The sequence below is a fragment of the Patella vulgata genome, chromosome 7 (assembly GCF_932274485.2).
Source record: "Patella vulgata chromosome 7, xgPatVulg1.2, whole genome shotgun sequence".
Taxonomy (NCBI): domain Eukaryota; kingdom Metazoa; phylum Mollusca; class Gastropoda; family Patellidae; genus Patella; species Patella vulgata.
Genome location: NC_065885.2, coordinates 37,808,088 through 37,918,440, shown reverse-complemented (window position 1 = coordinate 37,918,440; position 110,353 = coordinate 37,808,088). Strand labels below are relative to the sequence as shown.

General features: G+C 34.4%; 3 protein-coding genes across 7 annotated transcripts; 2 read left to right on the top strand and 1 right to left on the bottom strand.

Annotated features, from left to right (window-relative positions):
* Positions 1 to 17,690: 17,690 nt before the first annotated feature.
* On the top strand, positions 17,691 to 38,251 carry LOC126828710 (protein mono-ADP-ribosyltransferase PARP3). Of its 2 annotated transcripts, none has more exons than XM_050558658.2 (12): positions 17,691 to 17,850; positions 22,725 to 22,930; positions 23,540 to 23,674; positions 25,992 to 26,171; positions 26,837 to 26,966; positions 27,819 to 28,039; positions 31,048 to 31,110; positions 33,001 to 33,096; positions 35,111 to 35,194; positions 35,477 to 35,654; positions 35,883 to 36,026; positions 36,517 to 38,251. In XM_050558658.2, exons 2-12 carry the CDS (start codon positions 22,745 to 22,747, stop codon positions 36,690 to 36,692), a joined length of 1,593 nt encoding a protein of 530 aa, XP_050414615.1. In that variant the 5' UTR covers positions 17,691 to 17,850; positions 22,725 to 22,744; the 3' UTR covers positions 36,693 to 38,251. The 2 variants fall into 2 exon arrangements, with proteins under 2 accessions (XP_050414615.1, XP_050414617.1); XM_050558660.2 differs by lacking the exon at positions 17,691 to 17,850 and adding an exon at positions 21,881 to 21,902.
* A 2,377-nt stretch (positions 38,252 to 40,628) lies between these two features.
* Positions 40,629 to 85,133, bottom strand: LOC126828700 (ELKS/Rab6-interacting/CAST family member 1). The gene is made up of 15 exons (XM_050558641.2): positions 83,815 to 85,133; positions 68,658 to 69,041; positions 67,709 to 67,795; positions 66,262 to 66,411; positions 65,485 to 65,652; positions 64,489 to 64,656; positions 62,686 to 62,837; positions 52,236 to 52,359; positions 51,566 to 51,706; positions 51,229 to 51,422; positions 49,499 to 49,634; positions 47,021 to 47,152; positions 46,083 to 46,243; positions 45,602 to 45,749; positions 40,629 to 45,245 (listed from the first exon to the last, which is right to left on the bottom strand). The coding sequence occupies exons 1-15, from the start codon at positions 84,772 to 84,774 to the stop codon at positions 45,105 to 45,107; spliced, it is 3,246 nt and encodes a 1,081-aa protein (XP_050414598.2). The 5' UTR covers positions 84,775 to 85,133; the 3' UTR covers positions 40,629 to 45,104.
* Positions 85,134 to 85,178: 45 nt separating this feature from the next.
* Positions 85,179 to 106,510, top strand: LOC126828715 (DNA repair protein RAD52 homolog). Of its 4 annotated transcripts, none has more exons than XM_050558672.2 (12): positions 85,179 to 85,267; positions 87,932 to 88,005; positions 92,034 to 92,135; positions 93,549 to 93,642; positions 95,300 to 95,367; positions 95,539 to 95,657; positions 101,179 to 101,254; positions 101,940 to 102,349; positions 102,763 to 102,899; positions 103,060 to 103,239; positions 104,041 to 104,163; positions 105,701 to 106,510. In XM_050558672.2, the coding sequence occupies exons 2-12, from the start codon at positions 87,940 to 87,942 to the stop codon at positions 105,757 to 105,759; spliced, it is 1,434 nt and encodes a 477-aa protein (XP_050414629.2). In that variant the 5' UTR covers positions 85,179 to 85,267; positions 87,932 to 87,939; the 3' UTR covers positions 105,760 to 106,510. The 4 variants fall into 4 exon arrangements, with proteins under 4 accessions (XP_050414629.2, XP_050414633.2, XP_050414631.2 ...); XM_050558676.2 differs by having other exon boundaries at positions 91,962 to 92,135; XM_050558674.2 differs by lacking the exon at positions 85,179 to 85,267 and having other exon boundaries at positions 86,816 to 88,005.
* Positions 106,511 to 110,353: the final 3,843 nt, after the last annotated feature.

The window sequence follows — 110,353 nt, the reverse complement described above, 5'->3', positions numbered from 1 at the left end:
CTATATAATATTAATAAAAGATCTCCAAATTGTTTAGATTTTAATTTTATTTGATTTAAACAATATTTTATTCAAATAAGATGGATGTTGTATACATACACTGTCAAAAGGTAAGGATTCAAAACCAAGCCAAAGGCTTATATTAATTCGTCTCCTTATTTAATAAATATATTACAAATACAATAGTAATATGTGCACTTCACATACAAAATACATTTAATAGTATGGTATTTTCTATTTACTATTAGTCGTGCATGCAAGTAATTTAATAATTATTTGTGTCACTTACAGTACCTTACCATTTCATAATACGCTTGCTCGAGTGATGTTTTGAGGACGTCAGATGTATTTTAACCGAGAAAGTAATTAATTCAGCTAATATTTTACGATGGTTATTGGAATCTTTTGGATAAATGTATAAATTTATGGTCTGTATTAAAAATGTGCGTATTCATTTGCAAGGTATTATTACTATCACCGTTTGTCAGAGTTTGTAAGTTAAGAAAAATATTTGGTAATGTATTTATAGTTTGGAATCTAACATTGGTAAAATTTGGACAGTGTAACAAGCAAACTGCACACAGCGATCCATCTACGTCATACTTCGAGATTATGATCACTGCCCTAGTTGCCCGCCATTTAAAACGCTCACATGATCATTTTGGGGCGGGACTTATCGACTGAAGTACTGCTTTGCGATACAACAGAGTAAAAATAACCCGATCAAGCTCGTGTTTTATGTAAACACATGTCATTGGCAAAATGTCAACTTCTGCCACTCCGGTAAAAGCGGTATATAATATGTGCTTGTGGGTAATATTGCAATACATTCTTTGCCATTGTAAACTGTCTTTAGAGTTTCAATCTGTTTATCTTTCAAAACAAGGTTAGATATTCCTAAATTTGTCTTCGCAATCAAAACCGCCTCTGTGAAATTATATTTCATGGGCGCCGCCATATTGAATAATTAGAGGACTATTTTGTGATTCGGCTTTGATTAGTTTGACATCTTTCATACACACAGCGGCTAAATAAACATATTTAATTTCATTCAATATGACAATAGAAGAGAAATAAATACTTCTAAAAATTACTAAAAGCATGCTCGGTGTTTTCGACTAAAATCGTCGATGTAGGAATTAAAATGTCGGTTAATTTTTAGGTCCTGTTTCAGGCAGAGCTAGCTGTAGACAGGCAGCCTAAGTTTAGGATGTCTAACAAGTAGTGTTCCGTATCCTCTATATAATGGCCACAGGAACAAGCTGGGTTGTCCGTTAAGCGCATAGTGAATTTATGGTAGTTTAAGTTCCTTTTATTGTGACGCAGTTTTGTATGGATTTTTTGAGAAGAACGCTTTCCGGCGTAAAATTATTTAGGTAGTAATATATCAGTATTGGTTAAGTGTGCTTTAAAGATTTTTATAGTAGGGCATGCTTTTGTGTGCTCAGGTAAATTATTCCAGTCTTTTATGACGGACGGTAGAAAGGAGTTTTTATAGAATGCTGTATTAGCAGGAATATTTCTATATAGTTGTGAATTCCGCGTTTCGTAAGGGTTTACGTCCGAGGATTTGGGAGGCACTCGGATAGTCAAGTAACCTGGAGTTATTTTATTCACCATTTTGTAAAACAGAATTAGTTTATGGCGATATTGTCTAATTTCAAGCGAATTGAACCTGGATTCTTTATACAATAGATTGTGAGATGTACCTCTCACTAATCTGGTGACTGTTCTAAGGGCATCAAGATTTAAATTTTCAAGATGAGTACTTTCGTGTTTAGTACAATTATTCCAGATTACGTCACCGTAGTCGAATAACGGTAGTATAAATGCTTTGTATATATTGGTTCAAGGGACATTCTGCTTAAACGATATTTTAAACTTCTGAAACAATCTATAAATTTACTAACGTTGATAACCGTATAATTAATATGAGCAGTCCAATTACAATTACTACTTAAATAAACTCCTAGATGCTTGTGTTCTTTGCTATCAGTTAGTGCTGTTCCTTCAAAGTAAATATTAATAAGAGTAGGGGTTTGTTTTCTCGAGAATGTAATAGTCTTTGTTTTGTGCGGATTACAGTACATTTTCCAACTTTTTGACCAGTTACTAAATTTCTTTAAGTCTTCATTTAGAAGGGATTGGCATCCTATTTGATCATCGATTACCATGTATAGGGACGTATCATCTGCAAAAAGACTGATATTTGCATTTATTCCACGCGTAATATCGTTTACATCAATCAGAAATAGAAGAGGCCCGAGAACCGAGCCCTGTGGTACTCCAGCATTTATCTTGATGATATCAGAGCTTTGACTACGGATTGTAACTGACTGTTGACGGTTTTGTAAGTAATTTTCAATTAATCTTAGCAGTTTTCCCCGGATTTCAATAGAGTTTAATTTATAGATGAGACCCTTGTGCCAAACACGGTCGAATGCCTTACTAACACCACAGAATATGGACTTTACTTCCTTACCGTGATCAAGCGACCGACAAATTTGGTCATATAAGTCAACTAATTGGAATATTGTAGAGTCATTACTTCTGAAACCAGATTGAAGCGGAGTCAAGATATCATTACTAATAAGAAAATTGTTAATATATTTAAAAATACATTTCTCAAAGATTTTACCTAGGATCGATAACAGAGATATTGGTCTATAATTTTGAGTATCATGCCTATCCCCTTGCTTGTGGATCGGTACTACGCTGGCTTGTTTCCAACAGTTGGGAAAGGTGACGTTGTCGATTAAGTAATTGAAAAGTTTTGTTAAGGGCCTGCATAGGGTTTTTGCACACGATTTTAATATTAAATTATTGATGTTGTCAGGCCCGGGGGCTTTTTTGACGCATCATGCACTTCGGAAGTTGTGATCACTATGTATTCGATTGAGAAATCATTAAATGGTAATGTCGGTGGCTCGTCGTCTATGTCGCTTAATTGATTGTTACTAACAACTAGATTATTTAAAATATTCGCCTTTTCGTTCGTGTTGTAAGATATCGTGTTATTAAAATGAAGAGGGGGTATTTCTTTAATGGAGTTACCTTGTTGAGTGGAAATTGATTTGACAAGTCACCACTAATTATTTTCACTGAAACTGTTCCCGGAAATTTTTTGGTCAAGTTTATCGTAGTATAATTGTTTCGATTTGCGAATTTCAGAAATAACAAAGTTGCGATACGATCTGACGATCTGAAATTTTCCCAAGATTCGTAAGTGTTATGACGTTTCGAGTGGCGGTGTATACGGTTTCTTTTACGTATGGTATTCCTCAAATGATCGTTCATCCATGGCGCGCCTCGGGGGCGTATAATCACATTTTTGTGTGAGGTGTAATCCCCAATGGCTTTAAAGGGCCAATCCCGATAATATTTTGGAGAATAAAACTTCTTAATTTTGTATTCAAATCCCTTAAAATCCTCTATCTCAAGGCCAAGCAACTAACGCCATGTATACGTGTCCGGATAAGCAGTTTTGACGTTCACGTCCAAACGACTCAATGTTTTGAACTGAAAGTTTGAGACAAGGTAAATACACAATACCTCTATATTTGGGCGCTTAAATTTCATATTTTCTCGGAATTTATGTTCAAATCAGGATAGTCCCTTTAATCAACACATCAGAAAAGGCGTTGGCCAAATTATTACGGGATTCGTCTATCTCAAAAATACTTTGCCAATTTAATGCTTCAAAGTGCCTATTCAGTTCTTCAAAATCGATTTTGGGATATGACCATAATAGTTCTAGCGTAGCTTTTCAGTTGGGGGTTATCTTAAAGGAGCTAAATCGTTAATATTTGGGACCTAGAAATTGACAAAAATGGATCGCAACGCATATAATAATGTAATATGAATGTATATAAACTGATTTACATTCAATCGTTTCTGTTTTTACTGTAATTTCTAATCAGTTATGTTCGGCGAAATACGCCAGAAGTCTCATGTGAATCGCAATCTTTAGCGGCTGGTTTTTCCAGTCTACACCGATGGTATTTATTGCGCATGCTCTCCAGATAAGAAAATAGCGTCACCATTTGACATGACTTGTGGAATATGTCTAGCCCTGTTCTTTGAGTCCCTTGTTCCAAATGGCGCTGAAACGCATCATGGTACACGATTCGTGTACCAGTGGTAAAATGTTTATTTTGTCTTGAATATTGGATATCAGAAGCCCATCTTTTCCCTGTAAGATCACAAGACCAATGTTGATTTGAATTGACAAATAATTCGTGTTTTCAATGTCGAAGATTTTTTATGATATTGAGTTAGAGACTTAGCTACTTTAAATGTAAAAAGCACTCGAACCGGGCAATGGTCGCTCCAACTTGCTTCAAGAACATTTGTTGAGTGAAGGAAATCGGGACAGCTAACTAAAACGAGACCTAGTAAAGTGGAAGAGTGGGGTGTGATTCGTGTTGGATCTCTAACCAGTTGGGTTAAGTTATCAAAATTATCATCGAGATTTCCATGTATTAATATATTTCATCCCATGTTTTATTACTTGATTCATGTAATGCTTCTAGGATTTTCCCATGTCAACACCTATAGGCCTACTAAGTCTTTCTGTTATTTATTTATTATATTTATACCCATTCATCATACTTGTGTTCAATGTTGTGTCACTATCAGTATCAGACCAGTTTGAGATAAATATGTATTCTGAGATGATTATCATACTGCTTGTCCTTTTATTGAATGTGCAACCTAGATTAAAATGATCATTTGTCTTGTTTGTAAATATATTATTTGTCATTGTTATAAATTTATGTAGGCCTACATGTGTATATTGTATGCTGTCCTCATTGATGTTTCGATACAATAAAATCTTATCCTTATCCTTATCCTCTAGCCTCGGCTGTATGACGGTAAGTGATATATATGTACCTACGCCTATACAATTGCGATGCGGCACCAGTTTACTTATTAGGAAAACTTGCCGCTTTTAGAAAGAAGTTCTCACAATTGCGTCGTTCGAAGAGTGTGTAGAATTTTCAGTGCAAACTTGTCTTTGTCTAAAGAAAATCAGATAAACTTGAGAGAAAAACAGCCTCAGACTTTCAAATCTTTGTATGATAAAACATTCTTCAAAGGCGTCGTCGTGGGCAACGTCGTTGGTAATCCGGGAACTTGAAAGTAGTTTCAATGGCGGACTTCGTCATACCAATGGCGTCTTTATATAGTATATAGACGGCATTGCGTCATACAGCCCAGGTTTGCCGAGTGGGTTCCTGGTGTGTGATTACAGTTTAGCACATGCGCAGATGTGGGAGTCGACCCAATAAAAAGTAGAAATAGATATTGACTAAGGCGCGGATTCACGAATAACGTGAGCCGTACCAATTCGCGTTGATGGAAAATCCCCGGTCGCGTGACGTCAGACCGATATTTTCCCGCCAACGTCTCTCGTACATAAACGGTCGCTTAAGCCTGGCGCACACTATGCGACAACTTAAGCGACGAGTCTGGCGACAAATATCGCCTCAATATAAGTGGATTGAGCACACTTCACGACGACTTTGGCGATCACGGAAAAAACACCCATGTGACAATTGTAAATTCATTTTAGTCGTCATCGCGTTGAATACTTCAATTAATATTGTTTTGTACATGATGATAGGAGGCGGCGTAGCCGTCTTAGTACAACGCCCGTCGAGTGCAGTGCGTTTATAGTATTATAAGTAACTAGCTCAAATTGGGCGACTCTTGCATGTATAGAAAAACAAGCTACGTGAGGATGAGTCCAGAAATATTCCAGAGAATCCTAAATATAATCAATCCTCTCTCATTGCCAAGCAAACAACCAAGATGAGACAACCAATAAGCCCAGGAGGGCGATCGACGGTCACTCTCCGTTTTCTAGCTACAGGTACTGGAAAAATAACGCCCATTCTAATTACGATCCATGAATCCTAGGACTATATTATTATTGAGTACATTGCTATATGCCTACCATATGTATTCGACAGCTTTGCCAGAATTCCAAACTTAATTTCAATTAGTTAGTTAGGGCTAAATTAGATTACCCGAGTCACTTAATATTATACATGCAACAGAAAAAAATTCTGAGAAATCTCGTGTGTGGTTATGTCACATGAGAAGAATAACCAAAAATGATTGGTTTAATAGGTGAATTTATTTTCTTCGTTGTCGCCTAACTTGTCGCCGAGGTGAGCACATTACACGATTTGTTGCCGATGAAGCGACGACTTGGGCGATCATATCAAACAAGTCTGATATCGGCGACCATCGCCGTGATGGTCGCTGGCGACGAAATATCGCTTGCGATCGAGTGCGCACACTAGGCGAGTTTTTGATTTTTCATCGTCGGCGACCGAAATCGCCTATGTCGTCGCGTAGTGTGCGCCAGGCTTTACATTTCGATAATTTTTGAGCCCGAATCTTTGCAGATATTGAGATTGATACTAAACATACATTATGCAAGAGCTAAATCTGATTATTGCAAGTCTTTATTTAGGCTTCAGATGCCATAGAAATTATAAATTAGATCTTTATTTACACAACAAGCAGAAAATCAACTCTGTAGACCCACGGATGGCTTGGATTTAAACAGGATTTCATTGATTGATTAAATTTTTAAATGGCGTCGTAAGCGGAGATTAACCGTTACGTTGACGTCATACTCCCGGAAATTTTAGATCGAGGCTAAATGATAGAGTGTACGAAGCAAGGCCGCTGTTGAGCGAGGCCGCATGTCAGTCAATTTGATTGAAAGTTCGATATATACGGCCTTGATATTATGTTTAGTTGTGGTTAAAATGAGTGTTTGGATGTCGGTATTATAACCTCTTTTGTCACTTGCGTTTACAGAAAAATTATGGAAATTGATAAACATCGCAGCTAACATCACCCTAGTTGAATTGCAGCCCCATTGGATCACTGTTTCCTATATTTGTCTGCTTCGGGAGTTACGTAGACCTACCAGTTACAGTACAAGAGTACACGCAGGCTAACAAGAAGTCGGCTATAATTATGCCTCATTGATTTGGTCCATTCCTTTCAAACTTTCGCTTATTATCTATATATTAAAAGTTTTATTTTTAATTTGTAGTAAAAATAAATGTGATACGCATTGAATTGCAACCCCGTCTCAAACCGAATATGCTAACGGCACCACAGCCATTGTAAACGTTACATGATAGTCGATATTATGTAGGTGGAGTTAACGCCTGTCAATCAAACGATCGGCCATTCTCGGAGACGGTGAAGAGAGGGTTGACTCCTATTTTTAGTCAAAAATTACAATGGTGATAACTTTGTTCAGAATAAAGTAATTTGACTGAAATTTTCAATATATTCTTCTTTCATCATCTATTTTTGAACTGTTATAGCAAGAATGGGCAACTCTCTATTAAAATCTCCCATAATGTATCCTTAAACTATTACAATACAATTGCTAGTAATGCATTTAAATACAGGCCAACAGTGGGGCTGATGTCCCCCGCCGAAATCCCAAAATAAATAGATGACACAATATATTAATTAATCAAACATTTATTTTTTTTCAAAAGTATCGAGCAATCAAACTATACAGTAAGTTTCATCACTCTATTAGATAGAATCAAGATTATCTTGTCCCAAAGCATTGACCAATGAAATTGATTAGCTCTGCTTAGCTTCAGCTCGAAATGTTAATCATTGAACTCAGTCAAGACATTCATCTAATGAACATCTACATTAAGTTTAAACATTTTACCTCAATTAAAGGCAGAGTTGTTATGTTCCAAATTCTTGACCAATCAAATTGCTTATCGCTCTGCTTACCCCGAGCAGAAAATGCTCATTATCGAACTTAGTTAAAGTTACAATTTCATATTTTCTAAGAAAATCAAAACATAATTATTTCTATGTCTTTTGCTCAATAGGTTGTCATCTCACTATTATACGATCATAGGTGTCATTCTCACACTTAAAACTCATTTACACCGTAAATAATAACACAGTTACCTCCCTTGTTTTCTATTCTCCACCATGGAGTAGCTATCCTCAAACGTTTGAATTTGAAGAGGAAAATGATATTTTTGCCAATTTCTCAACTGGCAATAGTGAATTATAGGATTAATAGGATTATTCTTTAACAAGGTAGGACTGTTTATAGATACCATCTATTTTAAGGCTTTATTTTAATAAATTTTAAAAATATAACGTAAAAATATGAAATTGCAACTTTAAGGTTTTGATGTAATGAAACTAAACACCAAGTTTCATCACTCTCACTTAATTAAAGCTAAAGTTATCGTGTTCCAAAGCACCAACCAATCAAATTGCTTATCTCTGCTTACCCTAAGCAGAAAATGCCCATCTTCGAACTTCATCAAGGCATTGACCCAATAAACACATACACCAAGTTTGAACATTCTAGCTCAATTAGAAGGAGAGTTGTTGTGTTCCAAAGTCTCGATCAAGTAAATTGTTTATCGCTCTGCTTACCCTGAAGAGAAAATGCTCATTATCGAACTTAGTCAAGGTATTGATGTAATGAAACTATACGCCAAGTTTCATCACTCTCACTTAATTAGAACTAAAGTTACCATGTCCCAAAGCATTAACCAATCAAATTGCTTATCTCTGCATTCCCTAAGCAGAAAATGCTCATCGTCAAACTCCATCAAGGCATTGACCTAATAAACACCTACACCAAGTTTGAACATTCTCGCTCAATTAGAAAGAGAGTTATTGCGTCCTATAAGTGTGACGGACAGACAGACGGGCGAACCCATTTTAATAGTTCCTTTTTTTCTTCGAAAGGCGGGGGACAAAAATAGTAATTCAGAATCGTAGATTTAAGTGGGCTATATATCAGCCGCTGGCTCTCAGATTTCACGCTAGTCACGTGACCTGATCAACCCCTAATATGAGTAATAAAACAGGCTATATTATTGTCAAATTGTAAAAATTTTAGTAAGAAGTACAAAATTAAATTAACAATTAAATCAAGATGGCTGCCCGAGGGTAGTACTGTGTCTTGGTGGTGACTAATATGTTGATTTTCTAACATTGTGCTTTAAGTACTAGATTTATTTTTGGTATACTACTTCTTAAGGACTATAACTTTGGATAGCAGAAATTGGAGTTTTAACATTTTTAGTATTTTTTGTGATATAGACAGTTTTAGTTTTAAATGTGATTTTAAGTGAACACTAATTATGATCACCTACACAAAACAACAACTTTTATCCCTGAACTCTAATCAAATCCTCAGTAAGACTGAATTGTTTAGTGAGTTCCCTGAGTTAAAACCTAACCAAAGTTTATATCTCACACCAAGAGTAAGAATCACCTATAAAACTAAAAGACAGAGAAACAATAGAGGAGTTAACCTGACCAATTTGACACAAGTGAAATTTCAGTCATCTCAAAATGTTAAATGCGACAATATAAATACGAAAAACACGATTTATGTTGAAAGGCAGAAGACAAATAATTCATTCAAATGTGAAAATAAATTCCAAGTATGTCTATTTAATGCTAGGTCAGTTAGGAATAAATCTCAGGAACTTAACCAATATGTTTGTGACAACAATTTGGACATTTTTGCTATAACAGAAACATGGTTATCAGCAAATGCAGACACTGCTTCAATCACCGATCTTGTACCAATTGGATTTTCCATCTTTCATCAGCCAAGACCAACACGCGGAGGAGGGGTCGCTCTGATTTTCAAGTCCAGTCTTGGTGTTACAGTTCAGAAACCGATTAACTTTACAACTTTTGAATATCTTCACACAATAATATCTGTTATGAACGAAAGATTATCTGTTATTGTCACTTATCGTCCACCTAGCAGAGATGCTGAAACTGTCTCGAACTTTTTTAGTGAATTTCCCAGTGTTTTAGACAAACTTGCTTGTTCGGGCAATAGACTTCTACTTCTTGGAGATTTTAATTTTCACCTGCAGGATCTTACCGATACAAACGCTGTTCGATTTAATGACTTACTTAGAGCATATTCCCTTTGTCAGCATGTTTCAGTTCCCACACATAATCGTGGTAATATTTTGGATTTAGTTATATCTAGAGACTGTGAAAATCTTATTCATAACGTAAGTGTTTCGAATAATCTCATCTCTGATCATTTTCCAGTTAATTTTAATCTGAGTATTCGGAAGCCTCCACTTCAAACTAAAACACTCACTTTTAGAAACTTCAAGAAACTTGATAACGGGTGTTTTATTAATGAACTTCAGAATGCTAATTATTTCTCAATTTCTCAACTCGAAGATGTCAATGAAAACGCCAGTGCTTATAATAGTATAATAGTAGATGTTCTTGATCAAATTCTACCACTCAAGTCCAAAACTATTACTATCCGACCAAATAATGCTTGGTTTACTGATGAGTTACTTGAATTAAAAAAGTCGAAAACTAAGGCGGAGAAAACTTGGTATAAGATCAAACTTCATGTTCATAAGGAAATCTTTAAATCTAAGAAGAATGAACTCAACTATAAAATAAAAGAGTGCAAGAAATCATATTTTTCTAATAGAATTGAAAACATTAAAAATAAGCAACTTGAATTATTTAAAATATCAAAATCACTTCTTGATCATACACATAGTCAAACAATTCTACCAGAATCTGATAATCAATTTGAACTTGCATGTAAATTTTCAAACTATTTTTCAGAGAAAGTTCAAAGAATCCGCTCGGAATTAAAACCAACGCTATTAGCAGGCGGTGAAAATCACAATTGCGATTCTCAAATCCCTCCGACGTTGTGCAGGTTTCAGACTGTCAGTGAGAATGATATTAAAAAATTAGTGAAAGAATCTTCTAAAACCACTTGTTCCTTGGACCCAATTCCAACCAAATTCATAGTGGATAATGTTAATGTGTTTTTTCCGGTTATTACCGATATCATCAATTCTGCTACAAGTGAAAATTGTGTCCCTGGTGTATTTAAGCAAGCCATTGTTTTTCCTTTAATCAAGAAGCCCAGTCTTGACATAAATCTTGAAAGAAACTACAGACCAGTATCTAATTTAAGTTTTATATCGAAGCTTTTAGAACGTTGTATTTCAAAACAGTTAGTGTCTCATATAAGTGATCATGATTTATTGGAAAAGTTCCAAAGCGCCTGCAGAAAATACCATAGCACTGAAACAGCTCTCATACGTGTACACAATGACATCAACTTATCTGTAGATAAGAGTGAATATGTTCTACTTGTACTACTGGACTTATCAGCAGCTTTCGACACTGTTGACCATCTTATACTCCTAAATCGACTACAGAATGTGTTTGGAATCAAAGAAAATGCTCTTGAACTTATTACTTCGTATCTAACAAACCGAGATCAAATAGTTATAGTTGGTGATCACGCTTCACCCAAAAACATTCTTTCTTGTGGCGTTCCGCAAGGATCAGTTCTGGGACCGATACTGTTTAGTCTTTATACTTCACCCCTTGGAGACATAATACGTAAACATGGGCTGTGTTTTCAATTATACGCAGACGATACTCAGATTTATCTATCATTCAAACCCTCTGTTGACAATCATCTCATTTTTTCAAAGTCAAAACTCGAACAGTGCATAGATGACATTAAAAATTGGATGACTTCAAACTTTCTTAAATTAAACGATGACAAAACTGAATATCTACATAATGGTTCTAAAAATGTGCTTAGTAAAGTTGACTCTGATCCTTCAATTCGTGTGTGTAAAATTGTTATATCCCCATCACTAACTGCAAGAAACATAGGAGCCATCTTTGACTCACATTTTACAATGGAAAATCATGTTAATAATATTTGCAAGAATGGCTATTATAATCTGCGCAATATCAGCAGAATACGTAAATATTTATCTGTTGATGCTACTAGAACTTGAATTCAATCTCTTGTGATTTCACGTCTTGATTGTTTGAACTCCTTGTTAACTGGTCTACCGGATAAGCTACTTTCAAGACTACAAAAACTGCAAAATTCCGCAGCACGTCTGGTTACTGGTGTGGGTTATCACGAGCACATAACCCCAATTCTTTACACCCTTCACTGGCTTCCTGTATCATTCAGAATTGATTTTAAAATATTGTTAATTACATACAAATGTCTCAATGGTTTCGCACCCCCATACTTATCTGAATTGATACAAATCCGCACTTCGGTGAGAAACACAAGATCCTCTAGTGACGATTTACAGTTAGTACAACCTCGAGCCAGACTAGCATCCTATGGCGAGAGGGCCTTTTCATTTTCTGCACCGTTAATTTGGAATAAATAACCTTATCTTATACGGAAATCACCTTCCATCATTACATTCAAATCGCACTTGAAAACTTTTTACTGATTTTACACATTTGACTGTTTTATGGGTAGTTTTAAAAAATTCATTTTTACATTGTCTCTCTCTTCTTACTTTTTTATTTTTAGGAACTGTTTTTAGGAACTTCTTTTTTATTATAAATTGAATTTTTAGGAACTTTTTTTTATTATAAATTGTATTTTACTTTGTTATTGTTAAGCGCATCTGAACACTTTGGTGAAAGATGCGGTATATAAATGTATTAAATAATAATAATAATAAATAATAAATAATGATACAGAGAAATCCCAATCATATAAAGGCCAATATTCAATCTGCAAAATAGTTAATTATTATACATAGTTAAAACATCAAAAAGTGTAACGACTAATCACTAGAAAAAACAACGGCAACTAATCACGAACGACAGAAGTTTCAATTTCAAGCCAATCCACTTAGATCCGTTGATCGTAACTATACTGATGACTAAAACAACAGCTAATCACGATAACAAGTATGTTTATTAATGACAAAACTCTAACCAAATATGTAATACTTTGTCCTGAACTGATCACTGATCAGGAACCATCTCACTGCACCGGAAGTAGATATTGCTTCGTTGTTAACGCTAACAACAGTTTCGGACATGCGCATGTGCCCATGACCAAACACACACCGGGAGTCAATTCAAACTGTCACACCTGGACAGAAAGGCAGCAGGCAAAAGTCCAAGTGGCGGGGAGTAGTTGGATGGAACCTGTGAATAGGTAGGTGTTTTAGTAGAGAAAATAATTGAACTCATTCCCTTTAAGACATCTCCCAATTATTTCACAGTTCTGCCTCAACACCCAGCACGAAGCATGTTTAATCTGTTACATCATTTCCTTTCTAGATCTCGTTCAATCAGTCCTCCGTACAGGGTCGTAAATGTGGGGGTAGGGGGTATAGTCGGTCACAGTGCATCGGCGACTAAATGAATTATAGGCACTTCGCACAAACAACTATATGCCGAATCTGGCATATCCAAATGTCCAAAAATCAAACCCCCGGATATTTAAGTAACCTCGTACCCCCAAAAGTTACTGATTTAAATCCTTATCCAGTGCGAAATTAAAACCAATATAGAAAAATTCATGCTAAACATTTGCTATATAAAAACTCTTTTCTTCCGTCGGTAATTCACGAATGGAATATTTTGCCTGAAAGAATTAAAGACGCCCAAAATATTTCTACCTTTAAGCGGGAGCTGTATAATATTATCGGCGAGGTTAAAATCCCAAGATATTATTATTTTGGCGAACGTCAGTACCGACTGATCCATTGCAGAATTCGTAACAACAAAAGTAATTAAACTTCCATAAATTCCTTTTGAATATTAGTGACAACCCAATGTGCTCATGTGGCCATCAAATAGAGAATCCCGAACATTATTTTCTCTACTGTAATAATTATTCAGCTATCCGCAATGTTACTATTAATAAACTGCCATATGACCAACGGTCTATCATTTGTTTAAGTAAAGGTAACAATGGTCTTGGTGATGATGTAAACGAAAATATATTCCAGATAGTTCATGATTATTTAAAACTAACAAAACGTTTTGACTCATAGAAAATCATTTTTGCGAACGACTGGAATACGGCTTTAAATAAATAAATTACTCTTCAACTTTAACAGTATTTCTAATGTAATTTAGTTAGTTGGCGTGCTGGTTAGAACGGCTTGTTACTCATTTATTTATTTTATTAATTTACATTGTTGAATTAAACATTCGTCGTCAAGAAACAAGTACATTATCATATTCTTGAAATATCAAAAGTAAATAACATAAACATATATGAAGCAAATTTATATAAGCTTTTAGCTTGTTTTTGTATCATATCTTTAAAACTGTAATGTATTATATGATATTTTCTGAATAAAATATTGTTTAAACCAAACAAACAATCCCAAATGATGTATTTGCGTGAATCCATGCACCTAAATTGCATACGTCACGCTACTCACGCATAGTATAAAATAAACGTTTGCATCGGCGACTAAATGAATGAATGACGTAAACAAACAATGCAAAAGTAGAAGAGAGAGAGAGAGAAGAGGTGGGGGGGGGGGTAACGTCGACTTGACGCAAACTGGGTCATTTCGGGACTAACACACCGTTCAATTTTATTTCAGTAATTCGCTTGCGCGTAGGGGTATTTAGCAGTGGGAGGAAACCGGGGGACCCGGAGAAAACCCACGAGGTTGGACAGGCGACCCTACTCCTTGTCACCCGGGGAAAATAGAAGAGAGCAATCCCAAATAATGTATTTGCGTGAATCCATACACCAAAAGTATACGTCACGTTACTCACGCAATACTGTAGTATAAAATAAACTTGTCAACTTGTCATGTTTGAAAAAATGTTTTTCACTCTTATTCTGTTTTGTACGAAGACCCATTACTTAATTGGTGTCAAACGTTTGAGCGAATTAGTATCTCGTTTGAACGAGTTAGTATCTCGTTTGAACGAATTAATTATCTCGTTTGAACGAATTAATTATCTCGTTTATTTATCTGGTATCTCGTTTGAACGAATTAATTATCTCGTTTGAACGAATTAATTATCTCGTTTGAACGAATTAATTATCTCGTTTGAAAAAATAACAGACCTTTCTTTATTACCACCTTGCTGTAGTGTTCCTTTGCTGCATGGCTAGAATGAAGATTTGAAATGCGAATTGTTATCTGAAGCATATCCAAAGGATATATGCGAGCTGCAGGTCAGCAAGCAAGAAGATATTTATCCTGCTCATATTTTGAATCTTCTGATGAAGACTAAGAATAAACTAATATCTAAACATGTCTCTGATTTACTGTGTTATTTTTATGTACATTTCCATATCTCTTGAAAAGTACCATTATATTGAATGACGCAATATGGTTTATGAATGAAAAAGCTAACGAGAAACCACTTTTAAGGTCAATTTTGAACCAAATTATTTCTGTCCACAAAAACACATGTTACCCCCACCCCCGCGGGCACCCAACCCAGAGTCCATCCCCACACAATGGGAATATTATAAACATATTTAGAGATGTTTCATCAAGCTCTACGAAAATCATCATTTAAATCGAAGTGAACTCATTTCCCGCCGATTCCCCCCCCCCCCCATACAAATACGCACACCTGCAACCACCAACCCCCCTCGCCAGAAATCAAAACAGTTGTCCTGGGGCATCATAAACACTTAGAGATGGGATTGGGCAGTCCTGGAAATTTATATTTTATTAATAATTATATAACATGATCATCATTTATGTCAACATAACCATATCTCGAAAACGCCCCCTCAAACGCCTGATCAGCACTCAGATTCGTAATCTACGCAAAAAACTGGTCTAGAAAAACTTGGTCTCATAAATTCACAGCTCGAGTGGCGCTCCCCCCCCCCTTCAGTCACCGGACTAAGCGTTCCCCTATGCAACCCCCGGCTTCAAGTCCTCTGTCCTATCGAGGAAGTTATAGCCAACGACAGCGTCGCTTCTATGCAGGGTTCCTTTGTGGGAGGGGTGCGACGTGCAATGCGATAAATTTTGCGGCACTACTACTCCTTTTTCGTTTTGCATGCTGCATACGAAAATTAGTTATTTCTTTTAACACTCCCACCTCACCCCTCTATCTTAGAAACCCACCTAAATCCCCTTCCAAGGCAATCAACACTTGAAATAAGTTCACCTGGCAACAATAACATTAATCTTTAATATGTAAACATAGCTGACAAGCAATCGTATACCTGTAGTGCTGTTCACTGAGCTAGTAAAAATTCAGCTAAGGCACAATCTACCACTTTATTTCTTAATTGGGTGCATTTCAAATCCACGTCCTTACAATATCATACATATACCTGTACGTGGTAATGCCTGTTTAAGCATATATGTCATAAAGCAATGTCTTCACTACAATGTTGTGGCTAACCCAGGCTAACATTAAACAAATTGGATAATTTCCAAGGTATTCTATACTAATTCAGACGAAGTCCGAACTACGAACGCGGCTCCGTACTTCGTACTTCGTTTGTGGCAGATTTCCGTTTCCGCCAAAATGCGAAGTCCGATCTTTAGTTCCACGGTTGTTCACTTGAAACAAGGAATAACACTGTTTATTATAGTTTGGTTAAATAAAAAGTGTCAAATCAAATCAAATTTTTGTCCTCAAGAAGCTCATTGCAATTTCTTTTACTTTTCATCAAATTCGAGATGATTCGACCTCATCGCCGACTGTCCAGAAAAAAAACAAATTTCACAGCCCGAAAATCAGAACAATTGCAGACCACTTTGACGCTGATCAACCTTCTACTGAAGTGTAATTGTTCAATCTTTCTATAAAACCGCAAAAAATACGAATTTCATCCACAAATCAGCGAGAAAATCACGATGTCGTACGATCGTTTTTTAACCACGAACTTTTCCCGATTTCTTCGTAGAAAATGGACGAACCGAACGCCGCTTATGTCAAGACATCACACGAAGTGATGACGTCAGCACATAAACACTTCGTAGTTCGTACTGCCTGCGGAACCTCACTAAAGCCCGCGTCGTATACGAGAGGAAATTTGCCACATTTTCATTTGCCATATGAGATTTGACAAAAGCTGGCATGCTAGCTTTTCGTCAAATAAATGTGTCAAAGATTTGGAAGTTCTCGTGTACGATAGGCCGTCAAATAATTTGCCACAAATCTGCGCACGCATATCTAATGATTTCATTTTCGACGCAGGGGCGGATAAGTGCAAAGAAAAAGTAGTTGAACTTTCGATTATCGTCTCGTTGATTAAATTGCAAATATGACTATTAATTGGACTGATCGAACGGTAGAAATCCTGCTAGATGGACTGCGAAGTCGCGAGTTGGAACACCAAGTTCAAGTAACTTAGTAAGAGGTATAAGGACCGAAACAAGAAAAACCGCATCAACAGCTCACGTATTCCACAACCCATGGCCGCTTTTCTACGCGTCACGATAACAAGTATTTTTATTAATGACAAAACTCTAATCAAGTATACATGATACTTTTTCCTGTACTGACCAGTGATCAGGAACCAACTCACACCGCAGGAAGTAGATATAGTTTCGTTGTTAAGGCAAACATCAGTTTCGGACATGCGCAAGTGCCCAGGAGAAATCACACACCAGGAGTCAACTCAAACTATCACACCGGCACAGTCCACAGTAGGCAATTTAGAGCCTGCTGAGAGAACAGCAGGTTAAAACAGATTTCTTTTCGTCAACAGAAATTTCGCAATAAGTGTTTCTCATCAGTGTTGTAACTTGTTAAATTTCATTAATTTCATTGGACGAGCGGCAAATAAAAATATACGTCATAGATTTTCCTCAGTTGCCTGTTATCCAGTCTCAATAATAGTAGAAATTGACTAGGAAGATATGTTACTGGACTAATTAGACTACGCCACAGTTTCTATTTATATATGAAGGTACGAAGCGCTGACACGTCCAGATATATTGTGGTATTTTCCATTTCTGCTTTATCGTCAGGTTGCTTACACATTCTGCTTTGTGTTTAATTGGCTTTATACAGGTATGTACCGTATTTAAAAAATATGACATAAGTGCGTTTTTATTATTCGAATTTCAATTTCATTTGATAAGCTATACCGGTACAGTACAAAGTACAAACTTCATACTCATCATAGTAAAAATTAAAAAATTGCCTCGCTAACCTGGAGGTCGGTTGTTCGATTGGCATTCATGTTTGATCCGACTCCCTATTTAGACCGGGAGCCCAGGGGGCCAACCTAGTTGAAAAGTGTACCAATTTTTACCTATATGTTATCAATGCATGTATATCTGGTATCATCAGAATGTAAATCTGCCGGGTTTCCGGTGGTGGGTGTGGTATTCGGGAGCAGGTGGTTTTATCCCACTAACGGTTGGGGTGCATGGCATTTTGGGCGTGGAATACCAGGATGCGGGTCAGTTCATCCCACAACCGTTTCACCCTGGGCTGTTTCATCCCAACCTAATTTTTTATCGGGCTGTTTCATCCCCCTTGTTATTAGTAGCAGTCAATTAACTGAGTTGTACTTATCGTTAAATAAACTGTTAAACACTTACTTACTTATTGTTAAATAAACAATAATGTATGGAATGAATAAGTTTTACTCGTCGATTTTTGTTGATTACCGATCACGACCGAGATTAGTTCACACGCATTTTGGGCGTGGAAGACCAGGATGCGGGTCAGTTCATCCCACAACCGTTTCACCCTGGGCTGTTTCATCCCAACCTAATTTTTTATCGGGCTGTTTCATCCCCCTTGTTATTATAATAGCAGTCAATTAACTGAGTTGTACTTATCGTTAAATAAACTGTTAAACACTTACTTATTGTTAAATAAACAATAATATGGAATGAATAAGTTTTACTCATCGATTTTTGTTGATTACCGATCACGACCGAGATTAGTTCACCGCTGTATATTCGTATTGTTTATTCGTATTGTTAGTTAATTGCCGTTATGATTTTAGATTAGTTCATCATAGTGGGGGGGGGCATTTTGGGCGTGTCTGTTAGGGGTAACCCACCGCACAAACTGCCTGGCAGTGGTCATTCATGATTCCTGTAGTGGTACTGAACAACTCCAAAGCTGTTTTAGGTGGTACAGATTTCAGCTAATCTAGCCTAGCTGTGGTCTGAAAATTAGAAAACTCTTGTCACGGATACTCTACCACTACAAATGTCTGACAATTACATAGCTCTGTCAGGGGTAACCCACCACTAGAAATGTCTGTTAGAGTGTTTATGTAACACCTGAAGATGTACGGTACACTGCTGTAAGATTTTCATGTGATCTTTTGAGCTAATCTAGCCTAGTTGGGGGGCATGGCATTTTGGGCGTGGAATACCACATCCACCACCAGAAACCCGGCAGACTTACATTCTGATGATACCAGAAATACATGCATTGAGACCATATAGGAGAAAATTGGTACACTTTTCAGCTAGGTTAACCCCCATGGGCTCCCGCTCTAATTCTATTTCCATCACTTTTACATTTTAGGATTAGGGTCAGGTATTTAAGATTAAAACCTATAAATTCAGGGTTAGGGGTAAGACAAAATCTTCAACAACAATTGAACAATGATCTCATCATTGACGGAGAAAGTTCATCTGAATTTCCACCGTGGTCCACAAGGGTTGAACTAGTTGAAGGGGGAAATGAAATGAAATGGGGTTTAAACGATAGGACGTAAGTTGTAAACCCCATTTCATTTCATTTCAGTTCCCCCTTCAACACTTGTCAGTGTTGCAGGACAGATCGAGGGCCCGGGAAGGGGAAACGGATAATACAGTCGTTTGGATGGGATAGAAAAGTGAAGCCCAATAGGATTGGCGTGCACAGAAAATATCCTCTGACAGTTGGAATTCGATAGAGTAGGCCGTAGCACCGCTGTCCAGGCAAAATTTCTCTCATACTCATAGCACACTATGCTCGTCTCGTTTAGCTTAGTCGGAGTAGGACATTAAACCCTGGGCATTCGTTTCATAGTAAAAATGGATGTCAATCACTATAGGGCCTGTTATCACCATTACCGGTAGTTCAGCTCTGAACGTAGGTCTCATTATGTTAACTCGCCCTGTACGTTCAAGAACCGCCCTTGAATCCTTGTCGAAAAAGTGTCAGCTCCAAAAATTGGAATCTTTGAAAAGTTGAGAATCTTCAGTCATTTATTACTTTTCCTAACCCAATTAAAATCAGATATTTTCAAAGACTCCAATTTTTTCTCCCCTGCTTACCTAAATTTCTTTTCGTCATATATTCATAGCCAAGTTACGTAAATTTGTGCGTTACCCTATGGTTAGATTTCAGTGGCTTCTGCCAAGCCGTTTAGCAGAAGGGGAAGTATTTTTAACAGCATGTTCTGTCGTACATGCTGGACTCAAGCGAGGTAAGCAAGGGTCTTATTTTCTCACTAAAATGTTCCTTTACATTGTTCACAAAGACTGACACATGACCGTTTAGTAGTAAAAAGTTACCTTGTAAAATTGACTAAGGATTCAAAAGGGCAGTTCCTGAATGTACAGGGCGAGTGTATATATAATGAGACCTACGTTCAGAGCTGAACTACGTTATTGGTGGACATCCTTAAACCCAAAAGGATAAAATGTTGGTAAATATTGGTAGGATGGTAGGCTACTTGTTTATTCATTATCAATGCAATGATTTTACATACATTTAACAATGACTCCAAGAAGCTTGGATGAAATGAAAAAAAAAGACATTTAATTTTAACATTGCAATAAGGCACAATCAATTTCTCTGTCAAATATAGTAATTAGCTGATAATGTGTTCAATAGTCGACCTAAATCAGAGATGGTTATATAAATAGCTCAGCTAACTCTCTCACAGTCTCTGCTGCAAACACAATATACATGTACTAACAATTAGGAAAACTAGAATTAAAATTAAATTAGAAAAGGGCTTAATTTTGTGTTAAAAGTTTTTGGCTGAGAAAGTTCATCAGGATTTACCGACATGGTTTCCCCATGTCAGTGATGCAGGACAAAGGGCCTGCCAAATACAGTCATTTGGCGTGCATGTAAAAGATCACTTGGCAGTTGGAATTTGATATAAGGCCATAGTGAAGCTGCTCGGGCAAAATTTCCCTCATAGCTCACTGTATGGCGTATGCCCATCTTCATTAGCCCAGTATAAGAGTAGGTCGTTAAACCCCATTTCATTTCCTTAAAATCTTTTACCTGAGGGCCAAGCAACTAACTCAGTATACATGATATGTTTTAAACAACTTAAACCCGTCAGTCTTCATTTGGAAATGGAGCCTCGTGTCCCAAGCTGTATTACATGGTGTTTGGATAAACTAAACTTATTTTATAAAAATAACGTGTCCGGTGAAATTTACTTTTTGTTATCAAGTACAGCATGTGGGTCATGCACTGTAGAGACCTCTAAAGGAACGGCAATAGATTATCAGGTCACCCAACAAAAAAATTGACCCAAAATTTTAAAAGGGTTATGTGTCCGGATAATGCTTTTGAAGCTGTAATGTTTATGTACATATTTTGTATTTAGTATTCTTGCTCAAATTTTGTTCAGTATTTTCAGCTGAAATTTTGAGACATGGTAAATACACCAGTCCTCTATATTTTGGCACTTCAATTTCATACGTACACTGACTTTTATTTCTGAGACTGTTCAAATCGGGATGGTCCCTTTAAGCTCTGTGACAAGGGAAAATGAGTGTTATTCATCACATCCTTTAATTCATGCTGCCCTGTTCTTGATAGAAAAAAAGGCATCACAGTTGGCTACGAAATTGAAAATAATAAAACCAGACCCAAATTTTCTAGAGTAAAATTTTGCATACAACCTGATGCCGAGTGGTAATCAGTCCGCCATTGGGGTGTTTTGAGACTCTTTCAATAAAAACGTAAACTTACTAAATTCACCTTTGTTCTTTGTGACCCCAGAGATTAAAAGGTCAAATTTTTCGCTTTTGCAATAGGAAGATTTAAAAAGCAGAGTTGTTATGTTCCGAAGTCTTGACCAATCAAATTTCTTATCACTCCTTAGTCTGAGCAGAAAATTCTCATCATCGAACTTAGTCAAGGTAATGATATAATGAATCTTACTCAGAGTTTCATCACTCTCACTCACTTAATTATAACCAAAGTTATCGTGCCCCAAATCATCAACCAGTCAGATTGCTTATCTCTGCTGACTGTATGCAGACAATTATCATCGAACTCCATCAAGGCATTCACCTAATGAATGCCTACACCAAGTTTGAACATTCTGTCACAATTAGGAGAGTTATTGTGTTCCAAAGTCTTGACCAATCAAATTGCTTATCGCTCTGCTTACCCTCAACAGAAAATGTTCATTATCGAACTTAGTCAAGGTATTGACGTGATAAAACTATACGCCAAGTTTTATCACTCTCACTTAATTAGAACTCAAATTATCGTGTCCCAAAACATCAACCAATCAAATTGCTTATTTCTGCTTAGCCTAAGCAGAAGATTCTCATCTTCGCACTCCATCAATTAGAAGGATAGTTATTGTGTTCCAAAGTCGCGACCAATCAAATTGCTTATCACTCGGCTTACCCTCAGCAGGAAATGTTCATTATCAAACTTATTCAAGGTATTGATGTGATAAAACTATACATCATGTGTCATCACTCTCACTTAATTAAGCAGAAAATGCACATCTTTGAACTCCATCAAGGCATTGACCTAATAAACACCTACACCAAGTTTGAACTTTCTAGTTCAATTAGAAGGAGAGTTATTGTTTGTGTCCCAGAAAGTGTGACGGATGGACAGACAGACGGACGAACCCATTTTAATAGTCCCCTGTTTTCTTCGAACGGCGGGACAATAATGAAATATCCATGTTTAGAATTGATGAAATATATTTTTGCTGGCAGATCTTGAACATTTGAACAAAATGCCACCAAAACGAAAAGCTGCAGCTGCCAAGAAAACAGCAGGGGGTAAAAAAGCTAAGAAGTTAGTAGTGAAAGAAGAAGAAGTTGCTGCTCCAACAATGAAAGATACAATTAATAAATTAAAAATTGCTGACAAGGGAAAGAAAAAAACTTTTGCACCTGATAAAGGATGTACCTTGAGTGGGGTAAGATTTTTATCACACATACTGTTTCAGAACAATTTCCTGTTGAGCTTTCAGTCAGATGTCAATGAAATAGAGTTGGGCTAAGACTCTAATATAAAAAAAAAAAATTCTATCAGAGGTAACATAGCCTACCATTTATTACCAAGGGTACCAGACTGAGAGGAAGGTGAAAATGAGGTAGCCATTGAACTATTGATATGTAGGGCCTGGTTCTTCTAAACATCAAAAGTCAGTACTTGTAGACTGCAATATTGATTGAATAATAGATCCCGTGAACATCATCTTCTGCTACATATATAATACATAGTTTCTGATGTGTGTCAGTGGCATAGAAATATTGGCAAAGATACTTTTCAACAAAGTAGTCAAATTTGTTTATGAGATTAGATTTGTAGAATTACAAACACCATTATACCACCTTCATTAGCCCAGTTTGGAGCAGAACAGTAGGACATTAAATCCCATTTCATTTAAACACCATTATATATTTACCTTGGTTAACTAATTGGGAACAAGAATCCTTTTTAATTTGAAATAACCTGAGAATTACTCTTTATTGTAATTTGGGTATCATGTCAATTTTTAACATAAATTTTAACTTTTTTTTAGGCAAGTGTTTTTGAAGATTATGATTGTATGTTAAATCAAACAAATATCGGTCATAATAACAATAAATTCTACATCATTCAAGTTTTAGAACATGGCACTGGTATCTTTTATGCATGGAATAGATGGGGACGTGTGGTAAGTCATATTTAAAGACAATTGCAAGTAGATACAATCTGATTAAAATACAGATCTATATTTCGTTTTGTTTTTTTTATACTTTCGATGGACTACACTACATGAAGATCTGACAAGTTATAGCGATAGGTCACGCCAGAAGTCAAAACAACGACTTTTGACCTTATGACGTCAGACATATGATTAACCAATCAGCATTGATGTTACTAGTGGATTACCCACAGTTCAGTGCAAAACACACCTAAAGCTCGCCGTAACAGACCGTTTCATTGGCTTATCTCCGACACCATTCAGAACACGAGTTAAATAACAACTCTTCCAGATCCTAGTGTAGTAAAGACAAGTAAAACGAAATTTTGAACTATAAAAACAAACCGAAATAGGATCTGTGTTTTAACCAGATTGAAGTAGATACTATATAATATATAGTGTTTGTGACAGTGTGTCTTATTTTATCCAGAGCTGGTGATATATTTTATAAATGTTCACTACCATCATTAATTTCTAAATATGTGATTGTCTATACATGTACTTTACATCTAAAAGACTTGATGTATCCTTGATTGTTTAATATTTATGGATACATTATGTACACTTTAGATAAAGAGCTGGTCGTTCTTGCTATAATAGTTTAAAAATAGATAATGAAAAAGGAATATATTGAATATTTCAGTAAAATTACTTCATTCTGAGCAAAGTTAAGAGTAGCATAGTCTCAACTTTCATTGCTACCATTGTTTCGATTATAAACAAAGTATTGATTATCCATTTTTATACGACCACATTGAAATGTGGTCGTATATTGTCGTCGCATCCGTCCTTCTGTCCGGCGTCCACAATTGCTTGTGGACGCTTTAGATGCTAAAGTTAATATCCGATTGACTTTAAATTAATACACAGTGTTTATGGTCATGGGACCAAGAAGCCTATTGATTTTCAGCAATTTCCGATAATTACTGCCAGATTTATGGCCCTTGGTCACTTTGAAAAATCTTGTGGATGCTCTAGAGGCTAAAATTAATATCCGATTGACTTTAAATTTATACACAGTGTTTAAGGTCATGAGACGTAGAACTAAAAGCCTATTGATTTTCTGCAATTTCTGGTAATTACTGACAGAGTTATGGCCCTTGATCACATCAAAAAATCTTGTGAATGCTCTAGAGGCTAAAGTGAATATCCGATTGACTTTAAATCTGTACGCAGTGTTTGAGGTCATGAGACAAAGATGCCTATTGATTTTCAACGATTTCCGATAATTACTTGATCACTTTATCACTTTGAAAAATCTTTTGACGCTCTAGAGGCTAAAGTTATCATCCGATTGACTTTAGATTCATACACAGAGTTTAAGGTCTTGAGACGAACAAGTACATATTGATTTTCAATGATTTTTTATAAGTTGAACAGCGAAATCCATGATCTTAAATGTTTTGTATACTAAACATTAGCAATGGGCAGAACTTTATAAAAGTCAAACAAATTCTAATGATTTTCTGATAATTACTTAATAAGTTGTTACTCTTAATCAGATTTTAGTGTATTATAAATGTTTCATTACCGAAAAAAGTAAACTCTTGTTGACTGCTGCCCGGACGATTTAGCTGCTGTGAGCGTATTTTTCGTTGCCTGGCAACCCATCTTTAAATTATTATTAAATGGCAATCATGTTTCAATCCATTCAAAATCATAACCATCCTAGAGAGTTGATTATTGGCTTTTCAAGTGAATTAATGTCTAATTGATATCTTTTGAGGCCAACAGAAAGGTCTGCAATAGAAAGATTTAGCTCTTTACATAATGCATCTTTAATTAAGAAAATAAAATCAAAATACCAATGCTAGTTAATCTCCTGACTTGGATTCTATCAGGTGTTTCTGCCACCCATAAAAGATGGGGTCATGTTATCATAACTTTGTGAATACTGAACGGAATTCAACCATTTTTGCACTGTCTTTGTTCAAGTTGAACTCAATTTTTGGACCATGTCCATTGGCAACAGAACCAAGTTTACTAAGCCATGTTACTAATATTAAATGCATGAGGACCAAACCACACATAAACAAAATTTAAAAGAAAGAACACACAAGATATTGTAAACAATAAACAGCCAACACATCATAAATAAAATCAAATAAAATAGTAACATGCCCAAGATTTAAATGGATTGAAACATTTTCTCCATTTGAAACCAAAATAAAGACCTGCAATAGGCAGATTTAGCTCTTACATAATTCATCTTTAACCTTTCAGAAATAGGAAAGTTTAAAAAATGAATGAAATATTGTTTTATAGAGTCTTTACATATTATTTTTAGGGAGAAAGTGGTGACTCCAAACTCACTCATGGAACAAAAGAAGAATGTATTAAAATGTTTGAGAAGAAATTTCAAGATAAAACTAAAAATAAATGGGCTGATCGTGAGGATTTTAAAGCTAAACCAGGAAAATATACTTTAATAGAGATGGCAGGAGATGATGATGAGGATGAAGTCGATGTAATGGTTACAGTTTGCTATATATCTATAACTTTGTCATTCTATATTTGAATTGACAGGACCTCTTTGATTTGAATGAATGTATCAATTTCATTAAGTTTGATAGTATTTTGCGATGTCGGTGCCTTACCATGTTCAAATTTTATGTCAGTGGTTTACATTTATGTTAAGATTAATTTGTGTTATCAATATTGAACAGACGTGCTCCAGACATAAAATTCCATGTGAACACTTGTTCAGGTTATGAGATATAATAAAAGTGATCAATTATAAACAAATCAAAACGGATTGCAATTCAAGCTGATAGGATTTTTGATCGGATACAGACTGAATATTTTAGATCCGAGTCATGATAATGTTTTCATTTCAGTTCATATTTTGAACAAAATACTGTCAAAGATTTGCATATCTAAATTGTAACCTGACCAATCAATATGTTATACTATCGCTGATTTCCAATAATGCCCATTTGTGATTAAGACTGAAAAACACCATTTTTCTCTAGTGACTATCAAGTTTATTTGGGCAAATAAAAAGGGAGTTGTACTATGCATTGAACAATACTGCATGCCTCCTTCCTTACCACTAGACTCTAGTTCTGTCCGTTCTGTAAAAGATGCAAACTATTCCATATTTAACAGTTTCTATATTTAACTTTTTTTTAGGCTCCTGTAAAGGTTGATTTGTCAGGGAAGACAATTGCAGAATCAAAATTAGATAAAACAACACAAAAATTTATGTCTTTAATATTTGACTTGGATATGTTTAAAGATTCCATGAAGAAGTTTGATATTGGTAAGACCAAGACACAAGGGGAAATCCAGAAACCCTAGTGGGGTAGGGGCAAAGACGGCAGCTCCCCGCTCCCCTCCCTACAGAAATTGTTGACAACTAGAAGCCCGGAAATGCTATTTCCAGTGATATGAGAAAAGAATCCCATTCTATAATAATGAATTACAATGGGACATTCTAAGTCAGATATCTTGGTAAATGGTTGAGGTAGAGAGAGGCAATGGTGAAAATTACTTTACTCAAACACCCGACGTCTGGATTTATATAAAGTTTGGAGGGGGGGGGTGCACTGGGTGTGCCTTCCACTAGATCCGCCCTTGAAGTCCTATCACCTGTTCTGGGTCAGAATTAATTGGAGTTTATGTGTTTATTTGATTGGTGAGATGACAAACAGGTTTCTTTCAAAGTTTTACATCCACATGTAAAGCTAACAGAGAGGTCAAGCATTTGAAATTGTTAGCCATATGATTTATTTAATCCATAAATAATGCTTTTCTGATTTTAGACATGTTTTACATTTTGTTTAACATTGATATTATCAATATTAATTATTTTCATAGGGAGTAATATATTAGGGCAGCAGACACCCAAGTTTGCTAGGCAGGCTCTGTGACCTCTGCTGTATAGGCCCAGTTTCATTATTAAGGCTATAATTTGGCGGGATGAGAGAATCATCTGATATTTAAAATGAAGAGCATAGCATTATATTGCTGTCACTGTGTTTCATTTAGACAGCAGTGTTACCACAAATTGCTACTAACTGAGGAGATTCCTATCGATTGTCAGAGAAAATGAAATGAAAATCAGAAATCTGAAGCACAATGTGTGTATTTTATCACTGAATTGATATTACAGATGTTAATAAAATGCCATTGGGTAAACTCAGTAAATCACAGATAGCTAAAGGTTTTGAGATATTAGATGAGATAGAAGATATTTTAAACAAGAAAAAAAAAGGTAATCTAACAGAGTTATCTTCCCGATTCTACACAGCTATTCCCCATAGCTTTGGACGTCGTATTCCACCAAAGATAGACACATTGGAATTAGTCAGACAGAAAATGGATATGTTGATGGTATGTAATTAATCTATATTCTAAGGAATTTATAGAATGTGATACTTTTACAATCGTAAGGTTTTTATGTACCCACACATAGTTTGGGCATGTATAGTCGTCACCCTGTTTGTCCATCAGTCAACAATTGTCTTGTGAATATGATAGAGACTACAGTTTTTTGACTGATCTTAATCAAATTTGGTGCGAAGCATTGTGGTCTTGAGAGAACGAACCCTATCGATAATTCAGCGTTCTGCAACCTTCTATACCAGAGTAATCTCCCTTTGGGAATGAACTAGACGCTATTGATTGTTTTTAACAGATACTTAGTAGGACGAAACCCTATCGATAGTCAGCATTTCAGATTTACACACCTTTTACCAAAAACCTTGCGAACATGATAGAGGTTTCAGTCTTTAATGAATCTATTTCAAATCTTAGGTGAAGCATATTTTTGTCATGAGAGGACAACCCTATCATTATTCTGTGTTCTGTGACTTTTGTTCCAGAGTTACCCCCTTTGTCAAAACCCTTGTGAACATGATAGATGCGACATTTTTATACGCCCACATTTTAATGTGGACGTTTATTGTCGCCACCCAATTGTCGTCGTCTGTCCATTCACATTTTGTTTGTGGACACTCTACAGGTCACAATTTTTATCCGATTTTAACGAAATTTGAAATATAGGTTTATCTCCCTAAGATCTCGATTCCTTTCGATATTGGCATGAATCAGACCCTAACTTCATGGATTATGGCCCCTGATTGTACAAAAAATCACGTTTTTAGCTTGTGGACCCTCTAGCGGTCACAGTTTTCTTCTGAATTTGATGAAACTTGAAAATGTAAGTTTATAACACACAGATCTTGGTTCCTTTCGATATTCGCGCATATCGGACGGTAACTTCCTGAATTATGGCCCCTGATTGTACGAAAAATCATGTTTTTAGCTTGTAGACCCTATAGCAGTCATAATTTTTATCCAATTTAAAAAAAAAAAACGTTTGAATATATCACCAATACACCCTAAGGATGGTTTAGTTCGAATTTCGTAAAAATTGGACCAAAACTGACAGACAAAATTGCCGCCCCTCGTAATCAGATAGCGTAAAAATATGGTATATCAATGTTGTGGACCCTCTAGAGGTCACAATTTTCTTCTGATTTTGAGGAAACTTGAAATGAAAAATTTATAACCCAAGGATCTTGGTTCCTTATCATCGATTTAAAAAAAAAAACGTTTGAATATATCACTCTTACACCATAATGTTCATTGAGTTCGAATTTTGTGAAAATCGGGACAAAACTGTCGACAAAATAGTATAGTATCTGGTATATCAAGCTTGAAGACCCTCTAGAGGTCACAATTTTGGTCCGATTTTGATGAGAGTTGAAATACATCTTTATAACCCAAAGATCTTGGTTTTCCTTTCAATATTCGCACGTAACGGATCATAACTTCCTGAATTATGGCCCTTGAATGTACAAAAAATCATGTTTTTAGCGTGCTGTCCATGTAGAGGTCACAATTTTTATCCGATTTAAAAAAACATGTGAATATATCACCATTACACACTAAGATCTTGGTTCCTTTTGATAATGGCATATATCCGAACGTAACTTCCTGAATTATGGCTCCTGATTGTTCGAAAAATCGCATTTTTAGCTTGCGGATTCTCTAGAGGTCACAATTTTTTTTTCCGATTTTAAAAACCATTTAAATATTCCACCATTCCAACATAATGAAGGTTAAATTTGAATTTCGGGAAAATCGAAATGAAACTGTCTGGCAAAATGGCCGCTCTTTGTACCCGAATTGTGTAAAAGTATGCATTACGAAGGTTGTGGTCCCGATAGAGGTCACAATTTTTATCCCATTCTGATGAAACTTAAAACATACCTTTATATCCCGAAGATCTCAGTCCCTTTTGATATTTGCGCATTTTCAGACCATAACTTTCTGGATTATTGGGGGGGTTGGATGGCCGAATGGTTAGCACGTGCACGCGCTGTATCATAAGGCCTGTCATTGAGTCAACTGGCGTGGTTTTGAATCCCCGGTTGTACGTGACAAGGAGAAGGGTTGCCTGTCCAACCTCGTGGGTTTTCTCCGGGTCCTCCGGTTTCCTCCCACTGCTAAAGACCCCTACGTGCAAAGCGAATTATAAAATAAAATTAAACCATATGTTAGTCCCGAAATGACCTAGTTTGTGTCGAGTGGACGTTAAACCCCATTTCTCTCTCTCTCTCTCTGGATTATTGCCCCTGATTGTACAAAAAATCATGTTTGCTTTTAGCTTGTTCTCTATCCATCTCTTGCAAAATATTGGCGTATCCTGCCTGGCAGCTGCTGGTTTTGCTTGTCGTACTTGTACAGGTCACAATTTTTATCTGATTTAAAAAAAACAGTTTAAATATATCACCATTACACACTAATGATGGTTGAGTTCAAATCTAGTGAAAATCGGACTAAAACTGTTTGACAAAATGACTGCTATGTGTACGCAAATAGTATAAAAGTATGTAATACCATGGTTGTATATCCTCTAGAAGTCACAGTTTTTATCTGATCTTTATGAAACTTATAATATATGTTTATATCCAAAAGATCTTGGTCCCTAAGAACCTAACAGTGAATGTAAAATGATGGTTTAGAATTCCTTGGGTTTACTGCTGTGAAGTATTTATTTAAACAATCTCTAAAATAATATGTCAAATATAGCTCTTTATTTGGACCTTTATTTCCCTTCCAAATCCTACTGTGAATGGAAATGTCTTCCAGTCAAATCAAATATTTCAAATTAATTACATACTGGTATACCTGAAAAAGCAATGTACAAATCAGTTTGTATGAAGAGTATTGTTAATGAAATAATAAGTCCCATAATAAGTCTTCTAATTATACTCTAATATATCCTGTAGTACAGCAGTGTTAAATATCCAATACCATAATACTGATTAATATAATTGCCTTAAGTAAATGTAAATATGGAAATTAATTTGATATTATCTTTTATGTTACAGGTGTTAGCTGATATTGAATTAGCTCAAGAAATGACAAAAGAAAAGGATAAGATGATGACAGAAGTAAGTTGTTCTTTTATAGTAGCTTATTAAATATGCCACTGTATTGCTTTCCTTTATATTATATTCCATGTATTAATTTGAATACTCGCTCTACATGATGCATTGAGAAGAAATACATATATATACTAAAAATATCATGCAAAGTCCAGCCTTCAGATTTCCAAAAATTTGATTGTGTTCAAATAGTGGCCAACAAATGTAGCCCAAAATATTTCAGAATCAAATGATTGTGATAAGCAAAGATTGTTCTGACCTAATCCAAACACAAAGACGTCTTGCCCTATGCCATGATCATCTTTGGTGGTGCTATCTGGACATTGTTTTTATCTAAGAGATGTGATGATATGAGTGTTTAATAGATAATATACAAAAAACATTAAATTTATTGGCATGAATCTGGTGAGAAATAAACCTCTCTTAGATAAGATAAGATAAAAATTTTATTGTATCGTAACACCCATTGAGGATAGCATACAATATAAACATGTACATAAATAACAGTATGACAACTAATATATATATATATATATATTTACAAACAAGAAAGATGGTAATTTTAATCTAGTTTACATGTAGATTTATTAACGGGAAAATTTTTAGTTCTTTGGTGAATAGCAAAGCTTTTTCACGAAGCATAGGACCGGAGATCGACACATCTTTGCCACGCAAACTTTTTCAGAATTTTAACCTCTGTCCCACATGGCCAAAAATGAAGGTGAAAATGGGTACTGAATTTCGAGACTGAATATTTGGAAAAGTATATATCCCATCGACTCGGAGTCTTTTGTAAATTGATATAAGACAAACTGACATTAACTATGCCAATTTTGGAGGTTGTGTATGCAATTGTGACTTTGCCAGTGGTTGTGGAAATACTGGAAAAAATGTGGATAGTTCATTTGTTCCACATTTTGCCACATTTTGCATGAACAGTATGCATTGAACAATAAGTGGGATGCTAAATACATAATCTACACCAAATGCTGTCTTAGATTACAAAGTTCAAGAGTTCTACTCCTATTAGAAATGTGTGTTTAAAGCACCTGAAAACCTATTCTTTAAGTGGCATTTAGCGATCAGGGAACAAATTAACAGAACACAGTTTTTATGGGATACAATCACTAGTTTATTCTAAAAGCACGACGTTTCGACAAGTATCCTCTTATCGTTATCAAGCTTGTAGAGGATACTTGTCGAAACGTCGTGCTTTTAGAATAAACTAGTGATTGTATCCCATAAAAACTGTGTTCTGTTAACCTGAAAACCTGAAAAAAATTACTGAATTTATGATCCGTTACAGTTCCCTATTTCAAATGGCCATATCTCAGCATTTTTTTGAACTAGAGAAGAATAATTTTGGATTTGTTAGCTTAAGTCCATGTTCTAAAACATATATTTTTTATAAATTTTTTGGAGGGGGTCATGTTCCCAACTTTCCGAAATTTGGTCCACTTGACATGGAATGACCCAAATACATAAATAACCAGAAGAATTAGTATAGGTATTTGCATAGAAATATAATATAGGAATGCTAGAAGCATTTATGACACTAAAAATACACATGTGGACATCTAGATTGATCCAAATTTCATTTGCATTATTTTTTCACAAATCCCAGAGGAATAGAGAAATAAGTATTGTACTAACTGTTTTATTTGTGTCCCATGTCATTGATTGGTAAAAAAAATATATGTCAGAAAACAAAATGTTTTTCCTTTGTTTTGCAGCCTTATTGGTCCAGGATACAAAATCATTGAACTTTATAATCAAATGGCTTTAAATTTAAGTTACACCCTCCCCCCCCCCCCAAAAAAAAAAAAAAAAAAAAATATTGTGTATCTGTTCATATCCATTTTACTGTATATATAAATTCATAATTTTTCTTTTCAGGCTGTAAAGGGAGAGGTGCCTAACCCAATTGATGTTAATTATGATATGCTGAAATGTGAGCTAGAATTAGTCGATCCCAAATCTAATGATTTCAAGGTAAAGTTAATTAAATTTATATACCATGAAAATTAAGTAAAGAATAATTGCATGAAGAAAACAGTGGTTTGTTACAAAATTCTCACTTGAAAGTTTTGCCTGTCGGCCAATTTTTGCATATTTGTTTACATGTAGCCCTTATCCAAGAATATTTATTGAGTATGACTATTTTTAGTGTAAACTTGATTTTGGGTAGTGTTGAGTGTACTGAATGACATTTTAAAAGTTTACCAAAATTGGAGTGCTGGAAAGTCCCAAATTTTGAGGGTAAAGTTCAGGTTTTTAAGCTATTTTCCATTAAAGATACATTCCCGGGTACAAACTGGGTGGTTTGATGATATATTTGGACTAAAAACATATTCAAACTAATTAATTTATCATAATTTTGCTTCAAATCCTTCTCAAAACATTGCAATTGTCGGGGAATACCCGGCTATAAAAAATCGATTAAAAGAGGTTATGTTTGTGTCACGTGACACAACGGGTGCGAAGTCGTCATTACATACAAAAGACGATGTTGCCTTTATCACTGACTATTTATTACAAATATCATAGCCTAATTAGAGGAATGATGACATTGTGGAATTAAGCGTTGCAGGCATTAACAAAAAATCAGATAGCGACATATAATACTGAGCTTTTAATTTTTTTGGACTGGGTCTGAGGGGACTTTGTCTCAGGAGGGCGTTTACTTGTTCTCCACCCCACCCCCCGCTTAAATCTGCACTTAGGTAACACCAAAGTTAAATACATTATGCTGAATTATGCTGCACAGGCTATTTGAAATAAGGATGTGGCTTTTTCATTTCTATTTTACTGTATGGGAACCCCACTGTGTAATAATTCTTGGAAGTTTACATGCCAATTCGCATTCCAATTATGACTTAATTTGTATGGCATATAGTAAAGCCAACAGTTTAAAATATGAGATAGTATTGTTCTATAATGTTAATGGAGTTTTTTTTTTTGTATCATATTGTACAACTAGTTAATTTTTAGCAATTATGAATCTTAGGTTTACTAACACTTTTTCGGGTGAATTGGCAAATGTCGGCCATCTTTGATTTAACTTATTTTTACCGCTTTAAGGGACCAGTTAACACTATTGGCTATATCTTCAAATGAAAGAATGACTGCAAAAACATTAATTTATATGTTCATAATACATTTGTTTTGGGCTGTCAAAAAATATCGATATATTGCAATACGATCAACTGTGATACACTGTATCAATACTTTTTTGCTGTATCAATATTTTTCTACTTTTATTTTATATTCAAATGTTAGCTAGACTGTTTATAAAGACTTCATAAACAGTCATATGATTTAGGCTTTGCAGTAACCAATAAGTCTGCTAAGCCAATTGGGGATTGGATGGCCGAATGGTTAGCACGTGCACGCTGACGTATCATAAAGCCTGTCATGGAGAAATGAAATGAAATGAAATGAAATGGGGTTTAACGTGCTACTGTTCTGCTCCTATACTGGTCTAATGAAGACGGGCATGCGCCATACAGTGTGCTATGAGGGAAATTTTGCCCGGGCAGCGGCACTATCGCCTATTGAATTCCAACTGCCAAGAAATCTTTTACGTGCATTCCAATGTATACACGGGACATTAGTTTTTTGTCTCATCCGAAGGACTAGACAGCTGTCCTTGTCAGGCCCTCCGTTCTGCACCACTGACAAGGGGAAACCACGTCTGAAAATCCAGATGAACTTTCTCGGCCAATGCAGGGATCGAACACCCGACCTCCAGGCTAGCGAGCCAGCGTCTTAACCACCTAGCCACCATGGCTCCCCCTGTCATTGAGTAAACTGGCGTGGTTTTCGAATCCCCAGTTGTACGTGACAAGGAGTAGGGTTGCCTGTCCAGCCTCGTGGATATTCAGTGAGTCGTTTTAAAAAAATATTTCACTTGGAATTTGATGATTCCTGCAAGTAAATAACAGTATATCTGAAAACCAAATTTTAGGGAGCATAACTTTATTGTTTGTCTTTTTTTCGTTGACAGTTGATTGAAACATACACTGATCAAACTCAGGGTTATCGCAAGATTAAATTGCAGCATGTCTGGAAACTAAGTCGTGACGGAGATGTAAGGAATATTTTCTTTGTTTATTTTAACTGAATTCTTTGTACAAGTTGAACAACTATTACTAAAGATGTATATTTGTACCAAAATATGCTTTATTACATTAATACTACTATAAATTACAAATTGATTCAACTGCACTTAATGATTGAACTGGAAATACATAGAACTGTGTCATGTATATAAATTACAAGTCTACAAATGGAGTGTATGGTATTACTTAAGCTAGTGGTTGCTGTGTGTCTTCACACATATAGATTTATTTAAAAATTATCTTTTAAACAGGATGCGAGATTTAAGGCTCATAAAGATATTAAAAATAGAAAGTTACTTTGGCATGGAACTAATATTGCTGTCGTAGCTGCCATATTAAAAACTGGTTTACGTATTATGCCCCACAGTGGAGGTAGGGTAGGAAAGGGCATCTACTTTGCTTCAGAGAATGGTAAATCTGCTGGATATGGTAAGATCATTGTATTGAATTACTGGATTTTTCGTAATTCTTTAATATTTCAAACAGAATTATTTATTTCCTACTATGCTTTTTATTTACTGTTTCTCTTTGTTTTCCACAATCATTTGTTTTATTACTGTTTTTTATTGTCAAATATTTATTTTATTACTGGTACTGTTATTTTTCACTGTTATTTATTTTTCACTGTTGTCTATTTCTCACTGTTATTTATTTCAGTATCATGTAATAATAAAACAGGTGTGATGTTTTTGAGTGAAGTAGCGCTGGGAAAAGAGAAAGTAATTTATACTGATGATCATACACTCAAGTCTGCTCCTAAAGGTTTTGATTCAGTTCTTGCTAAAGGTGACACAGAACCAGGTATGATAATAGCTTTCATACATTCTGCCTATAATCAGCAATCATTATAATACACCATAACAAATTCTGGGTGGATGGAACGGTAAATTATACAGTAGGGTGTACACTTTTAGTATGTATTTAACCTAATAGAAACTTATTTTTGATCCAAATCTGTTATGACATTGATCTGTTCAACCTGTGATTTGAGTTAACAAATGTGTTTTTAAATTTTCATATGTTGTGCTCTAAAGTGATAAGGAAATACATGCATTAACATTTTTCATAATCTCTTGTCTGTCCTGTGACTAGTGAACACTTATAGTTTTATTTTATCCTGATCATATGTCACTCAGAGAACGGCAGCTTAACCAGAAGACCAATGTTTTTCATGTGGTTAAAAGAAAGGATAAGTCTGAAACTTTCAAGGACAATAATAAAAATCTCAACTATTCAGATGCTTATTATAAGTGACCTAAATATTTTATATATATTTCATTCTTTTTTACAGATCCATCTAAAGATAAAATAATTAAAATTGATGGTAATGATGTTATTATACCCCAGGGTAAACCTATCAAGCAGAACAATCCGTCACGTTCCAATTTTTCACAGAGTGAATATTTGGTATATAAAGAGAGTCAGAATAGATTACGATATATGTTACAATTAGAATTTGCTTACTAAACAAACTCTGTGTCATCCATTACTCACAGTCTAATGAAGATTAAATGTTACTTTATTATGGGGGCTCAAATCTACGGAGACAAGCTCAGGCGCTCAGGAAATTTGCTTAATAATAGAACCTTTCACTTTAAGCCAAGCCAATAATCTAGATTGTATGTACTACTTTTCCAATCAAAAGATGTCATTTACAACACTTTAAAACATTTCATGTAAATTTTCTGTAATAGGGTATTTCATTGGTGCTTTGTTCTGGAGTTCAAGTTCAGAGGGAAATATACACATGTATAGTAAACAGAACGAATTATTGATATAATTTTAATTAGACTGTGATTTTTACACACACATATATTCATTTAATGTGTAAGATAGCCTGCCACGTTATGATTTGTATTTTGTTGGTAATATTTATGTGGACGTATATTGTGGTCACTCCTGTCCGTCTGTCTTTCCACAATTTGTTTGTGAACACTCTACAGGTCACAATTTTTATCTGATTTTGATGAAACTTGAAATATGGGTTTATCTCCCAAAGATCTCAGTTCCTTTCGATATTGGTATGTATCAGATTGTAACTTCATGGATTATGGCACCTGATTGTAAGAAAAATCACGTTTTTAGATTGTGGACACAATTTTTATCAGATTTTGATGAAACTTAAAATATATCTTTATATCCCAAAAATCTCAGTCACTTTCGATATTCGCCCATCAGACCATAACTTGTTGGATTATGGCACCTGATTGTACGAAAAATCACTGGGGTTTGTATATGAACCTACCAGTAGTTATGAATACACAGCTTTGATGGTACTGTACTTAAATGGTATATTTTTTAAATGATCATTTATTTGACAATATGTTTATTATATTTATCATTTGTATCAATAGAAACTTTCATAGATTATATATAATACATGCTTGTGATAAGTACAAACCAACTGGATTATTAGATTATTGGGATACTAATGAATAGCCTTGTGTGAGCAATATTCTTATTTTAGATTTCGAAACATAAAGTATTTGTAAATTAGGCATATTAAGAGTTGTGGAAGTAGAATGTGATCAACTTTCATGACTCCAGTTGTAAGCAGTCATTTTAATACTGTGTTGAGTTTAGTTTTGACAATGATATGTCAACAGTTTAGGTAGTCATTTTAATGCAGTGTTAAGTTTAGTTTTGACAGTGCGTATGTTAACAGTTGTAAAAAGTCATTAAGTGTTGAGTTTAGTTTTAACAACACATATGTCAACAGTTGTTATCAGTTTGAGCCCTGTTAAGTTTTTAGATTCACCATTTCAAACAAAAAGTAAAACATGGCAACTAAAAACAATCTCTCAAAACCAAACGTTTGAAATAGATCGCACCGGAAATTGTTTCTGTCATATTGTACTTTATTTTATTAAGATATATTTATTATCGTTCCATGTTTTATACACATACTAATTTTACTAGTGTTTGTTTTTATATTTATTTTGTTAGAGTAAGTTTAAATTTTCTACCTTTGTTATGACTACATATATATATAATTGTTTTGTGTGTGTGTATATATATATATATATATATATATATATATATATGTTTTGTGATCAATCACTAAATAAAATAATAGAAGCATACTTAAAAGTATTGTTAATACTGCATTATACAATTAAAGTCAACTTGAAACACCACAATTAAAGGTAAATATTGCCAAAATGGTTTTACTGAAAAGCACCTGAGCCAGTCATCTTCTGGAGATTTTATGCATCCATTTTTATACGCCCACATTTTCATGTGGACGTATATTGTCGTCGCCCCTGTCCGTCCGTCCACAATTTGTTTGTGAACACTCTACAGGTCACAATTTTTATTCGATTTCAATCAAACTTGAAATATAGATTTATCACCCTAAGATCTCAGTTCCTTTCGATATTCATGCATATCGGACCATAAACTCCTGAATTATGGCCCCTGATTGTACGAAAAATCACGTTTTTAGCTTGTGAATACTGTAGAGGTCACAATTTTTATCCGATCTGTTTTAAAGTTGAAATGTATGTTTATAACCCACAGATCGGGGTTCTTCTCGATATTCGCGCATATCAGACCATAATTTCCTGAAATATGGCCCCTGATTGTACGGAAAATCACATTTTTAGCTTGTGGACCCTGTTGGGGTCACAATTATTATCTGATTTAAAAAAAATGTTTGAATATATCACTGTTACACTCTAAGGCTGGTTGAGTTCGAATTTCGTAAAAATCAGACCAAAACTGACAGACAAAATGGCCGCCCCTCGTTCGCAAATAGTGTCAAAATATAGTGTATCAGGGTTGTGGACCCTCTAGAGGTCACAATTTCCATCTGATTTTGATGAAACTTGAAATGCATGCTTATAACCTAATTATCTTGGTTCCTTTCGATTTTCTTAAATATCGAATCGTAACTTCCTGAATTATGGCCCGAGATTGTACGAAAAATCGCGTTTTTAGCTTGTGGTCCCTCTAGAGGTCACAATTATTATCCGATTTTAAAAAAAAAACGTTCGAATATATCACCGTTACACCATAATTTTGCCTGAGTATGAATTCCATGAAAATCGGACCAAAACTGCCGGACAAAATGGCCGCCCCTCGTATGCAAATAGTGTAAACATCTGGTATATCAAAGTTGTGGACCCTCTAGAGGCCACAATTTTGATCCGATTTTGATGAAACTTGAAATGCAAGTTTATAACCCAAAGATCTTGGTTCCTTTCAATATTCGCACATATCAGATCGTAACTTCCTGAATTATGGCCTATGATTGTACGAAAAATCGTGTTTTTAGCTTGTGTTCCGTCTAGAGATATTATCCGATTTAAAAAAAACTTCGAATAATATAACTGTTGCACCATAATGGTTGTTGTGTTCAAATTTCCTGAAAATCAGGCCAAACTGCCAGACAAAATGCCGCCCCTCATACGCAAATTATGGTAAATCAAGGTTGTGGACCATCTAGAGGTCATAATTTTGATCCGATTTCAATGAAACTTGAAATACATGTTTATAACCCAAAGGTCTTTCAATATTCGCGCATATCGGATCATAACTTTCTGAATTATGATCCCTGATTGTACGAAAAATCGCGTTTTTAGCTTGTGATTATTATTCAATTTAAAAAAAAAAAAGTTCGAATATATCACCGTTACACCGTAATTTTGATTGAGTTCGGATTTTAAAAACCGTTTAAATATATCACTATTCCACCATAATGAAGGTTGAATTCGAATTTCGGGAAAATGGCCGCTTTTTGTACGCAAATTGTGTAAAAGTATGCCATACGAAGGTTGTGGACCCTCGAGAGGTCACAATTTTTGTCCGATTTTGATGAAACCTAAAACACATCTTTATATCCCAAAGATCTCAGATCTTGGTTCCTTTTGATAATCGCGGATACCCGATCTTAACCTCCTGGATTATGGCCCCTGATTGTTCGAAAAATCACATCTTTTTCCAATTTTAAAAACCGTTTAAATACATAACCATTGCACCATAATGAAGGTTGAATTCGAATTTCGGGAAAATCGAAATGAAATCGCCTGACAAAATTGCCGCTCTTTGTACTTATAATACGAAGGTTGTGGACCCTCTGGAGGTCACAATTTTTATCTGATTTTGAGAACGTGGGGCGGCCATTTTGTCTGTCAGTTTTGGGTCGATTTTCACAAAATTCGAACTCAGCCAGCCTTAGGGTGTAACGGTGATATACTAAAACGTTTTTTTTTAAATTGGATAAAAATTATTACCTCTATAGGGTCCACAAGCTAAAATCGCGATTTTTCATACATTCAGGGGCCATAATGAGTTGCTTGAACATTCCCTGCCGGTTGATAGATTATGGAGCAGGTTTACATGGAGTTTTACAGTAAAGAGCATCATTTACAAATGATCCTCAACAAATCACTCTAAATACTCTTATTGTTACAGTATGTATGTTTATTGACATATTATACTGTTGTTTTATTTATGTATATCATGCAACATTATCATATTTGTCTTTTATACATAGCAGCAATAGTATAAATACATATTATCGCTTTAAATACATAGAGACCAGCACTAGAAACATTAATATCAATCAATTGTTAATATTATAACTACATGTAATTATTCCTTAGGTAACACTGTGACCAATAAAATAACATTAGCAAATAGAAATACCATACAACATTAATTAACATGAGAAGCAGTTTCTAATTATAGTATTTCTCAATTAAAATTTAAAATATCAGTCAATAGAAAAACCCATAGCTTAATATAAAACATTGGGCTGGTAATGACATTAGATGTAATAGACCATTATTAGATGCTTAGAAATGACCATTGGACATAATGTAGCGCTATATAAGACATTTATTATTATTAATATTATTATGAATTATTCACAAATATATATTTTTTGAACATACTAAGTATTTCCTTTTATAACGAAGGAAGCATGATTATGCTAGTTATTGCATTTAATTAGTTTATTATGGTGTTAATAAATTAATGTAGAGGTTATTGTCCAGAGCAGAGGAACAGTTTGACTCTTCAAAGTGGGCTAGCCTACACTAGATTGGGTTAAACAATTTAAAGATAAATGAAGAGGAAATAGAAGTTGAGCTGAAAAAAGTTTTAAAATATCAACCCATGGGTATATAAACCAATAAATTATTACTAGGCCAATAAAGGATAGCACATTCACAATTTAATAAACAGGGTTACATGCACTGCTCTTAAAGTACAATGTTGGTGTCAGCCATTATTACATATGTAATAGAACTGGTTAAGCACATTCCAAATATAATTTTAACACAGAGATCATTGCATCACTTCCTGTTTATTCAAATCTTTGTTACGCATCTACCGTAGCAATGAACTCTGTGTTACAATTGTATTTGTATGTGTTTAACCAGTTCTATTACATACCTCGTATGTGATAATGGCGGACACCAACATTGTCCTTTTAGGAATACGCACACCAAGGGTTATTTGTCACTGACAGCCCAATTTCTTGCAGCTGGCAATCTTGTCCGACAAACCGTGCAGTGTGCACCACACTAATTTCAGACATGTCTACCTAGGAATGTCATGCAAAACAATGCCCTATTGCTGTCAGTGTTATGACAATGGTTAGGGCATCCATCAAAGACCGAAACAAACTATCTCTGTAATCAAAGTGTACATTTGGAAATATACTAAGTAACCCACATAGTTTGTCAGCACATTGGGGACAATCTGTTGGATTGTATAAAATGCAGACCAATAATTTTTTGTGATGAAAAATGCTAAAAAAACCAATCATTGGTGTGTGTGTGTAGGACTTTCTATTAGAAAAAATTAAAACTTACATGTAGAATTAAATCGAAAAGATATTGGTAAACACTATAAAGTACAACTTCACCTACCACGAAAGCAATGTATAGTTCCGTAAGTTTTATTATGGCAAGGGTAGAACAAAAAAAAAATGACTAAATATTACACTGACAAAGAATTAAAAGTATTCAAGATTTTTCATTCCTATTTGTTTTGGGAATAAATTCATTCAATATAAAATATCAAATATTTATTAACTCTTTGTTGAAAAACAATAAAACACATATTAATACTGAAAACAATATATTAGATACAATTCACACAATTAAACATAAATACATAAGAGGTCATTAAAATAAAAGATGAAATAAGTGTTTATTTAAAAATATGTGATGAATTCTCGTGCAAGATAAATGTTTTATTTAGAGTTTGATATTACCATATCACAAGAAAATATATGTAACAGTCAATTGGCACTACGTTTTAAATATATTGAGCTAAAATTGTGAGTATAAAACAACTTTATATTACTAATACTATAGTATGCTTACATTTAGATTGCACTAATATAACTCTAGAAATTCTATATGTTAAACTAATGAGCTTTTAATATTAGGAAATTTCTTTACACTGTATGTAAACCAGAGGTCTAATTCACAATGTAAATCCCTTAAAATTCATTGGAACTTAATGATTAATTAGCATTCTGTAATTTAAAGGTACCGGTAGCTAGCACTGTGTCATTCTTCCATTTCATGTGATTTGGCTAGTCCTATCGGGACTGTTCAAATTAGACCCTACCCAAAATTTAAGATCAATTAGTTAATTATGATGTGCTAACAATCCATTCTGTGGAATTTAAGTTTTTGTCAACGAGGCCCCTTATCTATAAAACATATCTTCTTCACTGTTATAGTTCTTATTTCTATGTATGCCTTGCATTCAGTAAAGCACTCAATTCCGGCGTTTGATGCAAGCCAGATTACCGGTAAAAAGAATGTAAAGCTCAATAGAGTCTTACCCATTTCAATGAAATGTTTTTATAAAGACTTACATTATTAAAACTAATAGTGGGCTTACTAATATGAAAGACACAAGTATTACAGAAAGAAAAAAACAACAACATATTAACTAATGACTTAGTTTGTTATCAAATATATATATAAAATATTAGAAAGATATATAATGCTAGTAAATGCATCTAGTCTAAAATGTTTCTACACCAGTGAATTGGCAAGATGAAAAATTGTGTACTATGCTTTCTACTAGTATAAATATTCTATATACACAATATACATATAAATACATATATATTTATCACTAACATTTAAATAGAACTTATTTATTGAGTTGCACTTCTACTGACAGTTTATTTACTAATCAATTTATATTTTACAAACTACTTTTGGCAACAATGTAGTATATGAGGGTTGGTTATATTTCAATGCACAGACATAATTCAATTATTTTGTCTTTAAACATACTATATATTAATCAACATACTATTATGTTAATCTACGATTACATTATTAACACTGACTTAGTTAAACTCTACATATATGAAGGATATAGATATTTAAGATGTTACTAGAATACTTATTGTTTTATATAATAAGAAGCATATACTGATGTAACAGATTATGAATATATGTCATTATGATAGATATTATGATCATTTTCAGATCTACACAAGATATATTTTACTAGAACTTTTATTCCTATAAAGATAACACAATTATACAAAGTTCAGATGTGGCTGTAAAAATAATCTTGGTTCTTCAGCGGTGAAGATATTTATATTTTCAAATATGTGTCTTGTATCTCTGGTGTCCACAGTTCATCTTTACCACTGTTTATTGTTTTTCACATTACCAAAACATCCTTTGAGAAACTATTATAAGAACCAAGAATATTTTTTCTGTTCAGCCTAAGGCAGTGCAACATATGTCTGATCAGAATCAGAACTGGACAATATATAAAACAAGATACATTCATAACAATAAAAGAATTCTACAGACATGATTTATTATTCCTTAATACATTGCAGAATCCCTATTAAATTGAAAAAGGTTGTGTGTAAACGGCACTCAGCACTATTATCATTCAACATTGATCTCCTGAGGGATGCAACAAATATGGGAATCTATAACCAAAGAGGTCCAATTTGACTAAAATAAAACAAGCACTAAATGAAGAATATGTTTTTTTAATGACTAGTTTTGTGGACAAATTCGGTTGATATTTAATTTTCAACTATAACATATGATTTTTATGAACATTATCAATTTCGATTAGTAAATTCAATGTTTCAAATATACATGTACGTACACAGCACAGTAATATCACCAACTACAATTAAATGATTTAGTATAATAATAATACCACTTATAATATCAAACAGAACATTGCATGTTTCTCACAAAGTTTAATACAAAAACATAGCAATTAAAAACCCTGATTAACAACAACATGGGTGTCTGGATTTTCTGGAGATTGCTCAATATACAAATTATTACCCAAATACGCTAGAATAAAAATACGATCTTCTTCACTACAGATATATCTTCCTCGCTTAGAATCTTTTCTCCGTTTTTCTGAATAATGAAAGCAATTTCCTAAGTAAGGAAGATAGGATATTTTTCAAATTCTTTGGTGTGTCAGAAACCCAATATAAGTTATTACTTGGATTAATTATAGCCCTCATGTTATTATAAATAATGAAAATGGAGACTTGAAATCAAATTTACAAATGAAACATACATAAAGCTGGTTGTAAATGGACATGTCAACTTCTATTTCAAGTAACCCATTTTCATCTTACCAAGTGTTTGTAACTCAAGATGTAATAGCAGAGAGCAGATGGTCCAAGGCATGGGTACTCTATATTATAGGCTAAATACTTTAAAGCCAATAAATTTGTATTTGTGCCTGGTGGAACATCGTCCATTACAATTTATATCAGCCTTGTCACAGCTACAGGCATTTCTGTTGAGACACAATGGGTTTCCTGGAAGGTCAACTACTTGCTTTAGTAATGAGAATTCACAAATGTATCTAAATTAAAAACATGGGAAGGTAAACCAGGGATTAATACTAGGATTCTAACAATGACGGGTCTGGAGCTGTCAACTGGTAGGGATCAGCTTTCTCAAATTTTTGCAACTTTTGTGGAAGTAATTTTTTGCGTTCTTTGCCTTTATCATCTTTACTTGCTAACTTTATTCTATTTTGTGTCTGAAAACACAAATACATTATTTTATATATACAACCGATAAAGGTAAGTGACAACAACACAGGATAAATGATGTATTCATTACCCACATAAGGCAAAAAGCATACATATTCTAATACTTTATCAGTTTTTATCAAACCTAACAAAACTTATGTCCATCTAAAAGTTTCTATTAAATGTCATGCGAACCTGGATAAATAAGTAAGCCTAGGTTTTACGGTAGAAAAAATTTGACCATTTATCAGTTAAACAATAATTTTTGAAAGAAATGTTGACAGGCAATATTATATTATAAAATATTATAAAATCAAAGTTTATAGATTTGTTCATTAAAAGATATATATTAAAATAATCATACCACATCCTTCAATTGCTGTTGTAATTTTTCTTTTTCTTTATTCAACCGTCCTATTTCTTCTGTATTCCTCTTTGTTTTTGTACTTGTCATTTCTAATAACGCTATATTTGCATCTTTTTCACTGATGGCAGCTTGAATGGCTTCCTGTCTGAAATTATATATATACAATTGATTTAGAAAACTGTTCAGATCTGCCTGAAAGTGACAATAAGCTCTTTTCAATCTAAATAATTTGTCTCCACTAAGCCTTTTAGCATACTAATTGCTTATTATGCATATTACTCTAGACATTCTAGCGGTTTCATCACGTAAAACAAGAAAATATGGAATGTTTCAGGAAATAGCTTTCGGTTTTCTGTTCTACATGACAAAACATGACTTGGGCAACACAAATGGATAATATTGCTTCTTTAAAGCCAGCCTTTTAATGTCTCTTCTCTGTGTAAAGAATGTTCACATACATATATATGATTATACTTACTTCATTTCAAATACTTCTTCTAAATGTTTAAATCTTTCTGCTTGTAATTTACGTAATTTCACATCTTTTTCTTCCAGTAATTTATTTAAACTAGAGATTTTACCATTATGATCAGCTGTACCATGACGTAAACCTTCAATTTCAGCTTTCAATTCATTTACCTAAACATATTATAAACTATAGGGTTTAGTCTATACCACCCAAAAACATTCTCGTTTTCAGACAATTGTTTCAAAAAAATCTGACGAAGGAGGGCGGTTTTCTTTCTGTCAAAGGATCACCGTGATCCCCTTACTACAGGAAATAAAGATTCACAGTTTTCAATGAGGATATACATTTTAAAACCTTTTTTATAAGCATTTTATGAACTAGAATTAATTTACAACATCATACTATCCAGCTTGAGACCAAATTTTGTTGCCATATCATCGGTGAAGTGTCAAAAAGGTGTATCTCGGGAAATTAGTCAAATACACTTTTTTGCATTTTCAAAATATCCCATTTAATATGCACATTTCCGTCTAAGCTGTGTATCTCTACGCCAATTAGAACTGTTCTGGGTATCATGTGTCCAAATGGTGTATCTTGATTTGTGGACATTTTGAAATGCAAAAGGTTCTATTTCTTAATCTTTATAAATTCTTAGATACATTTCACCGACGATATATAGTTTTCATGATTTTTGTGAATGTGCAGTAATCAATGAGAATCATATTTTAAAAATTTTTCGAAGCATTAATTTACTACAGTATACCTAGTAGTAAGGTTGAACCCAAACTTTGTTACCATTTAGCTTTTGCTATTTTTGCCAAGGTTATCACGAAAGAGAAACCATTGAAATATCATATTTAGAAAGTTTTGGTATTTTAGTACTCATAAATCACTCATAATGAACTTGTCGACAGATAAAACAATATTAGGAAATAATAATGACTCACTTTGGTCTTGGTTTCCTCCAAATGTTGTTGTTGTTCGGCCATATCCATTTCTCTTTCAGCCGTTATTCTGACACTTTCTCGTAATGCTTCTTCTAATTCTTCTATACGGTTTGCTTTGACATCTACTTCACTCTATAAAACAATAGCACTACTCAGCAGGGGAGGTAACTCTTCCATGTACCCCTGTTATCTCCCCTAACACCACAAGCGTCAGAAAGACATTATCACCATCATACCACACTGTACCTACATGTAACTCGAGTATCCCTCAATTTTGTGTTTTTGGCCCTCATGTCATTCGCATTCATTCAATATGAAATCTTTGTTTGAAAATTGTAACCAGCGGCTGCCAGGCTATGGATAGAGAACAAGCTAAAAACAAACACGATTTTTGTACAATCGGGGGCAATAATCCAGAAAGTTATGGTCTGAAATGTGCAAATATCAAAAGGGACTGAGATCTTTGGGATATGAAGATATGTTTTAAGTTTCATCAAAATTGGATAAAAATTGAGACCTCTAGAGGGTCCACAACCTCGTATTACATACTTTTACACAATTTCCGTACAAAGAGCGGCCATTTTGTTGGGCAGTTTCATTTCAATTTTCCCGAAATTCAAATTCAACCTTTATTATGTTGGAATGGTGATATGTTTAAACAGTTTTTAAAATCGGAAAAAAAATTGTGACTTGTAGAGAACCTGCAAGCTAAAACTGCGATTTTTCAAACAGGGGCCATAATCCAGGATGTTATGTTCGGAAATACGCGATTATCAAAAGGAACCAAGATTTTAGTGTGTAACGGTGATATATTGACACATTTTTTTTAAATCGGATATAAATTGTGACTTCTAAATTTTGTACAATCAAGGACCATAATTCAGGAAGTTACAATCCGATATGCGCAAATATCAAAAGGAACCAAGATCTGTGGGTTATAAACTTGTATTTGAAGTTTCAACAAAATCGGATCAAAACTATGACCTCTAGAGGCTCCACAACCTTGATATGCCAGATGTTTACAATATTTGCGTGGGGGGGGGGGGGGGCATTTTGGTCCGATTTTCATGAAATTCGAACTCAACCAACGATACGGTGTAACGGTGATATATTCGAACGTTTTTTTAAATGAGATAATAAATGTGACCTCTTGAGGGACCACAAGCTAAAAACGCGATTTTTCGTACAATCAGGTGCCATAATTCAGGAAGTTGAGATCCAATAAGCGTGAATATCGAAAGGAACCAAGATCTTTGGGTTATTAACATGCATTTCAAGTTTCAACAAAATCGGGTGAAAATTGTGACCTCTAGAGTCCACAACCTTGATATACCATATTTTTACACTATTAGCGTACGAGGGGCAGCCATTTTGTCCAGCAGTTTTGGTCCGATTTTCACGAAATTCGAACTCAACCATCATTAGGGTGTAACAGTGATATATTCAAATGTTTTTTTTAAATTGGTTAAAAATTGTTACCTCAATTGGGACCACAAGCTAAAATCGCGATTTTCGTACAGTCAAGGGCAATAATTCAGGAAGTTACGATCTGATATGCACATATATTGAAAGGAATCATGATCTTTGGGTTATAATCATGTATTTTAAGTTTCATCAAAATCGGATCAAAATTGTGAGCTCTAGAGGGTCCACAACCTTGATATACCATATTTTTACACCGTTTGTGTACAAGGAGCGGCCATTTTGTCAGGCAGTTTTGGTCCGATTTCCACGAAATTTCAACTCAACCGTTATTAAGGTGTAACGGTGGTATATTCAAACGGATTTTAAAATTCGAATAAAATTGTGACCTCCATTAGTTAAAAAACATGATTTTTTGTACAATCAGGGGCCATAATTCAGGAAGTTACGGTCCAATATGCGCGAATATCGAAAGGAACCAACAAAATCAGATAAAAATTGTGACCTCTACAAGCTAAAAACTTGATTTTTCGTACAATCAGGAGACATAATCCATGAAGTTACAGTCCGATACATGCCAATATCAAAAGGAACAGAGATCTTGGAGAGATAAATCTATATTTCAAGTTTCGTTGAAATCAGATAAAAATTGTGACCTATAAGGTGTCCACAAACAATTGTGGACAGACAGACGTATGGACGTTTGGACGGACTGGGGCGACAGCAATATACGTTCACATGAAAATGTGGGCGTATAAAAATCTGCTAAAATTACCCAAAATCATCTAATTTTTACTTTTGTCTAGTTTAAAGCTGAGTGTTTCATTCTGATAATGAATTTCAAATTTACAAGCATTTACATCCATAATCAATTGGGTTGTTTACTGTTGAACAGTGACCCAGAAATTAATTCTTGTGAACTAAAAAATATCACAATTCAAGGTTCTATATTTTTCTTATCTGTTCAATCAACATACTGTTTACAGGAATTGGCTCAATAATTCTGTTTTACCTTACTATATGTAATCAATAGTGAAATATAGAAAATGTACAAACCAACAATTGTGATGAATCCTCATTTAAGCCAACTTCACGTTTCCATGCTTCTTCTAATAACTGGGCATTCTTTTTTTTCTCAGATTGTTGATTTCTCTTCAATGTTCCCATTTTTGTTTTATATTCTTTCACAATTCTAGATAAATAAAAAAATAAAATAGTTTAATTCATACACAAGATACAAATTATCTAAATTATATTATATAAGTGATATAGAACAAAATATGAACTAGTCTATTAATACCAGTAAGTATTCACTTTTGCAGACAATAAATTTAGCGCACAGATTACTGTCAGGTACAGTGTAGGTATTACCATTACGAGTACGAGTGGACCTGTTAGTGAACGTGGTAGAATAGTCCATATTTTGAGCATAATCTGGCATCCATGTTGTATTATCCATTCAGATAACAGCATGATATTCATGACTATAAATTTTAAGGTTTTACTAATAAATATTTTTTTCAAAAAATGAAGTCAAATATTTAAAAGGATATAAAAGTATTGCTAACTTTAGACTGACAATTAATGAAAGGAAGAATGAAATTACTTCTGTTCTTTGTTCAGTCATGAACTACTTGATTAAGAAACTATTATTCCGGATAAGTTAATCAATATAGCAGGGTGAGCTTCAATTAGGTTGCAACTATTCAGAAAAAAAAATACCCCGATATTTTGCGATATTTGTAAATAAAATATCGCGATATCATGAATTATCGTCTGGAGTAAATTATCGCGATAATTACTGATATAAAATTGATATAACTTGGGGTGCATAAATGGATTAATGTATCCATTTGGTATTTAGCAATGTATGTGAGATGCACTGATGAAGTGAGACGTATATACATGTGCTGGGGTAAAATTATTCCTGTAGGTATTGTTACCTCAGATCATTCTATTCTGATCAGCTGGAATGCCCAGAATACCGAATAAATATTCATTAACTCAATATCTGGTTAACAGACTTGTCAGGTATTCTTTTTAAACTAAAATATCCCCATGTGAGTGACAGAAGAAATGCTCTTTTTCGTGTCAGCAGCAGTGTGTTTTCGCCCTCTGCCGAACTGTCATCAGAAATATTCCGATTGATATAGACAGATATAAGCTCTGAGGCCATTTTATTCAAAGAATAAAAGAAATATTATCAAGATGATTTTTCAATGTAAAATATCAATGGGTAATCATGAACGATAAATCACCTCTTCGTTTCTATGGCGACGTATATTGTCGCATGCAGTTTAACTGTATCATTCAGAGTAGGGGTATCCTTACCGTTATAATATCAATCATAATTATAAATATTGTGGATGCTTTCTTTGTGGGGGTATGGGACCAGACTTTATCAAAGCGTAGCCAACACGTGTATGATAACGATTAATATTATTCAGTGAAATGTACTTGAGCCATGAGACTAATGTCGGTCAGTTGGTACTTTGCGTTAAAAACGGCTGTCTCAAAGTCTGTTGTGGAATTTGGAAAATGGAATAGATCTAGTATCGGTAATTGTTACAATTTGATTTCTTCTTCATTTTTGGAGTATATAGAACAGATTTAATGTGAATTGTGATAAAAAATGAAAATATCGTGATATTTTTTAGAATTATCATTATATATCGTGATAAACCAATATTCGAGATTTGCAGACGATAATTTTTATCAGCTGACAAAATTATTGCAATATCCCGGAAACCTTAGCTTCAAATCATGATTAACAAAATAAAACATACTCATTTAAGTCTTTGATTTTCTCATCTTTTTCTGTTTGCTCTGTTTCAGTCTTCTTTAACTCAGCAGTCAGACGCTCAACCTCTTTTTGGGCTCTTAGAGCCTCACTCTGATGCTGTTCTATGGAACCTTGAAGCTGCATCAAATGTTTTTCGGATGTTTCAGTTTGTTCTTTACTGTGTACTTCTTGGTTACCCTGAAACAAAAACATAATATCGGAATGTCAGTGAGATTTCTCAGGTAGACATTAGCTGCTAGACCTGGCCCAAATAAGAAGTCTGCTTATAACCAACGACAGTTTCCTGATATTTTGTTGGATAAAACTTAATGTTATCTCACCTCATCTGATTGTTTATTTAGTTTATCCACTTCTTCTTTTTTCTGTGTCAGTTCTGCTTCTAACTGTCTAATCTTAGACTCACATTGAAATTTCTCAGATTTTAATTCTGTTACCTCTTCACGTAGTTCACACAACTCTGTCTGTTGATATATAATTACAATATTCCATTAAAAACATCATTACACAAACATTTCTTAGAAATAAGACCTTGCGTTAATGAGAAGGATCACTAACCCTCATATTAAATCACCTCAATATGAAAGGAAAGGATGGCTTTCAAGTTTTCACAGACAAAAATTACATACAAGTTTATGCTCAAGCTAGAATTGCGATAAGGTTCCTTCTAATGATTAGTAAAACAATCCTAACAGACTTGAAAACAACTCTAGAGTTTACAAGGTTATGGTGACTGGCAGGAACTCTGTGAAAAACTTTTGTACGAGTCTTAATATTGGTAGGTCTAAACTAGTCTGAAATCCCAGCAAGTTTGGAAAAAAAAATCAGAAAAACTCTCACCTTGGGGGATGACAATAATACAGTTATCAAGAGCTAATCTTTGACCTGTAGAGTCATTTGGTTAGCCAGATTCCATCATGATACAACAAGTTTCAAAAAGAAAGTTCCTACAGCCAGAAAGTTTATTACCCAGTAGTCTTTCCTTAAACTTACCTGTTTACTGTTAAGTTCTTGCTGTAATTTTTCTATTTGTGATTTTAACTCTTGCATATTTTTACTAAACTGTTCTGTTTCTTCATGATGCTCTTTATGTACCTGATCTCTCTGTTCTTTTAACCTGTAAAATTACAAATATATATTTGGTTGATCGTTATCTCTTCTCAGAGATACAATTTAATCTTGCAATTCTAAATCTAACAATATCAGATCATGATGATAACATGTGAGAATGTTTTCAGATTTGTGTAAGCCCTTAGCCCACCACAGATCAATTTGCTCAAACACACAAAAAATTGAATTCTATTTCTGGAAAATGGGAATGTTGAAAATAATTTTAAAAAGCTATTTCATAACTAACAATTTGAAATAGAATAGTAATATTTGGAAGATCCAACTCTTCTAATTATCATTTCTATCAGAGCAGTGCTAAACAATTAAAGTCATTTTTCAGCATCAAGCTATGGATGTTAAATTATGATCTGAGGTCACAAATAATTAATCTGTCAATACCAAAACAGTACATCAGACATCATATTGATTATAGTCATATACATCTCATTATTCTAATAATAAATGTATCCTACAACAGGTATCTCTAATGAGAGATGTACCAGTACATGCTACAGATGGTGTTAAGGTGTTCTTCTAGAAAAAAAAGTTTGACTACATCAAGAATAAGCCAATGATTTCCAGCAATTTTTATCAAGTTTCATGAAAAGCTGAGAAATAGTGCTTGAAAGCTTAGTGGTTCAAATGGGCCAAGGGCTCAATCAAACATTCACCTCTGTTAATGCTTTCAGAATGTTCCAAAGAATGGCCCTGTCCAGCTTCATTCAGTTTTGTTTGCAAACAGCAGAGAAATAAGAAATCAAATGAATTGTTCACAAGAAAGAAGAGAAGAGACAATGTTATCTAAAGCATAGACTTGGACCATCCATGTACCCCATAAACAACAATCTGTACACAAAGTCACAAACACAGCAGACAATTCAAATTGTAATTAGAACTACTGGTAGATAATAAATCAAACATACTGTAGATGCACAATAAATATCCCTGTCCATCTGTAGTATCATATATCAATTACACATCTGGACAAAATGGACTACCCTTCCTTACACACAACAGACTTTGTAGCTGTGATCCATCTAGACTTTTTAAATTAATAACCATATTTCTCTTATTGAGACAGCTGTACTCAGTCAATACCTGGCAAGCACCATCGTTCCTTTCATCTACTATTATATCTAATATTTCTACCATCAAATCTAACACCTTAGGGACAGATTGTATTTAATCTGGCAAAAAAAAGAAAGAGAACCAAGGTCTACCATCAACAAACATAATTTTTTCTTTTTCTGTGATTGATATACCATACATGAAAAGAACCATATGTCCTCAGCACATGGAATATCATTATGACCAAGACCATACCTGACAAGTCCAATTACTAATTACAGAAACTAATCTGATTTGTGTCAGTATGATGTGCTATTTCGAAGATATTTATTTCGAAAGATTAACCAGAAATCAACAATGGCTCTATCTGTGAATCTACATTTTTAAATATTGACAATAATGACAGATTCAGGTAATTAGTACATATAAATTTTACAGCAATTTTGGTAATTCCATAAAATTACAAGCTTGCAGATTCTTCATAATACTTCAAGTAAGTAAAGTAGCCTACTGATATCCTAAAAAAAATTCTATAATCCTGGAAATAAAAAAAATTGTGAGAATCAGCCATGTAACGAATGCAGCCTTATTCAGTAGTTTACAATCCAGTCAATCAGCACATATAATGGTAATTTTGATAATCTTATCAATACGCATTAAGCGTGCAGGTTATTCATTCCTACAAGCCTCTGATTAGATAGTCCTGACCATGGTACCCATTTGTAACATAAAAATATTGTTGTTGTCTATTGCAATCATTTTCCTTTGTGAGAATCGGCCATGTCACAAATGCAGCCTCATTCAGTTTACGATCTAGTTAATTAGCACAAGTAACAGTAATTTTGATAATCTAGTCAATGCACATTAAGCGAGCAGATTATTCGTACCATGAAGCCTGTCTGTGAGGTAATTTTATACAGTTTATTTGTACAATGAGTTGGTACTACATGTAGTCTCAATGATTCAGCCTCATATATCACATTATGTCATTGTTGAAAATTAGGAATCAAGTTATCTCCTCTATTACATGTGTTATAGTTGCACATTTCCTTGTAGTCTTTGATTTTTACATATTTTTTTCACACTATGACATATTCCCATAGAAGAGTAAAGTTGTCAGCATAACCTGGAGTCACACAATATGATCTATATTGGTATTTAATAAACATGTCAGACGCTTTATTCAAAGCTGATTAAATTCTATAATTCAGAACAATTACTTTGTAATTAGAATTCAAATTCTTTCTTTTTTTTAAAATTATTTTTCAACATATATACTTTGTTTATCAAGATAAGTAACATCCTGCATATAAAGAAATAACACTTGTCTACATCCCTTTATGATATATAAAAATATATATAAAAACTATGTGACCTAGTCTTCATGTTCTCTCTGGTTCTTTCCATGACCTTTTAAGGTAAAAAATACTCAAGAATTTTTGAATTTGTATAGCTTTATTTATGTGAGGTGATTTTTATTTTTACTCGATGTAGTATATGCCATGTACTCAGGTATAAATTTGTGTATTTAACTAGTGTATTTGTAAATCTGTGACCTGCTTAATTTTAAACAATAGCTTCTACATCCTTCCTCACCACATGTATACCAAACTATTTCAAATATAAACCACTGGGTATATGTACACTGCTGGTTTATCTATTTAAAACTCTACAAGACTTAATTTAAACTGACTAAAATATAATTCAATAATTAAAAAAACATCAACAACTCACCCAACACTCGCCATGTTTCATTTTTTGATAAAAGATTTTTTATAAAATCTGTAATCTAATTTTATCTCTTATACACTGATTTCAAAAGAAAAAACACGCCTAAGACTGTTAACATTCTTCTCAATTTAAATATTTTGAAATCCAGAGTCAGCAGGATAGCCAATCTTTAAATTTCATTGAAAATAAGCTCTTCTTAGGAATCAACAGGATATAAATTCATCTAATGGTTAAATACAAAGTCACAGTGACCAGAAACAGACATATTTTAAGATTTTTATCTTCCACATTTTAACAACATTTTGTGTATGCTAAAAGTTAGAAGTGAAATGAAATAATGTATGATCCTTTCACTACTGGACACTATGGTCACCAGTGTCCTGGCTAAGTGGGTAAGACAGTGGCTCGCTAGCCTAGATGTCAGGTGTTCGATCCCTGCATTGGCCAAGAAAGTTAGTTCATCAGGATGGACGGCCTGACAAGGGAGAGAGAGAGAGAAAGAGATGGGGTTTACCGTCCACATGACACAAACTAGGACATTTCGGGACTAACACATGGTTCAATTTTATTTATATAATTCGCTTGTGCGTAGGGGTCTTTAGCAGTGGGAGGCAACTGGAGGACCCAGAGAAACCCCACGAGGTTGGACAGGCAACCCTACTCAAGTTGAGTCAATGAAAGACCTTATTATACAGAGCGCATGTGAATCCACTAGGGAATGCACTAGGATACTGAGGACCCTAAGAAAACCCACAAGGTGAGACAGGCATCGATATGGTAGTGACAAGACCAAACATAGTGGAATGGCCAGGAATTATATGCAATGCAGTGTGCTAGGAGGGAAATTTACCCAGCTGCTCCTAGCCAGGCCCTCTGTTCTGCCCCACTGAACTAGTAGTATCTCCTGGTTAGTGAGCCAGTGCCTTACTCACTGAGCCACCATGGCTCTGTACATGAAACAAATAAATAATAATCAGATGTATAATGATGTTGTTACAAGAAATTGAATTTTTGGCAACTAGATCTGAATAAAACTTACTTGAGTAGGTATTTCAAATAATCAGTATCCATTGTCAAATCATTTATTATTATTGTTGAAAATAAAATATATAACACACTACACCATCAACTAGTGTGGTGTATTCCTACTAGTAAGTAAAAACATAGAGATAAACTTTCATATATATACTGTATATTTACCACATGTGTTTATATCAGTCACATGCTATATATTAACCAATCATCTTTATACCTTTCTCATCCATTCATGCTACAAATAACGTTTACAGTTCTCTATGTCTTCAATATGAAGAAAGACTTCCAGATTGACAAGTTTTTTTTTTAATAAACAACATACATGTTCTGTTTTATAAATAATATATTTACTATTTAATGGTTATCTTTTTTTTTTATATAAATAATATAACTAATAATAAAGTTTCTTTTTATATTTTGTTTTTTTCAAAATACAATGAAAAATGCACACAAGTTCCAAGAAAAAGTAAACATAACATATTCAAAAATAGTCACATATTTATTTATTCACTGCTTTTTAGCAAAATGAATCAAACAATACTATATTTAAATAGCTGTAAAAAGCATGTAGGTTCAAAACTGTTAATATACAGCCATCTCAAGTTCACATTACTTTCTACTGATTTTGCATCGCTATTGTCTGTTGATGTCTAAACAATGAACATCCACGAACCTCAGTACTAAGACAGTATCTAATCTTCATATCTTTATTTAATTGTCTAAATAACTATCAAATGAACACATTTTATCCCTAATATTTGATAAATATAAATGAGGAAAATGATTACACATATCTATTGGCCAACTGCAATTGTATCTTTAAGGAAACTTTGAAACCTAATTAAGAATATTTTTAGCAATACTTAAATAATTGTATCAGAGTTAAACAAGCGGTTGCTATTCAAGATACATGTATGCTCACATTATGCAAAAGATGGACAGAGATGTACGATTTTTCAGACACTCAGGGGCCCTAATCAAGATCTTTGGGATATAATCCTATATTTCAAGCAAGTTTCTACAAACAAAATACAGACGGATGGACGGACGGACAGGGATGACAGTAAAATATGTCTACATGAAAATGTATGCTTATAAAAAGAGTTTGAAGATAAAGTAAGCCCATGATTTATAAGACCTGTATATAAGACCTGTTTTCTGAATAATTTAAAGTCTAATAACCTGAGCAGAACTTAAGTCAGCATCAAATAACCATAGAAATTACTTAGACTGATGATTAACAGATATCTTCATCTTACAGATCAGTAGAATGATAAAATCATTATTTATATTACTTCCCACTCATTCATGTCCTTGTACCATTTCATAGAAAACAACATTAAAGAAACACTCTAATATTCCTGACAACATAATGAATAATTTTTACTAATTTGAAGAGTCAGTAACTTTCGGGGCTCAATTATCACTTCACACCTTTTAAAGGTCATTATTTACCTAGTAAACTAATAGACAGCCAGTATATTATTAAAGGTAAAATGAAATAGCATAACAAGACTGATTATTATTCCAAACTATAATCCAAATACAATTACTATTTTTAAAACATAACCATTTCTGAAACCATAGACCTTATAATACACATAACCATGTCAAAAACATTTCAAAATCTTGCTGTCCACTCAAATTAAAACTACAAACCTTTTTAATTATCAAGTTAGTGCAGTATTCATGACTAGATTATATGTTTATAAATTCAATAAAGAATGTATTTTCTTGATTAAGAAAGGAAATACATCGAACAAACATATTGTATTTGCAGTGCTAAGTCCACATAGTGGCATGTGCTGTGTACAAAGCAGGGTATCTGGTCATTCTTTCTACAATCAATTATTTTGATAGTATGGTACCTATAACTTATTTCACTTATCTGTGTAAACTATATAGATATATACAATATTCCAGCAGTAAAGGATTATTTTAACAGTATATTTAACAGTAAAATATACATGTAGTAGAAATGTCTAGACACTTATCAATAGGAAACATATGGAGGAAATAACATATTAAAGATAAGACAATAATAATAGTGCCAAAGTTATATTATCTAATATGTCATCTCTATATCCCTCGCACCCTACCATTAATATTCTTCCTCCAAATTCAATACCTATCTTACACTCTTCTTTATTTATTCTTTTATCTAGCCAGTTTACTATTTGGACCCATTTATATTTTCAAAGTATTTGATAAATAATAGACAATAAATTATAACATCGTTTTTCAACTTTTCACAGTAGTACTGGATGGCACACAAAAAATAGATTTGTTTTCAAGTACAACAAGCCAACAGTGAGGATGATGTCCCTCCACCTCAATTCCAAAATAAATAGATGACATTCCTTTACTATAACTTGAGCAGATAATGTTAGTCAATGTATTGATGTAATAAAGCTCACTTTCAGTCAATTTGTTCACAGTCACCATGTCTTTAAACACCAACAAATCATATTTACTTATCTGTGCTTAGGCTAAGCCAAAAACAATTTCAGTCAAGACATTCACCTATTTAACATCCACACCAAGTTAGAACATATTACTAAATTAGAAATAGTCAGTGCATTCCAAAAGGTGCAACATCTTACTTTTCTGAATCAACCCGGCTAATGAAGACCAGCATACACCATATATTTGTACAGAGAGCTAATAGGTAAATTTTGACCAGAGGGTGGCACTACAGCATACTCTTAGTCTTAGTTCGATTTTCAACTGTTATTAAGGGATCTCAAATATGCCGTCAGTGATTTACATCGGACTTCGGCATTTTGTTTTAAATGAAAGACTAGATACTTTTCCTTGCCAAGCCCTCCATCTTGCATGGCTCAATCCATGCTAAAATGTCCTCAAATTGATTATTTTACATTTAATTAAGAAAACATCAAAGGTAGATACTCTCCGAGATTGAATTGTACACTTATAGGTTGTTTAAATCACTGGGTAAATGTAAATACGGAATCAAATTTAACTATTTTTGGACTGATATCCCTTTTAGAGATTTAACTAATATCGTAGCTGGCACCTGAATTCAAAATCACTCAATGTTCAACAGCATATATGATTTTGTATCACAAATTGTACCAGATAATTTTTAGCAGGAACCAAAAGTAAGGAAATGCTGTTGTGTAATATGATTCCTTATAACAGACTGACTGAACATCAAGTGACCCAGAAAGTGAGTAATTGAACACTGACAGCTGAAGTGTGTACAGGGTGTATATAGCTGACAGATAATGTCAACACTATTAATTAACTGCAGTTAACTTAGATTGTGTTCCACTGTAGGAATTTCTATTGCATGCTTTCTATTGCCCCTTTTTTCATTACTTCTATCAGTCAATGATAAAAAGAGAGAGAGAGAGAAATGGGGTTTAACGTCCACTCGACACAAACTAGGTATTTCGGGACTAACATATGGTTTAATTTTATTTACATAATTCGCTTGTGCGTAGGGGTCTTTAGCAGTGGGAGGAAACCTGAGGCCTCGGAGAAAACCCACGAGGTTGGACAGGCGACCCTACTCCTTGCCACGTTCAACTGGGGATTCGAAACCACGCCAGTCGACTCAATGACAGACTTTATGATACAGCGCGCGCACGCTAACCATTCAGCCATCCACCCCCCCCCCCAATGATCCAGGTAGTGCTGGGTAAAATATCGATATGAATTTATAGTATTGATTATACATGCCAGAATAACACTATCGTTAGTGGTATGTTGCTATCGATTATCGTTCTCTTCATCTATTTTTTGGGCGTAGGAGTCGACTCAATATTTTCTGTGAGATAATCCTTCGTATATATAACACAATACATCGGACACCTTAATTACTTCAAAGTATCAATGTAGCATTTAAAAAAATGTTTACATAAATTGTCATAAATTCGCCCTCATTTAAACAATACTTTGAGTTTGAAACAATTTTTGATGAATCGCCATATCGTGGAATTCACCAAATCGAAGATTCGTCTGCTCATTATTGCAAAATACATATGAAATAGCTCTCATGGATGACAAAAAGCTTGTATTTTTTAATTCGGAATCAAGGTAACATTATTTCAATAATAATAAACAATTTACATATTAGTGATAACAAGCTCTTTATTACATGTAATATTGGCATGTGAATCAACCACGAATTGTCCGCCATATTGGTATTTGTCGCGCTCATGTACGCAATGTTTTGAATTGACTCATCTTGATTTTATTTTGGTTCCTTCACATACATATCAACAGTATTTCTTCATTCTGGACCAAGGCTACATTATTTTATATGTAATATGAGAAAGTTTATTATTAATTAGACAAACAAAAAACATCTATTGCGACATCGTATGGTTTCGACCTTTAAGTTTAAACACGTAATCCAGTATTGATTACGACCGTGAAAATAAGTTTGTTTCAATACTATCAATTATCTATCAACATTTCGATACTGATTATCGATACCCAGCACTAGTGCTAGGTACATTCAGAAAAGTTACCCAAGTTGAATTTCAGAAAGATCTCTGATACTCTCAAGGATACCACTGTAACCATTATTAAATAACATATGTTCATAGACCATTTGATCAAATTCACGCTTTCTTTGATAAGTTGAAATTCTTGATAACCAAAGTAGGTTGAAATGGTATCAAAACTGGTTTGCTGATTGTTGTTGCTTCCACTAATTATTAAACCCTTGTCACACTCATCCATTCTTATTGGCTGTTACAATGACATTTGTTATTAAACCCTTGTCACACTCATCCATTCTTATTGGCTGTTACAATGACATTTGTTATATACATGTACTTTAAGGGCTTGTTTCTGCTCATTCAACCTGCGCTGTTACCGAGGCTAGTGTGACACTCCTTATATGTCCAAAACATTGTTCTGACATTAGTAATATGTTCATAGTGTGTTCATATTACAATCCCACTTTAAATGAAGCCCACAAACACATTTTGGTATAAATACAGTACCATGTATACACAATGAGAAGTTTAGTTTGAGACCTTGGTCACGGAAGGGTCTATCATATGGTGTAAATATTCAATGAACAAGTAACAAACAGAGAGCTGTAGTGATTTGCACTCACTGAAAGTGAAGTCAGAGCCTACAGAGAGCAGTGTGAGCACATTGAGAGTGAACAAATTACCAAAAATTATTTTTGTTGAAGTCTTGTTATATTAAAGGAAATGGAATATTATAATTTTAAAACCCATTTCCTACCGGGACCTCATTTGACCCAATTCTGGCCAGTTCGTTTCAAAATGGATTAAGAACCCTGACTGAGATTATAATTAGTTTGTCCAGAATGTACCTTAAGTTACCTTGCATCATGGATTTCACAATTTTCTGCGACGTCACTGTGCATTGGTGAAAAATTTCAAATTTCAAAGCGGTCAACGGCTGATCGCAGAAGAGTGTGACAGGACTTGATAAAAGTTAACAATTAACAATAGGTAGTCGATATCTGTCTGGATTTTTCCAAAACATGGGTTGCCTTTATGATTCGTTTTGCAATTTAGAGAAATGAAGGTCATTTTAGCTCAGAAGATGGATGTCTCAAAAAGCAATAATCAATGTGCAATCACAGAAAGTTAAGAATATTGGAGAATCAATCGGATATCAACTTTAGCCTCTAGAGCAACCACAAGATTTTCAAAGTGTTCAAGGGCCATAACTCTGGCAGTAATTATCAGAATTTGTTGAAAATCAATAGGATTCTTCGTCTGATGACCTTAAACACTGTCTATAAATTTAAAGTCAATTGGATATATTGGCAGCAGTTTGTATTACATGTACTTCCTTAAATGTGGCATGAGATGAAGCTTAGTGGTCTATCATATACAATGTAAAAAATTCTTATCTATGGAAGTCAGATTCTTAGTTTGTAAGGGGAATTGGATGGTCGAATGGTTTGTGCGATCACATTGTATCATAAGGTCTGTCACTGAGTCAACTGGCGTGGTTTCGATTCCCGGGGTAGGGTCCTTTCTCCCTCTTTCTCTCTCTCAGTTTGTATGTGACAAGGAGTAGGGTCTCCTGCTTACATTCATAGGGTTTGTCCAGGTTATCCAGATTCCTCACAGAATATTGGCATACAGTTAAAACATGACAATTTTCAGGAGCAATAAAGAAGATTGTATTATTTGTTCTTGTCAGTGACAATTCTAAGTAGATAAAAAGAAAATTTGGAAGAAAATTAAAGGCATTTGAAATTTTTGGCAGTGTTAATTTAATGGAAAATCAGGCCCTGTTATTTCAGAAGATACATGTATGCGCATGCATTTAGTAGTACACATGGTACATGCATTTAGTAGAACACATGGTACCCTAACCGTAAAATTAATTTTTCTGTGAAGACTTCTACACAGCAAAGAATAAGATAATTCAAATTTTTATAGTGACCGGACCTAGAATGCTTTATGGAAATCAGAAGTAAATGGAGTACAAGTTTTATCTGGTTTGTGTATTAAAACATGATCAAAAATCTTACTTTTCAATTTGTTTGTCTTTTTCTGCTAGAGATTCTTCTAGTCCTGAGATTGTACTATCATTACTAGAATCAGTAAATATGGCTAGGTTACGAGACTTCGCTAAATCTAATTGTTCATCCTTTTCTTTATTACTCAATTCTAAATTCTCCACCTACAGGGTTTAAGAAAAAACATAAAAATTATGGACACATAAAATGCATAATGAAATGCAATATCACAGGGCGAATTAAATACTCACAAACAGTGATGGGATTTCAAATTTTTTTTGTCAGACATTTTTATCGAAAATAAAGGGATATTAACTCTTATCGTTATTTAAGAAGGCAGTTTTTAGACCACACACAAAAATCAAGTGTCAACAAAATATTCAAATTCGTACGTAATAAAAAAAAGGTGCACCTCGTTATTTTTCATGTTTTTATTTTATTCCTGTATGGTATTCAAATTTATGTCAGTAATATTCCTACAAAATTACGTGATGTCGTAATATGATAGAATGAAAGCATGCTGACTACTGCCAACCCATACCTGTTACAAATTCCTCCAAAATTACTGTATTTTTTTCGGGTCATAAGTCAATACAGTTTTCAGCAGAAGTCCTGCATTCGTTTTATACTCTGTTTCAACTTATATACGGAAGGTAAAAAATGACATCCCAAAATTTATTTGGCAGTAAACGTCGCTCTACCACGACAAGTAAGTGACACCATCTGCTAAATAATCACATTCAGCTCCAACACGCGCTATCATCTAAAACAATTAAGTACTTACACCAATCAACATATTCGTCAACATTGCCTAGCGTATATATTTCTTTATTTAAAAACATAAACCCAATTCAAAATATGATCATAAATTTGAGAATATGCCATCAAAATAGAATCTTTTCTCCTACATTAGATTGTGAAATTTGTCACGTATTCATTTCATGATTTCACCTGTCTCATGAGATTTCTACTTCCGTTTCAGTTTTTGTACTATAACCGCGTGCGATCAGAAACAGAGCTTGCATTGTTTAGTATTTTTCTGATATGTGTGTGTTTGAAATAGCTTCATTTAACGCTCGCAGACAAGTTATCGGATACAATGTATATTGATTTAGGGTGTTATATACTATTAGGAAATGTGACATATATGACTAATTTCTACGTGTTGTCGTCCAACACTGGAGAAATCAAGGGTCAATCACATGGATTAAGTTTATAATCACTCTTATTGGATTGGTACATAGTCCGACGAAGGAGAAGCACTGATTTCTGCTCAGGATTGGATTGATAAATTGTCCGATAAAGGATTAAGTCAGCCAATCAAGGCAGATTAAGTAGTTAATCAAGGTAGGTGTTATAGGCGGTATAACACAATAAGTACGTTGATCACTTAATTACCTAATCAATCCATTCTATAGTATTATCAACGATAATCGGGTTGAGTGGTAGATATACACTCAGTACAATATATTAATTTTGGAATTTTGAATATTATTCACCATGTCTTGATGTTCAATTGGGCATATTCCTGGTCGGACAATTTAGGACGTTTGGAAAATAGTGTCGGACATATACGGGCAGAATCCCATCACTGCTCACAAACTAACAAATCCAATATATTTACTATTGATCTATTGAAATGTTTTTACTCTACTAATAACTTGTTTCTCAGTACTTACAATAGGCATTTAAAATTACAGGGACTATGACTAAACTGAGGCTAATTTGTTAAAAGGACCAACTAAAATGTGAATGACCTTCCTTTTTAAACACAGTATCATCATATACTGGAATCTTCTAGCAAATAATACAAACCTTTCTATTTAAAACATTTATTTTTCTTTCCTTTACATCCATCTGATCTTTAAGTTCTAAAATATCAGATTCTAATTTTCTCTTGTCTTTATTAAAGGATTGTGATTGTCGACTTTTTCTTTCAATTGTTCCTTCTTTATCCTTCACTCTATCCTTCAGATCTTCAATCTGTAACACAAAATAAGCACAGGTCGATTGGGACAAATAACTTGCAAACTTTAACATAATAATGAATGACAAATCTTGCCATAATCAGATCAAATAAGCAACAGTCAAAAGATGTCCACCAATTACTTTTAATCTGACATAGGTAACCTAATAGTCCAGGAGCTAGGTGGGTTTGGTTCAACATGTTCAACATGGAAGGTGCGGAAGGTTTGGGATGTTAGTGGTGTATGGCTGGGTTAGGAGATCCCAGAAACCCAATTCTTAAGTTGTGCAGTGGTGGGTGCGGTAGGGGGAGTCACCCATAGTACCCACCAAAATTGGTTTATTCAACATGGAAGGTGCAAGTTCAACTTCAGTGGCATTTGATAGAGGAATGTGCCCTGAATTTGAAAATATAACTTAAGAATATGATATTTGGTCAAAGAAGAGGTCAAAGGTCACCAATTTTTTCGGTTTTACACAGAACTACATGGACATGTTTTATACTGCTAGGAGGAAAAATATGAGAAACTCAAATCATATACCAACAGATTATAAAATTATCAAGGTAATCAACAAAGACCGACACATGTTTTATGCTCACAGATAATTGATTGGTGATTGCTTGTCGGGTAACACCCACTGACTAAAGGCCAGATTATCCAATGTTAATTGTGCGGATTGTTAATTGATGTCGTAATTCAGAATATTAAGAATCCGGATTACTCAAAACTATTTTGGCTGAAGTAATAAGGAAATAAATTGGGACATGAAAATGATGACAAATTTCACGGAATGCTGTAGTATTCAGATGTCGGAATTGACATTCCACTGTATGTATATACTTACATCAGCTTGTAACATACTAGAATGTAGTTCTTTAGCAGAAATTTGTTCTTTTAAAACAGCAACATATTGTTCTTTTTCTGCTTGCTGTCTTTGACTCGTCTCCACCTTTAACCTTAAACCTTCTAATTTTGTTTCTCTTTCACTCAATTTATTACGCACCCTTTCTAACTGTAATATGTAACAGAAAATCAAAATTAATGTAATAACTAGACAATAAATACATCTCTATAAGAACCTTCTGAGCTAAAAAAAAAATATAACAAAAAAAATCAGAGATTTAGGGATTATTAAGTGATTTACATACATACATGTAGCTAGATAATTCAAACTGTACAATAGAGAAATTTGACAAAATAAAATGTAATCAAATTATTGAATTTTGGTTTAAACATAAAGAGAGTTACTTCCCCTATCGATCAGGTTAGATAAATGGCTTTTAATGCCCCAAAATAAAATTCAATCAATGCCGGACTAAAATGTTGTAAGTAGGGGAAACAAGTAGCATACGGTACTTTCGAAAACCAATTCTATCAAAATGAATGCTATATGTTAACCCTGAGCTAGTATTGGGAATGCCAGAGCCTATCCTCACCGCTGATTTTTTTTTAAACGTTGAAATTTGATGCACATTAAAAAGATTTATGAGTGAAAATGTCTCATTAATTTGCCAATTAATTTTATACCAGTACAGTATATGTTAGATTTGGTCCGTATTTTGGTATATAGTTTTTTTGACAGACTGTAAACTTTCATCTGTTAATAAATAACAATTAGTACCTCTGCTCTTAATTCCTTTTCTTTGGTACTTTGTGGATCTTTGGTTAACGTTCCATCTCTTCTGTCAACAATTAATGTTTCTTCTTGCATCTTTAATAATCTATCTTCTACAGCTTGTACTTCTTGTTCTAATACAGCTATACGTGAATCCTGTTGAAACAAATACAATTAATTTAAATATTTAATAAATCAATTATAGATGTATTTGGAATATAATTGTTTTTCTAGGATTCTAGAATATTAAAATTTAATATAATTGTTTTCTTAAAGATGCATTATGTAAGAGCTAAATCTGACTAATGCAAGTTCTTTATTTTGGCCATAAATATTACATAAATTATTAATTGGATATTCATTTACAAAACAAGGCCATATTCAACTCTCTAGACCATCGGATGACTTCGAATTTTAATGGATCAAACTCGATCGCCATTTTATAATTTAATTTAAAGATTATTTATTATCATAACAATGGTAGCAATGAAAATCGAGACTGCGCTATTCTTACCCAAAAATTCTTCAAACACTAATAAATTCACTCAGAATAAATGAAATAAAATGCTCCTAAACTGGGCTAATGAAGACGGTCATAAGCCATACGGTGTGCTATGAGGGATATTTTGCCCTGGCAGCGGCGCTATGGCCTACTCTTATACCGAATTCCAACTGCCAAGGGATCTTTTACGTGCACGCCAATATGTACACGGGACCTCGGTTTTTCGTACCATCCGATCGACTAGACAGCTGTCCTTGTCAGGCCCACCATCCTGCATCACTGACAAGGGGAAACCACGCCGGAAAATCTGGATGAACTTTCTCAGCCAATGCAGGGATCGAACACCCGACCTCCAGGCTAGCGAGCCAGTGTCTTACCCACTTAGCCACGTGCTCCCCCACTCAGAATAAAGTAATTTCAATATATTCCTTTTTCATTATCTATTTTTTAACTATTATAGCGAAGCACTTTCAGTTTTTATCTAAATCTTACATAATACATCTTTAAAATACCAGGGCGGATAGCTGAAACATAAATGTTACTACATGAGAAACCAAAAAATTCCTATTAGTAATAATTCAATTGTGACAATCATTTTAAATTCTTCTGTAAGTGATTAATATACAGGAAACCTAGCTCGTGTAAGTTTAATAATAAATATACTTAGCTTATTTGTATCAGTAATTATGAAATCATTGATATAATTTACTCATTTTGCTTTTGTACTTCATAAAAAAAACTGTCTTTTGTTGAACAAAATTTTGTATGGCAGTAACCACATTTGGAAAAAGAGCTAAATTCAGGAATTTTAAAATCTGACTTCTATGGCCTATGAACAAAAAGTTGAGTTATTAATAAATTAACAGAAAATATGACTATTTGTAAGGGGAGACAACTTGTCATACTCTATTTTCAAGTAAAATTAAATGTAATTTAGTAATTTTTTTTTACCTTGGCTTCTATCATAGCTTGCATAGTATGTGTATTATCAGTACTATTTGATAAACTAACACCACTGTCTGATGGGTTACCATTACTCTGTAAAATTCAAAAAAAAAAATATCAACTGAAACTTAGAGCAATGTGATTTAACAAACACTCGACATAACAATAGTTTATGAATCTAGGTATGTATGTACATGTACATCATAGACTATAAACCTGAATTTCTATTGTGTTTTTACATAAATAAGCTTACTTAGAAAATGGAGCTTAAATACTGAACAAATACATGTACAAATAGAGAAATCAATCAGAAAGATCGGTAATGGCAATGTATGCAACCATATTAAAATGTGGATATAGTAATTACATTTGGTACATGTTTTATGTATTTCATACTTTCTGTGAAAAGAATAAATTATGTGTATTGTTGTGTATGTTTTTTGTCATCACATTAAACTTTATTCTTTATTAATGAAAGATATTTTTACACACCAGATAGTGTTTACACTAAGAAAATTTAACCGCGCCGTGCCTGGTACCGTGCCAAGATCACCTCATTTCATTGGGCCAGATTGGCACGGTACTCAGTACGGCACGCTTATGTTTGACCCGTTTACACTACAAAAAAATTAACCTTGCCATCCCAGGTACCGTTCCTGGCCCGCTTAAAATTTGTAATGTAAACGGGGTTAGTGACTGTACTACATGTGTGTTTTGTTCATCTTTATCCACCTGGGCCCTGATTCACGAAATTTTAACTAAAGATAAATTCCAAATTTTAGTAGATACCTCAATTTTGATTGGCTAAGCACTAAAATCAATCTAATATTATCCAATCAACTTACTAAAATTTGGATTTTATCTTAGTTAAGTTTTCGTGAATAAGGGCGCAGTCGTTACAATATGAGCCATTTAGTTTACTTATTGTCTGTTGAATTTTGAAAGTAAAACTCGCCTCTTTTAGTTTAGATAATTCACTTTCTCTTCGTTCTAAATTACTTTCTAAATGTTTAATCATTTTTTCTCCCTCAAGCATTTTAGCACGAAGTTGATCAACCTCTTTTCTATTATCATCAAATGTTTTGACAGACAGTCCTTTAGATTGTAACATTTCTAATAACTTCTTTATACTTTCATCCCGAGCTGATAGAGTTTGTTTCTGGGTTTCTATACGTAGTTCCATTTCATCCACTGTTTTACGAAGAATGAGGATTTCTTTAGCTTGTTTGTCTTTATCTTGACCGAGAGAATCAGAATCTTGACTAGAAGTTTCCGTAATAGACAGATGGATGTCACCATTTGTTTGGTTCTCCAACTGTCTGATGATTTCATGTTTTCTCTGAAAAAACAGCAATGCAAAAAGGTTTGAATACTTTCATTATGGAATACAGACAATACCTGAAAAACACAACATTTCAAGACTTCATTCATCAAATTACTATAGCCAGGTAAAACGTTTGACTCATTACGATAGGGAAAATAACTTATATATATAATAAATAAGATATATCACAAAAATTGTTTGAACTTTGAACCTTCCAAAAGATGTCAGTGCATGCTTGTTGAAAAATAAGCTGCCAAGAAGAAAAATATGGTAAATTATAAGTATATACTGTAAAGCCTGTGTTCCCAACCTCTTGGTCGCGAAGCACTTTTTGTGGGGTCACTGAAAAACTGGTGCAACCATCACAATGAATAAAACTTCATAATTTGTGAACAATATCTTGTCAAATACGTACATGTAAGTAAACAATAATAAATTTGTCAATTTTTATAAAGGTGTACAAATATAAATAATAAGTTGTCAAATTAGTAAAACAATATTAATTGTACTGTACATAATGATTTTCATAGTAAAAGGTAACTTTACTATCAGATGCTGGTTTCTGGAATGGAGTTGCAACCAACAAAAGGTTGGGAACCACTGATATAATGTACACGTATCTTATTCAAGGACAGATACAACAAGTCAACAGTGAGGCTGATGTCCCCCACCAAAATCCCAAAAGAAATAGATGACACATATTAATTAATCAAACATTTATTTTTTTCAAAAGCATCAAGCAATCAAACTGATTATCAACTATACCCTAAGTTTCATCACTCTCTATCAGATAGAATCAAAGTTATCTTGTCCCAAAGCATTGACCAATGAAATTTCTTAGCTCTGATTAGCTTCAGCTTGAAATGTTAATCAGTCAAAACTTAATTATAACCAAAGTTATCGTGCTCCCAAAGCATCAATCAATCAGATTGCTTATCTCTGCTTACCGTAACCCCTACACCAAGTTTGAACATTCTACCTCCATTAGAAGGAAAATTATTGTGTTCCATAGTATTAACCAATCAAATTGGTTATCGCTCTGCTTACCCTGAGCAGAAAATGCTCACTACTGAACTTAGTCAAGGTATTGATGTGATAAAACTACATGTATACCTCAAGTGTCCTCACTCTCACTTAATTAGATCTAATGTTATCATGATCCAAAGCATCAACCAATCAAATTGCTTATCTCTGCTTAATCTAAGCAGAAAATTCTCATCTTCGAACTCCATCAAGGCATTCAGAATGAGAGTTATCGTGTTCCAAAGTCTTGACCAATCAAATTGCTTATCGCTCCACTAACCCTGATCAGAAAATGCTCATGATCGAACTTAGTCAAGGTATTGATGTAACAAAACTATACACCATATTTTATCACTCTCACTTAATTAAAACTAAAGTTATTGTGTCCCAAAGCATCAACCAATCAAATTGCTTATCTCTGCTTACCCTAAGCAGAAAATGCTGATCTTCCAACTCCATCAAGGCATTGACCTAATAAACACCTACACCAAGTTTGAACATTCTAGCTCAATTAGAAGGAGAGTTATTGTGTCCCAAAAAGTGTGACAGACAGACGAAACCCATTTTAATAGTCCCATGCTTTCTTCAAAAGGCGGGGGACAATAACAAAAGTCCATTCATAAAACGCTGAAAAAGTTCAGGACATGTCGCTAATTACTTGTGTGACCAATGTTACTTATACCAACAAAAATAAACATGTTTCTTCATGTTTACATTAATTCTAATAATATGTGACCAATGGTGGCAAACTGAGTCGACATGAGGAAATTTTGAAAATGATGTATCGTTTAAATCGGGCAAAAATTGACTGAGCTACATCAGTTTGAAGCTGCCCAAGCAAGGAAAATAAGTTTCGAGAAAAAGCAAGTTAAAGATGTCGGTATATTCCAAAACAAAATCACATAGCAACCATGCCGTTTATTTGATATTTTTTCGTTTAATATTTTATTCTCGAGGTTTTCAGGGGTGCTGTGAACTCCCGCAATGAACTCTTCTGTAACAAAACTTCAACATCACATCAGGCATATTTACATTTCCTATGATAGTGTTATAATTGAGAGAGAGAGAGAGAGAGAGAGAGAGAGAGAGAGAGATGGGGTTTAATGTCCACTTGACACAAACTAGGTCATTTCGGGACTAACAATGACCATATGGTTTAATTTTATTTCAATAATTAGCTTGTGCTTAGGGGGCTTTAGCAGTGGGAGGAAACCGGAGGACCCGGAGAAAACACACAAGGTTGGACAGGCGATCCTACTCCTTGTCATGTACAACCGGGGATTCGAAACAACGCCAGTTGACTCAATGACAGGCCTTATGATACTGCGCGCACGTGCTAACCATTCGGCCATCCAACCCCCCTATAATTTAGAAGAAATGAGAATAGTCCATACATTAGTAATTTATGTTTTGTATATTACAACTTTGGTGAGAATAACTTCAGTTAAATTAGCACCTTAGTGCCAGTGGTCAGAGGATAAGTTTGTTGATAGGGTAATCAAGTTTAGTTTAAAAAAGCCGTCACATGACTGAATTAAAATAAGGTTTTGCGTGTACAATAGGTCTATTTCAAGTACCGTATGATATCAAAATATGAAATGACACAAATAATAACAGACTTGTTGCTTGTTCTCATTTTTCCGACCCATGGTGATAATAGAATCTGAAACAATAATATCCAATTATGCATGCTTGTATACTTTGCATGCCGTATGAAGCGACAGTAAATGTGATTCGACTATCAGTAAAATTCTCTTCGAAAAGAAAATTATTGGCCATTTGGTTTATTTCCATTTAGGTCTAAACAAAATTTTTTTTAAGATGAAACAAGATATCAAATAATCACCGCTTGGTTAACACTCAGCAGCAATCTAGACACGATCAGAATTTTAAGAGTTTTTTTCTGCCACTTCTCAAAGGGAGTCGCAGTACCCCCAAAAATTATCGTCAAAATCAAATTTATATCACCAGCTTGAGCCTCGAGACAGCCATGATACCATAATGCTTTGCACAGGGTGTCTGGGCCAATCAGCAAACGGATTGCGTGGACAGCATATGACGTACATGTAGCAACAAGCGGAGTTTGTATATATTTAGTAGAGGTTTAAAAACTTATTTGTATTCATTCACAATGAATTCATCGGCAATACTTTGTCCATATTTATAAACTAGAGATTCAAAGCTTTACAACAATGCCAAGTATTATGTAAGATGACTGACCGGTTGTTCCACTGCCAGCAGAGAAAAATAACTTATTTTGCTGAGAATTTTAAGATTTATGAATTCGGTACTTTTACAAAACGTCCAAATAAAGGTGTTATAAAATCTTTTATTGCTGTTTTGATCTTTTGGGTCAATAGTATATTTATAGACTCTTTTTTTGTGAAAATCTCAATTTCGATCAAAATCTATTTACACTTGTTTTGTCTGTATCTCATTTTTAGAATTTGCGCATTCTAACTCATTTTGTCAGCACAGGTCACATATTGACAAAATTCTTTCCAAATTCTGGTTTACATTACAAAAAGAAATCTGGCATTGATTTTTAAAGAAAAAATGGGCCAATCAGGACTTTAATCAAATATAAATATAGAATGTTTCTTTTTATGATTATAACAAGCAATTCTCTCTAAATGTATATGCAGGACTGTGATGTGACCATAGTTCAAATACAAGGAAATTGATCATGTTTTTTGGGCTATTAATGGTTGTGGTGAAAATAAACACCAACATAATGACTGTGTGTGTGATTCAGGTTTTTCAGATCAAATCAGAAACATCAAATTAAACATCTTTTCATTGATTTTTAACTTCTACTTAATTCCCATGTCATTTAACTACCGGATGTTATATTCTATTTTCCTTCCCCAGATATAATATACAGGGTTTGAAATAAACATTAATCTGCTAGGTAGAGAGAGGCTAATAAATTTTTGGGCCAACTAACAGGACCTCAGAAGTATCAGTCTGACGAACTGATACATGTGTACATGTACATGATTTCTGAAACCATGGATTGCCACTTGCCAGACAATGAAACATACACTTATTAACAGCTATGTCATCAAGCTAAATAAGATTTCATAACAAATTGCTTATTGACACTGCTTAGTCAAAGCTTAAAATGTGCACCATCAAGCTCAATCAAGGCATTCAAATAATGAACATCTACACCAAGTAGGACCATACATTTAGTTAATGTGTTCTAAAATGTGTGATGGACAGATGGACTAACCCATTCTCTAATAGTCCGTTTTTTTCAACATGCAGGGACATTAAAATAATGCCTATCCTAGATGCCAAACCCATCATAAGAGACCACCATGACATTGATACCAACAAAACATAAGGTTTCAATTGTTAAAATATTCGGTAAATATGTACACATTGCTCCCTCTGACATTGTTGACTCTAAAATGTTGTTTATAGTCTGGATCATTGTTTAAATTTAAAGCAATTTAGTTTACAGTAAATTTACCTGATTTTAACCATATGCTTTAAGAAAGAAACATGTTTCTAACGTGAAGCTGGTTGTAATGATAGTTCAGCTCCATTTCATTATAGTGACTTTGTTATTCACAAAATATTTATAATTACTAAGTTTACGGTACATTGATTGATCATCTAAAAAAATATTTTAAAAAATCTATATTTTGTGGAATGGTACAGCAATAGATTCTCTGCCAAACCAAACAATTAAATCCGGCATCACACAAAAAAGGCTGCATCTAAAACTTAAAATAAATGTTTACACAATGCACAATGTGTCATACATTACAACATAATTTAGAGGAGATGCAATTATTTTTGGTCAGCTGTACAATTTATTCATAAATGCTGAGCACAGGTTCATACATATGACTACATGGGATCACATCTAGAAAAATATTAATTGTCTTTGACAGGATCTTGCCAAATATTAAATATACTTTCATGTTAACAATATAATTTACCATGGTGACAGAATCGGATACTGTTAATGTCCCAATTCTGATTGAAGCTAGGGGTTTCCCATATTCCTGAAGCAATGGCCCGAGAAATCCATCTTTGGCCATTGCTGGATTGGCTTCTGATAATTGAGCTTTTGAGGTAGTGTTCAATTAAATCTATTCCAAGTACAGCAACATGACAGCCCTTTGTTTAATCTGGGGTCATCCCTAAAACTTTGGACAGTGATTTAAGGTATCAAAAACGGTGAAAGTATTGTTCGTTTCCAAACAGCATTGTTTACATTGTATTCGTTTTGATAGCCTCGTCTGTCACACAATTAGTTTTTCTGCAATATTCTGCTATGCACTGGTTAATTGGGCATAATAAAATCGTGAGTCATGACATAACGTTATGTAAACATATTTGGTCCAATTTGGAGCTCTGTTTAAAGCGTAATGATATTGTTACGCAGTTAGCTATTGGTTTTGTTAATCAGACTATTGACCAGTCATAATTTGGAACAGAAATTTGCTTTCTATACAGCAGTGGGATTAGGTATAATCAAACAAAACACTGCGAGGAGTATGAGGTTTTTTCCTGTTCTGGATCTCAGTCTCACCTAGTTTTTCTTGCATACAGGTACGTCATAATGGCAGCCCTGGAGCCTCACGTAGCAATGTAGCTGAGTTTGGTTCCAAGTTCTGGAAGGTCATTTTCAAGTTGCACACTTCAGTAAAATCCAAGCACAGACATAATACTGGTACTAACAGTAACCTGGAATGCTTGGTTTGTAATAAATCGCTAGAAGGAGACGTTTTTCATCTGAACTATCTGAGAGGAGTGTAACACTTTGAATTAGTTGCGTATTGGGTAGAGGGTACATGTACATGTATCTTGTTCTATCTTTCTGACACACTTTTATAGTGAAACTTCAAGTGTCATAATTAATTCAGACATTCTTTGTGCACTATTCACACATCATTCATTCGTTTTTTTCTGGGGTTTAATGTCTCATTCAACAGCAGGTGATGATATCGCAGACAAGTGCTTACTAGGAAATTTGCAAGTAGAGTCAGTTGCAATTGAGAGGCCGGTCTAGCATACATGTAGGTTGGCAATAGAAGAGTGCAATCGTGTCTTTTGAGATTCAGTGTCCAATGGTATCATAGACACAATTTATAAACTGTTAAAAAGGCATTGCTCCTAGGTAAAAGTAGGTTAAATAAAGCCTATATTTTTTAGGACCGATGGGGTAATGGTATGCAGGAGCAGTCTGGCCCGAGTTACCAATCTAGCTCCGATAAAGCTGATTTACATTAAGGTTGTGCACAAGCTGGCAGTAGGGCCTGTATGTAGCTCAATTACCGCTTCCTAATACACAATTACTTTTTCCAGCCAGTGAGAATCATTTGTGCATTCGCAATCATGCAACGTACATTGTACTTCATCCAGCAGACAACACAATCCCTGGATAAGAATTTTCAGGATTTTTTAAAACCCCAATAAAGGCTTACAGATTAGCAATTTATACCCTATAATATTCAACGATCAAATATAAATTCTATATCTTTATAGTTATTTCTATGTCAGTGGAACTGTATGAACCACACCTTACTTGTAGATGTTGATGTATATAATTTAGAAGAAGTATGGTATGTGCCACTGGCACTTTGATTTACATGTACATGTACTGTAGTATACATGTAGACCTACAAGTAGAACAACCTGTAATAACAAATCTAGTTTCAGGATAAAATCTCTTATTATGCTGCCAAACTCATTGACAATCACAATGTTTGCCAAAAAATACAATATTTGTACAATGTACATACACACTACATGTACATCATTGCATTGTACACACAAAAATTACATGCAAAATCAAGAACTCGTAGAACTGTGCGATGTAGTTTCATTACTTTTGATTCTAAATAATTATATTTAAGAGAATATCTATTGTTTCACTGACAAACTATTCAGTAGAGTTATAAGTTCATTTTGTCCCCTCTAATAATATTCATGAAGAATTTGTTTGATGTTGTTATTAAAGGAGCATTTAGGTAAGATTAGATAAAGAGCTGACAGTTCTCGCTATAATAGTTAAAAAATAGATAAAGAAAAGAGAATGTGCTGAAAATTTCAGTCAAATTGCTTCGCTCTGAACCTAGCAATTCAATTATGCTAGTCTTGATCGTCAATACTACCATTGTTAGTATCGTAACAATTTGTTACGATAATAACAAAGTCTCGATTATCCATTTTTACGGTTATTTCATCCACCACAAAACGTATTCAAATGCATTAAACATCGCAAGCATCCGATGGCATCGAGAGTCGATTATGGTCTCAGTAAGTTAATTAAGGTCTAATTAATAATTTAGATGACATTTAAGGCCTAAAGAAAGACCTGCAATATAGGCAGATTTAGCTCTTGCATAATGCATGTCTAATAAGACATTTAAATGGAACTCGATGACTTGGGTTTTACTAAATATTCTAAGATTTCAAAAATCTGCGAAAGGAAACCTCAGTAGGTAAGACTACCTACACATGTAGGTATGTGCATGTGTATATACATGCATACATCTACATCTTTATGCATACATTGTAAATGTTAATTCTACATAAATTTTAGGAGCCACTGTGGCTCAGTGAGTTAGGCGCTAGCTAACTAATCAGTAGGTTCATGATTAGATCCTGGTGTTGGCCGAGAAAGTTCCCCTGAATTTCCAGCTTGATTTCCACTTGTCAGTAGTGCCAGGCAGGATACGCCCACATTTTGCAAGAGATGGATAGAGAACAAGCTAAACAAAGATAGGTTGCCAGGCAACAAAACAAACGCCCACAAAAGCTAAGCCGTCCAAGCAGTCAACAAGAGTTGTCGCATATTTTTTCTATTGTCGGTAATAAAACATTTCTCACTTAATTAGAACTAAAGTTATAGTGTCCCAAAGCATCAACCAATCAAATTGCTTATCGCTGCTTACCCTAAGCAGAAAATGCTCATCTTCAGACTCCATCAAGGCATTGACGCAATAAACACCTACACCAAGTTTGAACATTCTAGCTCAATTAGAAGGAGAGTGTTGTGTTTCGAACAATCAGGGGCCATAGTCCATGAAGTTATGGTCTGATATATATGTCAATATCGAAAGGAACCGAGATCTTTCGGAGATAGACCTATATTTTAAGTTTCGTCAAAATAGAATAAAAATTGTGACCTGTAGAGTGTCCACAAATAAATTGTGGATGGACGGACAGGGGCAACGACAATATACATGTACATGTACGTCCACATGAAAATGTGGGCGTATAAAAAAAAACGGAGGTCCAGTATACATGTACATGTACACCTTGACATGCACGTAAAATTTAATTGTTGTTCAGGCAAAATTTCCATTATAGTATACTGCATGGTTTATGTCAGAAAAGTGGGACATTCAACCCAATTCCATTCATTCATTCTAACATAAGTTTTAAAAGTGAACCCTATCATGTTGGTGCCAGAACTATCATTTTTCTGACACTATCTCATGTTAATCTCATTAATAATAACACTCTTGACCTACATACATTACTAGTTATAAATAGTCAACATCAGGTCAAGAAAACTGTGGACTAGCATTCTGTTATATAAATTTGTTTACTTTGATACCAGGTTAGTTAGTACATGAGCATACCTGTTTTTACACTTTAGTGCCCTGGCATATACTGTATTTACCGTAAACTGTGGGAACAGAAAATTGCCAATTGACTTTCTTGGTTGATTTACTATTTTAATTTTAGGTAATTCCCCAAATCCCTGCTTAACAATCATAAAAAACATGATTTTAAATGGAATAGAGAAAAGCCCGGTAGAACCCTGGTAGTGGTAACCTCCCTAATGTAACCCGACGTGGTGCAGGGATAGTATAGAAGCCCACAACGCAAGTCCAATCAGTCTAAAGAGCTCAATACATGTACAAACGAAACTAGTTACAAATACTAAGGATAAAGCCAATGTTATTTCTTACATGTACTGTATATTTTCTCACCCTCTGCTAGCTTATGATCTAGTAATGACTAATTTTGTGACAGAATCAGTCAGTCGTGATTCCCTTTTTGACTCAAGAGCTTGACAGGAGATATTATTTTGGCTAAACATTAAAAGCATATCTAGTGATCTCTCTCTCAATCACAATCTGCTGAGACGATTTTGTTGAAAGGATAACAGGCATACTCGTCCAGATAATTGAACTGATTGCAATCTCAGCCATGTCCAATAAAAAAATACAAATAAAAGTCACCTCCCACATCCGATTACAGAGACACTCTACTTTAATCCAAATCTCGATTGTTACATACATGTAATTAAATAATTTTGTACAAAAACCTGTACCACCTTGGGTCGCTACAAATCTAAACTTGACCATCACAACTTTATTTTACTTTGTTCTAAAACACTTTAAATAAAGCTTATTATAAAAATTGGTATAAATAATGCTAAAAATTGACATACACTTTGGAAAATATATCTTGATAATCAGAAACAAAAATATATCAAACATTGATCAGCTGGTAAGATTTTGCTGGTAATTACATGTAGGATCCCTATAAATCAGACAGTCTCTGTTGTTTAAATATAAACTTAATTGCATTTGTAGATAAAGGTCACCCAATTCTGTACATGTACGTCTATTTATAGACCATTTTCTTCCTGCCTTTTAACTTGAAACTTAAAAAACCTTTTGGCATTAAATTAGTAATTACTAAATCTCTTCATCATGACAAGCTAACTCATTGTTGATATTAAAAACAGGAATTGTTGCTAATTATAAATAAGAGTAATTATGCACGGATATACTTATTTTACTAGTATTTTCGAGCCTATTACAATATTAGACTTACACACAAAAATAAATTTATTTCAACTTTTAAAGTCTCTGCATTGTGTTATTTTAGTGCAATAGGAATCACTTACAAACTACAATTTTGTGAAATCGGTCTAAAAATGGTTAGAACTGTATTTATAAAGATATGTTGAATTGAAATTACTTCGATCAATGCTACTCGCTAATGTCCTCCACCATGTTGTTGTAAGCCTGTTATCCTGGTTATCCAGAGTTGGTATTTTGATTTTGTTTTTATCGGAGCAGGCTACGTAATTGGCTGGGATTAACCCGTGATAAATTGGATATTTTAGCAAAAAATGCCAATGATGCATCGTTACTTTAACTGTACACTGTTGTAGGTCATGATGTCAAACAGTCACAGATCTAGAATTAAATTTTTTGCAATGACTATTCAACAAATGAACTGCACATTTCTGAATCATTTCCTACAATCCACAGTCATCCTTTACACATTTGTTCTTGAATTAAATTAGTTATCACAAGTCAAAAGACATAAAAATGTACTGTACATAATACATGTACTATTATCTGAACCATCGTAAACTTTTAAACGTATTATTCAATTATGAACAAATTACTCAACTTTGGTTATTATAAATTTACTTGTGTTTGAAATCAACCCCCATTAAATAAAATCCATTGCACAACTAAATATCCCAATGCATAAAAAAAATTCTCTCTTGTAAAATTTGACGTATTTACTTGTATTTTCGACTGAGTTCAAGAACAAATAATATGTTGGGCGAAACCAATGCAGCTGTTGCTGGGGTGATTGAATTTTGACAACCACGTGTTACAATCAAAATAAAGCACGATCATTACAATCGTTTGAGTTTGGGCAACGAAAATATCAACTGAAGGCAATTACATAGAAGATTTATATTGAAACCATTGATCGCCAGTCTATCAAATTTTATTTGCAATGAAAATATCACTGATTGCACGGATACCCGTAAAAATAAAGTCATATATAAACTAACCAGCGGTTGCCAGGCAAGATACGCCCACATTTTGCAAGAGATGGATAGAGAACAAGCTAAAAAAGAAAGTGATTTTTCGTAAATTCAGGGGCTATAATCCAGGAAGTTATAGTCTGAAATGCGAGAATATCGAAACAGAGATATTTGGGACATAAACATGTATTTCAAGTTTCATCAAAATTGGATCAATATTGTGACCTCTAGAGAGGATCCACAACCTTGATATACCAGATGTTTACACTATTTTGTCCGTCAGTTTTGGTCTGATTTTCACGAAATTTGAACTCAACTAACATTATGGTGTAACGGTGATGTTGTAACAGTTTTTTAAATTGGATAATAATTGTGACCTCTAGAGAGACCACAAGCTAAAAACACAATTTTTCATACAATCAAGTGCCATAATTCAGAAAGTTACGATATGATATGCGCAAATATCGAAAGGAACCAAGATCTTTTGGTTATAAACATGCATTTCAAGTTTTATCAAAAGTTTCGATCCTATACATGCGAATATCGAAAGGAACCAAGATCCTTTGGAGATAAACCTATATTTCAAGTTTCGTCAAAATCGGATAAGAATTGTGACCTGTAGAATGTCCACAAACAAATTGTGGACGAATAAACGAACGGACAGACAGACCGAGGCAATGACAATCTACTCCACATAAATTTCCTATCTTCTTTATGTTATAAATAATTTAACAAGGATCATGAAGCTATGAGTGTATTGTCAATTTTATAGCATTCTTACAATCAAATAATAACCGCTTCAATAACATCTATAAGACTAAGAGTGTTGCGGCTGCCCTAAAAGTGCCTATTGGGTGGGTTTACATGTATAATTCTTATCACACCATCACCCCATAAATGTAAATACCCAATACATACATGTACATGTATATGTTAAATCTATATATTATCATTTTATATATCATATTAAAGATAATCATGGGTAATATCTAAGGCCCGTAAAACGAATGTAATTGTTTTTGTGTCGCACGTGTGTTCAAAAGAATATACCCCATCCAAGTCTCTAATCAAATAATTATAACAAAATATTTCAAAAGGTAATGTTATAAACTTTGCAGAGATTTTACTAGAATGTAGATGATGGTAACAAAATAAAGGAATACAGGCAGTTACATGTGTCAACGCTCAAACTCAATGCCGAGCTGAGCATGGTTAGTGCTAAATGATAAGGCAGACTCAATTTATCAACATAGGTCACGAGATGTAAACAGGACTAGCACTAATCCCAACCTTAACCCTAACCCTGGACATAGCCCCAATGCTTACCCTAACCCTAACCTACAATCTCGCCAACAATCACACGTCCTAACCTTATTTACATATCAACGACCTTGACAAAAATTGAGCTGGCCTTAACAAATAGATTTAGCCCTAATTGTACTTACTTATAACTTATAGGTTATTCTTAAACCAAACCTGAATTGTGGTAAAAGTTAAAAGTACCAAAAACTGTTTCGATTTGCCATGCTGTCACCCCTTTATATGAAATGATATCTCCAGAAGAGTGACATAATCAACTTCCATTATGTTATTTTTCCGTGTCAGAAGTTTGCGGGATTTCAATTTTTCAAGAGAGAACTTTTTTTATTCGTTGGGATATTTAGTTGTGCAATGGATTTTATTTAACGGGAGTTGATTTCAAACACAGAGGTAAGTTTATATTAACCAAAGTTAAGTAGTTTGTTCATAAGATTTTGAAGAAATACGTTTAAAATTTACGACAGTTCAGACCGTATAATGTTTTTATATAAAAGTTCAACATGTATAATATAGTCTAAGTGTCTTGATCCAAAGTGTGGATTTCCAAATTAAATCTTTGTTAAAGAAAATACATGCACATCATTAATACATGTAGCCAGACAACCCCAACACATTTTTAGAAGTCTGAGGGTTGGATTGTTCATTCAATGCATCAATGCATAAAGCAAGTAGGTCAATAATCACACTCACACTGTTGGCTAATGGCTATGCATTGATGAATGATAATTTTTAACTTCATGTACATGTATCATGTATAGTAATAGTATAAGATTATATCATGACAGGGAATTATTTCTTTCCACAACAAAATCTTTTTTAAAATAAATTTCTAGATCTCCTTCTTGAACTTCGGCTGTATCTCAATACAAAATCAAAAAATTTGGTGTATTCCTATTTTCTATAGATGTATAACCGAATAGTGATACTAATTTTTAGTTCTTTAACAATGCATTCAGATTAATGCCAAACAAGTGTCAAGGCTTTTATTAGGACTTAAAGCTTATTAACTAATTAAATTAATTATATTTCATTATGAAACTTTTACCCAATGAAATTTATATATTAATTTAACTTCTATCATTTGATTTGTTACAATATATTTTTATCTCTAAACTTAACTTTAATCTGATTTGTTGAAATATGTGTCCTTTTGTCTATATGCAAATTAGTTTGTTTAAAAGACCCCTACACAGACAGAAGAGATAATGAAAAATATACAGGGACATCAGATGAGATAGGCTTAAGACATTTACATGTAATAACCCTTTGATATGATCTTGTAAATAATATATTTTTAAACTGTATATAAAGTAATATTGAAATGGATTTGGAATTGGACTTATAATGCAGTGACCACCTTCACTATAATACTTCTCCACAAATGAGCTATACACCCCCAATCCTAGCTCATCTACAAATATTACATATGTATCACCCGGGTGCATATTCGAATGCAGAATAGCCCCGAAACACGTTGGTGATAGATGTACATGTACTTTCATTTTGTTTGTGAACTGTAGATCCTTATCTTTACTTCAGTTGTATGAAAACAAGACAATGGTCAGGCTGATTTCCTCTGCCGAAATTCCAAAATATACAGATGACACATATTAATCAATTGCACATTTATCTATTTTAAAAGCATCGAGGTGAGGAAAAAAAAGTGTGGGTCACAGGGGCAGAGATGTGTGGAAGAACAGAAGGAATATAGAGGACAAAAATGGTACACAGTGGGATAATATACACCCCTGGTATTTAATGGACAATGGATACAGTTGTCAGTTGGGCAAGTTGTGTTTTACCAAGTTCGTCTTTGGACATTAAACAATATTCAGTATCTAACCGGGTGGGGGGATTCTTGTGACATTTGTGACCTGAACATGTATCACTATTCATATCATATCATGGCATGTGGATGAATGGGGCCCCATATCTTACATCGCACACCCGCAAGATCCTCGGATTATTAGCGGACCTTTAAAAATAGTGCAATTGTATTGATTGGTCAAGAAATAATAAAGACAACTTTCAATCCATGCCATTACAAAACACAATGACGTTAAGGGAGAAATATATCCCATATTTTAAGAATAAACAAATTAAAAATAAAATAAATAGCAAATGAACTTGTACATGTGTACCAAGTTTTCCTCAATAATTTGGGACAAAAAACCTTGTTAAAAAAAAAAGTAATCTTTTTAGCCTGCTACAACATTAAGGTGGACATTCCAGCAGAAATTTGGGGGTTGGATGGCCTAACGGTTAGCGAGTGCATGTTGTATCGTATGGACTGTCATTGAGTCAACTGGCGTGGTTTCGATTCACCGGTTAAACGTAACAAGGAGTAAGGTCGTCTGCCCAAATTCGTGGGTTTTCTTCAGATCCTGCGGTTTCCTCCCACTACTAAAGATCCCTACGTGCATGCAAATTATTGAAATAAAATTAAATCCTATGTTAAGTCTCAAAATGACCTAATTGGTGCCGAGTGGACGTTAAACCCCATTTCTCTCTCTACTCACGGAGCACTATAGAGTCCTACCAGACCCGAATCAATAAGGCCTGGGGGTCCACTCTATTTGTTAGGCAGAATGTATAGCACTTTGATTTAATGTCAGGAGCTTAGTTTTAAAAATAGGTCTAATAAAAATGGTACCAGTATCTTATGCTCACCTGTAATTCAGCTTGAGCAACCCTGTACTGTTCATTTAATAAAACATATCTTGCAGTTTCATCTTTTCGAATGGTTCTTTCTTTTTTCAATTCAGGGCTCCAAAACGTTTTTATGCTGTTCATACTGGAGCACAGCTTAGCATTAGTTGCATCCAGCTCTTTTTGAAGTTTTGAACATTCTTTATGTAGTTCTGTTATTTGTACTTGAAGATCGAACATGAAAGAGTTTCTATATTCTTGTGGAGACAAATTGCCACTCATTATTGAAGAAGACATTGGGTCATATTCACCGCGATCAGATGAACGAGAACGGCTAGTAATATGGTGATCCCGCTCTAAAGATCTTGCTCCCATATGAGGATATTCACGATCAAGGGACCGATCTCGACCATGACCAGGATTATAACCTCGTCTGGTGTCAATTAGACTGGTTGTGCTACCATCACGGGAAACCAATTGCATTCTTTCTAAGCCACCATGTCTATCTAATGATCTGTCCGCCCGGTCCGCCATCATTAGATATTCTCGTTCTAATCTTTCTAATGATCTATCTCTGCTCGAAACATTTTGTAAACTGCTTGTTCTTCCACCATGGTTTGATGGAGAACTATTTGAAGAGGCTGACTTCACATGAACATTTTGCCGTCCAGGTAGAGCCAGATTTTCAGCAGAATATGGTGAATTTCCACTTAGTGCCATACTAAGAGCTGTTAAATTGTCTAACGGATAATTCATTGGATTTACTGTTCTTGTCAGGCTGGATGATTGGTAGGGCCTGTAGCTACCAGAATTCTGTGATCCTCCCTCAGATGATGTTCTAGATCGAGATAATTTAACACTTCCTCCTCCAGTACCAGTCTGCTGCAGTGCCTGTTTAGCTGGCTGCATTTTTCCAATTGGAATATCAAACTCAGAATTATCAGAGCGACTTGAGGACCGACTGTGGCTTTTCTTGAACATGGTGATACTTTGAGTGGTCCACTCTAAATATATCTATTAAAACTGTTTAGCCTATTTTGCTTTACTGCACAGACAACAGTTCACGACTAGCATCATTGTATGTCAATGTTTTTTGGTCCCGTCAACAAAGTGAAGCTGGAGAAGGCTGAAGCCAGACCATTTTTGGTGTCAACAATAATTGCAATTTCTGTCGAATTTCCACAGCTTCTGTAATTATAAATCAAATCCAGACTTACAGTATTGGAACTTGCAAATAAACTCTACACATTTTTTACCATATTTGTTTCGAAAAAGGCAGTATATGCCGTCTCTCGTCTTGATTTATCACAAGACTATCTCATTCCGAAGACATTGCAGAGGACAGATTTCAACAGCGCCACCTGCTTCCTGTCTCTCAGAAGTAAACTTCCGGTATTGGAATTACAGAAATGACCTACTTTCAGAATCCTAAGAAAACACGAAGAATTTTCAACGTTAAAATATCAATGATGATGTATTCTATTCTTAAATATTTATCCATACATTTATTTATTTGTTAGTGCATGTAAAATGAATATCAACAAAGAAAAGTAGATATAAATATAAGCTAAAGAACTCGTGTTTGATGTCACAGATAACCATCAGTTTTACAAACAACATGGCGGCAAATTTAAAATCATAATAATAAAGTAAAAGTAGCCATTTAGAGGCCCGTAAATGGTTCAAAATTATTTTCGTTCGATGTGACTGGTCTATATGGACATGTAAATAATAACATATAATTACTTTCCAATTACATTTTATTGCAAATATATTTCCAACTAGAAATGGTTCTACTAAAAAGTACTACTACACTGGATGCTGGTCTGATCTCTTCCGAAGTTCCATCTTGCTCCAGCCACAGTAGTGGATCGTTCTTACTAAACTAAGTACTTCCATAGAGTTTGAGCAAGTTTTGTAGTCATTTCACTACAAAAAAGTTGCTGGCATATAACTCACTTAATTTCTAATTAAACAGACCCTAAACTGTACTGCACATAGCTTAACATATAAGAAATCAATTTCCATTCAAATAGAGGTGAAACCTTACCTCATAGATTCATAAATTTAATCAAATCAAATGGCTGCGCAATATTTCTGTCGTTTTTAAAATGGCCACTGAACCAGAATTAGAACACGCACATGATTTCACGCTACCTCGAAAAAACAGAAAAACTATTCGGTAAGGTAAAATTAAGATTTCAGTGTACCACTCTTCACTATTTGTAACATAATTACTTATTTCCATGCCAACTGTGATGATATGCGTTGAAAATTTTGCAATTGAAGTTATTTTTACTTGTGAAAAGCCTCGTAGAGTGTATCCATTGTAGCGGTGGACAAGACAAGTATCACCGCTACAGATATTGCAGCTCATTTTAAACTAGTGTGTTGAGTCTCAATCAAGGTTTAGTAATATGATATAATCAAAGAAGTAATATGTATCATCATTATGTAAGGCCAAAAGTTCTCATCATATTAAACTTAAACCGCCAAGCATACCGGTACATTGATTTCTGAATAGATCGTTTAGATGTAGATTGTAATCAAAGAGGGACAAAAATTAGAACTAATCATCATTCTGTAAATTAATCATTTAGGTTTAAAAGACAATTAGACAGTCCTGTTTTATTAATACATTAAAGTGAAGAGTTTCAAACCAAATGTTCAATTCTCATAGACGACATAATAGCTTTCAATTATCCAATCAATTTATAGTTATAATTACTTTACATTATTTAAATAAAAAAAGATTATAACATTTGATTTTTCAGATATGGTGAATAATTTCTCACTTATACGATGTTTATAGAAAACTCGTTGGATTGATTAAAGTTGCAATTGCAAATTTTCAAGCATTAAAATAAAGCCTTAAAATAGATGGTATCCATAAACAACTTGTTAAAGAATAATCCTATTAATCCTATAATTCGCTATTGCCAGCTGAGAAATTGGCAAAAATATCATTTTTAACTTCAAATTCCAACGTTGGAAAATGACTTCCCCATGTTGTCAATAGCAAAACAGGGGAGGTAATTGTGACATTGTTATTTTCTGTGTCATAAAATTTTAAGGGTGGGAAATAATGCCCATGATCGTATAATAGTGATTTGATAACCTATTGAGCAAAAGACAGAAATAATTATGTTTTGACTTTCTTAGAAAATTTGAAATTCTCGCTTTAAGTATTTTACAAGTTAAGCACTAGGCTTAAATTATATCACCGGTAAATTGTATACAAAAAGCAACTGAAAGTGCTTAAACTAATTAGAAGCTTATATTAAACTTGCTGGTTTGATGATTGCACACAGCTGTAATATGTTTGGAATTTCTATATGCCCACATTTGTCTCCAAAAGGTCTTGTTCCTTTCAATATTGGCATCTATTAATATCTGACTGTTACTTCATGGATTATGGCCCCTGATTGTACAAAAAATCGTGTTTGAATATATCACTGTTACACCATAATGATGCTTGAGTTCGAATTTCATAAAAATTGGACCAAAACTGCCCAACAAAATGGCCGCTCCTTGAATGTAAATAGTGTAAAAGTATGTAATATCAAGGTTGTGGACCCTCTAGAGGTCACACTTTTTTCATTCGATTTTGATGAAACTGGAAATATATGTTTATATCCCAATGATCTCAATTCTTTTAGATATTTGCGCACATCAGACCATAACTTCCGGGATTATGCCCCCTGATTGTACAAAGAATCACATTTTTAGCTTGTGGACCCTCTAGTGGTCACAATTTTTATCCGATTTTAAAAACTGTTTAAATGTATCCCCGTTACACCATAATGAAGGTTGAGTTCGAATTTCGGGAAAATAAAAACGAAACTGCCAAACAAAATGGCCGCTACTTGTACGCAAATAGTAAAAAAGTATGTAATACAAAGGTTGTAGACCCTCTAAAGATCACAATTTTTGTTTGATTTTGATGAAACTTGAAATATATGTTTATATCCAAAAGATATCAGTTCCTTGCAATATTTGTGCATTTCAGACCATAACTTACTGGATTATGGCCCCTGTTCTCTGGTTTATTCTGTGTGCTGTGTATCGCTATAATTGATAAGACTAATTACATTAACTTACTGCATCTTCTACCATTTGAAGTTGAAATAATATTTAGAATTTCAGATGGTTTGTGATAATCGAACTTTGACAGACTCAAGGATGAACATAAAGCAAACCTGCTTCGGCCAGGTAAATTCCCATTTTAAGTTTTCATACCTTCTTTAGAATTTCATTTTGAATTGTTATTACTTTTTTTTGTGGACTTATTCAGAAAAAAGATATAATTATAATAAGTTTTATTTTAACTTATTCAAGCCAATCATATTATAAATAATATAAGTGTTAATACAAGAATCATTATGGACATGTCACTCCATCTGTACGATAAGTGAATGATCATGCAGCAAGTGGGCATTATCACTATGCAATGGTTGACACAGCACACAATGACATTTCAATTGAAAATGAATGGTAAACAATCTATAATGATTAACTTGTATTTAAATTTTGGTGGCTTCATAGTATAATTTGCTCCTATAATTCTTTTTTTCCTGTTCATTAGAATTAGAAATAAGGCCTATCTGTAATTAACCTCAATTTTTATACACCCACATTTTCAAGTGGACGTATATTGTCGTCACCCCTGTCCGTCCGGACATCCGTCTCTGCATCCACAATTCTTATCTGATTTTGACGAAAATTGAAATATAGGTTTATCTCCAAAAGGCCTCAGTTCCTTTTGATATTGGTATTCATCTGGACGTATATTGTCGTCGCCCCTGTCCGTCCGGACATCCGTCTCTGCGTCCACAATTCTTATCCAATTTTGACGAAAATTGAAATATAGGTTTATCTCCAAAAGGCCTCAGTTCCTTTTGATATTGGCATGTATCGGATATAAATTTCATGGATTATGGCCGCTGATCTTACAATAAATCACGTTTTTAGCTTGTGGACACTCTAGAGGTCACAATTTTCATCTGATTTTGATAAAACTTGAAATGCATGTTTATAACCCAAAGATCTTGGTTAATTTTGATATTTGCACATATTGGATCGTAACTTCCTGAATTAAGGCCCCTTATTGTACAAAAAGTCACCTCTAGAGGTTACCATTTTTATCAAATTTAAAAAACGTTTGAATATATCACCATTAAATCCTAATGATGGTTAAGTTTGAATTTCATGAAAATCGAACCGAAACTGCCTGACAAAATGGCCGCTCCTTGCATGCAAATTGTGTACAAGTATGTAATACAAAGGTTTTGGACCCTATAGAGGTCACAATTTTTGTCCTATTTTGATGAAACTTAAGGTAGCTAAGTCTCTAACTCAATATCATCCAAAATCTTCATTATTGAAAACACAAATTATTTGTCAATTTAAATCAACATTGATGCTGTGATCTTGCCGGAAAAATATGGGCTTCTGATATCCAATATTTAAGACAAAATAAACATTTTACCATTGGTACACGAATCGTGTACCATAATGCGTTTCAGCCCCAGTTCTACCAAGAGACTCGAGGAACTAGGCTAGACATATTGCATCAAACCAAACGGCGTATGTAGACTGGAATAACCAGGCACTAGAAATTTGCATTCGATTGAGACTGCTGGCTTATTTCGTGGAACATAACTGATTTGAAATTAGAGTAAAAACGGAAACCATTGAATGTATATCAGTTTATATACATTCGTATTACAGTATTATATGAGTTGCGACCTACTTGTGTCAATTTCTAGGTCCCAAATGTTAGCAATTTAGCTCCTTTAAAATATATTAGTTAGTTAGTGTTAGTTGTATTTTACGTCCGCTTCCACCGAGGTGATATCGCAGACAATGACGTGTTATGTGTACAGGTGCATTAATTTACAATGTGATTAGTGAGAAATATTAGGATGGTTAGGTTTTCATATATATGTACATAGGACAATAAACAACAGTAGGATAACATGTGCAAAGGACGAAACAGGTGCCAGTAGACATTTACAAACATGCGATTTGACGGAACAGACATGGACAAAGACGGACATTTTCACAGACATAGACATATTATGTACATATATATATATTTTGGGTCGATTGGGTTGGTCTGGTCGTTCTGTCCGGTAGAATGGCAGGGCGGTGCAACTCTACCTTGGGGCTTTGTTGGTGAGTTTGAGTCCTGGTCCATTCTTCCTTCCATTTGGGTATGTTGTCCGGTATGGTAGCGTTTTTACATCTTTATTTATGTTATTCATTCCTTTTATTGTTGGTTCTCTGAAGGAAGAATCCAGCACCTGAAAAAGAAAGCTAGAGAAAAGAGAGTATCTGATCTTACTGTGATTTTTTGGTTATTTCGTCTAGTAAGGCTTCGTGGGGGGGGGGGGGGTGGGCAGGGAATCATTTTAAACTAATAATAAAAATAATAAGGGAGAGTAAAAGAAAATAGAGTGTTAACTGAATTGCAGATAAATAATAAGAATAATAAATAGATATTAATGGTAATAATGAGAATAATAAATTACTCATGAATTATGTTAATGGTAGATTAGTGGTTTTATTATAAATGTAGGGAGGTTTACGCTTCCTTCTAGAGGACATTTTTGCGCTCCATCCTACTGTTGATTAATTGGTTTTATTAGTTGGTAGATTAATGGTTTTATTATATATTAACAGAATACAGTTTTTATGGGATACAATCACTAGTTTATTCTAAAAGCATGATGTTTCGACAAGTATCCTCTTATCGTTTTCTTAGTACATATTGTGTATTGTTATAGTTGTACTTATATAATGCATATCTTACTTAACTTCATGGATATGGCCTCACTACCTGTGCTTTATCAACTTACCACTATCCATACATGCCACCCTTTGAAGGGCTTCATAACTGTTAATAACCCTCTAATCATGCAGTATCAGTGCTTATTAGTAGCTAATAACCTGGTTATGTTTGTTGTTATTGTTAAATATCCTTTACACCTTTATTATTTCTATTACTGTTATTCTTAATCTATGCAGATGGTTTCTTATTAATTTCATATATATTGTCCACAAGTTTACTAGTGGCCTAGTGGTCTAGAGTGTCACGCTTCGACCTCTAGTTGGCCGGTCACCTCTGGCTTGCGGCTGTGGTTTCGATCCCAGGTGTGAGCGTATGTGGCTTGGAGATAGGGGCTCCTTCTCAACCTCGTGGGTTTACTCCGGGTACTCCGGTTTCCTCCCACAGCAAAGACCCCTGTGCGTGCGCTAAGATCATTAAAAAAAAAATGAACTTGTCTGCGATATCACCTTCGGTGGAAGCGGACGTTAAACGCTAAGAACAACAACAACTAGAATAGAGTAAGGGGGAGCCACGATCAGACGGACTCGGCATCTAAACACTATTCCACCAAAAACAGACACCAAACCTACAGAGTGGGATAGTGGAGTAAGGGGAGGTCACGATAAGACGGGTCTGGCACCTAAACACAAACCCCACAAAGATGACATCTACCAAACTAGCAGGATAGTGGAGTAAGGGGGAGTTACGGTCAGACGAACTTGGCACCTAAACACTATTCCGAAAATAAAACTGATACCAAACCCAGAGAGTGGGATAGTGGAGTAAGGGGAAGCCACGATAAGACGGGCCTGGCACCTAAACACTAACCCCAAACGATGACATCTACCAATCCAGAAGCAGACGAGATCATCTACCAAACGATATGTTTTATATTAAATAAAGGGAAGAACTTCCCACTAAACCAAATCCATGGCCTAAGGCCAAATGGAAAGATTGCAAAATCATATTCTAAAAAACAGGAATCAGCTTCGGCTCTCCTATGTCTTGTCTGCGATATCACTTATGTGGAAGCAGACGTTAAACACCAAGAACGAACGAACGAACTAAATTGTCATTTGTGCTTGATAATGATAAGAGGATACTTGTCGAAACGTCGTGCTTTTAGAATAAACTAGTGATTGTATCCCATAAAAACTGTGTTCTGTTAATGTGTTCCCCGATCGCTAAATGCCACTTAAAGAATATGTTTAAAATATATCTTTACTTTATATCCCAAAGATCTCAGTCCCTTTCGATATTCATGCATTTCAGACCATAACTTCTTGGATTATGGCCCCTGATTGTACGAAAAATCTTGGGTTATTTTTTTTTTTAGCTTGTTCTCTATCCATCTCTTGCAAAATGTGGGCGTATCTTGCCTGGCAGCCACTGGTTATTTGTATTTTAGACTGGATTCTCGACAGAGGAACATGAAGCTATTCAAGATTGTTTACGACAAAGACTTGGACCTAAATTTATCAGCCAAAGAACAGGAGCAGGGGGACTGAAAGTAAATATTTTTTTATTAAAAAGGCTGATTTATTGATGGATTTGTTGAGCTTATAGTTATATTATCAGCATACAACATAAGGACAAATAAACATGTCTCAGAAAAAATGTATAAGCATCGTCACTAAATGAACTGATACAGATTCAGGTTTAATATCCTAGTACCTTTCTGAAGATGGAAATACGCTCTTCGTCAATAGCATTCTCACAAAACAGCTTGGTATAATTTGGCATTATCTGTTAAAAGCTTGGATATATTAGTATACAAATACTAAACTCAATATACTGTGTAACCACATCTCATTTACATTATCAATCAGAATGCCTGTATCCATACTCCGTATCCCCAGTGATTTGATTCTGTTCTACTCCTCTAACCTCTGGGTTCATTCATGAGTTAGTCAAAAATTTAAATTATCTGCCTTAATCATGTTAATGATTCCACTGACCACGTAGGTTGAGGCAGGAGGCTACAAACAAGAGTTTACAAACCAGTTTTAACATCACTGTTTACATTTAATATGAAAAGAGTGACATACACACAAAAATATGTTCTAAAAGTAAAACAAAACAAAGTGTACTACAACGATTCAGACTGTTGGAACAAAATGCAAGTGTCTTCCCTTCATTTCTATTTATATTTATCACAGTTTTGGTTGCTCGATAAAATTATAAACGGTGGATAATTTGAATACTTGTCTCCCTCGTAAATGGACACAGGGGTTAGTAGAGTAGAATGGAATTATACCACTGGGATACCGAGGGTGGCTTGTATCATACAGCTTTCAATTAGATGATAAATAATGGTAGCCTCCACAAACCAAAGGTGCAGAACTAATCAGACTACTGTATTATGAGCCAATGGGCCAACAGATTAAATATAGTAAGGCTGTCGTATAAGGTTAAGGCCTTACACATTAATTATACTAGGCTACATTATAAGTATTGAATAACTCTCTGTTTATAGATTTTCATTTTTTTAGTTAAATATGGGGGAGCCACGGTGGTTAAGTGGGGAAGTTCTAGTTCAGGAGCCTGGAGGTTGCGTGTTCGATCCTTGCATTGCCCGAGAAAGTTCATTGGTTCATTGGAATTTTCCGATGTGGTTTCCCCTTGTCAGTGGTGCGGGACGGAGGGTCTGACAAGGACAGCTGTCTAGTCATTCGTATGACATGAAAAACCAATGTCCTGTGTATACATAATATTAATTGGCAAAATTTCCCTCATAGCACACTGTATGGCGTATGCCCATCTTCATTAGCTTAGTCAGAGCAGAACAGTAGGACGTTAAACCCCATTTGTTTCATTTCATTTCAGTTAAATATGGTAAAATTCTTCTACAAAAATTACCCAATGCATTTTGTATATATTATAGGCTTTATTATTATAACTTCTACACACTTCTATTTGTCAGTTAGCTTATATAGAGGGATGGAAGCTGATTAATATAGCAAATGAAACTTTTGGTTTTAATGGCTGGTCACATTCCGTCACAAATCAAACTGTTGGTAAGAATATGAACAATAGTATATATATTGTCCCACACCTTTCGGTGAAAGCAGCCTGGGACTATTAAAATAGATTCGTCTGTCTGTCTGTCTGTCCGTCAGTCCGTCACACTTTTTGGGACACAATAACACTCTTTCTAATTGAGCTAGAATGTTCAAACTTGGTGCAGGTCAATATCTTGATGAAGTTCAAAGATGAGTATTTTCTGCTTAGGGTAAGCAGAGATAAGCAATTTGATTGGTTGATGCTTTGGGACACGATAACTTTAGTTCTAATTAAGTGAGAGTAATGAAACTTGGTGTACAGTTTCATTACATCAATATCTTGACTAAGTTCGATAATGAGCATTTTCTGCTCAGGGTAAGCAGAGCGATAAGCAATTTAATTGGCCGAGACTTTGGAACACAATAACTCTCCTTCTAATTGAGCTAGAATGTTCAGACTTGGTGTAGGTGTTTATTAGGTCAATGCCTCAATGGAGTTGGAAGATGAGCATTTTCTGCTTAGGGTAAGCAGAGATAATCAATTTGATTGGTTGAATATGTTTTGGGACACAATAACTTTAGTTCTAATTAAGTAAGAGTGATGAAACTTAGTGTATAGTTTCATTACATCAATACCATGACTAAGTTCGATAATGAGCATGTTCTGCTCAGGGTAAGCAGAGCGATAAGCAATTTGATTGGTAGAGATTTTGGAACACAATATCTCTCCTTCTAATTGAGGTAGAATGTTCAAACTTGGTGTAGACATTCATTAGGTGAATGCCTTTATGAACATTGTCTGCTTACGGTAAACAGAGATAAGCAATCTGATTGGTTGATGCTTTGGGGCACAATAGCTTTGGTTATAATTATAGCATTACCTTGACTCTGTTCGATGGTGCGAATTTTCTGCTTAGGCTAAGGAGTGATAAGCAATTTGATTGGTCAAGACTTTGGAACATAACAACTCTGCTTTTAACTGAGGTAGAATGTTTAAACTTGATGTAGATGTTCATTAGTTCAATAATTAACATTTCAAGCTAAAGCTATGTAGAGCTAATCAATTTCATTGGTCGATGCTTTGGGACAAGATAATCTTGATTCTATCTGATAGAGAGTGATGAAACTTAGTGTATAGTTTGATTGCTCGATACTTTTGAAAAAAATAAATGTGCGATTAATTAATATGTGTCATCTATTTATTTTAGGATTTCGTCGAGGGACATCAGCCTTACTATTGGCTTGTTTTATTTGTATGAAGTAAAAAGATTAGTAATTTCATGTTACCAATGCGAAAGTTCTGTGGGTGGGGTGTGGGAGATGTGGTCTAATGAGAATGCTGTAAATCATAAAATCTGTTTTCTTTGTACGTTTAATGGGCTCGATTCATTACACACTTCTACGTGACAAGGAATAGGGTTGCTATGGGTTTTCTCTGGCCTCCCGAATTTTCCACCACTTCTCTGGATTACTGCACACATTTTATACCCCATTTCTGCACATAAAATTGTGATTTTTTAATAAGGTACCACCAAGCTTTATATTGCTCAGATCAGAACGTCACCAAGTCTAGATCCAGCTTTGTATTTCTCAAATCAGAGCCACACCATGTCTAAATCTGCCGTTGCTCTAAATTCCCAGAATGTTGAAATAACATGTTTATATTCTGTAGATTTTGTTGATCATATCAATGGAAGATATTATGTAGGAGTTAGTGCCATGGTACGTGTACAGTTAAAGGTTGGTATACACTTTTTGTATTATTATTATTATTAGGATCTACTAATAACTTATGTCCATGTTACAGCATACAGGAGGACTTCATTAAAATACTAATCCTCGCCCCAGCATTTATGCTTATTGGTTATGCTTTACTGATAGTTATTCTAAATGTTTGTATGTTTCTTACAGGATGGTGTTTATCATGAAGATATTGGCTATGGTGTTAGCGAAGGGTTAAAATCTAAAGCTCTGTCTATAGAAAAGGCTCGCAAAGAAGCAGCAACAGATGGCTTAAAACGATCACTCAAGTAAGTCCAGTGACAAGTTTTAATGAAAACCATGTGGAGCAATCACCATTGTTGATTACTTTGTAATTTTATTTGCTCCTCATCTTGTATAAGGACTGGCAGAGCTATCACACAACTCTTTCTGTGTCAATTGATGTTAAGTCACTATGTTCTGTAGTCGAAATCATGGACCAACTAGAGATGGGGAAGTTTCAAATTTTTACTGTCTTAGTATGAGTTGAATTATGAATATTAATAATAATAATATGTATAACAAAGAAAATAAATGGAGGATGCCCAAGTTCATATTTTGTCATTGATACCATGTGGTCGAAAGGTTTTTGTCCGCTACCTTTCGAAAAAAACAGGGGACTATTAAAATGGGTTGATCTGTCTGTCCGTCCGTCCATCCATCTGTCTGTCTGTCACACTTTTTGGGACACAATAACTCTCCATCTAACTGAGTTAAAATGTTCAAACTTGGTGTAGATGTTTGATAAGCAATTTGATTGGTTGATGCTTTGGGACACGATAACTTTAGTTCTAACTAAGTGAGAGTGATGAAATTTGTTTTATAGTTTTATTACATCAATACCTTGACTAAGTTCAATAATGAGCATTTTCTGCTCAGAGTAAGCAGAGTGATAAGCAATTTGATAGGTCAAGACTTTGAAACACAATAACTCTCATTCTAATTTTTTTTTATTTTATAAACAATATTTTTATTCAGGATGTCTGAATGGGATTGGGGAACAGGCTTAGCCTACGTAAAACCCCTCATTCTAAGTGAGCTAGAATCTTCACACTTGGCGTAGGTGTTTATTAGTTGAATGCCTTGATGGAGTTCGAAGATGAGAATTTTCTGCTTATACTATAGTCCGGATGTGAGGGCTGAGAACCCACTTTTGTTTGATATATAATGTTTCTTGGTGGGTTATTGTTGGTGTCCCAACAATTTTTAATATCCGTCCTACAAGTACAAGAATTTCATATTTTGTGTAATATATCGTTTTATATGTTTTGGGGGTCGCATAACACAAATTCGGACATCTTTTTAACATAAGACCCAACATGAATGCGTAAAATAGAAAAGAAAACAAAGTTCACACAGCTGGATTTATGATAAATCATTCCAGAAATTTCAATTTTAGCTAAAACTATAAGTAACAAAACGATACGATATGTAAAACATAACCAAAGCAATATTAATATTAATATATCATATTGTGTCATCTTCATTATCTCCTTCGTCTTCATCATCACTATCCTCGGTTCCAGTCTCAAATGAGACGGAATTGAAACATTTGTCTGAATTGGAACAAGAACAAAAATCAGAACATGACAAATCTGAATTTTTACAGCCACAACGGCCGGTTTGACATAGCGGCTCAGATTGACATCCTCATTTTATAACTTTTATCAGAACATCTGGTACCATCTTAGTATCATTCTGGGCACTAGTGATTTTTTGGGCTGGAAGAGTCCTCACTCCAACTGTAGTCTAGTGCACTTGAGTCTGGTGGATCGGTTTCCAGGGATGAAAAACATACTTTTAATTGAAGTTAGACTGGTTTCAGGTTCATTTTTACAGCTTCGTCTGTTGGGGGTAATATTTCAAGTTTAGGAGCCACTGCTTGATTTCTACCTATTCTCGATTTCCACCTTGATTGTCTCGCTTCGTTGAAACTAGAGAATCCTCTTAATCCGTAGCAGGATAGAATGAACACTTTTGATTTATCAAGAAAAGTTTTTACGGAACACTTCTCATCAGAAAGCCTGACTGCTCAAAATATTGATTCCGAGTTTCATTCTTTCCACCTATTCTCGATTTCCAGCTCGATTGTCGCGCGTCTTTTTATCCTATTTCAACGAAACTTGAAATATAGCTTTATCTCCCTAAGATCTCGGTTCCTTTTGATATTGGCATGTATCGGACCATAACTTTATGGATTATGGCCCCTAATTGTACGAAAAATTACATTTTTAGCTTGTGGACACTCTAGAGGTCACAATTTTGATCCAATTTTGATGAAACTTAAAATGCATGTTTATAACCCAAAGATCTTGGTTGCTTTCGATATTTGCGCATATCGGATCGTAACTTCCTGAATTATGGCCCCCTGATTGTACGAAAAATCGCTTTTTTGGCTTGTGGTCCCTCCAGAGGTCACAATTTTTATCCAATTTTAAAAAACGTTTTAGTATATCATCGTTACAACATAATAAAGGTTGAGTTCGAATTTCGTGAAAATCGGACCAAAACTGACGGACAATATGGCCACCGCTTGTACGCGAATAGTGAAAAAAAATGGTATAACCCAAAGATCTTGGTTCCTTTCGATATTCGCGCATATCGGACCGTAACTTCCTGAATTATGGCCCCTGATTGTACGAAAAATCGCGTTTTTAGCTTGTGGACCCTATAGAGGTCAAATTTTTATCCGTTTTAAAAAAACGTATTATTATATCACCGTTACACCCTAAGGACGGCTGAGTTCGCAGTTCATGAAAAACGGCCCAAAACTGACAGACAAAATGGCCGCCCTTCGATCTCAAATAGCGTAAAAATATGGTATATCAAGGTTGTGGACCCTATAGAGGTCACAATTTTTATCCAATTTTGTTGAAACTTGAAATGTAAGTTTATAACCCAAAGATTTCGGTTCCTGTCGTTATTCGTGCATATCGGACCGTAACTTCCTGAATTATGGCCCCTGATTGTATGAAAAATCGCATTTTTAGCTTGTGGACCCAATAGAGATCATAATTTTTATCCTATTTAAAATTATATCACCGAATTTTGTGAAAATCAGCCCCAAACTGACAGACAAAATGGCCGCCCTTCGTTCTCAAATAAAAATATGGTATATCAAGGTTGTGGACCCTATAGAGGTCACAATTTTAATCCGATTTTGTTGAAATTTTAAATGTAAGTTTATAACACAAAGATCTTGGTTCCTTTCGATATTTGCGCATATCGAATTGTAATTTCCTGAATTATGGCCCTTGATTGTAGGAAAAATCACTTTTTAAGCTTGTGGACCCTATTCGATTTTGTTGAAACTTGAAATGTAAGTTTATAACCCAAAGATCTCGGTTCCTTTCGATATTTGCACATATCGAATTGTAATTTCCTGAATTTTGGCCCTTGATTGTAGGAAAAATCACTTTCTTTTTAGCTTGTTCTCTATCCATCTCTCGAAAATGTGGGTGTATCCTGCCTGGCAGCCACTGGTTAAAACATCTATGAGTTTTGGAGGATAGAATTTTAGTGAAAGATGTTCTCGATAAATTACGGCTATGCCACTGCCTTTAGACATGCGGGGTTTATGTTCAAATTTGTAACCATTCGGTGTCATGATAGCAATTATTGATTCATCACCTTGCAGTTTGAGCCAGGTTTCAGTAAAGACAAGCATAGTCTCCTCAATGTCAAGTCCTTTATTACAAGCAGATTGGATATTCAAAAGACATAGTTTTAGACACAGGGGGTGAATTATCTTTGTTAAAAATACATTTGGTATAGTTTTTGTCAACTTGTATAAAATACTATCAGTACAGGAAGATTTATTTTCATTCTTTTGTAAATGTTGATCAAAATTTGACGTCCCGACTATTAGGGTAAGCAGAGATAAGCAATTTGATTGGTATTGATTTGGGACTCGATAACTTTAGTTCTAATTAAGTGAGAGTGAGGACACTTGGTGTATAGTTTTATCACATCAATACCATGACTAAGGTTGATAATGAGCATTTTCTGTTCAGGGTAAGCAGAGCGATAAGCAATTTGATAGGCCGAGACTTTGGAACACAATAACTCTCCTTCTAATTGAGGTAGAATGTTCAAACTTGGTGTAGGTGTTCATTAGGTGAATGCCTTGATGGAGTTCAAAGATAAACAATGTCTGCTTAGGGTAAGCAGAGATAAGCAATCTGATTAGTTAATTATTTGGGGCACGATAACTTTGGTTATAATTGCGAGTATAGATTCATTATATCACTACCTTGACTAAGTTTGATGATGAGAATTATCTGCTTAGGCTAAGGAGCGATAAGCAATTTGATTGGTCAAGACTTTTGAACATAACAAAACTGCTTTTAATTGAGGTAGAATGTTTAAACTTGATGTAGGTGAATATCTTGACTGAGTTCAAACTAAGCAGAGCTTATCTGATAGAGAGTGATGAAACTAAGTTTATAGTTGATAATCAGTTTGATTGCTTGATACTTTTGAAAAAAATAAATGTGCGATAAATTAATGTCATCTATTTATTTTAGGATTTTGGCTGGGAACATCAGCCTCACTGTTCGCTTGTTTGTTATACAACCCTCACCTTCTGAGTGTTCCAGCTTTGGATTTATTATTCTTACCCTCTCACTGGTATTACACTAACACCTTATACTATACTATTCTACGTATATCACCTCGACATGATGTCATAATCCGGCACTCAACATCATAATTACCATTGTACAACTATCGACACCTGTTTCTACTGTGGTAAGATTGTGTCCAAGAAATGCCACCTTCTCTGGCATATTAGAAAAGACACTTCCTGGAAATGAAAGTTTGTAAAAACTACCACAGACAAGAATATTTTTTTCTTAATGCCACACCAAAATTAAGCACCAGCCAGGCCCCAATCCCATAGGCACCCCCTTCCCTCGTTTCCGCCACTGGGATCTTACCACTTCCCCCTACCAAATGGAACCAAAAGGGGCTATATTTGGAACAACAGAGATCGCACTCTGGATCATCGTTTCACAATTACTTCCATCGCCGCTCATGGGCAACGACCTCTTCAATTCTTCAGTCGTCTTTAGGCTCAGCAACATTCAAATAAACCATTAGAACTCCTTTTCTTCTCTTCACTTCCTGTCTATAAACCACTTTCATCCTTATGATGTTCATTTGTAACCACCATTATCACTGAAACCTTGGTGAAAATCCACTTTTCCAACCCTGGTTATCCCCAGGTGTATGTGACAAGGAGTAGGGGCGCCGGTCCAACCTCGTGGGTTTTTTTCCGGGTCCTCCAGTTTCCTCCCACTGCTAAAGACCCCTACGCGCAAGCGAATTATGGAAAAATAAAATTGAACCATATGTTAGTCCCGAAATGACCTAGTTTGTGTTGAGTGGACGTTAAACCCCATTTCTCTCTCTCTCTCTCCCAACCCTGGTCATGGCAACCCCAGCTACCTGACCTAAATCTCAACCCCATGCAAACCCCGCTAAAACCCAAACCCTGGTAAAAGGCAAACACATGAACCCCGCCAAAACACCAAACCCTGGTAAAACGCTTTCCAAGTAACCCTGCCAAAATCAAAAGTAAAATTTTACAGGGATTTCATTATACTATAGTATATATAGAATCTCACTATATGAGAATAATCAGTCTGAAGAGTTCAATACGAACGAAACTAGTCACTGCTAAAAGAGATAACTGGTCTCATCGCCCATTTTAATTACTCGATAAGAATTTGTACTTTTGAAATAATGTGTATAAGCTTAAGCACTAAAGTTTATACATTTTTCCTGCAGGAATTTTGGAAATGCAATGGGAAATTGCTTAGGTGACAAAGAATATTTAAAATGTGTGGGTAGAGCTCCAAAACCGGTATGAAACAATGTTATCTATAGAAATTTTAACTTTTTTGACTTTTTGAAAATATTTGCTTATTTATTTTGTTGAAGAGGAATTTGATCAGTGAATAGATATATATAGCAATTTGTATTATTTTTTTAAAAATTATTTTATGTCTTTAATTCTATAAGTCCTACTCATTATAGCTCTATCAAGATCTAATAATAGGCCTAGTCACCGAAAATTCTGATCATTTTGCAATAGACCTGTTATTTTTGTCATTTCCCTGATCCAAAAATTGAAAAAATGTCAAGTTTAGATATGACTGTGTAATGCATTGTCATAGTACACCAAATGTAGACAGTGTGTGCTCTTTAATAGATCAGACATTACAAAGGCCTAAATTTACTTTGTTCATTAATTACCTGTTATATTAAACAAGTGATAATTCTACATTCAAAACATGTCGCCCTCCGAAATTGTTTCATAATAAAAACTTTAAAGTACGTACATGTAGGCCAACTAGGAGTACTAGGCTAGTGATATACAATAGACTTGCCCTTTTGTTAATCTCCTCAAATTCGTTAATAAATGGTAGCAGTATGTGAAAAATACAGCCTAATTATTTTCAATAAACGACTGGTGTCCATACTTTATTCTCAAGTAGAATATATGTCAAAAAGAATATGTGAACTAACAGAAATTTTTTCTTTTTCAGCCTCCTGAAGTTTGTAATTTGGCCGATCTGAAATCAGAAATGCTGAACCCAAAAATATTACACGCCAGACAAAAAAATAAATATAATCCATCCATTACCATTACGCAGCATAATCTCATGAATGGCAACCAATCAGATTCAAAGTATGATAAAGATTCTACCTCCACTAACCAGATAAAACCTAGAAACTCAACATCACCAAGAGTAGATGTTACTACGTCTGAAGAAACAAATGGCAGAGTGAAAGCGTTGAGTGTAGAAAGTACAGTTATAATGTCACGAAGATCTAGTTCTGAGACTGGAACAATCAGAGATAACCGATTGATTAATCCTGCACCTAATGTTAACCCCACCAGTTACAATCAAGGTGTTCCTAACAATTCAAATAGAGACCAGGCCTGTCCTGTTGGGTAAATTTTGATTTTATTGACATTTTATAAAATATGTAAGATAGTGTATACAGAGATTTGACCTAAAATCCCTTGTATATATAGTGTTTATTGTGGAATCTCTTAATTAAATTAATCATTGCCTTAAGATTTATGATGGATTTATTACAGAAAAAATGGGTTAACAGCCAAAATATTCTAAGTTTGGCCTACTGCATGTCTGTTATCTATGCAAGTCGAGGCCATGCTTGCTGAACTTGTGTCACCTGCCTATACTCATGGAGTTTCTCTCGGCAGTGCCCATTTCTAAAGACCCCTGCGTTAATTATTGAAGAAGATTAAAGATCCCTGCATTAATTGTTGAAAAAGAAGAAATAAACCTTATATTAGTGACCGAGCTAGGTGAGGTTAAACCATTTTTTTTTAAATTTTAGGTCACCAATACTGTCAGAGGAAGAAAAAAAGAAACAGGAAAGAATTCGACGACAGAGGGAAAAACAATTGAGATATCAAGAACAGATTCGTCAAAATACTGCTCTTCAAGACAGTAACTTAGAACCTACCAGAATGGGTATAAAATATAACTGATAATCTGTCACTTTATATATTTTTTTTTCCATGACATTCTGTAATTCACATAGTCCCAAAGAGAGAAAATGTATTTTTAAGTGGTAGACTCTTGATTTGATACTTTTAAAAAAAACAATGGGTAATATTGATACTCATTTCAGGTTTACCTATGGCCACATCTACACCTTTTGTTGGTGGAAGTAGAAATAGTCCCATCATGCCTCTTAGACTACCTTCCAATCAGAATACACCTAAACAAGATGATGGTGCTTCTTACATCCAGGTAAAACATATATCAGACCAACCACCAATACAACAACTTGTAGCAGAAGATAATTTTGGTAGGTAGAATCCAGTTTTGTTGAAATAATGTTGATAGAGACTGTGAGACATAAAAATATCAATTACATTTTCAATGGTTTTCTCCCCTGTGTTGAAACTTTACAGGCATAAAAGGAAGGTTACAGATTTCTTTGGAGACCATAAAAAAGTGGTTTAAAGTATAAGCTTATTATTCAAATGCCAGAATGTGACAAACTGAGCTACTTGTATACCTTGTCTGAAAATTTTAAAATTATAATATTGAGCCTTTCAAATATAATCATTATATTCATGGAAATTAAAAGTTTGTATTTCTTCAATAAGGTATCACATGGCTTGAGATAGTTGCAGACAACGAGAATAAAGATTTTCACTCAGAATTAGTATCTTCATTCCCTAAATTAAATCTTAGACTTCCCCTTTAAATAATTTCATATTATTATTTAAGTATAAGATATATCTTATTTATAAAATTCGGACCGCGTTAGTCGAGTCGTAAGGGTACTGAACTCTTGAATAGAATGTCTCAGGTTTTAATCATGGTGTATTATTGCTGACAGTACCTCAGGATTTTTCAGGGGTTGCGCTAGCAAGAATGACAACTAAAGTGTTGTCTGGTAGTTCCGATGCTACGTAAAACCATGTACCCATTGGCATGGATGTAAAGAACCCTTAACATCTGAATTGGATGAACAGTAGACAAAGTCAAGAATGTTCAAAATTTATCACCTTAGCATTGCACATAGGAAAAACTAACCATGTTAGTCTCAGTTAAATCCCCATTCCATTCTAAGTCTATGAATGCATGTAATATATTTTAGAGGATGAAATCTGGAGTCAAGCCGACTATTTATTAGAGGAGAATTTAGTAGAAGACGATGAGAATCGTCAACCTGGTTTAAAAACTAGAAGTAAACAAAGGAATAGAGGTCCTATAACAACTGGTAAATAAATGACTTTTACTATCAGTCAATTATTAAAGTCAAGAGTTTTCCAGAATCAGTTCATAGAGGCATTAGCAATGGCATTTAGAAAATACATGTTATTAATTTAAGTCTATCTATATTTGTACTCTTCAAAAAAAGTAGGGGATATTCAGAAACAATACAAAACTGCGGAAATGCAGTGTAGGTAACCAGTGTATGTTAATAACAGGCCAATTGCCTACACTTGAACATAAACAGTTCATATGGGCGGCTTATCTGACGGCCCCATTTCACCGTCAAAAGTGAAAATGGACGTTTTGGATTTTTGTCTTAGTAATGAGGGGGGGTTGGATGGCCGAATGGTTAGCACAAGCGTGCTGTATCATATAACCTGTCATTGAGTCAACTGGCGTGGTTTCAAATCCCTGGTTGTACGTGACAAGGAGTAGGGTCGCCTGTCCAGCCTCATGGGTTTTCTCCGGGTCCTCCGGTTTCCTCCTACTGCTAAAGACCCCTACGCGCAAGCAAATTATTGAAATAAAATTAAACCATATGTTAGTCCCAAAATGACCTAGTTTGTGACAAGTGGACGTTAAACCCCATTTCTCTCTCTCTCTCTCTCTCTCTCTCTCTTAACAATGAGTAATTGTTTAACCAATCCTCAGACATTCAGCAATTAGTCGTGGCATGCTCCTAATCAACTGTCCAATCACGATTTGTTGCAATCTGACTCACTCCTCTTGCAGTGCCACGGCCAATTCTTGCAGTGTTGTCGGTTGACGTTGACGTCGACAAACACATCTACCGATCAATTTAAACGTAACACACTAAAGCAAAGATACGCTAAACAGTAAATCTTATGAAAGAACCGATACGAAAGCAAACATGGATAGATAAACCAGCACGCAGCAGTTTTCATCAAACCCTCCTTGAAGTGTCAAATTTGACAATGAACCCCTCCCACGTGTATGGCGCTATTGCATGTTGTATGTGCAGCTCAGTGGTTCTGTTGGGGCGCTAAGTTCTTCATCTGTGAACATACTCTCAAAGCATGTCAAATGTCCATGACTATTTATCATATCGCAACCTGCATAGGTATTTACATTTCAATATCCCCTACTTTTTTTGAAGAGTATATAATAGCCTTAGACTAACCTAATTATTGAACATCCAATTGCTGGCCAACTTGCTAGAGTAAATTACACAGGAGTGTCTACAGAAGAACTTTGGCCAAAATATATATATGATTGTTGATTACTCGTAATCTTTTAAATGTCTATCTCAGCAATGGATTGGCATATTTAGATTAACTTTTCTCATAGAATCAAATTTAGTCATTCACATCAAATCAAATTTTATTTTCTGAACCACTATATATCTCTAAAGTACTTAATTATATGATGGTAAATATTTACTAGCAGGTAGAACTGAATTAAAAGCTGGCATTTAAAATATTACAAATAGGCAAGGTAAATGAACCTATTTACCTCTCAATTATAAATGAAAACCATAGTATAATTTATATTAAATGTGAATGTCTATTTTATGCTTTAAGGTCCAAACACTGATGTTATTGTGAAGAAAAGAAAGTTATCTGCCTCCGGTCACAGATAAATCTACTCTCATTTAATTTGACCTATTTATCTTACTTTAAAACTCACACATTCTGCATCATCCATCTTATACAAATTATAAGTTTTTGTATGAAGTTAATGTAATTTAGAACCGAAACATAGCTGTATAGGTTAAACTTACCAAAACTTTTTTCAATATCTGACTAATATAAAGAAATGCTCAATTGTTCTGTTCTTGTGTGGATGATGCCTGGAGATTTTATGTTCAATTGGTGCATGCCTTGTTTAAATTTGTAAAGTTTAATTGATTTCCACCCTATTACAATGAGAGAATTGAGTTCAGAAACAGTGAGTGCAAGTTTAAATGTCATTTCCAGCAGAATATCAGCACATTATGTGCACAACTTTGGGCACATATATAGGGAGTGGATTGCAGCATCTATACACAAAAGTGATGAAAATTGAATACCAGTAATGAGTTCTATGTCATTTGGAAAGAAATTCTGTTAAAATGAAACTAACAATTATTTTTATGATCTTGCTAAAAGATAGCCACATGAAGTATACATTTTGGAAATCATAGAAATTTATATTTTTCTCATGGGATATTAATGAATTTCGAACACAAATAACAGAGGGTGTATATATTGATATTCCATAGTTAATTTGTTGTCTTACACATGTTATATACAACTCATAAGAATTATTTATCACATGGATTATTTGTAAATATTTAAATGTCATGTATATTCGTTTCATGCTGTACACTATTTAATAAAAATTATTCAGTAGTTATGTTCTCATTTAATTTCAATGTATTTATCAATCGGATCTGTGTTGAATCTCTAAAAGGAATATCAGCCCAAAAGTGGTTTAATTCTATTCATTTTTTACAAATATATCGTGAATCGAAAAAAATCACAACATTCAACATCCTCTACAGATGATAAAACTGGATTTGGTGAAAATAGAGGTAAACCAAAGCAGCCAAAATTCACATATGCCACAAACAAATAATATGGACTATTATTTGCCCATCCTTTGTCCAACCAGGATAAACTATTGGTTATTGTCCCCTGCCTTTTGAAGAAAAACAGGGGATTATTAAAATGGGTCTGTCTGTCCGTCACACTTTTTGGGACACAATAATTCTCTTTCTAATTGAGCTAGAATGTTCATACTTGGTGCAGGCGTTCATTAGGTGAATGCCTTCATGGAGTTTGAAGATGAGAATTTTCTGCTTCAGATTAAGCAGAGATAAGCAATTTGATGGTTGATGCTTTGGATCATGATAACATTAGGTTAAGCAGAGATAAGCAATTTGATTGGGTGATGCTTTGGGACACGATAATTTTGGTTCTAATTAAGTGAGAGCAATGAAACTTAGTGAAACATGACTAAGTTCGATTATAAGCATTTTCAGCTCAGGGTAATCCGAGCGATAGGCAATTTGATTGGTCGAGAATTGTGGCTCAACAAATTTTATTTTAATTGAGTGACAGTGTTTAATTTCATTACATCAGTACCTTACTTAACAAAGTTCGATGCTGAGTATTTTCTGCTTAGGCAAAATAGAGACTTCAATCTGATTGGTCGAGACTTTGGAACACAATAACTCTCCTTCTAATTGAGGTAGAATGTTCAAACTTGGTGTAGGTGTCTATCAAGTGAATGCCTTAACAGAGTTCGATCATAAGCATTTTCCACTTAGGCTAAGCAGTGATGAGCAATTTGATTGGTTGAGACTATGGAACACGATAACTTTTGTTCTAATTGGATGAGAGCGATGAAACTCCAAGTATAGATTCATTATATCAATACTAAGTTCGATGATGAGGATTTTCTGCTTAGGCTAAGTAGCGATAAGCAATTTGATTGGTCAAGACTTTGGAACATAACAACTCTGCTTTTAATTGAGGTAGAATGTTTAAACTTGATGTAGATGTTCATTAGATGAATGTCTTGACTGAGTTCAATGATTAACATTTCTCACTGACGCTAAGCAGAGCTAAGAAATTTTATTGGTTGATGCCTTGGGACAAGATAACATTGATTCTAACTGATGTAGAGTGATGAAACTTAGTGCATAGTTTCACTACCCAGTACTTCAACACCTTGAACATGTTATGCTTAGACTAGGTATAGATAATCAGTTTGATTAATCAATACTTTTGAAAAAGATAAATGTGTAATAAATTAATATGTGTCATCTATTTATTTTGGGATTTCGGCGGGGGACATCAGCCTCACTGTTGGCTTGTTTTCAACTAATGTTGCTAAACTGCTTGAAGTATTCCATCAAAATGTGGTAGGTATGTTGCCCAGATGATGTGGCTTAACATAGAGCTTGGGCAAGTACACCTTTAAAGAGAAAATTTAGTTAAAAATGTTGGTATATATGCTGATCGGGCAATGGTTGTCAAGATTTGAATTTAAGTAAAGGGCAAATTAGATGTTTGTGACTATTGAAATAGAGAGATAAGTTGCCTGGGTTGTGATTTCTGAATATACAGATATATAACCTGGTGGGGATTATGGCAAATTTAAATCGGTCACGAAGGTCACATCCCTATTCTTTTTAGCTTTAAATTACTTCCGCCTGTAACTTCCAATTCTTGAGGTGTGGGATCTCCTATTCCATACATTTGTAACTTAGTTCATCACATTAATTTATCTTCCTGTATGGAATTTCCAACTGATATAATATAATTAAACCTTGCAGTTCCCCTTAAATGCAATAATTACAATTGGTCTGTATATATATAGCTTTTATCAATAATATATGTTGGTGTTGCATGATACTTTTGTTAACCTATTATTTTTCATTTTAAATTGTGGTTGTCTCTGTATTTCTGTTAGACTAAATATCTTGTTAATGCTGTGTTCAGTGGAGATCTTATGAGTTTGCCTAACTTTGCTGTGATTTTTCAGCTATTCCTAATTAGTAAAGAGCTAGTTTTTCATATTTGCTGCCCCTGTCGCCAAAACATTGTAAAGGCTCTATAGCTGAGAGTTTTCTTTAGTTTTTTACAGAGTTACTGCCCCTTTAAAGGGAAGGACTTTTGACATTTTTTTCCAAATTTCTTGGTATTGTTCAAATATAGCTTACACAGTGTTGAAATTGAGAATCAGTGTTTCAAACTTGTTGGAATTGTTTTGCCAGTCCACTAGAAGCAATCGTATCCAAATTCAGACTTTGGTATCAATTTTATGTGCAGCTGACACTGAAAACTTAAATGTTACCCACAAAAATGCTGGTGGTGACTGCTACATTTGTTATAATTTAATGGACCTAAAACTTCCACCATGAGGTTCTTAAATGTCCATAGTTTAGATATAGTAATTATTTGTACACAATACTTTGTTTTTCATCTGTATAAATTATTAGTCACACATTCTTCTTTTTTTTAGTGTTTTGTTTTGCATAAAGAAAGATATAGTATCTTTATTAATCTTCTTATGTAACAATGTCTGAAATTATACTATGGAATGAGTTACAATCAAGTAGAGTAATTATTCTTACATCACATATCAAGTTCTTTAATTAAGATAGTTGTGGTTGTTAACTCGGGTGAAGACCGAATAATTGAGAAAATAAGGTCAAGAGGAAAGTGTTACAGTCTTATCAGATAGTGGAATACATCCTGGCCCCTTTAACCTTCACTGTATTTAGTCAAAATTTGAATTTCTTCAGATTTACTGATCAGTTGTATGCATTAATACATATAGTATATATATGTGCTTTTTGATACATGTATTTTCTACTGGAAAAAGTTTTAATAGTTTAATAGTATTTTCAATGATTGTCATTCTTCAGGAAACATTAGTCCTGCTGAGTGATAATAAATCTTTAACTTGCAGCAAGCAAGAAATGCCAAATGTTAGTAGTGACATTAAGGGAGTGAGGAAAAGGGACCAAAAACCCTTCTCCAACACTATTTCAGAAGTCATGGCTGGTGCCACTGTATTAAATAATATATTCCCGCTCTGTTAAAATGGCATCTACGATGGCTCGGTGAGTATGAAGCTGGCAACTAAACAAGAGGTCTTAGGTTCGATCCCAGTGTTTGCTGAGATTTTCTTAACCTACTTTCCCTTTTTCCACTGTGCGGGACAGGGTCTAGCCATAAAAAGCTTTTAGTCATTCGGATGAAACCAAGAATTGAAATTCTGTATAATGATCACCTGAAGTTGGCAATTAATATAAGTGTAGACTGTAGTACTGCTGGCAGGGCATAATTTCCATCCCGAAACACTGCATGGCATATAACAGTCTTCTTTAGCCTAGTTGGAGCAGAAAATAAAGACTTTAAATTTCATTTTATTTAATTTCTATTTTTGTATAGATCATATTTGTAAATTCTGAAAACTATTTTGATTTTTGGCACAATTCCCTATTGTGCGTAACAACTATCAAAACATGATGTCTGTTGTATGTAATTGCTGCATCCCTGGAACCAGTTTATAAATTTATTTTGAAGAAAATATATTTTAGTAACTTAATCTCATTAGTTGATAAAAGAGATGTTATAAATTAATAGAGAAACTAATTAGGCTATGGTTTATTTTAAGCTGGTATATTGTACACAGCATGCTGATATTGTTTATATTATACTTGTTTATCAGAATCTTCT

Excerpts from the sequence above, each read along its gene's own strand:
- LOC126828700 (XM_050558641.2), bottom strand. The coding sequence starts at position 84,774 with ATGTTCAAGAAAAGCCACAGTCGGTCCTCAAGTCGCTCTGATAATTCT. Across the intron at positions 46,244-47,020 it reads TGGAGGAAACCAAGACCAAA|GTAAATGAATTGAAAGCTGA; the intron begins GTGAGTCATTAT and ends TAATATGTTTAG. Across the intron at positions 45,246-45,601 it reads AACAGCAATTGAAGGATGTG|ACACAAAATAGAATAAAGTT; the intron begins GTATGATTATTT and ends TTGTGTTTTCAG.
- LOC126828715 (XM_050558672.2), top strand. The coding sequence starts at position 87,940 with ATGGTTTGTGATAATCGAACTTTGACAGACTCAAGGATGAACATAAAG. Across the intron at positions 95,658-101,178 it reads GGCTTAAAACGATCACTCAA|GAATTTTGGAAATGCAATGG; the intron begins GTAAGTCCAGTG and ends TTTTTCCTGCAG. Across the intron at positions 103,240-104,040 it reads TGTAGCAGAAGATAATTTTG|AGGATGAAATCTGGAGTCAA; the intron begins GTAGGTAGAATC and ends AATATATTTTAG.
- LOC126828710 (XM_050558658.2), top strand. The coding sequence starts at position 22,745 with ATGCCACCAAAACGAAAAGCTGCAGCTGCCAAGAAAACAGCAGGGGGT. Across the intron at positions 22,931-23,539 it reads AAGGATGTACCTTGAGTGGG|GCAAGTGTTTTTGAAGATTA; the intron begins GTAAGATTTTTA and ends ACTTTTTTTTAG. Across the intron at positions 31,111-33,000 it reads AGGATAAGATGATGACAGAA|GCTGTAAAGGGAGAGGTGCC; the intron begins GTAAGTTGTTCT and ends TTTTCTTTTCAG.